Consider the following 144179-nt stretch of genomic DNA (forward strand, 5'->3'; position numbering starts at 1 on the left):
CTCTTAAGTATCTCAAATAATTAAAATGAAACTTTTGTCAGCATAACGGGTAGAAAACCTATTATGCTAACAAAATAAACCTAAATGGTCGCTTGATTCGTGAAATCTTTCTGGGATTTGACGACGTTCCTAAGGTTTTAAGAAATTTATCCACTGAGTTTCTGGTGGGCTGTTACAAACACGATACGAAATTAGCTGGCTTGAGTTCGATATTAATGGGTTTGGATCAAGACAGGTTGACCTGTTAAGACATGATTAATTAACGGAACAACTTGCTTGACATGTTATCAACACATTTTGACCCGTTTATATTTTCACTCAAAATTACACATATACCATTTTCTTAACCCTAAAGAACAAAAAAACCCCCAATCTAACCTATCTCTTACTCTCACTCTCACAGATCTCTCACCCACGCCCCCTCCCAGCCTCACACGGTTGCACCAACCCCCCCTCCAGTCTCGTATGGCTAGGCACCTCATGTAACGCCCATCATTGTGGTGGGATTTTAAGAAATAATTTTAGATAATGAGACAAGAATTACTGAACTTTTTAAAACTTTTCATTTCCTTCATATGATATAAAAGATTCTACAGTTAAACTTTAAAACTTGCACTTATAAATCTAACAGAGAGTTTTGCAGCAGTATTCATTTAAGTAAATTACAAAGTCCATTTTACAAAATGTGATTTCATACATTCCATAAAATGGTTAGGCTTCCATCACCTCTTCCTTGGGCCATGTCTGTTCTGATACTTCATCCTCATTTCATTCCTGGGTGGGGCACACATAAAAATAAAATGAGTCAAATACTTAATAAGCATTACTTCATACTGGAAAAATATACTAACATACGTTTTCATTCATGCATTTATCATTCCTCTACATACCTTACATAAAGCATTTTCTTTCTTTGAAAACATTATAAGGTGAGATTTTTCTTTAAAAATATTTTGATTCCTCAAAATATTTCCAACCTTGTACATTCCTTCATAAAACTAAAACATTTCATACATCCAATTACTCTTATCAGTTTTCCTCTGGCCAGTACACACTGCTATGTCTTCTGTGTTGGGGTTAGCGGTCTTTTGGACCCGATTCCACTCATGGCCATGGGTTGCGAATCCCTCAGTCAGGGGGTAGCACTGGGTGCACTACCAGTACTATTTACCAGACATTGCAGTTTGCATAGTCCATTGGGACCATCATTCATTCAGTCATGATCGTTACGTAGCTTCATACATTTAAACATGCGTTCCTTTCCTTTTCATTCTTTTCATTCATTAGTCCATTTCATTTCATAAAACATCATTTCATAACATAAAGCATAAACATTATCATTTCATTTCATGTAATATAAAGACAATAGATACTACATATAACATCCATTTACATGTATACAACTATTCTTGAGATGCATAAAAAGGGGTTGCCAAAAATGGCCATTACATACATATATACGTTAAAACATTAAAACCGTGGCATAAACAATATCATGCGACCCTTAAGCACCAATGACGAGTCAAAAGATTCGCGGTTCCCATGAAAAAGGGCGAGGAGATCAAGAGACAAATTCTCCAATAAACGTTGTGTTTATGTTCGCGCCACAACCACTGCCAGCAGACCTTTGGGAATGAGCCACTAAGCTCCACAACCGCATTGCGCATGTTTCCTTCGAGAACAAGTCGACGAGTTCAGCAACAGCCTAATGTGGACCCAGGGAGTCGATGAGCTTTTTGACCACTTAAGCGTGGGTTACTACCAACAAACAACAAAATAAGAACACTAACAACAATTTACACCAAGGGCCAGAAAATCCACTACTATCAACAAAAGCAAAAACGATCACAAAAATATACAAAAGAAAAATCAATATTGGAAATATGCACTCTTCGTCGACAATAAACAATCTCTCTTGGCAAACATCTACACAAATAAACAAATTGAAAATTGAGCTCCACGCTCACACCTAATGCGGTTGAGTACATCTCCCGCAAAGTAGAGCTTTATACTCACACCTAATGAGGTCGAGTACACCTCCCACCTATCACCCCAAACTGAGTTCTTCACTGCTTAGCACAAAACAAACAGAAAACTGGGGACCAAACAAGAAACCAGGGACCAATTTTTAAAATTTATTCTACAGATTATTTACTCAAAGATTTTCAAGGCCTTATTTTCCAGCAAATCGCCCTTAAGAATTGCAGATATATGTAGGGGTTAAATCAGTAGCCTATAATTATCCTCAAGATAAGATCGAAAATCAGGTTAAGAGGTAAAGCCAAGAAGACATAGGACAAATTTACTCAAACTCCTAAAAGGAAATAGACTCAAACTTCTAAATGGAAAAGGTTTCAACAAGGCAAGTTGGACTCAATCACTCCAAGGAAATAGACCTCTATATAAGGAGGAGATCTCCCACAAATCTGACAGACTCTCCACGAGCTCTCTACACAAAATATCTCCACAGAAGCTCCATACACCAAATTCCACCACACATAGCGACTCCAAATGATCTCCCATAAATTTCTCCATTGTATTGAGCGATATGTGAGGCCAAGAGAAATTTAAAATCACCCATTATAGTAGATTTTACCCGCAAAGAACTCGTAGACGTAGGCATTATGTCAAACCACATAAATCCTTGTGTCTCTCTTTCTATATATTTTTATTTGCTTATTTATTACGTATGTTTGGGATGAACGATAAGAACACCGTATCAAAGCCCGAATCATCATCGCAGGCGGGGATGATTCTTTCATCTCTTCCAATCTGTTGTGCAAATTAAGGCATAAACAGAAGGTATGTGCAGGTTGTTGTTTCCATGAGTGAAAGGAAGGAGCTCTTGATGTTTGTGGCAACCTTATTTCTTGGTTAAGGATGAAGGAGCATGTATGGTAGCATGGATTGGGCGAGTAGGGTTGGGTGAATGGGTGTAGGCCTTAGTGTAATTGGATAGGGTCCATTTCAAATATTTGGGTCCAAGTTATGGGCAATTTAACAAATGAGTTGGGCAAGTTTAGGAGATCCAAATAATCTCTTCGGCTTGTTCATATTTTCATGGGCCAAATATTCAATAAATTCAAATTGGCCTGAACTTGAGTCAAAACTAAGCCCAATTCGTCTACTAAGTACCTTTGTGCTTATAAAAAAAAAAACTCTTGGGCCTATGGGTCTAATTAAAGTTTTGTCTCCAACCCTAATAAACAATAGCTCATAGCTTATGTAATATAACTCATTAAACTTAGCTTATGTAATATAACTCATTAAACCTACTTTAGACCCAATAAATTATCCATACTATATCTCTAATAATATTGGATCGAGTCGTTACAATATTTAATCAAGAGAATAGGCGTTCGAACAAAACCCAGCAAAATTTAAAAACCTAATACTTCCAAATTATCCAAACAATCACACATATCAAAATGAAAACCTAAAGAAACAATAAAAATGATCAACACAAATATTTGGATCACAAATGGAAAGTCTTTGATAAACTCTTCAAAACAAAACCCACCCTGGGTGCTCAACTATTACCTATAAAGCTGCTATAGGAAAATGGTTTACAATCACTTTTAGGCACAATTATGAAATCTCTGTACGACTCTAATATGACCCATAATCTTTCATGAGTGACCCACTTGATTGACAAAGTGATCAAATGATTAAGAAGTTTGTAATATGTAAGGTTCTTTCTAGATTCTTACTGCCATACACTCAGAATCACACAGAGGAAATCAACAAAACATGCACAGAGAGAACTCACAAAGAATGATCAAGATTCCATGGCAAATCTTGCAGAGAATCTTCGAAGGATTATCAACCTCCAAAGATGATCACACTTAAATTCTTCGATGCCAATTACATGATCACTCCTGCTTTTATAGAAGTAGTCGTGAAGAAGAGAAACAGTGTAATGTTCTAATACTCAAAACGTGAACTACAAAGAACTAATTCAAAGCATGAAATACAATAATGGAAAAACGCGGCGTTTCACTTATTCCTTACAATAGACCAAAACGCGATGTTTCAGTAAAGGACTTCATTTCGTTATCTTTGTTATTCCCAATCTGTTAATTCCATTATTCACCTTTTACACAGATTGCACCTCCATTCTTCCATTCAACCTCTTCAAGCCTTGCCCACTGCACCCGTGACATAATATGTGTCTAGGAAAGAAGAAAGAAAACCCTCTTAGGCCAATCAAGCATGGAAGAAATTTTGGTTGGGTCTGCCATTACTCCATGTCCATAAATAATATGCCCAAGATAATCAACTTCAGTAACTACAAACTTCCATTTTGATCTTTTTGCAAACAATGATTGTTGCTGTAAGACAGATAAGATTGTTTTCAAGTGTGCAAGGTGTTCCACCATATTTTGGCTATAAATCCAGATAAAATACTAACACAAATTTTTGAAGATAAGGCTTGAAAACATGGTTCTCAAACCTTGAAAAGTGGCAGGTGCATTGGTAAGCCCAAATGGCATTACTAAAAACTCATAGTGGCCCTCATGAGTTCTAAATGCAGTTTTAGGTATGTCATCCTCCTTTACCCTTATTTGATGATAGCCTGATCTTTGATCAAGCTTGGAAAAAAATTTTGCACCATAAAGTTCATCAAGCAGCTCATCAATGACAGGAATTGGGAACTTGTCTTTGATAGTTGCTTGATTGAGTGCTCGATAATCTATACACATCCTCCAAGTTCCATCATCTTTTTTAACAAGTAGAACAAGAGATGAAAATGGACTTTGACTAGGTCTTACAACTCCATTCTTCAACAAGTCTTGCACAATCTTTTCTATCTCTGATTTCTGGTTGTGAGGATATCTTGATAAGGCCGCACTGAAATTGGTGCAGTGCCTTCCTTTAATACATCTGGTGATCAAAGACTCTAACTGGTGGCAACCTCACTAGTTCCTCAAATACTAATCCAAATTGCTGCAACACTTCTTGTACTTCAGCTTGCAACTCAACTTTTTCCAACCTTGGTTCAACTGCCACCAATTGCAATAACTACCCTTGCTTCCTAACAAAAGAGGACTTCAACAAATTAGCCCCAGCTTCCCATCCTGTCACATCAAAATTGATACCTTGTAAAGACAACTTCCTGCCCTTAACCCCAAACTGCATAGACATATTAGTAAAATCCCATTGGATGGAACCCAATGTTTTCAGCCACTGAACTCCCAACACAATGTCACCACCACCAAGAGTGAGGACATTAAATGGGACCCTGAATTTAGTACCTTGAATACTAATCAGCTCTTCACATTTGCCCTGACTGATTATTTTGGTTCCATTTGCTACCTTAACTTGCAAACCACCATCTTCTATCACCTTCAATTTTGCAGATTCCACTACCAATGGATCTAGAAAGTTATGAGTGGATCTTGAGTCCACAAGAATTTCAACAGATATGGAGCCAATTTTCCCTAGCAACTTCATAGCATTACTATTAATGCAACCTGAAATAGCATGTAATGAGACCTCAAGCTCTTCAATGCCCTTCTTCTCTCTTTCTTCAGATTCTGGCAACAATTCCTCTTCAATACTATCAACCACCACTTGCTCAACACTAGTTTCCCCTTGCAAAAAATACACTTTTGAGGTCTTGCAAATATGATTAGGATTCCAATTTCATCACAATGATAACAAATTCCTTTTTTTCCTTTTTTCATCCATTTGAGTAGAAGGAATATTTCTTATAGGGACCATGCTTTTCTGCCCTTTAGTAATTAAATCACCCCCATGGTCAACAGACCACTTATCACTATAATGCCCAATTTGTCTCCAACATTTTCTTGAGGATAATACATACTCTTCCTGCATCTTGGCTAAACCAAAAGCAGCTCCCAGATTCAGTGGGTTAAACATCTTTACAGGCAGCCTTATCTCATCTTTCAAACCACTGACAAAGCAGCTAAGCTTATGTTTTTCAGACAAGCCTTTCAACCTATTTGACAAGGCTTCAAACTGAGATTTATATAAACTAACAGAAGTAGTTTGTTTTCTAATGCGTCCATTGGATCATCATAAGTAGATGGCCTAAATCTGACTTGTATTGCCACGACTAAAGATTCCCAAGAATTGAACTGCCCGAGTCTAAAGCATCTTGGTACCAAACCAATGCTTCCCCCTCCATATGGTGTGAAGCCACCATTAATTTTTTATGGAAAGATACTTGATAAAAACCAAAGTACTGGTTGGCCTTAAAGACCCATCCTGCAGGATCAATACCAGCAAAACTTGAAAAATCTAATCGAAAATTCCTCTGAAACACAGGCCTATCCTCCTGACCTCTAGAGGCTCATTAGAAACCTCTCTATCTCAACAGAGTTTTCATTAGCAGTTTCAACTAAAACACGCAACATGGCGCCACATGTACCATTTGCCATCATAACCTCCCCAAGATCGACTACTACTTATATCACTTGTAAGGTTCTTTCTAGATCCTTACTACCATACACTCAAAATCACACACAGGAAATCAACTAAACATGCACATAGAGAACTCACAAAGAATGATCTAGATTCCATGGCGAATCTTGCTGAGAATCTCCAAAAGATTATCACACTTAAATTCTTCGATGCTAATTACATGATCACTCTTGCTTTTATAGAAGTAGCCGTGAAAAAGAGAAACAGTGTAATGTTCTAATACTCAAAACACGAACTACAAAGAACTAAACGCAAAGCATGAAATACAACAATGAAAAAATGCAGCGTTTCACTTATTCCTTACAATAGACCAAAACGCGTAGTTTCACTAAAGAACTTCATTTCGTTATTTCTGTTATTCCCAATCTGTTAATTCCGTTATTCACCTTCTACACAGATTGCACCTGCATTCTTCCATTCAACCTCTTCAAGCCTTGCCCACTGCACCCGTGACATAATATGTGTCTAGGAAAGAAAACTATTCAAGAAAAGATTTTTCTCACGAAAGATATAAGAATTGCGAACTTGTTTCCTTCTTAGCTCAATAGCTTTTGGAATTGATCGCTAATGTTGATTAGATATAAGTGGTTTCTCGTTTATTTCTTTGATCAGTGGAGCTCTTTTCATAGACGGATGTAAGCCTCTGCCATTTTTCCAATCAATTATGCTGCAGGTACCCGGCATTGGGTACCTGTTGCGGAATCGTCAACCGATATTATTTAAATAAATAAATAAAATTAAAAATTAAAAAAACAAAATATTAAAAAAAAATACAGAAACGATTTCAAAGCAAACCTTAACCCATCCCAACGCACAAAAATCGGTCTGCAAATCGAACTCATTCCAAAGATAAAAGTTGTTGGGGTTTACGAAAGGAAGAAATCAAAGGTCCTTGTTCTTTCATTTTTATAGATTCGGCTTCGCATAGGAGGTTGCCTTGTTCTTTCATTTTTACAACACTATTTGGGTAAAGTCTAAAAGTTGCGCATATAAGGAATCAAAGGTCCTCCACCTTTGTTTTTTTTCTGGGAATCTATCTAAGATGCAGAAGATTTATTCTAGAGTGACAAAAGCCCCAAATCATGATGATCAAATTGTTGCCCATGATAATCAATCGTCTTTTTTTCTGTTCTTGTTTGAATATTCTGGTTTTCAATTCATACCCATGGCAACATCATGAGTAGATCCTTGATTCCTACCAATTGTTGGTTGAAGAAACCCTACCAATGGTGCATGACTTGGTCAGAAAATAACGAAGATGAAGAAGATGAGAACCAGTAGATGAGAAGAACCTGTATGCATTCTGTGAGAAGAAAATGGAAAGAAGATGCAAAGAAGAAGATGAGAAGAAAACGAAACGCACCGTTTTATTTTTACACGTGTATAGACGTGTACGCGGGGATTCCCCCTCCCGAGTGAAAGTAGACTTTTTCTTTTCCAATAGCTTTAGGAGATGTTTGTAATTTCTTTTCCTTTCGTTGCTGTGCATTTTCTTTTGAAGCTAACAAACGTGCTTCGCATTCTTTTAAAGCTTATGTGCAGTAAATATTAGTATTTATTTATACATCTGCACCATGGATGAAGACTGCTAAGCAGATTATCCAAGACCACTTGCAGGAACAAGAAATTTCAATAAACTGTGGCAACTCTTTGCTCATACAATAAACATCCCCAGCATAAGCGTCTTGATCAAGCTGTCAACTTACTTTGCATTTCAAATCACGATACACGTGCCATTTTCTGTATCTTTGATGCCCAGGCAAAACGGGCCGAAGTCGAGGGGCAGTAATGCAACTTACACAGCAACATCCTCTTAGGTCCTTCATACAATCTGTACAGCATCTGGAAAGAGACATGTAGATTCATGCGGGTTATCACAAAGAATACTATGAAACTCTATGATAGAAGTTGAACTTTGCATCACAAGCTATTAAAATTTACATTCCACCCTCAAACTACTAAAAAGTTGTATCATAAATACTCTTGAGATATCTGACAGTGAAGATTGCGTCATGCCACCTATTTTCATATGTTTTCATCCATCTTAAAGGTAGAAATAGACGAGTAGCTATTTGTTTGTTTTTCAGATTTTGAAGGTTCTTTGTGTCAATTTTGGTAATTCAGGGCACAAATATTGAAGGGTGGAATATATGATGTTCAATATCCTAGTAAAAATTTTAGCATTGTATGGAAGGCAGAAACATTAGGTAAAACAATGGAAGAGATCAAGTAAGATGAGAATTTGAATGAAGTGTACACAACAGCCATCACCCGAACCGGTCAAATGGATGGTTTAAGACAAGATAGTTTTCAAGAATGCCAAAAATAAAAGTGGCAAAAAGTTGATAGAGATAGAATGATATTTTTTCATAAGTAAAATGAAGTGTTACTGAATCGAGTAGGCATAGCCTATATATACATAAAAAGTACATGAAATTCACGTGTTAGGAGTTAGAAATGAATATAAGAAAACCATGAAAATTAAACTCATTGAATACAACAGCAAAAGCCCATAGAAATACGGAATGGAAAAAGAAACATCTAAGCTCATCCAAAGAGCGTTACCGATCTTTAAAGCTTCGACTGTTCCTTCTGAGCCAAATGCACCACATGAGACAGAGATTCTCCAAACGGTCCAAACGGCAGTAATTTGTGTGTTACCCTTATGGGCTCTCCAACAAGCAAGAAGACTCACCACCCTCTAGACATCACCCATGTAATTCCAGTCCTGCTAAAATTCCTAACCCATAACACCTTTGCCAGTTCACAATGATCTAACAAATGATCCATGGAATTCACCACTTTTTTTACACATAGCACCAATCCATAAGAATAAACCCCCGCTTCTTCAAGTTGTGCATGGTTAAGATTTTTCCAAGGGAAGCAGTTTAACCGAAAAAAGCTACCTTGGGATGCACTTTACTCCATATACACTACCAAGGAAAATGATTACGGTTCTGACAAGACAACCATATACCCACAGATCGAATAGTGAACTTTATAGTGAACTTATTCTCAGAATAAGTCCAGAGCATCCTGTCCACCTCAGCACTACCAATTCTTGAAGCGTACAGCTGAAAAGATCAGAGATTGCACCAATTTCCCAATCCTGGGCAGCTCTAAGAAAATGAATGAATATTCCACTGTAAAGAGCCACCAGAGCTATCCAAAAACCACCATCAAAGCCTCCTGATTATAAGCAATCCGGAAAGGGTAGGAAATGGATACTTGAGGGCCATATCACCGCAGCAAGTGTCATTACAAAATCTGACCTTGGATCTCTCGCCAACCCCAAATCTAAAGTGACTAGCACAACCCCCCAACCATTCCTAATATTTTTCCACAACTAAAACCATATGCACCTCTCACTTCATTAGAACAGCAACCCCCCAAGTACTCTCACTTGGAATCAATAACAACCCTCAACAAAGCCCCCCGACCCCTTTTCTGATTGTCATTGCACCCAGACAAAAAGCATGAGATAAATCCACCACCAGTAGCAACCTTCAACAGTAGCAACCTTCAACATCTGACTAAGTGCCATCCATAATGATAACAAAAAGGAAAAGAGAAAACGGGTCCCCTTGCTCAATCCATGAGAACTATTAAAGAAACCAGCTGAGGTGCTATTCACCAAGACCAAGAAGCGGGCTGTGGATACACAATGATTAATTCAATTACACCACCTCACCCCAATATGACACCTCCCAAGCAAATAAAATAGAAATTCCCAATTCACATGGTCGTAAGCCTTCTCCATATCCAATTTGCATAAAATACCTACCACACCTGCTTTGATTTTACTCTTCAACATTCATTGGAGATTAGCACCAAGTCTTGAATTTGTTTCCCTTTGATGAAAGCATTTTGATGCTTCGACATTATCTTCTACATAACTGTGCTCATGCGATTGGCATGATTTTGTATGCATCATTAACAAGGCTAATTGTGTGAAGCCTCCCCCCCGGAATAAGTTAAATGGTGGTCGCGTTAAGGCTTCTATCTTTAGCCATCCCTCTTATCACTTGTACAGCCTAATCCTCAAATGGTCTTTCCAGCCAATTAGCAATCAAACAATCAATAGATTAAAAGGCTAAACCCTCAAGTTTATGCATCCAAGCAAACTGCTTCAAAAGAAAATTTTCATACTAGAGAACAACGCAGTCCTTGATCTTAGAGGGCTCCAAAAGAACTACACCATCAATATGAAGCACCTCAACGGCTATGTTCCACCAATTTGAATTGTCCACCCAATAGAAAAACTTGGTGCACTGATCCTCTTCCTTCAACCAAAGAGCCTGAGATTTTTGCCTCCACAAAATCTCCGCCATCAAGATCACCCTCTCAAGCTCATAAGGTATTTGACTTTTCCTCAAAGTCACCCCATCCAACAATGCACCACTCTCCCTACCCTCCAAGCCCTACAACTCCTCGAGGAGACTTTTCTCTGACTATAAACATTCTCAAAAACTTGCACATTATGTCTTCAGGTCATTCTTCAAAACATCCAGTTTGCCTGCCAAAATGAAACACAGTGCCTTGAAACTGTAGGATCATCTCACATTGTCCACAAAACCATCATGTTTTAACCACATATTCTCATACTTGAAATATCTACGGCCCTTGTGAATGCCACCACAATCCAACAAGACAGGAAAATGGTCCGAACAAACCTGCGGTAATCCTGGCACACCACTGAGAAATGAGCTTTCTAGGAAGTAGAAGCCAGGAATCTATCTAATCTAGACCAAATCCAAGTAATGAATCACGTGAATGCACCCCCCACAAGGGGAAAATCCAAGAGTTCCAACTCAGATAAACTCAGAAAAATTTTTAATGGCCGGACTAAGACCAGCCCCCCCAAATTTATCACTAGGAAACCAAGTGACATTGAAATCCCCACCAATACACCAAGGCATATCCACCAGCTGAACAAACCAACAATCTCATCCCACAAAATTCTCTTGCTGCTATCCACATTTGGTCCATAAATACAAGCAAAAGCCCACACAAATCCATCCTCCATAAACTTGAAAGAGCAGGACACCAAGTAATCACTAATACTCTTCACAACCCTCTTGTCCCACATCACAAGGACTCCACTCGAGGCCCCCTTTAGAAGCAAGGAAAGCCCATCCCACATATGGACAATCCCACTAACTTCTAGTGGCACTTCCATCAACCAATTTCAACCTTCTTTTCTGCAAACATACAATATCCACCTTCCAAAGGTGAAGTAAATACTTGATATGGAAGTGCTTATTGAAGTCATTCAGCCCCCATGAAATAAACTAAGAATTCATAAAATAAAGTCTGTTGCCCTACCTTTGGACCTTTCTAGACTTGCACTTCCCTCCTTGGCATCATAGTTTATCATACAAGTGAGTCTCTTTAACTCTCTCTCTCTTTTTGTGGCTGACTTAGAAGAGAGAGAATGCCCCGACCAATAGCAATGACTAAAGCCCGAAATTGTTCTTCAAAGCTTTCTCAAGAGATTCCCACACAACCTTGAATCTCATTCACTTTCTGAAGCATCCATTCCGAAGCTCCTGACATGTTGAAACACAATGGCAAGGAACAAAGAGGTACTGGATGAACACCAGCCTCCTCCCTCCCTTGGACTCCAATTCATGCACAATCCTTTTCCCTCATCACTAATTGCATATCCTTATACATCTCTGGCCATTGCCTTATGGCTTCTGTTCGTCCTCAACCCGAAGACATGAAAAAGGTTCCAAAGGACCCAACTCTAAAACACTGCCCATCAGGAGAGCTGGTGATGGTGCCAAAATTTCCTCAGACCCACTACCACAAACTAAAGGAGATTCTTTTTTATCAGTAACGCGAACAGGTGGAGATTGAAGGGGCTGAGAGAGAGTCAGTCTTCGGCTCAGCACTAGTATGGTGAGCTACATCATCAAGAACAACATTGGCAGTTGCATCCCAAGTCATTTCAACATAGATCTCTCATTCACCAGAGCACAAGACACTGTTCAGAGGCACCATGCGTACAGGTAACCAGCGGCCTTGGCAGACTGGCTTGCAGGTGCAATGACTAGCCCAAACCCACCACCAGCTTCCCTCACATTGTTCGCCCAAGTGACTCTATGGCCACTTGAAGGGTTCTAAGTAACAAGAAAACAAGATGGTCTCTCACACAGCCTTGTACACCACCACTCCCCCACATTATAATACCATTCAATAATGACCTTATGTGGTTCTTACCCCCATGTCTATACAAAACATTTCTACTTGGATCCTTCATTACTTTGTTTTCTACACCAAGAACAAAGTTCTTCAATTTGCACTTTCAAGCAATAAAGCAGCAAATGTATTTTTTAAGAGAATTGTTGCAGACACAAATATTACACAAAATAAACCCACAAACTGATGCGGTTTCATGGAATCCGTTAGATCTACTTTATAATAAAAATAACTTTACAATCTAACGTACTACATCAAACCACATCAGTTTGTAGGTTTATTTTTGTGTAATCACTTTGTGGCTAAAGTATTTTCCATTTTTTAAAGTAAAACATAAAACACGTTTAATAACTAAAGATGGAAGAAGATATCATACCTACCAACAAAAGTGCTTTTGCCATCAGACAGAATATAAAATTCCCCCAAGGTCTTGCATGCCAATAATGGTAGCAGATGAAATGCACAAAGGCTCTACATATGGCTTAGGATTTTCAAGATCTCGAAATTTATCTTTGAATCATCAAATAGACATCAGTCAAAAACTAAATCCATTAGGATTAAGTCTTTTAAGAATCATTCACTATGGTCACTCTAAAAGACTATTGCCATGTCACAAGTTAACTTACTTGAGATGCAAAACACATGCTTTGAAAATCAAAACAGCCAGGATCATTGGTAAAGGTGACAACGTTGAGTTCACATGCATAAAATATGAAAGGGTTCATTGGAGATTGTAAATTTGGGGTTAGAGAAGACGAAGAGAAGGATGCTTACAGAAAAAGCAGGTTGCAGTCAAGATTTGCACAGTTACGATGCCTTAGCTCAACAACCTGAGAACCACATATGTAGCATCTGGCAAATGTATTACTCCCAGAAACTTCTTCACTCCTGGCTGCTTTAACAATGGCTTCAGGCTTGTAGGCAGAAGGGGCAAGAGAAAGACGGGAATCAAACACAAACAAATTCCCAATCCATTTTGCAGGACCTTCATTCTTTAAATAATGAGAAACACCGCCCTTCAAGGAGTACACATTTTGGAAGCCCCTTTGTCTAGCATTCAAAATTTGAAAAACATAAAACTCTAAAATTTGGGGGGAAAAGAGGAAGAATCGAATAATCTTGCAACAGTAACAAGGTACCCCGTCCTGCCCCAACATTATTTTATTATCTCTCTTTCATTAAGTTTTCATACTAATCCCATATCTCAGCCACTCTGATGAAGAGAGGCCCACACTTCACACAGACATGCAATGCAGAGGAATTTGTGCTTCATAATGGGACAAAAGCACAAATAAAAAAAGGAAGCTGACAGACCACAACCATTCATAATGGTCCTCTAGGTTGTCAGAGTAGATCAATATATGAAGAAGAACTTCGAATCTAGCACAGGATAATACAAATAGGTTGAAGTAAATCACAACTAATATTACTTATCAGAAAAAGAAAATCACAACTAATATCAACATAAAAAACTTTTTCAATAGCAAGGAAAATGTGTCCATGCAATGCGCTTTATGGTTGGGTTATTTGCAGGTATGATTTAGTCTTAGTATAATTCGGCTATTACCGGCCAATACCCATATCCGATCTGACAATCTACATGGTGCTTTATGGTTCTAAATATGACTTCATCTGCCTCAGAACAATTGCATGACTCAAACTTCTTAAAAGGATTATAACTTTTACCCCAGGGTGAAATTGCTCAATGCATCAAGTCATTTGACTATTTCCAATTATGTGCACAAGAAAATAAGTGTTATGAGTGAGCGGTGTAACACGAAGCAGTACAATACATCAATATATCCGTCCTTTCAGAAAGGATGGAAATACGGAAGAGAGATTGATCCTAGAATTTCTAGGGCCAATTTTAGGACAGGAGAAGAGAGAGGAGCCAGTTACCTCAGAATTGTAGAATATACATCACAACGGATACCTCCAGTACAATACATCAATATGTCTGTATTTGCTTTGTCAGCAAATGCTAAAGGATCTGATGCAACATTCTGGAAGATCAGAAACAGGGACAAAATGAAGTGCATTCATAGCCATTAATAGAAGAAGATATTAATGATACGGTCATAACTATTTTACAACCCATTTTACTATTGTTCAATGTGACAATGCCAATTCATTAATATACTTTTTTTAATTTTGTGTTTTCCATCTTATTTGAATTTCAAATTTTGCATTACCGCCTTTGATTTTACAAATAGTTGTAAAAAGAGTGGTACAAAGGGTTGAGTTCCAATATGCCCCATTTACTGATGCTCAAAATTAAAAATAGTATGTTTGTGGACTCATCCAACAAAACAAAAAAAAACCACAGACATGGAAAACGTAGTTATGATATAACGACAAAAGCTCAAGAAAATCATTTTATAGCACTACTTCTATGGACTAAAAGCATCATATCATATGACTTTCTTGAAATTCTTTAAAGAACGTCAGCCTTAAAGGGGTACCAATGAGACCAGAAGCCCAGTTACTCAAGCAAAGTACAAGTGCACCACAAGCATCATATAATATGATGTTATTTTCCTTCCAATATTAAGCGATTATTATATTAATTTTCCATTATGGTAATCTTTTATGTTGGATCTTCTATCGTGGTGTAAAAGATAAGTTATAGCAGCATTCCTTACCCTACAACAAAGGGGTGTTACAAGTTTGGCAGCGGAGCCAGGTTAAGAGATTCTTTAGACTGACTTCTGAGTTAAAAGAAAAGACACTAGGACTAGGTTACCGAGAATGAGTCTTGGCCTGTTCAAGAGTCCAGTAGTTTATTTGTTTGTTTGCTTTAACCGCGATGTATGTTTAAACTAATTTCAAGATGGCACTGAATATGAGAACCAGTATGTTCCAGATAACTTGGATTCACTTGCTGCTGCCACTACACGTTTCATTGAAGCATTTGCCAAAAGCCAAGTCATGGGAGCAAGGGTTCCTCAAGTTGCGTGCATATTCGAGCAATTCACCCATCAACATCTCCTACATTTGACAGCAAGTAAAATGCCATGGATATCAAGAATTACCCATGGAGATCAGACAAGATCTTCATAGCTTTGAACTGCACAAACAAGCAGAATGTGGAATTCACCACCTTTAACTTGGCGGATGATGCAGATGAATGGCGGGCCCCGATGAGGGGATCTCCTACAGCAAGAGCTTCGAGAATGAGTACCAATTACGTGGGAATGCTTCAAGAAGATTTTTTGGGAAAGCTTCTTCCCTAGGGATTCGGGAGGTGAAGGCCGGACAATTTGCAAACATAGTCCAAGTGATGTTGACGAATGATATGCTACTAAATTTATCGAGCTGTCCCACTTTGTTACCTACCTAGTCACGGAAGTGGAAAAGAATATTCGAGAAGTTCGAGCATGGTCTGCATGAGATTATCCTAGATCCTATCATTGAGGAGAATCTTCATCTGAACAACAATGAAAAATTATTGAAGAATGATTGAGGGACTCAATGATTGTGTTTTGAGTCCCCTGTACATGTTACTAGCAATAAAGGAAGCATATTGTATTACGATGTTATGTTTCTCCAAGACTAGTTCATGTATTACAATGCTATGTAGCCTTCTTTGGTAGCCTTTTTATACATCTAATATTATGTGAAAAAGATTGTAATACTTATATTACATGATGAAAAGCAAAGAAAAAGAAAGAAATGAGAACCAAAAAAGGAAAAGGAAGGAAAGGAAACAAATGTGGATGAACAAATGTGTAAATGGTTTGAAGTGTTTTCTTGGCTTTTATGACTGATGAATGACTGGAGCAGAGCAAGAGAGGCAAGGTCAGCCATATTGTATGGTCTGACAGATAGAACCCAAGGTTCGACCTGTGGCCATAGGAGCGGAAACGAAAATTACCTTGAGGTTGCCACAATGTGTGTTGGTCACTTAAGTAATTAAAGGGAAAATGTTTGTGACAAGTGTGAATATCATTTTATAATGTGGGAATGCTTTGTGAAATAGAAACGCATTTTTACCTTCTTTACTGCGCGATGTATCCATTTAGTAAGTATTTAGGTCATCTTGTTTTAACGGTTTAAACGTCTCAGTTGAGGTCAATGATGGGGATGCCACAACTAACAATTGAGAGCGTGTCCTAGTCAATTAGTATTTCATCAAATAGTTTAGAACTTGGTTTGTGTAGGAACAAGGCGTTGGGGATCTTTCCCTAAGTTTCATTTTATGTGATTTTACAACTACTATCATTATGTTGTAATAAAATGTTAGTTTTGCTTTGATGTATTTATGGATCTCTTATGACCTGGCTCAATGAAAGGTTATTAATGTGACATCCACAAAAATGGGAAAGGGGTGTCACAAATACAGTGCATCGGGAAAAAAAAGGATAATGAAGCCAATAACTAGTCCAAGCCTGATGGGAACCAAGATGAGCTTAGTCTTAAAGATCATTTGCAACTTCCAGATGGGCCAAGAAGATCAAAGAGACAATGTAAGGATTGATGCAATCCACCTGAGATAAGTTTAGCAAGAGACCAACATTCAAGATGGGGCTTGAAGGATGAGGATCCTGTTTTAATTCATTTGATCAGCTACGGAAGAAGGCAACGACAAGACTTAAAGGCTTTGGGCTCTTGAAGGGTTTCAACTTATTTAATTCATTTAAAGAACTTATTTTATTAGTTTAGAATAATTGAGTTTATTATGAGAAGCACTTAAGGGGGCCTATGCAAGGGCATGTTGGGAAAATTATTATTTTATTGAACTAGGGTTAGGGTTACTGTAGCCGAGTACTGTAGCACGGCACTGTAGCCGCGGCACTGTTCATCCAGGGGCACTTTTGGAAGATGGGGGGTTTATTTTGGCTAGGGTTTCATTAGGTTTTCCTTTAAATATTCTATGTAGCCTCATTCTAATCAGATAATGAAGTTTATGAAATTTGATGAATTTATTCATTGTGAGTTGAGTTTTACTCCTCTTGTTCTTAATTGAACTTTTGAACTTATCAAAGGTAAATCACAACCTTTGTGGCGTTCCTCCTTTGTAATCTGGGTTCTTGAGACGGGTTCTTCAACGGGTCTAGATTTTAATATAATCTAGGTTCTTGAAACGAGTTCTCATCGGGTCTAGGTTCTCCATCCTTTGACTTGATTTTGGCTTTCTTGGGAAGTTTTCAAATTGACTGTGGGTTCAAGGGATTCCTTTCCCGCGGGTTCATATCAAAGCCCATGTTCCTCAACTGAACTGAAGAAGTAACCACAATAAAGGTGGTTTTTTTCTTTACGCAATTCTAGTAAGGGATTGTGGTACTGTAACTTGCCGGCGATGTTGGATAGAAATCTCACTTCGAGGGTGAGGAGCCTCCGGGATTAGGGATGAATAGTGAGAGAGAACTAGAGAAACTGTATTGTATTTTCATGCATACCCTGGAAATCATCTCTGACGAGAGATATACAAGATTCTCTGTAACTATCTATGGTAGAGCAAGTAAAGGTAACCTGCAGGTGCATCTAAGAAAATAACAAGCAAACACTAAGGGCCTGGCAGCCCATAAGCCTAATGGACCAAGTCCTTACAAACTGACTAACACATTAAGTAAACACTAAAATTAATAGTAAAGAAAGCCCATTTCACTATGCAGCCCATTACACGGCCCATCCCTACACAACTTCAGATTCAACCCTAATCTCCCTAACACTTCACTTCTTTCACTTCCCTTCAGATTCAACCCTTGGTTGTCGTCACCACCCAACCTGGGTTGTTACAATGCCTCCCCCAATTAAAACACCTTGTCCACAAGGTGCAGGAAGGCTGCCTTCAACTTATAGTTGTTCTCCCAGGTTGTGTCTTCTATCTTCTGGCCCTGCCATCGAACCAATAGATCTGTGACTGGTCTGTTGTTGACTGGACGGATCCCTCACTCAAGGACCTCCCCCAGTTCTGGCTGTAACACCCCTTGTGAGTTGACTGGTGGCAGTCGTGTCAGCACCGAGACTCCTCCCAAACGCTTCTTGAGCTGAGAAATGTGAAACACAAGGTGGATCTGAGTTGTTGCTGGGAGTTGAAGCCAGTACGCCACCTCACCAACCCTACCGTCGATCTGAAATTGCCCGAGAAATGTGGGGCCAGCTTTAGATTCCAGCATTGACCCACTGAGGTCTAGCGGTAAGGTTGCAACCGCAGGTATACCCACTCCCCCACTCCGAAAGTTTGCTCCTTTCTATTCAAGTCAGCATTTGTTTTCATTCTTTCTTTGGGCTCTATTGAGATTATGTCAAAGAAGTTGTAATATATAGTCCCTGGACCTTAGTGTAGCATCTACCTCCTCGACTGTAGTAGTACTTGGACTGTAGGACATGATTCTAGGTGGGAGGCATCCATATAAGGCGTCAAAGGGTGTCAACTTGCTAGAGGCATGTGGACTGGTGTTGTACCACCACTCTGCAAGTGGCACCCACTTAACCCAATCTTTGGGCCTGTCACCATGAAGCACCCAAGATAAGTCTCTAAGCTTTTGTTCACCAATTCAGATTACCCATCCGTCTAGGGGTGAAAGGCTGTGTTAAAGACCAGCTGAACCCCATGTGCCTTGAACAACTATCTCCAAAACATGCTTTAAAAGTACTGTCCCTGTCAAAAGTGGAGTGAGGTAGCCCATGTAGCTTAAAAATATGTTTGGTGAACAATTGGGCTACTGTTTTGGCTGAGTAAGGGTGGCCCAGAGGGGCAAAATAGTTGTACTTGGTCAGGTGATCCACCACCACCCAAATAGTACTGAACCCATCAGAAGTAGGCAGACCTTCAATAAAGTCCATGGTTATGTGTGACCATGGCTGGGAGGGGATAGGTAGAGGTTGGAGTAACCGACTAGGTATGGTATTTTCAATTTTCTGCACATGGCAGATTTCACATCTTTGCACAAGCTTTCTAACATCAGTTTTCAGTCCAGGCCAATAAAATTTCCTCCTTGCCCTCTGTATAGTTTTGTTAAATCCAGAGTGCCCACCCCAAGAACTTCCATGTACAAATTGGAGTAACTTAGCTTTTAGGTCTGGAATATTGGCTATGTACATCCTGCCCTTATTAAACAGTAACCCTTCTCTCATAGAATCATGTTGGTTCAACTGTCCTGCTTGATACCAAGTCACTAATTCCTGTAAATCAGGATCCTTGTCATACCCTTGTTTAATCTCCTCTAACCACTCAACTGAAGGTATTGATATTAATGCAAGAGAAATTTCATCCACCTTTCGAGATAGAGCATCTGCCACTCTATTCTTTGATCTCTTCTTATATTCAACAACAAAATTATAACCTAGCAACTTAACCATTTATGTTGCATAGACGTGCCAATTTTCTTATCCAGAAGGTATTTTAAACTGTGATGGCCTGTTTTAACCACAAATATCCTGCCCAATAGATAGGGCCTCCATTTTTGGATGGCAATTACTAAGGCATATAGTTCCTTCTCATACGTGGATAATAAAAGAGTCTTGCCTTTTAAGGCCTGGCTAAGAGATTTTTTTTTTTAAAAGAGAGGAAAGTCACATGTCCATAAGTGACTCCCTCCCAATTTTATTAAAAAAAAACCTTCACTTATAGCTAAGGAACACCGTGGTAACAACAAAAAACCAAACTCCAAACTTCTCTACTAATATCTAACATAAGGAATCCCCAACCTATCAGTACGTATAAGCCCCTTCAATCTACCTGGACCAAAGTCCTCCCCACAAAAATCCCAAGTCCCACCTGTCGCCCAGTATTTTGCTAAAAAATCCACTACCATATTGGCTTCTCTAAACACATGCTTAAACTGAACATTCATCGAGGAAATAATGGAGATCGCTTCTTCCCACAAATACCAATAGTTACAAACCCCTGAGACAAACCATCTCATCACCACACTCGAGTTGGACTCAACTAAAACATTTTGCAACCCCAACTGCCAACAAAGATAAAGCCCATCAAGTACTACTCTACACTCAGCGATATTATTAGTAGCTTGACCATAGGAATGAGCAAAACCCCCAAGAACCCACCCTTGCGCATCACGAACAACACCCCCTCCTCCGGCCATCCCAGGATTACCAATGGAACCCCCATCAACATTTAGCTTTGAATAGCCCCTTGTTGGTGGTGACCAAGAAATGAGCTTCAAAATCTTCTTCTTAATCAGCACAATGGGGCAATTAAGCTCCCTTAATATTCTCAAATCATATTCACTCACGACTTTAAACATTTTCATGGAACTCGAAATATCCAAAATCATACCTTTTACCATCTGAATAATATCCTTGGACTCATATCTCGAATCTTCCATGCGAGCCGAACAACGAGCTTTCCAAAGAGCCCAAGAAATCAATAAGGAATTATGCCACGAAGCTATCGAACCTAATATGAAAAAGAAGCCTGACACCACCATATATTCATCACATCAGTCCATACACGAACCTGTGGAAGTCGAATGCCAAAAAGTGCAGCAAAAAAATCCCAGACCTTCTGTGGTCCCTCCCCATCACAAAGCACATGATCCGGATCCTCAATCCTATTAGTGACACAACATTGACACTTAGAGACCACTAGAATCCCAAGCTGCTGAATGATAGTATCAACGGGCACCGCATTTTGACGTGCCCTCCAACAAAAAAAGGACATCTTCTTCGGGACATGATCTTGTCAAAGCCATTTCTTCCAAGGACAAATAATGCCATGTGAACGAATAATTTGCCAAGCCGACTTTGTAGTAAAAACCCCATCCACTGTCTGCTTCCACACCAACATATCCCTTCCCCCCCCTCTCCCCCAAATTCGAACATTTGATTGAATGATTTTTTGAAACATACTTTCATTTACTAATGGCCGAATCTCTTTCTTTTTTTTTTTTATACGTAAAAATATTATATATATCAAAAAGGAATAACCAGGTACACTGATGTATACAAGAAAACACCCTGCCCATTGACCCCAATGACCCAACAAACCCGTGAAAAACAACCCAAAATACACTAAGCCTGACCCCAAACACTTGTTTCCCGTAGAACTAAAACGTTACCCGAAAACCCAACCCCAACCTCTTATTTCCTCCTTTAGAACTAAAATTTCACAATGCCCTCCCTTTGGACTTCCCTCTAGTTGAGCTACCACTCTTAGTGTCGTAGTTGATTGCCCAATGAAGACGTTGTAACTCCCTGCTTTTCTTGAAACTTGATTTGGTTTCAAGCGCGTGGCTTGCATCAATTGCAGTGATTAGTTCTTTAAATTGGTCTTCACATCCTCTATGTGAAATTCCCACAAATTGCCGAATCTCACTAACTTTAGGCAGAATCCAATCTGCTATTGGAGGAAGAGAAACCAAGGGAGCTACATTATCCCCAGACATAGCATCCAACTACACTCCCGCCTCTAGACATTCCTCTATACAAGGCACCAACGGTTCTCTCCAATGGTTTCAGGCCCATTGGAGATTATGGAGTGACAGCAAGTTCCTTCACCTCTAGGGTGGTATCGGATTCTACATCTCTTTCAGACCTCAGCAGTACACCATTTTCGTTCAACTCCGGCGAGGGAGCCATAGTTTTTTCAGGGACCAAGGGTGTAACAAGAGGCGAATGGCATTCCATTACTGATGTCTCAATGCCGATACTGGATGTAGACCCCGCTTCGAATATTCCAGATTTCCTTTTGACCCGCCATACTCTCCTCGATCTGGTTATGGGGACAGGGCCGAATCTAATTTTCCGTTTTCCTTTAGAGTTTAAAGGGTTCGGGCCCGTCTTGTTTCTTACAACTCTATTGTCTCCAACTGAAATTAAGTCTATTTTCTTAGACAAGCAAGTTATTGCTGCCTTCAACTCGACTAATGGCCGAATCTCATCACATTTCCATCCCTCCTCATTCCATAATTCCTTAACAAGCAATTTATGATTTCCCACAACCGGAAAGCCGTCAACAATAGGCCCCTCACCAAACCAATTGTCATACCAAAAATTTAAGGCACCCTCCCTAACTGTGAATTTCGAATGAGCAAAGGCAACACTTGTACAAGCTCTTTCCAAAAACAAGATCCCTTTGGCACCGACCCAATCAAACCTAGCGGCTCATCACCCACATTTTTTTTGGAAAAAATTAGCCCAAAGAGAATCACCAATAAGGAGCTTCCAAGCAAACTCCATAAACAAAGATTTTCAGACCTTCGAAAGGTCACGAATTCCCAATCCACCTTCCTCTACCGGCAAACAAATACGTCTCCAAGATACCCATTTTCTTTTATTAACATCCCCACTTGATCCCCAAAGGAAGTTGGAAAACATTTTCGTTAGTTTAGCAACAATTCCTTTTGGCAAAGACAACACAGACAATAAATGAATGGGCATGCTATTAAGAACATGCTTAATAAGAATGAGTTTACCACCAAAGGAGAGTAACTTCTCTTTCCAACCTGCCAATTTCTTTTGCACTTTTTGTAATAAAGGTTCAAACATATGTAACCTCTTCCTTCCTACATGAACCAGCATCCCCAAACACACACATGGCCATGCGCCTTCAGCAAACCCCGATAACTGCTTCAATTGTAATCTTCGATTATAAGGAATATTTGAAGAGAAAAAAATAGAAGACTTACATGGGCTTACCAACTGTCCCGATAAACTTTCATACTGGCGAATCACTCTCATCAAATTTCTCATAGATCCCTTACCACCATTTGCAAAAATCAACAAATCATCCGCATATAACAAGTGTGACACCCCACCACCACCATTTGAATTAAAGTACTTAACACGCCCTGACTGAAATTCCTAATTAAGCATACGAGAAAGTAACTCTTCTGACAAAATGAACAAATATGGAGAGAGAGAATCACCTTGTCGAAGTCCACGAGAAGGCTTAAAAAAACCCTTGCAACTACCATTCATCATAACAGAAAAACTCAGAGATGAGATAGAATTAAAGATTAAAGACCGCCATTTTCCTGAGAAACCCAATCGACGTAAGCCTTCCAATAAAAAGGTCCAATTCACTTGGTCAATATGCTTTCGCCATATCAATTTTCAGCATGACGTTACCCCCTCTAGTCTTCCGATTCATTCCATTCACTAACTCTTGAGCAATAGCCATGTTGTCAAAAATACTACGACCCTGCACAAATGCAACCTGCTCTGCTGACAATATTTTTCCAATAATCGGTGCCAGTTTAAAAACTATGATTTTAGCCATAATTTTATAGACCACTGAACACAAACTGAAAGGCCGAAAATGCCCAAAATCTTCCGGTGTATCCACCTTCGAAATCAATACAAGATTTGTCGCCCCGAAAAGCCCTGAAAAAATTAGTGAGCGGGAATACCTTCAAAAACTTCATTGGCCATATCAAGCAGATCTTGTTTCACAATATCCCAAGCAATGACAAAAAACTGGCTGAAAACCCATCGAGCCCAAGACTACTATCCTGAGGAATAGACCACAACGCAGCCTTGACTTCCTCGAGAGATGGAGCTGCACACAGCGAGGAGCTCTTAGTCTCAATAACTATAGGAGCAAACAAATGAAAACTTTCCTCATGACTACCAACAAGTGTCGCCGAAAGCAGCTCTTGAAAGAAACCCACGGCTGCCTCATGAACTTCCTCGGCTGATAGTAACAAAGTACCATCCCGCATCTTCATACTCTCAATTATTTTGTTCTTGTTTTTAATACGCAAAGAAGCATGAAAGAAAGCTGAATTCGAATCCCCTTCCGTTAACCACTTGATTCGTGATATCTGGCATCCCAAAATCTCCTCTCGATGTAGCCACTAGATATGCCATTGTTTACACATCAAAAGCTCGCTCTCCCGATCCTGGGAAAAATCCACACTGAGAATTTCTTCAAGTTCCATTATTCGGGATTCAAGGCCTTTAATTTCCAGTTCCACTCTTCCAAACATATCCATATTCCATTTCCTCAACATCTTCTTTAAACATTTTAATTTAGAACTCAACCTCACCATAGCACATCCCCCAACCTTCTTATTCCAACACTCCCGGACTAATGGTAAAAAACCTTCATGAGTTCCCCACGTGCATTGAAAACGAAAATACTGAATCCCCCCCCCCTCCCCTCTCCCTATCTAAAGAAATCAACATAGGGCAATGATCCGAAGAAGTACGCGGAAGATACTCCATACGGGCATCTTGAAGAACATTGAGAAACGAAGAGCTCACCAGAATCCTGTCTAATTTAGCCCAAATCCTCCTCCCCCCTAGCCTGCCACTACACCAAGAAAATTTATTTCCTCCAAATGGCAACTCAACCAGCCCACAATCATGAATACATGTATTAAATTCCTCTTTTGCTCGAGAAGCACTCAACAATCCTCCCACCTTCTCCTCATCACACCGAATAATATTAAAGTCTCCCCCAACAAAATACGGCCTACCACCCGCATCAAGAGCACACAAATACTCCAACAACTCCGTACGCTTTCTTTGAAAACAACTAGCATAAAATATAGAAACCAACACACGCAGACGGCCTTTAACAAACCAACCAGACAAGCCGTTTTGGTTGTTCCTATTTTGGTCAAATTTGGCCGAATTATTGCTAAACCCAAACCCATACCGCAACTCTCTCTAAATCCAGCTCATTCAGACCGGCTAGAGGGGGGTGTGGGGGCTTCGGCTCCTTCCCCCTTCACTCTTTCCCTCTACTTCTCTGATTTTCCTTTGTATTTTGTTTTTTTCTTTTTCGTTTTTCAGGCCAAATATAGGGAGAATCGCCGTTCGTGGTCTTCGGGATCCCTATAGCCAACAGGCGCCCCACCAGGAGGTTGCCCAGCCGCCGATCTACACGTCCACCGAACACAGCCCCAACCGGAGTGGAGTGGAGCGTAGCCTGCACGCGCGGGACGAAAATTCCGAAGCTTGTCGGCCCGTGGCCCTCACGTGCCACCAAGGAGCTCTCTGCCGTTGCAACGCGCGGCAGCTCCCGAACCGGCGACTCTGGATCTCCCAAGACCGACCGTCAGTATTCCCTTCCGAGGCGTTTTTTGTGCACTGTTTTTCCCTTTTTACAGTGTTTTCTCTATGTAATTTATTTATGCATTGTCTTTATTTTCAAGAAAACAAAAAAATCCAAAAACATTTGTCCCTTCGGACTTAGGTCCAAAGGGTGTTGTCCCCCCTCCGCTTAGTCGGTGATGTTGGGGTTTGGTTTCTCCATACTCAATCTAGTTGGGTATGGAGTTTTATGTTTGGTTACTGTGAACTCTGTTGGGAACAGAGTTGTGCTATCTCTTAGACTTCAATCTTTAGAGATAAGCCGTCTGGACTAGACCATGTCAGTCACATTAGTGTACTGAGATTCTACTAACGTTTGTAATTGACTTGTCGTTTGAAGTCAAAGATGTATGTCCTCTTAAATGAATGGAATGAGATCCTTTTTATCAAAAAAAAAAACCAACCAGACAAGGCTTGATCTGACATAGAAATGATTTCAAACAGTAGACTATCATCCAAAAACAACCAAACTTTACCCCCTACTTCGGCATTATTCAAAACATTCGGCAGCTTTAGCCACCTAGCCCATTGCCGACATTTTATTAGAAGAAGAAAAAGGCTCTAACAAAGCCACCACCAGTGGCCGATTTTTATTCATAAGGCGCCGAAGTCTACTCTTCGACGAACGAATACCTCTAATATTCCATATGAGAATCTGCATAGTTAACTAAAAAATTTTTTTGGAACGAGGGACTGCCACTGACTCTTTCGTCTTCACACCCCGTAATTTTTTCAAAGGCACATTCAGCTCAGAATCAGAATCGAAACACTTACTCACCAAAACATCCGCATCGCCTTCGGGTTCCCCCCCCCAGACAAAGAGACCCACTTATTAATACCCCCATACATATCCCCACCGTTGCCAAACGAGCTAACTCAAATTCCAATGTCTCATCCACCAATTTCAGTGAACTACGAGGCGTCATATGCATGACCTCCAACCCCTCTCGAGGTTCTACAGTATCCGAAACCTCTTCAGATAATTCAAACCAGCTGGCCAAGACTCTTTGAATCGAATCCCCATTGCTCTCCGCATCATCTCCTCCCCCAGCCCGAGCCTCAACATTTCTGACCAATCCTCCACCATCTAGTTCCTCCTCAAATTGTCTTCTAGTAATTACCTCACCCTTTGAGTCCACATAAAACATCTCCATTGCAACCATCTCCACTTGACGCCTACACTTATTAATATCTTTCAAAATAACAGCCCGACGAGGCTTAGAGAAGCCCTCCTCTTCAATTCTCGCCTCTGTTACCACTACTGGATTTTTGTTTCCCACCACCTTCCACTGATTCGTAACCCTCTCCAGACCACCTACTCAACTCTCAGGGACACCATTCACAGCGCCACTCTCAGATTTTTCCAAACGATTACAACGCCCACACCGATTAGCCTCATGGCCCTGCTTTCGACACGAAACACAAAACAGAGGAAGAGATTCAAAAATAACCTCTTGATAATGACTACTCGCATGCCCTGGAACCCCCAACCAGAACACCCATTTGAAAGGTTTGGAAACATCAACCTCAACAAAAATTTGTGCCGCCTCTGGCCCTGTCACACACGCCGTTGCATTGTCCCGCTTCAAAAACCGACCAAATCCCCCACCAATAGACGCAGCATAGACTCATGAAAATAGTTCGATGACAGCCTCGGAAGTGAAAGCCAAACTGGTACCAGCGGAGAGTCCTCTTCGACAAACTTTGTTGTCCAGTGGAAGACCCGATAAGGTGCACCTGCAATCTCAAAATTCCCCCTAGCCATAACCGCGATGAAATCTTCTTTAATCGATAGTCGGACCAAAATATTCCATGGGTTCTTCAACTGACCAACAATCGGCATACCTCAGAGTCCCCAACGGGATTTGATAAATCCCCGAACGTGATCTAACGAAGGCCTCCTACGCAAGAATTTCAACACGACAGAGAACCAAAATGGTTATGCCGAATGATTGATCTCTGTTTTGGTGAAGAGGAAAAACAACTCCCCGTCTGCAAATCTCGGTTCCCTGAACGGAATCTCAACCTCAGGTAAAACTTGAGGCCGATCCATCACGACAACCACAAAACCATACCAAATCCAACCCCCACAGCGCCTCCCACTCGACGCTCTAAATTCGTCATCTTCTGATCCGAATCTGTCATAGAGCCACCTTGCCCGCCCCGCAAAGCCGCGAGGACAGCGGCAGTAGCCATCGCTACCCTAATCGCCTTACTAAGTCGAGAGAAAAAAGATGGGCCAGCACGTTAATACACATTAATTAATAATGTACAAACCAATGAGATAAAAGATGCTCGTTAACTTCATATTCCAAGGCAAACATGGGCAAACCTGAGCCTCTGTAAATCTAATTCCCGAACTAGCAGCAAGGCCAGCTAAATCATGCTCCATGGCCTAGCTACGAGATGTAAAGGGTCTGCCCTGCTGATTAGGATTGCTCTCACCCCTCTTCCTAGAGCATCACACTCAATAAAAAAATGGCTTAGAAAAATCTAGTAAGGCCAGCACAGGTGGCTGGGTTAGGGCCCCCTTTAGTTTCAAGAAGGTTGTTTCAGCTGCCTCACCCCAATGAAAGTTATTTTTTCTTAGCAAAGCTGTGAGGGCAGCAGCTATGCTCCCATAACCCTTGATAAAACACCTATAATAGCTAGTTAGGCCAAAGAACCCACTCAAAGCCTTTATTGTCTTAGGTTTGGGCCAGTCAACCATGGCTTTAAACTTCTTAAGGTCTGCCTCTCACCCTTTGTCCAGAAATTAAGTGCCCCAAATATCCAATTTCCTGACACCCGAATTTGCACTTGAACTCTTTTACAAATAGCTGGTGTTTTCTTAGAAGGCCCAAGGTTAACTCCAGATGCTTCAAATGTTCCTCTTCACTACTGCTGTATATCAGTATATCATCAAAGAAAACCAGCACAAAGTTTCTTAGATAAGGCCTGAAAACCTCATTCATCAGGTTCTGAAAAGTTGACAGTGCATTGGTCAGCCCAAAGGGCATGACCAGAAACTCATAATGGCCTTCGTGGGTACGGAAGGTTGTCTTATGCACAACTTAGAACCACTCAACTCATCAAGAGCTCCTCCACTATAGGAATAGGAAATTTATCCTTCACGGTGACCTGATTTAGAGCAATGTAGTCCACACACATTCTCCATGACCCATTTGCCTTCTTGACCAATAGTACCGGGGAAGTGTAAGGAGTTTGACTTGGCTGGATCACCCCTGAGTGCAGTAGTTCCTGTACAATTTTGTCAATTTCATCATTTTGAAAAAAAGGATATCTATAGGGTCGGACAGACACTGGTTTTGCCCCTGGCAGTAATTTAATTGCATGATCATGAGTTCTGCATGGAGGAAGGCCATGGGGCTCTTGAAACACATCCTCAAATTTATGCAAAATCTCCTTCAAGGGCCCAGACAGCGTCTGTTCCCAGGTCAATTCATCTTCACCAATCAACTACAGCACCACTTCATTCCTTTTTAACTTATCCATTTCTCTGCAGGTACTCTCTTCCAACCATTGTGTTGATGCCAGCCCTGTCTGACTAATATTCTTCCCTTCAAAGGTAAACGGCATGGTTAACTTCTTGAAATTCCATGAAATGGTCCCCAATGTTTGTAGTCACTGCACACCAAGCACCATATCACACCTAGCTAACTCAAGCACAAATAGGTCCATAGAAAATAAGAACCCTTGGATGTTAACTTTTAGTCCATGTCCTTTGCCATCATTTATTAATTGGTCACCATTGGCAACTCTCACCCTTCACATTTTCCTTCACACAAAACAGGAAATTTAGATCTTCTCACCACCTTAGGATCTACAAAATTGTGGGTACTGCCGGAGTCGATTAGAATTACAGCCCATTGGCCAGCTACCTTTCCCTTTACTCTCATGGCTCTTGGCCTTGAGGAACGCATGGAGAGGAATCTCTGGTCTGTCTAGTAACTCAGGAAACTCAATAATCTCCTTCCTCTTTTCTGTTTGATTCATTAGACTGATTTCATCCAACCCCTCACTATCTTCTTCTTCAATTTCTTCTATTAAAAACAGTTTAGGGTTTTACATTTGTGTCCTGGGTTCCATTTGGAATCACAGTAGTAACACAAGCCTTTGTCCCTCCTCTCCTTCATCTGGTGAGGGTTTATTTTTTGAACAGGCACCATGGCCTTTCCAACAGACTTATTAGGTTCATAGGTCTGGTTATTCCTCCCTGTTACACCTCCTGTCTCCATCAAACTCTGATTTACCCCCCCTGAATCCCTTCCTATTAACTTTTACATGTTCTTCCTGTATCTTTGCCAGACTAAGCGCTGTCAACAAGTCTGATGGGTTAAACATTTTGACTGGTAGTCTAATTTCATTCCTTAGATCACTTAAAAAAAAAAACTTAACTTGTGATGGTCTGATAGTCTCTTTAGTCTATTAGAAACTGCTTCAAATTCTACTACATATTCCTCAAGAGATCCAGTTTGTCTTAACCTTGTAAGGGTTTCCATTGGATCATCGTAAGAACTGGGCCCAAACCTAATCAGAATAGCTCTAACAAACGATTCCCAATCCACAATAACACCAGAGTCCTCTAAATCTTGGAACCATACCATAACTTTTCCCTTTATGTGGAAGGAAGCCAATCTGAGTTTGTGTCGAGGCAGAGTGTTGTAAAACATAAAAAATTAGTTGGCCTTATAAAGCCATCCCACGGGATCATCTCCCTGAAAAGAAGGGAAATCTAATCTGACTGGCCTGGGTAAGATTTCACCACCTTCTCCAAACCCTTCAAATCTGTGGAGATTGCCCGATGTTGAATCGTCATGCTGATGTTCCTTGTTCTTCTTTTTCAGTTCTAGTGTGAGGCTTGCAAGTTGCTGAACAACAAAATCTGATTGCCTCTCGATGGCAAGCATCTCTGCTTCCAAGGCTTTCAACTGACTCAGTAGCCTTCTTAAAGCCATTCAGGCCATCCTACAATTGATTAAGCCTTGTTCCTTCTACCATAAAACCCTGCTGAGCAGTTGCCGAGGAAAGGCTAGCTCTGGATAATTGTAACACGCCGGTGATGTTGGATGGAAATCTCACTTCGAGGGTTAGAGGCTTCCGGGGTTAGAGATGAATAGTGAGAGAATTTGAAAAACTATATTGTATTTTCATGCATACCCTGGAAATCATCTCTGACGAGAGATATACAAGATTCTCTGTAACTGTCTATGGTGGAGAAAGCAAAGGTTACCTACAGGTGCATCTAAGAAAATAACAAGCAGACACTAAGGGCCTGGCAGCCCATAAGCCTAATGGACCAAGTCCTTACAAACTGACTAACACATTAAGTAAACACTAAAATTAATAGTAACGAAAGCCCATTTCACTACACAGCCCATGACACGACTTCATATTCAACCCTAATCTCCCTAACACTTCACTTCTTTCACTTCCCTTAAGCATGCCTAAGCTTCCTCAAAGTGCCGTCGACCCCCTGGTTATCGTCGCCTGACCTGGGTTGTTACAGGTACTACATTTGAAAGCTGCAACAACTGATGTTGCACTACACTTGACTGTTGTAGTGTGTCATATTTCCTTTAGATCCTCAGAAAGGGAAGTAAGGACGCCTGCTTGACGCACAATAGATGACAGTGGACTATCTCTCCGGAAAGGAACATATCCCATCTAGATGCTATTAAGGGCAATAGGACGTGGGCAACGCACACCGGTCATGGGGCTGGTTTGGTCGCGTGGAATGAACTCGCGGTTGGAAAAACCACTGGCAATGTGTCATGGTTATAGAAAAGTGGATTGTAGCAAACCAGAGATCTTTCCTTCTGACCAAAAGGGAGGAAAGTGGAGAAAAAGGTGGCAAAAAAGAGAATATTTTTGGAAACAGAAAAATGGAAGAAACAGTCCCAGGCAAAGTTGGTTCTCCAAAACAGGTTAAAAAAGGTCAGAAAAGGCAATGCTGGTTATGCTGATACCCATGATATTCTCACCCGAAAGAGGGTGGGCTTGTTGGGTCTTTGGTTGATGGCTCTTTTGGTGGCGCAAGTTTGGGAAGAAAATGGGCGGAGAGCTTGGACTTGTAATGACCAGAACAAAAAGTGAAAAAAGCATGGAATGGAGAGGAAAACCAGGCAAAAGAATAGGAGAGAAGGATAGGAGGAAGGGAGAAACCGAAGCTCCCTCCCTCCCTCCGGTGAGGACAATGGGAGGGAGAATTTTGTTTCCAAAAATTGCGGAGCAGGAGAAACCCGGAGAGGGCTGTGTCTTTGGCAAGAAGCCAAACAGATTCAGTTCTTTTTTATACTTGAAGCTTTTAAGACCATAGGTTGTACCCCATGAGTCATCCTTGCAATGACTCAAGTTTCCCAAGTTTGAGGCATGCTTTGGGGTCAAGATGAGTGAAACTCCAAAAATACAAGGCTGGTTACGTGGCCTATCCACACACACACACACACACACCCCCATGGGCACAAATATTTAGCAGTTTCACACCTAAAAATTCACTTTTACGCCCCATAACAGACTAGAACAGGGGTCTTAGAGTGGCTAAAGGATGAAAAAAACAAGCTGCTGTTAGCCTTTGCACAATTAACATTTTAGGGATTTAAACATTGGCATATGCAGACTGAATTACTTTATATTTGATACCTAATGCTATTCATCCAAGAGGGTAAATATAAAGATATTTGCAACAAGCTTTTCAGCAATAAAAGAATAATTCAAGTGTCCAAAAGCATGTATGAAAACGACTCAAAACATTAGCATAAGCATGAGCAGATAGGAAGGGTTATGAATGTTTCCCTAGGTTGCGAAGGAAGTGTTGGCATTGTGCAAACTAGGAAAGAAGCTCACTAGATATGATCATATACTCTTACTTTCTTTCAAATGTCAATGCAATGTTTTTCGGAAATTGTTCCACTTATTCCGTTGCAATTTAGCCTTCCTTTGGTAGCCCTCTTTATGCACTCAATACTACATGAAAAAGGGTTTGAATCTAACTGACGTTATGTGCATGCTCCCGCCATGTGATATGAAATAAAAATGTTATAAATATCTCTGCCACTTCATGAAAAGCAAAGGAAAATTATGTGACTATGAATGCATGTAAAATAGTTTGAATGTGACTCTTGAGGGGTAGGGGGCAGCCATCTTGTATGGTCCGCAAAGATTGGCTTACCCAAGAGCACCTAGTTTATTGAGTGATGTCCATATATCATTGACACAGTTTCATCTGTGGCTACAGAAACAAAGCCGAGATCCTTGTGATTGCAAAGCAAGCACACAAGATTGGCTTACCCAAGCGCACCTAGTTACTGTATGATGTATCTGTTTACCTACCATTTACTTAGAATTTGATTTAGTTAGAAGAAAATGACACTGAGGATATTCTCTTATTTCCGTTCTATTTGATTTTGCTTCAATTATTATTAAGCTTTAATAAAGTCATCGATTATGTTCGAGGTAATTATGCTTTATGGATCTCTTTTACCCGTCCTATGTAATGTTTTGATATAGCATTCCTGACCCTACAGCAATCAGGTGTTACACATTTACACCAATAAATGCAAAAAATGATATCCAAAGCTCCAAAAAAGAGAAGTTAAGGCTAAGAGGATATAGAAAGATACACATTAGTGCATTATATTGCTACACTTGAAGGGTCTCTAAATTCAGCATATCATAAAAGGACAATCTCTACTTTTTCCACAATGAGATCCAACAAGGAGGTACGCTTGAATTCTAAAAATTCAAAGAAAAGATGCATAAAGAATTAAAATGAACTGGAGTCATGATAATTATGATGAAACAAAATCCCGTATAGCTTATGTCCTATACTGACCAGCCACTTGAGCTTTAAATGGTGAAAGTGTAGGGTAGGGTTGGGGTAAGTTCAAATCTTACCATTCCCCCCCCCCCCCCCCCCCCCCTTCCCTTCCCCGCCCCTCCCACCACCTGTTATAAGTACCTCTAATGCCCATCCTTAAGGAAAAAAGGGTTTATTCACCATACCTGTATAGGCGATAGCCCAAATGAAGTGCTCCTAAAGCAGTCTACCGAAGGTCGTTGAGCTCCAGAGAAATGACCAATATCCCATTCATAACCTGATTACAGACAATCACAAAATCTTCAAAATTCAATCGGAATTATGAACCTGAAAACTATTATAGGTTGAGTACTACAATAACAAGAACAGGATGATAACAACACAAAAAATGCATGATCTACCACCCGCTACGAAAATAGGTACACTTAGACATGCATGAAAGGAGGTGACCTTAGCACATTCAGTATGTCCATACCGACAATGTAATCATACTTTGTCCCAATATATCTGTAATGGATCTTTAGTTCAAATATATTTCTTAGTAGTTTTCTGAATGTATCATAGTGCCTTCTGAATGTATTCTCCTCCGTCTCTCTTTGGGTAAGTAGGTTATTGTAACCCAGTCGATAGATATGGTTGGAATACCCCAAGGGTGAGCACCGATTCAATCGGAGTTGGTATGCCTTAATTCCGACTTTGACCCCCGTAGACTCCACTCCATTGTCGAATATAGGTGCCACAAGATTATATAATCTTTGTGTAGTTTGGCTGAATTGACTAGGTTGTAGCATTATTCAATTGAAAAACATGAAAAGTTTTGAAGATTTTGTGATTGTCTGTAATCAGGATACCTATATTTAAGAAAAATAACAAATGTTGAAGAGGCAATCCTATGAAAGGAATAATATCAATTCTCTATAATTTATGGATAAAAAATAATTTCATTTGAGATTAATGTTTTCAATGATTCTTCTCCTTATTATTTTAATCCAGCCAATAGAGATCCAACTCCTCAATAATGCCATCCCATATGAATTTGTCATGGGTTGTGGATTGAGGACGATTGAAGGAGGAGCAGCAGCTGGAGGTTGTGGATGAAGTTGGGTGAAAGGGGCAACAGCAGCTGAAGGTGTAAAGAAGGAAACAAAGTGGCAGTTAGTCGTTAGAATTTAAGCATATGGTGTCGTTTTTCATTAAATGGGAACAGTGTCATTTTACATATACAGAATTTGTAATAAATAGTGTGCCGCCATTTTGAGGCAGTAGATTTGTAAACTAGTGAAACGCAGTCGTATAGCCAATCCAGAGTCATTATAAATGGAAGGAAAATGAAAGGGAAGATCATCTCTCATAATTGCATTCAACTTCTCTCTACTTCTCCTCCTCCTCTACTTCTCCTCCTCCTCCTCCTCCTCCTCCTCCTCCTCCTCTTCTTCTTCTTCTTCTTCTTCTTCTTCTCTCTCTCTACTTCTTGTTTCTTGGAGAGTGACTACCTCAAATTAGTCAACTGAAGGGCCCATTACAATTCGTATCAGTAGTCATGGCAGAGGGTACTCAATCTTATGCACAGATTGTGGATTCTATGAATCATCTTCGACAGCAACAAGAAAGGCAACAGAAGTAGCTAGAGGATACAATTGCGATTTTAGTTCAACAGCAAGAAACTGCTCGTGTGGATAGGGAAAATCAAGAAAAGAGATTTAATGAGATGCTACAAAAGATTTCAAGAATTTCCCTTAATGGTTCTGTGGGTAATGATCCAACAGCAAGAAATTTTTAGGAGGTGTTATGGGTAAACTACTGATCTTACCCAGAAAGTGAGAAGAATTACAGAAGAATTGCCGAACACTCAAGAGAATGAGAACACAGATTGAAGAAAACCCAAGAATCACTTTCTTGATTCTTGGAAGAGGCTTTCGAGGAACCTCCAACCTCCAAGACGAATTCTTATTGATCTTTCTGCACCAAAACTATTTACAATGCCCCAAGTATTTGTACTACACGAATGATAAAACTCCCCATATTACAGTGTTACAAAACTCACCGTATTGAACCCCTATTCAGTTAAAACCGTTATTCATCTTCATCTACCAAAATGCACAGTTTCATCTGGAGAAATATCATTGTAATCAGGTGAAATTTCTTTGAGGTATCATCAACCAAACTTACAACCTATGAAGTATCATCAAAGTGAGGCTGTTAACAGATGCCTAGAGCATTTTTTGAGGTATCATCAACCAAACTTATACCCTATGAAGTTGTATATGGATTGCCCCCTACCAGATTACAAGCATACAGTCCAGGGTTAACACCCAATCAAGCAGTGGATGAATTGCTGAAGACTAGGGATCAAATTATGTCAACCTTGAAGACTAATTTGTTGGCTGCCCAAGAGAGGATGAAGTTACATTATGACAAAATAGAACTGAGAGGCAATCTTCAGTGGGTGAATGGGTTTTTCTTAGCCTCCAGCCTTACAGGCAACACTCTTTGGTAGCTAAACCACAACTTCTACTAGAACTCAATCTTACAAATTACTATTACTTCAACAACTAGACACCAACTAGACTAGGACTCACAACCACTACTCAATACTAGGACTCAAAACTCAACTAGGATTACACATAAATATACTCTAGGATAATCGCTAACAGTAATTGAAATAAACAAACAATTGACCCTATACTCTAGGACGAAATGGACTCTAACTCCTACTAGACTAAATGGACTGTTGGAAAGTTTCCAAAATCTGCCTAGTCAACTCTGCTATATTCTAGGAGATATTGGGTGTAAATGTGTGAATATTCTAGGAGATTAGTTTCCTTAGAAGTTAGTATTTAATTTATTCTTTCCTACTTTATTCTTTCCTTTTTTCTCTTCAGCTGTAATCTATATATACTGCCTTGTACCTATATTTCGAATTTTAATGAGAATAATTCCTACAAATTACTCTCTCATTCTAGATGGTATCAAGAGCAGGGTTCCTTTTCTGATTCATCTAAAAACCCTATTCCCTCTGGCGGCTCAAATCAGCCCCTAATATCTTGTTTTTTCTTCCTTCTTCTTTGCCTTTCTTTTCTGTTGCTGTCAAGCCTTTTACCATGGCTGATACTTCAAACGAGGCCAAATCCAAAAGCAAACCAGAACCAAAACCTACCCATTCTGAACCCTACTCTGTCCAAATCACAAACATACGACTGAATCAGGAAAATTTCCTACGCTGGTCACAATCAGTCAGGATGCATATTCGAGGGAGAGGGAAGATAGGGTACTTGACTGGTGAAACTAAGGAGCCCGAGAAAACAGACCCATCCTATGTTATATGGGATGCAGAAAATTCAATGGTGATGGCATGGCTTGTGAATGCTATGGATGAAGAAATTAGTGCCAACTACATGTGCTATTCGACTACAAAGGAGCTCTGGGACAATGTCAGTCAGATGTATTCTAACCTTGGAAATTACTCTCAGATATATGAATTGCAGCAGAAAATCAGCAATACTCACCAAGGAGAAGGCAGTGTGACCAGGTATTTCAATGTTCTTAAGGGACTTTGGCAGGATTTAGACTTATTCAATGATTATGAATGGAAAAATTCTGATGATTGCAATCATAATAAGAAGATGGTAGAGAATGCCAGAATTTTTAAATTCTTGGCTGGACTTAATGATGAATTTGATGAAGTTAGGGGAAGGATTCTAGGGAGACAGCCATTACCTCCACTTGGAGAGGTATTTTCTGAGGTGCGAAGAGAAGATTGTCGTCGGAATGTCATGATGAAAAAAAAGGAGGATGAAACTGTGGAGAACTCTGCTTTAGTTGCTGCCAACCCTGCTCCTTATTGTGCTACTAGCACAGATCTGTCCACTGCCAATATTTCTGCACAGCGGTCCTATTCTAACCAAAGGAGGTTTGAAGATAAGCCTCGGGTATGGTGTGATTATTGCAATAAACCACGCCACACTAGAGAGACTTGCTGGAAACTCCATGGAAAACCTGCAAACTGGAAGAGCAGCAAATCTGGAACCTCTAGCAGCAACTATATAGCCCCTAGAGTAAATGAAACAAAGGCTAATTTCCTAAGTGCTGAGCAGGTGGATCATCTTCTTCAATTGCTGAAATCCACTCCTACATCCGGTCCTCCTACTGGTTCCTTGGCCCAAACAGGTGATACCCCTAGTACCTACTCTTGTGGCTTAACTCTTGCACCATGGATTATTGATTTTGGTGCATCCGACCATATGACTAGTACTTCACAATTTTTTCAATCTTATTACCCTTGTCCTGGTAATAAAAAAGTCAGAATTGCAGATGGAAGTTTCTCATCCATTGCAGGAACAGGTTCTGTCCAAATCTCTGACAAAATTGAACTAAAATCTGTCCTTCATGTTCCTAAACTTGCTTGTAATTTGCTGTCTGTTAGTAAACTCTCACGGGATTCTAACTGCAGTGTCATATTCTTTGATTCCCATTGTGAATTTCAGGACCAACTCTCGGGGAGGATGATTGGCAGTGCTAGGATGATTGATGGACTCTATTATCTTGATGAGACCCTATTCAACATTAAACAAGCTCAGGGTTTGAGTAGTAGTAGTACTAGTTCAATGCCTGTACGAGAACAAATTATGCTTTGGCACCTTAGACTTGGACATCCTAGTTTTCTCTATCTAAAACATTTGTTTCCCAGCTTATTTAAAATTGTTGATTGCAACTCTCTTCATTGTGATACTTGTCATTTTTCTAAGAGTCATCGGAACACTTATCAATCAAAAGGTTATTGTGCTTCAAAACCTTTTTATTTAATTCATAGTAATGTTTGGGGTCCCTCAAAAATCACTACTGCATCTGGAAAAAAATGGTTTGTGACATTTATTGACGATCATACACGGTTGTGTTGGGTGTATTTGATGAGTGATAAATCTGAAGTTGAAAAATTATTCAAGGATTTTTATCATATGGTTGAAAATCAGTTCCAAACACAAATCAGTATTCTTAGAAGTGATAATGGTACTGAATACTTTAACAAAAGCTTAGGAACTTTTTTGTCAGCAAAAGGTGATCAACATCAATCTACTTGTCGTGACACCCCACAACAAAATGGTATTGCAGAGAGGAAAAATCGTCATTTATTAGAGGTTGCACGTGCCCTCATGTTTTCTATGCATGTTCCTAAATATTTATGGGGTGATGCTATTTTGACTGCCTGTTATCTCATTAATAGGATGCCTACTCGTGTTTTAAAATACATCACTCCTTTAGCCTGCCTAAAGGACCTTTTCCCTACTTGTCGAGTAACATCAGATTTACAACTAAAAGTTTTTGGGTGCACTGTTTTTGTTCATATACCAACCCATCTTCGGTCTAAACTTGACCCTAGGGCAGAAAAATGTGTTTTCCTCGGATATGCTCCTAATAATAGAGGGTACAAATGTTTTAATCCTATTACAAAGAAAACTCACATCAGTATGGATGTTTTTTTCCTTGAAAAACAGCCTTACTTTAGCCATAACTATCTTCAGGGGGAGAAAGAGAAAAGTGAAGATGAGTTCTGGCAAACTTCTAATATTTTTCCTAATGTTTTCATTGACATTGACATGAACATCCATACTCCTTTAAAAGGTCAGGAAACAGAAAATTTATCTAGTGAAAATAATGGAATTCCTAGTCTACCTGTACAAGGTATAAGTGATTCACAACCAGGGGGAGAAATACTACCAGATATTACCTCATCTGAACTTCGTGTTTATACTAGAAGAAGAGATCGTCAAAATAATAGAAATCCTTCTTCCAATCCGGAGCAAAGCCAATCGTCATCACCTTTACAAGTTGGTCCTTCCAATACACCAGGTAACTCTTCCACTCCTGCTCCTTTTAAAGACAATTCTACTGCTGATCTAGACTTACCTATAGCCCTTAGGAAAGGAGTTAGAACCTGCACCACACATCCTATTGCCAAACATCTATCCTATCATAGACTTTCTGATACTCATAAAGCCTTTACATCCAATATTTCTCACTTGTTTATTCCAAGAACCATTCAGGAAGCCTTGGATCACCCGAAATGGAGATTGGCTGTTAAAGAAGAGATGAATGCACTAATTGCTAATGGCACTTGGGAAATTGGTGATCTACCAAAGGGGAAGAAGACTGTGGGCTGTAAATGGGTATTTACAGTCAAATTCAAGGCTGATGGTAGTATAGAGAGGTACAAAGTAAGACTTGTGGCAAAGGGGTTCACTCAAACATATGGAATTGACTACCAGGAAACTTTTGCTCCTGTAGCCAAGATGAACTCAATCCGTGTGTTACTATCCCTAGCAGTCCATTCAAACTGGCCCTTGTATCAATTAGATGTGAAGAATGCCTTCTTAAATGGAGACCTAGAGGAGGAAGTTTTTATGGATCTACCACTAGGATTTGAAGGCAAAGAAGGCAAGGGGAAGGTGTGCAGATTGAGGAAGACTTTATATGGACTTAAGCAATCTCCTAGAGCTTGGTTTGAACGCTTTGGGAAGGTAATAAAGAGTCACGGCTACTGCCAAGGTCAAGCTGACCACACTATGTTCTATAGACACACTGGTGGAGGCAAAGTAGCTATACTTATTGTCTATGTTGATGATATTATTCTGACAGGGGATGACAGTAATGAAATTTACAGAGTAAAGAATATTCTTGCTAAGGAGTTTGAAATCAAAGACTTAGGTAACTTGAAATATTTTCTTGGCATGGAGTTTGCAAGGTCAAAGAAAGGTATATTTGTTTCCCAACGAAAATATGTTCTTGATTTACTTGGAGAAACAGGTTTTTTAGGTTGTAAAGCTGCAGAAACACCTATAGAGCCTAATCTAAGACTCCAACCAGCTAAACCTGAAGAAATAATCAATAGAGAACAATACCAAAGATTGGTAGGGAAACTCTTGTACCTCTCTCACACACGGCCTGACATAGCTTTTGCAACAAGTGTGGTAAGCCAGTTTATGCACTCACCAGGACCTGAACATTTTGATGTTGTATACAAAATCCTAAGGTACCTAAAGGGGACTCCAGGTAAAGGCTTATTGTTTGGAGGTCATGGGAGTTTACAAGTTAAAATATACACTGATGCAGATTGGGCTGGAAGTGTCACTGATAGAAGATCAACTTCTGGCTATTGCACATTTGTTGGAGGAAATTTAGTAACATGGCGCAGCAAGAAACAAAATGTGGTGGCAAGGAGTAGTGCAGAGGCTGAGTTTAGGGCTGTTGCTCATGGAATTTGTGAAGCACTATGGATTAAAAGATTGCTAGAAGAGTTGAAAGTTACTAGTTCATTACCAATGAAACTGTATTGTGATAATAAAGCTGCAATAGCTATTGCTCACAATCCAGTTTTTCATGACAGAACAAAACATGTGGAGGTGGACAAGCATTTCATCAAGGAAAAAATAGATAGTGGAGTAATCTGTTTGCCCTATATTTCTACAGCTGAGCAAGTAGCAGATATACTTACAAAAGGACTGCATAAGAAACAATTTGAAAACTTAATTGGCAAGCTGGCTATGGAAGACATCTTCAAACCAGCTTGAGGGGGAGTGTTGGAAAGTTTCCAAAATCTGCCTAGTCAACTCTGCTGTATTCTAGGAGATATTGGGTGTAAATGTGTGAATATTCTAGGAGATTAGTTTCCTTAGAAGTTAGTATTTAATTTATTCTTTCCTACTTTATTCTTTCCTTTTTTCTCTTCAGCTATAATCTATATATACTGCCTTGTACCTATATTTCGAATTTTAATGAGAATAATTCCTACAAATTACTCTCTCATTCTAGATGGACTTTTACTAGGATTCTCATGGAGGTTTACGATCAACCTCTAACAATATAACACCTGAAAATATACAAAATCGAGAAGACATTATGTTAAGAAATTGCAAGCAAGTAGCATCTGAGAAAAAAAAGAGGAGCTACCATTTCTCACATCCAACAGAATATAGTTTGAACTGCAATTCTCATGTGAAGCATCATCAATTCCATCCACTGCTTCCAATCTTTTTCTCCATTTTGAAGGTGGTAGAGGTGTTGCTCGCATAGAAGGGTCGAGCAAAGGAAGATGTAAAATGCCTCCTTCCATCTGGAGAAATATCATTGTAATCATGTGAAATTTCTTTTGAAAAGGAAAGCATGCACCTTGCTGTTCTCGGAACTAGTAGAATGCATAACTTGCCCAATATCTTAAAAGAATGGGGTTTGAGATGCATAGGTTATTAGGATAAATAAGAGAAATATAAAGACGTGAACTATGTACAAAATGAAAGAGAGAGAAAATCATCATCTATATACCATATACATCAATTTTTTTTATAACATATACATCAATTTTTTATAAGGTCAATTTTATTAATAAGTCAAAAGGCACCAAGTACACACAGGTTATATATGAGATGTGCATGGTTAGAGAAAGTAAAGAGTGCGAGAAAGTCCTAATAGCTAAAACTAGAGCACAAAGATGGGCAAAGACAATTACAGCCTAGAAAGACCAAAAACAGCCTAGCCACAAAGTGTTAACTACCACAGAGCAGAGTAAAAGATGGTCCACAAATTCCCTATTCTATTTGTACAAACAACGCCAACCAATCATTAAAGCAAGTATCTTCCCTTGTGAAGTCACCCAAACAAAGAAAGACACTTCTAAGGGGCTCCACGATATTGTACCTTTATAGGAGGTAACTTGGTTACATGGAAGAGTAAGAAGCAAACAATAGTAGCTCGATCTAGTGCAGAAGCCAAATACAGAGCAATGGCTCACACTGCTAGTGAGCTGACATGGTTGCAACACTTTCTTCAAGAGATTGGGTTTCCAGCTCCTGTCCCTCTTCAGTTACTTTGTGATAACCAAGCTACAATGCATATTGCGTCTAATCCTGTATTCTATGAGAGGACTAAACACATTGAGATTGATTGTCACTTCATTTGGGATAAGATACTAAGTGGTGACATTTCTACACCATTTGTGAAGTCTGCTGATCAACTTGCAGATATGTTTACCAAACCACTGTGTTGTAGTCGATTAAAGCTTATTTGTTCCAAGTTAGGTTTATATGATATATATGCCCCAGCTTGAGGGAGAGTGTAAAGGACATGGTTGTAATTAGTATAGTTTAGGTGTACAATGGTCATTTGTATGTAGCATGTATAGGAGGTTGAATGTTAATGAAGATAATGTATTCTCTCTCTCTCTCTCTCTCTCTCTCTCTCTCTCTATGTACGACTACAATTAGCAATGTTGAAAAGAGTCTACAATTTGTCTACCCACTAATGGAAGCATTTTGAGACTTCGATATTGTCTTTTCTAACAATATGTTCAATATGTTAGATAAAACTTTAGCAATGATTTTGTAGACTCTACTCACAAGGCTCATAGGTCACAAGTCTAATATTAATGGCCCCAACTTTCTTAAGGATAAGGAGTATGAATGTGGCATTAGGGCTTTTTATAAATCTACCTTTACCATGAAAATCATGGAAAACACTCATCATACCTTCTATCACACATCCCAATAAAATTTGAGAAACTCATTGCCGAGAGCCTGTGCACCCCCCGGATTAGTCAAAACTTTGTTCTTGGACAACCAGTGCTAATAAAAAATAAAACATAAAATTTGAGAAACCACCATAGGTTAATCTTAACACGCTACACTCAACCTTTCACTCGGAACTAATTATTTACCATTTTTTTGTGTTGGAAAAGACGGGGACTCCACACCCTCCAATAAACTTTCTCCAACCCCCAATGTTCTGCCCAAAAGTGGAATTTCTGAACCAAATTGTTTTCTAATCTTGAATTGCAGAGAGGCTGTCGAACTTGGCTGAGTTGAGTCATTTCAACTCAGCCAGGATGAGTGTTTTTTTTTAACTAGCAAATGGGATTGGTTAGGCCCACTTCCTGTATACTGATAGATATATAACCATTTTTTACAACCTTTTTAAAACTCTATTTTAAATGGAATGCATTTTTGTGAAACAACAATCCTTTCACAACTTTGTTTTACAAGAATGCCCTCTATTTAAAGCAGAGTTGTAAAAAGGATGTACAAAACGGTTGTCTTTATCATTTTCCTTATGAAAGCCACTACATCTCCCAAACATTCCAACTGCTCCTTCATTGTACAGAGGATGCTGCAGGTACTTCCACTTCCCACACCACCCCTTGCAACAATTGTGGATGTCCCAATAATAGAATTTGCAACTGGAATTTGTCCCCACTACAGCGCTTTTTTTCAGATTTTCAAATTTTCTGCCACCACTTGTACTCGGAATGCCCCTGTTTTTATGTTGATTGCAGGAAACTTTCTAACTGCTGAAACCACCACATACTATTTAAAAATGTCACAGCCAAACATGGTATCAACATTTTCACCAATGGAGGACCACCCATTCTAAACACTACAAGCCTGCTTGATTTGCAATTCGTAATACATTGCCAAATATTGTGTTGAGAAGTACAAAGACATATTGCACTACTCAATGGCAAAGGTTTTCCAATGCGCTAGATACAAGCCTTGAGTGCGCAAGCCCTTTAAGAAAAAAGTAGGACCCACCGTTAAAAAAGGCTCACACACCCTAGGCCTACACAAATCATTTTCCTTTTCCAACCCTTCCCCTCCATTCTGGTTTAAGATGAAAAATCTTTGTCCATCTCCACCTTGTTTCCAACAGAGGAGAAATAATGTTCATGAGCGTCTGAAGATTGTTGAGCCTATCTGGCTTTGTTTCCAACAGATGAGAAATTTACAAACACTGACCTCCCCCTCCATATGCAGAGAGGCTTCCACCGTAGCCAGCAGAGATACCATTCAAACAACCTTCCAACTTCACTAGGCATTGTATAGAACATTTACTAACATAGACTACCATATATGCATAAATAAAAAACAAAAAATTGAAGGTTATGGAGGAAAACAGTATGCGAGAGGGTCATTATAATTAAACCAGAAATAATATGAAGTTGGAAAACCCCAGTTATGAGCTGAATATGGAAACCAATTTGTAAAGATAAAAAGTTATTTAATTGAAAATAAAAGGATATGCAAACATAGAGCTTGCCTGCAGTAATGAAGACTTATACCGCAACTTCAGTTTTGGAAATGCATGACCATTAAATGCTGGAGAAATCTGAACCAAAACATCTGAAAATCTACAATCTTCTCTCAACCATTTGACATACAGAAGAGCATCTTTTGAAGGCCCACTGTACTGCATCAAGATGAATTAAATCAGCAAGAGTTGAGAATAAATGGATGCTAAAAAAATGGTGAATAATTAGTTCAATGAAGCTAAAAACGATCAAAACTAACCAATAATTTACATTATAATATGGAGATTTAATATATCCTAGAATGCATTAAAGAACCAAATCTCCCCCTTGCATCTATAAACAACAAGGTTGACCATCTATGTGTCAACACAAAAGGAGAAGGGGTTTACCCTTATAAACAGAAAAAGACAGTAGAGAGAGCATCTGTATGACTCATACTACATCATCACACGCTTGTGGTGGACTCCCACTGCCAAACTTCAATTCAGAAACACAAATGCAAGGAAAAGAAATTGATCTACGGGGAAGATATCTACCTGTGCATTTATCCCTTGTTCATTGAGATACACCCGGCCATGTATGTCGAGACCCTAACAATAGATATCCAGAAAAAAAAAAAAAAGGAAAAAAAAGTTTTAATGTCAGTGACGTGAATAGTATGGCAGCTGGGATCTTCTCCCTGCTTCTCTTTTGCTTTCTGGGAAGTATACAACTCGAATCTCAACGACATTGGAATGCAATGAATTTTTTTAAACAACAAAAACTAATGTACATTAGAATGGAATATAGCCTTTCACCTTTTTGTACGAGTAACCAATCAGCAAGTCATATATTCTATTTTATATGGCAGCCAAGAGAGCAATCAACATACAAGCTCTGTTTAATGTTGGAATATGAATTGCTTTTAAGGATTGTGAAACAGAGTTCCGAAGACATTTTGAAGTTCGCTCTAAAGACTGCGGTGAGACTCTTCGTTCTCTTAAAACCAAACCAAAACGAGGTTTTAAAATCATAGATTGGTTCATCATGTTAAGAAAAGAGAATAAAAGAACAATGGGACCCAGTATGCTATGCTTCTAAATTTTTCCAGTGAAAGTGCACAATCGAAATTGATTGATGTAGAGAAACCGGTAGAAATTTTAGATATTTAGGAGGAATTAGACTCGCAAAGTGAGTTTTGTCCTAATAAGTAAAGGGCTGGAGCAAACCTCTAAGAAGGAGAGGTGCCTGGCGACCTCCGTCTCTGGGTTTTTGATGAACACAAAATGATAAAAATTCACTACGACAAAATCATCCTCTGAAGGCTCCTCTGCCTCGCTGAGACTGCATTGTGCAGAAATGTCACACTTGCCGTTGTTGACTATTCGCTTTAGGTGGCTAAGAGTAGCTGAGCAGAACTTGGAATGCCTTTGAAACCGTATGAGAGGCTTATCTTTAAGTTTACCAATGCTTCTGCTTCTACTAGGAAGCGTAGGGATTGATAATGCCGGGGTGAGAGCACCGGTGATAACCGCAGAACCACCACCCATTGTCCCTGCCTCGCCTCTTCTAATTCATCCGCTCAGATTATCTGTTGTCTTGACAGAGCTCCATACAAAACAACTTTCGAGGGTCCGGTTTACGGTGATTAATAAAAAGGATAATGGTTATTATTCTCTTACCACCCGTTTATTATTCTATATTATATTTAAAAAATTTATTTTTTTAATTATTTTTTTAATATTATTAATAATTAAAAAAATACAATTTTATTAATGATTATTTTTTAATTATTAAATAAAAATAAATAATAATAATAAATAGATGATAAGAAATTATCATTATATTTAATAAGCCAACCGAGTCGGCCCGATCAAAACTATAAATTCTTGAAATAAATTTCTTTTTCTTCAAATCACACCCAAATTAGAGAACAACTTCGATAGGCACGTCAAAAATCTAATTTTATATCTTGCATGTCATTTCATTAAAAATAAATTTTAATTTTATAAAATTTTCTTTCATTTAATATAAATTTCTAAGAAAGTTTTAAAAAAGTTGTGATTTAATTACTTTCTAATCTATAAACTATAATAAAAGGCACCAACTGCTTATGAATAGTGCTTTTTGTTTTGTTTGTTAAATTACTTTTTTGACCTTTGTTTGCCAATGTTGAGCATTGCATTGGCTGTAAATTTGTTGGTTTTTTGGGTTGATATCTTGAATTGTGCATCTTGTAAAGTTGTGTTCTACGAGATATTCGATCGGTTTCTTAAAAGCTTTCGCCCACTTCAACTAAAAGGCAGTGTTTATGTTGTAAAAATCGCACAACAGGCATGAAGGAGAAAAATAGTCATTCTCAGCCCATTGAGTTGACTTGGTCTTGATCGGTGTTGTTTGGATCCTCCAACAATGTTTTGGTGAAATTGTACGGTGGCGATGCGTACGTCTATGATGATTAATGGATAACGAGTACAAAGAAAGTAAGAGTAAGGGACACACAGATTTACGTAGTTCGACATGTTGCTACGTCTACGGCCGTTTGAGAGGAAAAGTCTATTATAATATACTTGTTTACAGTCTCTTATGGGAGCTCATTTCTCACTATATAAAGAAAGTTTGAACTCTTGCTCCCCCAGATTCCGCTTGGGATCGGACGGACATCTAAAACATCGGGACATACAACACAAGGTTACTTGCCCCTGTTCATGACATATAAGATGTAATGTTTCTAACATACATCTAGTATTATGCAATATTCACAGCAGATAATTTTTTTTTTTAGCAATACCATGCACCAAATTTATAACTTCTCAAATAGTTAGAACATAATCTATGAATACTTAATAAAATAAATTTGGTGCATGGTATTGCTAAAAAAAAAAATTATCTGCTGTGAATATTGCATAATACTAGATGTATGTTAGAAACATTACATCTTATATGTCATGAACAGGGGCAAGTAACCTTGTGTTGTAATCTCAGACCAATAGAGACTTGGCTCCATACTATCCAAAGACCTAACTATGGAGGCTGCAAGCTTCATGTTGCGTCTACGATATCTAGTCAACCTCCTTCAGTCTGTCAGTGTAACACCATGTATTTTAGTGTATTTTTAATTGAAAGATTATTTGTTATTAATTTAAAATTTTATTCTCTTATTTTAAAATTGGTTGGATTTTTAGTGGGTTTATTTTTTATAATTTTAATTTTGTGAAAATTATTTTGAAGTGCTTTCTTATAATTGATTATTGTAATACATTTAAATTGTTTTTCATATTTAATTAATTTATTGTTGGGTTTAATTATTTATTTTCATTTTAATCACTACGTTTGAATTATTTTATTTTACTTGTTGTTTTGAAATCGTTTCCGTTTGATCATTTTTGTGACCCAAGATGTGGGGATTGGACTTCATTTATTTCCCTCCATTTTCTCTTTCATCTCTTTTTCTTTTCTTCTTTTCTTTTCTTTTTCTTTCTTTTTTTCTTTCCTTCTCCCTGGTTCTCCCGCGTGCACGTCTCTCCCTCTCTCTTCTCTCCGTCAGTGCGTTGTCCCCCAGCCAGCCGCCGTGCGCCGACGGTGACCGACACCGCCCCTCCCTCTCACCTCCCCTTCGATCGGCGATCACCCCCTGTGATTTCAGCCCCTAACTCACCGCTGATAGCCCCCACGCACTACACTAAGCAGCGGCACTCCTTGCTCCGCTGCCCCGCCGTCGCGCCACCTCCGGCCACCATCTTCTGACCACATCATCCTCGACCTTCTAGCAACCCAATGGACTCAACCCCACCTCCGATCTGTCACCGGTAAAGCCCCACCATCAATATTTCCGTTTTGGATATTTTAGCCTTCGATTGCCCTCTATGCCGCCACTCACGGCCAACCACCACCACCACTAGCTTCACCGACATCCCTAAACCTTACCCTATCAATCTCGGGTCTTCGTTTACACCTGTTCAAAAGTGAGTTTTTGAGACCCATGGCCACAGTGCATTTGGTACTGTTTTGTTGCTGTGTTGCCGCTTCTAGCACCTCCGTGATCTTTCAAAAATTATATTATAACATTGTAAGTATTTTTCAAAAGAACTCTTGAGATTTAAATGTATTTCTTGCGCTAATTCATATTTACTGTGAATTTGTTGGTTGTGCCGGACTGAGACCGAGGAGTAAGGGGGTCGATTGGATTGGATGATGGAGTTGTTTGTGTGAGATTGGTTTATGCTATGAAATTTGTTGGCTGTTTCGGGTTTAAATATTGGTGTTTTGAGTTTGACATTGGTCATAGTAAATATTGGTGATTTTTGGGAAGTGATGATATATTTTGGGATTATGAGGGTTTTAAGTTTTGAGATATTAAAATAGGTTATTTTAGAAGTTTAGGCTTAAATATCGAAATCCGTGTTTGATTGAAAACTTACGGAAATTATGTTATTATTTTTATAGGTGAAGATTTATATTCGACTCGACATTTTTTAGGAAAATTCTGAAAAGCTAAGTTGTCCAGGTAAGCGAAGTTCCTATACTAGATTTTATACAAGTTAATAAGACTGAGGTTGACCTTATGAAAACTTGCATATTTTGTGATGTAATGGGAACCTGGGAAAAACAAATATCAACCTCGGTCGCTTATCTGCATTATTCATCAAATCTTTATGAAAAAGGAAAAATATGTTCTGACATGCATTGTGTAGACATGAGCTAAATTCTATCATGTGGTTTCTGAAATCTGAAAAAGTGAGCGATATTGAGAATATGAAAAAATTGTGCATTTATTTAGAAAGATGTTCTGGCTTTTGTTGTCAGTGTGTGTAAACTGTCTGATTCTATTTTGGTACTCTGTATTATTTTGATATAACATTTGAAAACCTTTGGCATGGTGTACTGGTATTTATATCTGACTCTGTCTCTACTTTACTCTGTTATGCTCTACTAGGTTTGGGTTGGTACGAACTTCTCTATCGTTAGCATATGTCATCTACTTACTGAGTTGTTGATAACTCGCCCCCTATCTTCATAATATTTTTCAGATGATGTGGAGAGTCCAACTGAGGACCTGGATTAGATTGGTGAGCATGATTAAGCTGAGAAGAGGATGTTAGAAGAAGGAATTTTGATGTCCTTTAGTTTTAATGTCTTTTAGATTTAATTATATCTTGGGCTTGGGTTTAGTAAGACTTATGAAAGTATTAGTTTGGTTTGTTATGACTACTAGAAGATTTTGGACTCCTTAGTTTATTTTGCTGCAGTAATGATTTTGTAGAGTTTTCAATGTGGTTATTTAGAGTACATGAGATTGAGTTTTGCTAATAAAGTTTTGGAGTTTTATTTTAGTTGTGTTGGGAAACATGTTCTTAAGTGACAGGTAGTAATTCTCCAGGCCAACCGAGTTTGGGGTGTTACAGCCAGTGTTTACTTCTTACTCTGATCCTGACACATCGCCTACCATTCGGGGGAATGGTAGTTGAGACTACCACGGTGAGATTTGATTACAAATCTTAGCAAGTTAACAGGAAACTTCCATATAGGTTAATGATGCATACATGGCCGTAAAAACATGAATGCATAATCAAAGTCATAAGTAAGCATGCATAACTTGACATATAGCATGGGATAAATGACATAACTTGAACTGAAACTGAAACTTAGTTTGACGTGACATGGCATGTACGTGAACTTAAAATATAACATGGACTAACAACATAGTATGAACGTGAACTTGAAACATAACATGGACTTGAAACATAGCATGAACGTGAACATACATAATTTGAACATGAACTTGAACATAACATGAACGTGAGCATAACATAATATAAACGTAAACTTGAAACATAACATGAACGTGAACATCACATAACATGAACGTGAACATAACCTGACATGAATGTGAACTTGAAACATGATATGGACTTGAAACATAGCATGAACGTGAGCATAAATAACATGAACGTGAACTTGAACATAACATAATGTAAAACATGACTTGAACGTGAAATATATGAATTCTGAATCTTATTCAATAAACTAAATTAATAAAAGTGACCATACGGGTGGTGCTACACGGGTCCCCTTGAGCAGTATGTCTTTACCGATTACCGCATCACAACACATGTGTCTATACCAGCTGTGAGTGCATTAATACGTACTCCACAATTGTTGTAGTCCCACGTATTCTATGTGTCACAATCACTGTGTTTCACGTAGTGTATGTTCCACAATTGTTGTGGCCCTATACTTCATGCTCCATAGTTGTTGTGGCCCCATGAATTGTTTGTGCCACACTTACTGTGGATACACGTAACATAAAGTGTAGCTCCATCGGTGTTAGTGTCTAGCGCGCTCCGGTGACCAGCTAGTTAGGCCTCATTTGCAACTTGTTGACTGTACTTCATCAACTCAGGAAATTTCACACCTATTTAGACACTCCAGCTTGAACAAAGGAGTTCCACTAGAATATTACCCTATCCTGACGCTTAGGGTCGTGATTGACATGAATAACTTAACTGGCATACATTACATTTCGTAACGTGACGTAACATGAAAGTGACATAAAAGACAGAAGTCCTGACGTAGCGTGATGTGACATGAATGTAAGACGACAAACATGACATACTTTGAGACATAAATGTAATAGACAACATTCCATAACATGTCATATATGTAACATAAAATATTTCGTAACATGACATACCATGTAACAGACAATATTTCCTAATATCTGACAGTGAATATTACGTGACATGACATACATGTAAAAGATAGCATACGTAACGTGATATATTTACAACATATAGTAACATGAGACAAAATATATTCTGTAACAGATAAGATTTTTGTAACAGAATAATTCATGTAATAAATAAACATGTGAGACATGACATGGCATGGCATATATAACAACATACGAATATAAATTGTAGTTCTCTTACCCATCACACATACACAGTAAACTGATAGTAAGTTAAGAACTAACTTACCTCGATCGTCGCGATCTACGAGAATAAAACACGAAACATGAGAAACTGTAATAGAGTATTTTAAAAGTTAGAAATTTAATTGCTAACAATTAGAAATGTGAAAAGAGACAATTTGGAATAAAATTATCATTTTACCCTCTATATGTGGGAAAATTATTATTTTACCTCTAACTTAAGGATTTCACATCTTAACTCAAATATCAACTTAGAAAAATTTAAAATCATTCACAACTATGGAAAACTCACTATGGTCGAAACATTTATAGGTCATTTCTCTTGATTTTGGTTGCAACTTCTTTCATCTTCAAAACCCATGATTAAATCAAAATTTTGTAACAAATATCTTCCTATCCTAAGTTTAAAAACACATTTAAAATATCTATTAAGAAAAAACTAATCATCAACACCAAACTTTTTGTAAGGAGGCCCAAACTTTTTAATAAAAAGTAAACCCTTAAATTACAAGTTTTGACCTTAATAAAATAATCTCAAAGAATTCCAAACAAAATCAAATCTTACTTCTAACATATTCATAACGTCATCCTAAGATCAATAATGCCTTAAATCATCAAACAAAAGTCACCAAAAATCACAAAACAACATTTGGACTTTTTGGTTTTACACTTAGTCCAAAAACAAAAATTTTTCTCTCAACTAACTTTTGATCAATCTCTTGATTCATGACTTAAAGACATGTGATCTTCAAACTACCACATCAAATGGTTTAAAAAAGTATCCTAAAGAAGATCCAACCATCAATCTTAAAATCACATGGCTAAAGCTCAATAAAACATGGATCTAACCCAACAACATCAAATTTTAGGCCTAACAGAACTCCTATTGCATAGAAAATTCATATCTTTAAAACTAATACTAAATATCTTCAAAATAACATCTTAACATATATATATATATATAAGAGGCTTAGGATCATCACATAAAAATATCAAAGCCTTTGGAATAAAATTAAACCACAAAATATTCAAACTTTCTCAAAACAAAAATTATTTTTCCACTTCCAGTTGTTAAATTTCTAGATCTAAGGAAATCTATCATCAAAAGCTTTATTTATGCAACAAAACCTCAATAAAAATTTATAAACTCATTCTAACAACACTCTATTAAATATTCAGACCAAGATATGTCCATTAGCTTGGTCAAAAATTTCAAAGCATAACATACTCTCTAGTTTCACACCTAGAATGACCTTTCTATGGTTAAAAATACTTTTGAGTGATCAAATGTGCATGAAATGAGACTAATAAGCTATCCATGAAATATAAAATCAAATACGAACAACATGTATGAAGGATTCATCATGCTAAAATACTTACAATGGGTCAAAACTCTCCATGCAAGAAGACCCAGGAATCTGCCCGATAGAGCTCTTTTGAATTCTTCTCTAAGAATGTGGTGAAGAAGTGATGAAAGTGAGTGAAATGTATCTTGCACGACTTTAGACTTCTGGAGGGGAAGTTATGGGCATGAATGACCCTTGATTGTAGGTGGCTATGTGACATAAAGTGGAGAATAGAGAGGAGCAAGGACTGCCTGTAGCAATTGTGAGATATGGAGGTTGATGGGGTGGATTTCTCCTTCACATCAAGGCACTATTGTGTATAGCCAATGGCAGTAAATGGTCTGCCATGTGAGGGAGGAAACTTCTTCAAGAAGCTTTGTCAAGATGGTCAAATTCGTGGGCCTTGGTGTGCCTCAACCAAGTGGGCTTCAATTTGGGGTTTAAAGAGAGTTTGGTTAGGGTTTGAGATGCTATCAAGCTCAAATCTAATTTTTCTTCGCCCAATCAAATTTTCAAGGTTTAAAAGGTTGGATAATGAAGTTATAACAAGAGTTTGATTAATTAATAGCATGTGCAAATGATTTAATCAAGTGATTAAACACAATGCTAAAAATCGGATTAAAAAGGATTTGGAGACCAACTTTAGGCTTTGGGAAACCGTTTAGGGTTTCAGTTTCAACCAAGGTTTTGGGGTTTCAAATGGATTCCAACCATTTAGGGTTTCGCTAGGATTGAAACCCTCTTTGGTCTGGCACAATCTGGTTGATCAGATGAAACAAAGTTTTGCTTAGGTGACATGATCTCACACCTTGATTTCCTTAACAAATCTATCTAATGGTTCCTCATGATGCCAAGTGTCTAATACTATTCACTATGTGTGGCTAAGATCTTGTCAAGTGTCCAAATAAAACTTCTCTAACATAATTTGGACATTCCACACTGTGATTTTGAAACACTGTTCATTCCGAATAAATGCAAAATAAACTTAGTACTGAAAAATTCTAAATATTCATATTAACTTATAATGAGAATTGTTTACTGAAATTCAACCCCGAAGTGCCCCTAAAAATAATTTCACAATTTCGAACAGGCATTTCTTCCGGAATTATGAAAATGGGCTATTGCGCCATAAAATCCTAAATAATCAACTAAGTCTATAATATAGATCAAAACACATTTTGACACTTTTAACTATATCAAATAATTAAACTCATATTTCTAGCACCATAGTGAGTGATAACATTAACTATGTTGACAGACTAAAACCTGTGCGATTGGTCGATTTATAAAAACTTATGGGGTTTTCATGAGATTCCTAAAGTCAATAGAAATTCCACCAGTGAATTTCTAGCGGGCTGTTACACTCTTCCTGTTGGAGATGCTGTCTTCCTTAAGAGGTTGCTGAAGAAGAAGAAGAAGATCTGATCCAACGAGAGTTGAAGTTGTATAGGCATCCCTTTTTATATGACCCTCTTCCTACAACTGTTGGTAGTTGCGTGTCTGACCCCTGACTCCTGACCCCCCGACTCCTGATCCCCTCATGCCTCCTGACACTCCCATTTCTCCTGCCTCCCCCCGCTTCCTAACCCCTGACACCTCCTAACTCTTGACATCTGCATGCTCCATGTCCCTTCTTGTCTCCTACACCTTTCTTTTTTTGTCCCTAGTGATGGCCTGATGGGTTGGGCCCAACCTTGGGCTTGTTATTTTATCCCTCCACAGATGCCCACGATTTTTAAGGGTAACTTTTTCCAACAAAGACCTAGAGAATTTTTAAGATAAAATATGCAACATATGTCGTTAGTACGAAAACAAATCTAAAAAATGGGTTCTTCGTTCTCCACTCCGCTTGTGTTAAGCGATAATGCCTCCAGGGGTGAGTTTTAGGCAGGAGGTGTACTCGATCGCGTATGACGCGAGCGTGGAGCTCAGATGTGGCGGAAGGCGTACTCGACCGCATATGACGCGAGTGCAGAGCTCGGATGTGGAGGGAGGTGTATGCAACCACACATGATGCGAACGCGAAGCTCGGATGTAGTGGAAGGTGTACTCAACCGCGTATGATACATAGTTTTGGTTGTGCATTGTTCGTATGTTTATCGTCATTTGAAAGGTGTATGTTCGTTCGATGTTTTTGTTTCTGATTTGCTGTTAGTGTTGGAGTTTGTGTGAAGTGTCCCACGCAAAGTGGTCAGAGGGCCCGTCGACCCCCTGGGTCCACTTTAGGTGGTTACCGAGCCCATCGGCTTGTTTACGAAGGTAACCAGGGCTAGGCGATTGTGAAGCTCGAAGGCCTGTTAACTCCAAAGGCTTGTTTCCGAAGGTAACCCGCTAGCAGCAGTTATGCATCATGGTGAGTCTAGAGATTTGGCTTGTAGCTCGAAGGTCGGCAAGTCAATAGACTTATGTCCGACTGGCTATGAAAGGGCAGAGCTCGGGAAGCCCTGGTGATTAAGTGGAAATAATATGAAAATTGAGCACGAAAATTAGGGGTTTTGGTTTGAAAATGAATTACATATGCTTATTTACACAATAGGTTTTCAACAAAGGACCCACAAGGTCAAAATGGGAAATACATGTGAAATACTACTATCTGCCACTTACCTCACACACTCATTGGACACTTAGAGGAAAAAAGAGAAAAAAGAGAATCCTTTCACAAACCCTTAACCCTTGCTATTTTGCACCTTAGAGAACCGCATGGAATTGGAGAGAGCAACGACCTGGAGAGAGAGATTAGCAGGAGCACTGGAGAGGATGAGGAATGAGAGCTTAAAATGGAGGAAATGGTGTGCAAGAAGGGGATGTTGGGATTTTTGGCAGAGTTTGAAAATCACTTCAAAAATTCTACTTCCAATTTTAGGGTTTTTGTTTTTCCTTTCTTTGGATTATGGACCAGTCCTTTTACCTGATTAATAGTTTGTTTTCATACTTGATGAGGGAGTAATTTTGTAACCTAGGTCAAGGGAAACCTTTGAGCAATAGGGTTTCACTTGGGGGTTTTGATTTCCTTTCGGTTTTAATTTGTATTCTCCATAAGTTTCTACCATTCTTATAGAAACTGAGATTAGGGTTTTTATGTTTCCTTTTTGGTTCATCGTTGATTGAAGGCACGGTGAAAGCTTAAGGATTGCAGACCCTAATTCCGAGTTGCATGTTGATTGTTGGTCTAATGTGAAATTTATTGAGGTTATTCAGAAAATGTTTTGTTAGTGCTTAAATCATATACATCATCCAAATGCTTTAATCTTGACTGAAACTGCATTTGATAGTAATTGTGGAATGCAAAACCCTCATGAAATCCCTCTGTGCGAAGGAGACCCGAAGCCTAGGTGTTTGTCTAAAAGCTGTTTAGAACTTCGATTTTAAGTATCGCATTTGTTTTTTTATCAACGCAGAGAGTTCAGTTTCTTTAGTTGTTTTATATATTTCAGTGTGCACCCAAATCCATCTTATTCTCATTTAGGATTTTCAAAAAAGAAACAAAATTATTTTCAAACCTTTGAGTTTTCTGGTGTGAACAATCTGGTTTACACGCTTGCTCAGTGACCATAAGGAATTTACCCAACAAATATTTCACTTCCTTAATTCCTTTATTCCATAAATAACTGCATAGCACTAAATATGTTTTAATCCTTGTGAAATCAACCTTGGGATTATCATTATACACAAGCTAGACACCTTCTACACTTGAGAGGCAATTTAAAAGGAGAGATAAGTTTTTGGCGTTGTTGTCGGGGATCAAAGGCAAATTGCTGAGCTGTCAAAACACTGCAGAGACAATGGGTGACTGAGTGTGAACCTCTTCACACTCTGGTGATCTCTAACCATAGCTTTCTCTGTTTTTCCTTTGTTTATTGTGAATAACATTCTCTGTCAAAGCTTACTGTCATTGTTTTTTATTTATTTTATACTACTGCTATTACTATCCACCAAGTTAAACTTGGTGTTGGTCGTGTATTGTGGTTGAGCATTTGCATGTCTTTTTGGAGTAGAGACCACTCCTCTCGATTGGTCAGATAAGATTCTGTGGCACACTCTGATTGTGAGTCACTTTCATTTGAGTCATTTTCTGAGAGTCTTAGTACCATGGTTGAAGAAGAACAAGATGAGAGGAGAGTTGGGAATCATAATAAGACTCTCAAAGATTATTTGCAATCTACTAGGACTAGCTCACCCTCATGCATTATACAACCCCTTAATGCAAACAATTTCAATTTTAAACCTGACATGATCCCTCTTATACCTCATTTCTAAAGGATGGAGTCTGAGAACCCATATTTGCATGTTAAAGAATTTGAGGAGGTTTGCTCTATATTCATGGACAAAACTTGTACAGAAAAGGTGATAAAACTTAAACTGTTCCCATTTTCCCTAAAAGAAAAGCCTAAAACTTGATTGAATTCATTAAGACCTAGGTTAATAGGGACATGGCAGGAAATGCAAATTGAGTTCCTAAAAAAATTCTTCCCTATGCATAGAACTAATGCATTAAAATGACAAATCATGAATTTTGCCCAAAAAGAAACTGAGACTTTTTATCAATGTTGGGAAAGATTTAAGGACTTTCTTAATGCATGCCCTCATCATAGGTATGAAAACTAGAGAATAATTAGTTTTTTTTTTATGAGGGTTTGCAACCCAAGATGAGGCAGTTTGTGGAAACAATGTGTAATGGGGAGTTCTTTAATAAAGAACCCAATGAGGCATTTGAGTACTTTGACTACTTATCTGAAAATGCTCAGTCATGGGACACTTCAGATATGTATGATAGGACTGAGCCTATAAAAACTATCACTGGAGGAGGTAAATACAACTTAAAAGAGGTGGATGATTTGCATGCTAGGTTATCTTTGATTTCCAAAAAGTTAGAAACCATAGATGTTAATAAATCCAAAGAAGTTCAAGTTGTTTAGAAAATTCCAAAAAAATGCAATATCTGTGAAGAAATATGGCATGTCACTGGTGACTGCCCTACAATCCCAACTTTTAAGGAAGTTCTTCTAGATCAATCTAATTCTGTTAACTTGATTTCAAAATCTTTTGTAGGTCCCTTCTCAAATGCATACAATCCCACTTGGAGGAGCCATCCTAATTTCAGCTGGAGGAATGAACAGGCAGCCCAATCCTCATCTCATCCACCTAAGCCTAACCAGTATGCAACAAACATGCACCCAGCTGTACAAGGATCACTCCAATACCCAGCACCTATAGCTGTGAACCAGAGGAGAAACCTGGATGAGACTGTTCACCAGCTAGCATCCAATCTATAGCAGTTCATGCAAGGGCAAGTAGTAATCAATAACGAAAATTCCCAAGCACTCGATGATCTCAGAGGATCCTTGTCAAGCATCACTTCTACTTTGAGTATTCAAGAGAAAGGGAAGTTCCCTGCACAACCACAACCCAATCTTCAAAACCAAATTCATCAAGTGTTAGAAATGGGAGAGGACTCCACCCTGAAGCAATTAAAGGCTGTCACAGTCTTGAGAAGTGGAAAAACTTTAGAAAATCCAACCCTTAAAGCAGAGATTTGTCTTGAGACTCTCTTCATGTATGAATTTGGAGAAAACAAAGAGAATCTCTGGGTATAGTGGAAACAATAAGTGGATGTTCGTTGTAGTTCCACTTTGGGTGCAAGAAAACTAAGGTTTTGGTAGACTCTTGGTGTTCTCATGGAGTTTTGGAATTAGCTATACACATAAGATAAAAGAGATGTGTAAAGGAAAAGAAGTGGAGCAGTTGTTGCTCCTTTGTCTTAGCTATTGCACTACCAATTGTTTATTTTTGGCTTCCCCTGTTATGAGGGTCATGAATGGCTAACAAAGATTTAGAATTTGTTGGTTCATTGACATGGACTAAGGCAATAAAAGTCTTCAAAATAGAGGCTGAATAAGGGAAGGAATATAGAAGACTGAATTGAAAATTGAGAGTTACAAGGACTGAAATTCTATTGTTACAATGCCTTGTAGTATTTCTAGTTCAATCCTAATAGCATTTGTGACTTGGAGCTTGAGATGGCTATATCTTGATGCCATGAAGAGAAAATGAGGAAGGGAGTGGCTAGAACTCGTGAAAAGAAAAGGGACAGCTAAGAAAGTCACACCCGAGAGGCATGTACCAACTAGTTTTGTATTTTTAAAGAAAACCGAGAGGATGGCTCACGAGTACACATTGACTTATAATGGTTTGATGTACAAAAATGGAGGTTTAAACCTAATATAGAACAAACCAACATAAACCCATGGCTTCACCAATTCCCAAACTAATACAATCATCATACCTCACATTTTCCCAACCTCCACAATCCCAACACTTCACATGACATCCTGCCACATAACAAACTACACAATCATCCCATCAATTCACACATCACAAACTTCACATTTAATCCCATCACTTCACAACATACAACCACGTCACAAACTACATCACAACTACACAATAACCCTATCACTTCACACAACATATAATCATATCACAATTATACCATTCACAGTTCACCACAATGGAACACATTTCAAAATTTATACAACAGTACAAAGTCCACAATTCCATCAACAATCATATTCAAGGTCAATCCATAGAGCCACTTACAGTGCAAAAGGGATTTCTGGATGATTGAGGCGTCCTGAGCTTCGCTGCAGGTCGTTGGCGTTCATGTAAATAGGTGACGTGATGGTCGCACAGTTGGTGGTGTTGGTGAGTCAAGTAGAGGATGAGAAACCGTGTGTGTGATGTTCCCTGTGGCTATCCAAGGTAGTGGAAAAAAGCAAAGGGGTGGAGGCTGGCCATGGACGGTGGTGCTAGGCTGAGGAGCAGAGGACCATGGTGGTTTCGGTTGGTGACTGGGAAACTCACTATGGGTGGCGTGGTGGCTGCTCATGGCTAGGTAGTGGTTGGCAATGAGGCTTTTTGAAGGACAACAAAGATGATGTGAGGGGTGGAAGACGATGGTTAAGGGTGCGATGAGGTTGAGGGTTTGTGGTTGTTGGGGAGGCTTCGGTTCCAGTCTCATAATGGTGGTTGATGGCTGGTGACTAGCAGTGTCGCAGGTGGCTGTGGGCGGCGGTTGAGGAATGAGAGAAATAGAGAGGAATACAGGTGGTGAGAGAGTGAGGGGCCGAGGGAGGGAAAAGGGAGAATGAGAAAGTGACGGTAGTGGTCTCATTTTCTTCATGGTGGCTTGCGGTGACGGTAGCTAGTGCTAACGACAGAGCCCTAATTGAGAGAGGGGCGGAGAAGAGAATGAAAGAGAGGGAGAGAGAGATTCATGGGGTGAGGGTTAAGCCGAGAGGCAGGAGGGGTTGTTGCAGGCTAGGCACGACAGTGGAGGTGGTGTTGTCGGTGGCAACAAAAGTACTTGCTGGCTTGCAAGTAGGCCAACTTTGTTTTCTTGATCCAAAATAATATTTTTCATCATAATATAAAATGATGAATATTAAATAAATATTCCTAAAGATATAAAATCATTTAAATAATTTTTTTTAAAACTATATTATTTCCAAGGCTTCAAAATTAAAGAGACTTACCTAAAAACTAAATTTGGTCCAATAACATTAAAATATCCCATTAAAATAATTTTGTACTTATGAAAATATTTAGAAGATTTTAAAACACTCGGCTGAATTTAAGAAATTATCCGTTAAATTTTTAAAATAAAATCCAACATTTAAAATATATATGCAAGACTCGTAAAAACAAAATGAGCAGTTGGTCGCAGTCAACGAGCAAGTGCACGTGTAGACAAGGCCATAGACGCCACCCTTATCTTCGCTGAATTCGGTATCTAATTAATCATTGCAATTACTAATGCTTCCAACTTTTGACTTCACTTTTTTATTCTCGGTATGATACTCGAGACGTCACTCATTATTACAACAAGACTGCTATATTGATCGACATTTGAGTCTCTAGTTAGTTGTCATGATCATTCTATTCCCTGCGAAAAACTGAACAAATCACATGCACGAACCCTAACTCCAGTGATCTTATTTTATCTTTGAATCCAAACCAACCCCAGCTAATGTGTTCAAATATTTTGTTGAACCGGATAACAACAGCCATTGACCTGTATTATAATTTTGTTTTCTATATTCATCATGTGCCACATTAATTGCTTGGTGGTCCAAGAACAATCAGTGAAGTCACCATGCGGGCTCAGTCATTCGTACAAATGTTTATATACTATTCTCATCCTTCAATCATCACAGCACGCATCTCTTAAGAAATTATTTCTACCCTCAAACCTCACGCTCTTCAATTAATGGTTTACTTACGGTTCGTATTCTTCCGGAACAAAGGTAGCTAGATATAATAAATTAAAGGACGTAATTCTCATGACGATCTACTACTACAAAGGTACATCTTGCAAGCACAAAGCAAAATCACTTTCTGGCTCTCCGAAAAGAGTAGGAGTTGCCAGCCTTACTTTCGCATACAAGAGAAGGAGTAATGACAAGCACCCAGCTTTGCACCAAGAGAGATGGTAATAGAGGAGCATGGACAGCTGAAGAGGACCAAAAGCTGGCTCGAGTCATTGAAATCCAAGGTCCAAAGAGGTGGAAGATAGTTGCAGCTAAAGCAGGTACGTAAACATATAAATTCTAACAGTTACTACCAAAAAGAACGATTCTCGAGTTAATGGTTCCAGCTCCCAGCTAGTCTCTTCTCTCTCTCTCTCTCTCGCCTTGTAGCCGATCTTAATGGAGGAGTTCCGGTTTGTTTCAGGTCTAAATCGAAGTGGGAAGAGTTGCAGGCTGAGATGGATGAATTATCTTAGACCCAATATTAAAAGGGGCAATATATCTGACCAAGAAGAGGATTTAATACTTAGGCTTCATAAACTCCTAGGAAACAGGCAAGTCTCTTGTTCATCTGCAAGCCAAGGTTTAAGAATTTTGTTTTTTTAATAAGAAGCCAAGGTATAAGTTATACGAGAAATATTATATATTAGTCACTATTCATTTCTACACCTATATTTTTTCATAAGGGTGTGGTGTGTAGAGTGGTGAATAATGACTGATGAGAAGAATTTTTATAAGTACTTATACTATCCTTATATGCAATTTAATTGATTATATATAATTTGCTTGCGACGTTTTAAAGTTAACTACTTTGGTAATCATTTAGGTGGTCTTTGATTGCTGGAAGACTACCGGGTCGAACTGATAATGAGATTAAGAATTACTGGAATTCTCGTTTGAGTAAGAAAATAAAGCAAAAGGAGAAACAAAACAAAATTCTCAGAGTGCAAATTGATCATCAAAACAATGGAAAGAGGATGGGCAATATACTCAATAGATGGGAAGAGGGTACCTCCAAGGGAAATCATGAGAACTCAAAAGCTAGTTTCAATGGAGATGACTTCTTTAATAGCTCTAGGGAGGAGGATCAGGGGCCTTCAGATCTAGAGTGGATGAGCAAATTACTTGAAATGGACGCAAGTTGGTTTAAGTTTTTACATGATATATGAATTGATCTATTCATGTATATTTAAATTGCTTCTTTAGCGGTTTATGAATCTGCTTCATGTGGATTCTGTTGTCAACTGGAAGTTTGATAATCCAAGGACAATTCCACTGCATGCATGATCTATTCTTTCTTTTGGGATGACAGCGAGTTGGCTCAGGTGGGTGAAAAGGGATATTGCGTGCACCTACCTAGAAATGGATTTTTATTTTTCTTAATCTTGGCGTGAGTCTATGAATGGATAACATTGCGCATATATAGGATTTTCCATTGATTTGCAAATTAACTCTTTTTTTTTTTTTTTAATAAGAATAATTTTATTAATACAAATGAAATAGACATAATCTATGTACACATAATTTTTACAAAAATATTCGGCAGTGGAATGTTTTTTCTATATATTTCAAGAACAAGATTTTATGAGAAATGACATGCTGGAAAAGTATCCAAGTTTGTGCAGTAAGCAATTGCCCACGTCACCCATTTTTTGTGCCATCAAATATGTGCATTCAATCCCTACACAGTTACACTTGATAAACGGCCCCTCTACCTCTCCTCTTTCTCTCTCTAACAGCCCAATAACAGCCGCTTCTTCCTTTCGCCAACCTCAGCGGGGAGGTGCTGCTGATCCATCTCTCTCCTCTTCCTTCCTTTTTTCCCTTCCAATGCTTTATAGTAATGTCTATTAAGTTTTTTTTTTTTTTTGTTTCTTTCCTTGAAAAATGAAAAAAAATTGCTATCAAGCCGTTAAGTTTCAAAACCAGATAATTCGTGCATCATTCTTACTTATCCGTATATTAGGGATGGGTTCTGATTCTGACAAAATCGAAAAGTCCACCTCCAAGCTTCGACTCCTACTCTGACTTGATAGGAGTCGGAGTTTCGATCGGAATTTAGAACTTGAACTGGATTGAGCTGCAGGGCCATAGCCTCCAAGGCCCAATTGGCCCCAATCTGAGTTTGGGGTCCAATTTTCGAAATACCTGTTTCAAGAAATGAAAAAAAAATAAAATAAAATTACCAACACAAACACAATCACAATGCAGTGAGTAAATTACATGATAATTACAAAACTTCCAAAACATGTAGTGATGAACAATCATAAACACAATGCTAAAAAAAAAAGAAGAAAGAACAAGAACCACCAAACAACCAGCAAAATAACAACCGCCACAATCACAAGTTCACAACCTGTCAACCACCACTACTACAATCACAATTACCACCAAACAACCACTCGTCCACCACAATCACAACCAATCATATCCAACTTCACCAAAGTTCTCAACCAATTTAAAATGTAATATTGTATCGGAATAAAACAAAAAATATTAAATTAGTGATTATAAATTGTCAATAGCCTCTTCCAATTTTGTGAAAAAACAAAAAATCTATTAGCACCATTAGCCTCTTCCAAGCATCCTCCATTGTTTTAGAAATTAAAAAAAGTTAGACAATACACCACTTGTACAACCGTAATAAGAATAAACATTATGACAAAAAAAAAAAAAAAAACAAATAAGCAAGTAAGCTAATGGTATTTCATTTCTCACCAATAAAGGGGGATCTCCATCTTACGGTGCGACTATTTTAGTCATCCAATTTTATTGTAAAGTTCACAACTAGGTCTACAAAATCATAAAAATTATAAGTTAAACATTAAAAATATGTAAATAATCATTTAAAAGCATAAAGTTACCCAATGCAAACCTACAGCTCTTGGCATCAACAGTATCTAGTCCAATTGTAGTTTCACTTATCCAGTTTTGTGTGCAAACGAGGGCCTCCATGGTGGTCGGAGCCAATGAACTCCAATAAACGTCCAACACGCGACCTCCGATGCTAAACGCCGACTCGAAGGCAACCGTATTGATAGGAATGGCTAGCACATCCCAAGCTATTCAAGAAAGGACTAGAAACTTGGTGGAATTAACCTTCCACCACGTTAAAATCAAATGCATTAGTTGGTGTCTCGACATCTCCTATAAAATAATACTCAACCTCAGACCTACACTGCGAAGTATTCCTCGATGCACGAATTGGATGATACCGTCACATCAAAACAGATGAACTCTATGTATGTGTATTATCTAAAGAAGATGTTGAGCCAGTCAGGCATAAAGAGCTACCACCTTCAGTTGAAGACTGACCACTATTGTTGTAATGGCTATATAAGTTGTCAATATCACTTTTCAGCTCTCTAATAAACTCATCAGCCTTCTCATCCCCGAGGACGTCCCTAATCCAAAATTCTATAATAACCAACTTATATTAGGGGTTAAAGATCGCAACCACAAATAATAATCTATTTATCTTTTCAACATTCCCCCAATATTTATTATATTTGTATTTCATCCTCATGACCATATCATTCAACAATCCGCAGTGTTAACACATCACTGTTGCAAGTGATCATAAAATCCCGAGAGCTCGTCGAAGTACATGTTCGCAATAGTATTTGGTACAAGATATCCGTAGATTTATTTCATAAAATAATTTTAAAAATTGAACAAAATATCTCATATTGGTCAATCAAATGTGTCTGGCGCACTGAGCCCCCTTCTCCCCCTACTAACTTCAGCAAAGCATACCTCAAGCCTCCATCTTCGACCTCCATCCACTCAAATGCTTATTGGTAATGGAACATCCAAACTCAATATACTAGATGTTCGGATCTCAAGTTGTTCGGCTATTGCCTTAAATTTGGCAAGACTTTGGGGGAAGCCCTCACATATCTCACAAGGTTGCAGACTTTGGTAATGGAATCATCAACCTCCTTCAACCTCTCAGTGACTATGAGGTTGATGATATGAGCAGAACATCAAACAAGGATAAACTTGTGCTCGCGAATGATATCCTCTTTTACCGTCGTATTCTGTTTGAACCAATCACTTGCAGTATCATTTGTACGAGCATTGTCAACTGTGATACAAAGTACTTTTTTGATCCCCCAATCTTTTATACAATCATCCATTTTCGCTCTAATGGATGAACCATTGTGTTCAACAATTTCTTTGAAACCAATAATCCGTTGTTTAATGTCCAATCACTGTCAATAAATTGGGATATGATACATATTTAGCTGACATTCTGTATGGACGTTCATTTATTAGTCATAAATGACACTCTTTGGTTAGTGGTAATAAACATCTCCTTCATCTCCTCCTTCTCCTTGGTATGCCTCTTCAAACAATCTCGCATCACCGTATACCGTGAAGGCATGGAAAAACGTAACTCAAGAGTGTGCACAAATTTATGGAAACCTTTTTTGTCAACTATGGTAAAAGGAATTTCATCACATGTGATCAGCTCTGCAAGCAGATCCCTCAACATCTTCTCACTGTATTGAGGGATTGGCAGTTTCTTAAACTGTGTACCATAAGTGGTAGAAGTTTCGTAACTGAGCTTGGTCTGATCAATACCCACCAACCCCTTGTGTATCTTATACCACTAGCAACTATTAAGATGTGCTATTAAAACAGAGGTGCCTTGTTTCTTCGAATAACAATCATAAAGTTTCTCATAGTGGTGACATCTTGCGTGTGGGTTACGACCGTCGAAAATTTTAGTGAAATGTTCCCATGTCCATGATATCAATATGCATCATCTCCTCCTCATTAAGCATATCCTCTTCTTCTACATCTATTGGGACTCGACTACTTGCACAAGAAGTAGCTGCTCTAAATGTGGGTGCAGGGGTGGAAGTAGCTCCACCAGGACTAGATGTGGGTCTAGATGTAGGAACTATGGCATCCCCTTGTAGACGATCGTCCACTGTGATAACCTTATCATTAACCATTTCACTTCTTTGTTTTCCTTTGCAAGTACTCGAAATGTACCTCATGTGCTTGATAACATTGACAGCAAAATCACAGTGGAGATGAATACATACCTTATTAAACCATATTCTATGGATGAAGTTAATAGAGCTTTGAAAGAAATGCACCTCTCGAAGGCCCCAGGATCTGATGGAATGCCTCCTTTATTCTTTCAATAGTATTGGCCTCAAATTGGTAATTCTATATCTACTATTGTCCTTCATGCTCTAAACTCTGGTAAATTCCCACAAGCTGTTAACCATTCTTATATTACCATGGTTCCCAAGAGTAAGAATCCTATTAAAGTCAATGACTTTAGCCCTATTAACATCTATAATGTACTATACAAGCTGATATCTAAAGTCATTGCTAATAGGATCAAATATGTCTTACCTGCTTTTATCTCAGAAAATCAATCTACCTTCTTACTTGGTAGATTGATCTCGGATAATGTCCTTGTAGCCTATTAGGTTCATCATTTTTGAAAAAGGAAAAAGAAGGGTAAGAAGGGTTATATGTGTAACACCCGCTCCTTTCTCTCTTGATTGTAAGGGTGCTACCTGCATGGTGCGGGGCGGGGGGCGCCTCCCATGCGGGTGGAGGGGTTTCATACCCTGTCCCCCGCCTCCGGGAGGCAGGGGTGGGGCCCCCAACCTCGCTACTGGGGGTGGGGTAGAAACCGCACCCCACCCCGCTCCCGACTCAACCCATTGTTTAAAAATTTTTTTAATCTAAGAATATTTTTAAACTCAAATTATAATATAATTTAAAGTATAAATTGAAATTTATATATTAAAAAAAATACAAACTCATTAAAGTTATATTTTGGATTGTCTTAGCCTCCTAGGCCAACCATTATATAGGAGGTCAATGCAATACAATAGTGATAGTTAAGTAATGTGAGACTTACTGTCCATTAACTTGAAGTTGAATTTAAGTTTTTAACAAATTGTATATATTTATATACAATATATTTATATAATTACTTATATAAATATTATAAATTATAAATTTTTACATTAAAAATGGGAGGAGTGCGGAACGGGGGCAGGGGCGAAGCCCCGCTGGGGTCAATCCGCCCCTCGCCCCAGCCCCCCCGCATGGGGTTTTCCATGAGGGGGCGGGGCGAATGGGGCAGGGTAGCGGGGGGCGGGGGGTGGGGCCCCACTGCCCACCCCTACTCGATTGGTCACGAGTCTCATCTACGCATTTTAAATATTGAAGACGGTTTTTAAATATATCGGTTGATTTTTAAAGTACGCCAGTGTTTTATAGCACTCAAATATTTTAAATGCCTTGAAAATATTTGTATGGGGTATTTCCAGTGTTATTGAACTAAACCTGATTTTAAATAAGACAATTATAATATTTTTGAAGAGCTCTAAAAATATTATAATTGCGGAAAATCATTTTATCTAAATAATTTTAATTATTTAAAATATTATGAGATTTAAATTATGTTGAAAATTCTAATTAATTAGATGGTTTTATTCTCTTAAAGATATTAAACAAGACTTTATCATTTTATTGATGATGAAAGAATATTATTTTATAAACTAAAGTTTAGTTTAAATAATATTTTAGGGTTAATTACACTTTGCCCCCTCCAACTATCACCAAATTCACAATGTGCCCCCGAAACTATTGATTGTATCAAAGTGGACCCTCTTACTTTTATAACGTCCCAATCCCCCCCTTCTGTCTGCGATGAGAGTTAAATCAAACGGAAAACTCACCCACGTGCTTCTCACATGCTAATCCTTCATTGCAAAGACAAAATCACCCCTCACTCCATCGGTTTTCATTTCTCCAAACTGAACTTCATATTCAAAAATCTCCAAATCCATGGCCAAAACAACTCGTTTTATTAATGCCGAAAAATAGTTTTGTTTCAAAGTGAAGAACGTCTGTCTTGAAGCCATTAGGAGCGATGGAGAAATAATCTGGGGTCGACTGCAAAGAAGGTGGGCAACGACGAACCCTAACAAAGCTGCCGACCACGGTGTGAGCTGCCGACCACGACGTCGGCGTCCCCTTCAAGCTGTCAGTGACTCCATTGCAGAGGAGTTTTTTTGTAGAGCTCTCATTCAAATTGCATTCTCCATCGCAGGTACCTCAGTGATTGTTAATATTGATAACAAATCTCCCGCCTTGATGTAGTTCAAGAATGCTATAAATGACTGTACGTTATAAGGTGAAAAAATGATTCGAGTTTATTGTAGCTCAAGAATGCTATAAATGATTGTACATTGTAACTCAACAATGTTCCAATTTAATTGCCATGATATTGATTCGATACCATGCTTAGATAATGTTCTAGTTTAGTTTGTTAAGATTCTTTTCTCCTTTTGTATAAAGCTACAGTAGTCTGTAAAGAATAATATTGATTCAAGTCTATAGAGTAGAAATTTTTTGGCTCCTCAACCTCTCTTTTAACTGTTTCATTTCTACACTCATAATCCTGACATATTTCAGCAGGTTGTGAAAGATGTCTACTGGTTCATCTAGCACAAGCTGGGGTGGTAAAGCACCACTAGATGGCCCATTTTGCCGTTGCAATCTACGAGCACGTCTAAGAGTGTCAACTACGGATGATAATTACAAAAGAAAGTTCTGGAGATGCCCATATTGGACTCCTGGTTGTCAACATGGGAGTGGAGACAGGTTTTGTACATTTTTTTATTGGGTAGATGATGACCATTGCTCCACTTGCGGAGATGTGGTTGGCCAGCTACGAGATAGACTCCGGATACGGAGTCGTGAGTTCAAGATTGAGAAATCCGAATTGGAAGCTAACTTAGTGATGGAGAGGGAGCGTATGGAGCATATCCAAGAGTTATGCAATAAGTTGAAGGAAAAATCTACGGAATTGGAGGCTAAGTTAGTGATGGAGAGGGAGCACATGAAACATATCCAACAGTTTTTGTATGAGGAGAAGGAAAAATCTAAATATTTGCACAAGAAATACAATAATTGCACATGGTGTAGTGTCATTGTAATTGTTCTAGTTGTTGCTGTTATCTACATGAAAATGTCTCATTATGCTGATGAAGGTCGTCATTACTTGATGATAGCGTAGGATTGGTTAATGTAATTTTTTGGATGTGTATTGACTGTGGTTGTTGTTTTGAATTTAATTGTTGTATTGAACATCACTTGTTGTATGTAATTTGGTTATGAAGTGAATTTTGTGACAACAACTTATTGTGTTGATAATGATTAATAATAATATCACCCTACATATCAAAATCCCTCAATTGGAATAGCAAGTCAATATTGCCAACAAATAATGTCACTCTAATAATGTCACCCTAGACCATTACAACAAAAGTTTTCCAATAACAGTAATGTCATTAAGCCCTAACTACACCATTACAACAGCAAGTAAATATTGCCAATTTGGTCGCTTCTGTTTCCCCTTTTTATCTTCGTTCATCCTCTCCACACGTGAAGATGACTCTACATTCTTCCCTTTTTGCACTGATACATTAGCCTTGGCAGGAGGCACTTGGGTGTTGGGTGGCAGTTGACCAACTCTGAATTGCATGCCTCCCCTTCCAGGATTGCCCCAAGAACACAGTCTTCCTTGTGCTGGATTGCTTGTATCAACGTCTAAGTCCACAAACACAGGTCTACGTGTACTAGTCTGTGAGTGGTGGCCTCCAAGTCTTGCAGACCGCCTCCTGGGTGGTCGTTTGGCCAACATCTTTACACGACCCATATTGACTTGCAGTTGATTACTTTGGCCTGCCTGCGAAGTCTCTGACAAGGGAGTTTGCACTGTTGGACTTGTTTGCCATGTTGCCTGTGAAAGCGACGAAGGTGGAGCGTTCCCAGTTTGCATAGATTGGGTTGTTGGCTGTGAAGGCTCTGACATTGGAGGTTGTGAAATGACCTAGTACCACATTTAAATGTAAATTAACATTCTCAATATTTTCAAGCAATATGTAAATGAATACCGTATAGTAAATAAGGAAGAAGTAGCCACTAACTTGTTCATCTGGAAATGAAGGAGCTTGAAATTCTGCTGCAGAAGTGAATGAGGGTGTGCCTGCGTTCCCACGCGGACATTTTCTTTTGTTGTGACCAACTTGATTACATCTCGAACAGGTCATATGCACACCAGTTTTCCTCAACTTGTTTGCTCCTTGTCGATCGTCCTCATTTCTTCTTCGATGTTTCTTTGGCCTCCCGGGTTGTTTCCTAATCTCAGGAGCAGTGGGCTTCTCGTATGTGGTAGTGAGCCACTGATCCTCACTTGGCATAGGGTAAATTAAAGGCTCGTATGCTGCCCTCCATATCTCCACACTATAGTAATGATGCACATATCCCTTGGGATCTTGGTCAGAATACACAATACATGTGTATGCATGCGGGCATGGAATACCTGTGATGTCCCATCTCAAACATGAACAGGTCCTCTTTTTCAAATCAACCACATATTGCCTACCAGCATTGTTAACTTCAAACTGACCACATCCTGCATACGTTGGAGTACAATAGATGGACAAATCATGCATAAGTTCAAGCTTTGCAACTATCCGAGGCGTGATTGTATTCTCCCATTTACTAATTGCTTCCCTTTTCAACTGATATCGTCCCATCAGTTTCTTCCGTATGGTCTCCACCATAGTCACAATTGGCTTATCACGTGCTTGCAGAATATACGCGTTGAAACATTCACTAAGATTATTCACTACCAAGTCAGACTTTGAAAATGTGTTAAACCATGCTCTAGACCATTGTGATGGGTCTATAACCTTTAGGTAGTCATATGCAGGCTGACTGAGGGCTTTCAGTTCCTCCATAGCTCTCTCAAAGTCCCTCTTTGTGTATGCTGTAGCTGCCTGCCACAATTTCTCCTTTAAAGCCACACCCCTGTGGCCAGCATCTCGAAAATTGGCATATAAATGCCTGACACAAATACGGCTGTCATTGTAAGGCACCAACTCCTCCATTGCTGGTTTTAAACCCTACAAAAAATATTCAATGAGTGGCTCATTTAATAAGTTTTAGTTAATAGAATATATTGAAATATTTATAAAATTACCTTTTGTCTGTCACTGATAAATGTCCACCCGCCTTCAGGTTGCTGTCCAAGATCGGATATAAGTGTCTCAATAAACCATCCCCAACTATCCTTTAACTCTGCCTCCACAATGGCCATTGCAATTGGGTACATGTTATCATTTGCATCCCTACCAACAGCACATAGGAGCTGCCCCTTAAATGGTCCTTTTAAGAAACAACCGTCCAAACCAATCAATGGTCTACAACCAGCCTTAAAACTCTTTCTACAGGCTGCCAATCCTACGTACATCTTTTGAAAAATAGGAGGTAACTCAGGAGCTATTCGTTCCACCCTAACTAACAAACAACTACCTTGGTTCCTTTGTTTCAGGGTCTCACAATAGTCCCATACCTTGGCATACTGTTCTATATGGCTGCCAAATATGGTAAATTGAGCCTTCGCTCGAGCACGATACAACTTCATTTTAGGAACTTCCACTCCCCACTTTCTCTTAATCTCATCAACAAGTGCTTTGATAGGCACATTAGGTTGGCTTATAAACAGTGGCATCATCTTATCTGCAATCCAAGATGATGTGACAATGAGGTTCTTATAACTCCTACTACAATCATGTCTTGGGTTCATAGACTTTATCTGGAAAGTTTGTTGCCCTCTAATCCAAGACCCATAAACCCGGTAAGGACATTTAGGGGTATTGCAGACAACAGTAACCCTATCCCCATCATTCTTTGCAAATTTTATCGATTTACCTATATTTAGGTTCAACCTCCTTATTGTCTCTCTAAACTGTGCTGTAGATCCAAACTTCATTCCAACAGATATTTTTGGCTTCTCCAAGTCAACAGCTTGAAACTTGGGAAACTTAAAATCATGATGTCATTCGTCACCACTATGGATAGGAGATTGAAGGACGTCACTTGGTGTCATATCAGAACAATTACCTGCTAATTGTTAAAGCAAGCACTGTTTAGCAAGTTCTGAAAAATGAACACTAAAATAATAAACAAGAAAATAGAAGAGTATTTTATACCTATGTCATCCTCCTCTGGCCACCTTGGACCACTTCTGTCTTGATTCCTCCTTTCATCCTCCTCATCCTCAGCATCTGAGGAAGATTGTGGCTCTTTATCATCAACTGTCACTTGAGACTCAACACCTTTACTCCTTGGTTGTGCAGGCTTTGACCTCGATGTTCCCACTGTATCGACATCAATGTCATACAACTCATCCTCACTACTCAACACTTCTTTCCAAAATGGATCATTAAGTCCAAGGCGACGTGCTTCTGCTTCCTCCTCATCCTCACTCACATCCTCCTCGACATGATGATCATGCAAAGAAGACTGGTGCACTGAAGTTTGAGAATGAGATACAAGATACAAATGAGCCACTTGTTGATCCTGAAGCGCAGCCACCATAGACAGCACATCATGGTCAGATGTAAGCAATTTAAGACCATTGTGCATCCCTAAGCTAGGGTGTCTATAGTAGACTAGGTCACCTGGATGGTAACCATACTTGGCCATAATCGTCTGTATCTCAATCCATGATAGCTGATCCTCATCATATGGTTCATGGTACACATCAGTCTTACCCCCAACATATTCCCCATTTTGCCGCCTATCAATTATCCCACCATGATGGACTTGAAATAACAAATTCCTCGTAGCCATCCTACAAAATATTGTCTATTAAATTAGTCATGGACCGTAGTCAATTATTAGACCAACCATAAAGTAAACAAAAGTAAACTATTGGACCAAACGGATAAATTTGGTCATTTTCCTATGCAAGAGACCACCTCTATGGTCCCTTTGTCACAACCCGACAATAAAGATAACAACAACACACTTATGTTATTGTGTTCTCAAACTGGGACAACTAACGCCACTCAGCAATGCACTAGCGTCATATTAGGAAGCATACAACATTGGACCCACCTATGTGCAATATTGGAGGGGGACATAATAAAAAATAGTACACTTTGACATTCCAAATTACTCAGTTTTACACGAAAAATATACAAATTCGATGAAGACAAAGATGGAGTCATTTTGAGATGGACTCACCTTTGCGACACCCACTGCGCGAAGAAGACAGATACCAACTCGATGAAGATGAACGGAAATATTTTATCAAGTCACTAAGATTGGTGCGAAGACGAACGAACACCAATGCGAACAACAATCGATCGATGGTCACTGGTTTCCGAGTTAGGGTTTTCGAATTTTGGATTTGGGGATTTTTGAATATGAAGTTCAGTTTGGGGAAATGGAAACCGATGGAGTGAGGGGTGATTTTGTCTTTGCATTGAAGGATTAGCATGTGAGAAGCACGTGGGTGAGTTTTCTGTTTGATTTAACTCTCATCGTAGACGGAAGGGGGGGATTGGGACGTTATAAAAGTAAGAGGGTCCACTTTGATGCAATCAATAGTTTCGGGGGCACATTGTGAATTTGGTGATAGTTGGAGGGGGCAAAGTGTAATTAACCCAATATTTTATCTTAATTCATCTCAATGCTTTTAGGGTTAATGTTTACGCATTTTCAAATCAGTATTTAAAGCCCACCGTTAGATCGTTTTGAAGATCCCAAAATGAAGGGTTGGGATTAAAACCCTAGCTCCCTCTCTTTCTCCCTCACTTTCCCTCTTCCCTCCCTTTCACGCCGCACGTCCCCCTCCCTTACCCGATTTTCTCCTTCAACAGTCCAGCCACCGCGCACAACCACCTACAACAACATCACAGGCATCAGCTCCACCTCACCGGCCTCCTCCTCCTCTGCCAGACCCAGCCACCATGAGCCTCTGAGCCTCTCTCTCTCTCTCTCTCTCTCTCTCTCTCTCTCTCTCTCTCTCCCCGCAACAACCATGCCCCAAAACAGTCCCCTCTCCTTGCAGTTTCTCCCTCTCGTTGCTGCTAGCGCCACCGTCGGCCACCACTGAAGCACCACACCTCTACCACCTCACACAGGCGACCACCTCTCACGGACCTAGCCCATGGCATCTCCCTCTCATCCCCATTTCTCCTCTCTCTCTCCATGCTTGGCCATAGTCCCCAGCCACCCCTAGCCTTCACACGCATCCTCACCCTCTCGGATGCACTGTACATGGCTAGATCTGCCGTGTTCCGCCCCTCATCACCCCCACAAGGCCACCATGAGCCCTTCCAAGACCACACCTAGCTATCCAAACGCCCAAACATCCACCATACACGGTGGACAGCCACTGTACGTGGCTAACCGCTATTGTACACGACCTTAACTGCCACCCACGGACTCCCCACCATGTTTGCCACCCTCGCACAAGCTAGATCTAGTAGCCAAAATCCTAGATCTGGTCCCCAAGATAGTCCCGTTGTAAGGTCACGGTAGTGACTACTATCGCCCAAGCTAGTGGCTTTCAATGCCACTGGCCATGCCGGACAACGAGCAACGCACGGGTTCACACGCACGGGTGATGTAACTTGGTGGATTGGAAGAGAGTACACGTAAAGTGTGCTCTTGTGGTGTAGTGTGGGATAATGAGAGTATATGTGAAATATACCCTCCTGGCGTAGTGTGGAATGAGAAGAGTACACATGGAGTGTACTCTGTATGATGTAGCGTAATGTGAAGGGAGTACACGTGGAGTGTACTCTATGTGGTGGAATGATGTACCATGTGGCATGCGTCGTAGTAGTGCTGACGTAGTGTGATGTGAAAAGAGTACACGTGGAGTGTACTTTATGTAATGTAGTTTGGATTGGGAGGCGTGTACTCCATCGGGTAAAGTTGTGATGTGCCATATGGCATGTCACGAAATGTTAAATGGTTGCATAGTTGAGAAGTGTGAAGTGTGAAGTGTGATATGGAGTGTCGGGAATTGTAGAATAGTGTCTCGATGTAGCTATGATGTGACTGGAAGTCCTAGTGATGGGTGTCACCGTGCAACAGTGTTATGGCTGTTGTAGGTGTGAAGTGACAGAATAGTATAACAGTGGCGTAGTGAAAGCATGATGGGGGAATGTTACGAAGTGACATAGTTAAACAAGAAGTCGTGCTTGTGATGAGTGAGGAATTAGTGTAAGAGTGACGTAGCGGGAACGTGACGAGATGTCATGATGTGATAGGAGTACGTGAGGGACCGTACTCATGATGAGTTAGGAGTTGGCGTAGAAATGACGTAACGAAATGTCAGGTGACGTGACAAGGTCGCAGTGTAGCTTGAGAGTAGTCTTGAGCTTAGTCTTGAGCTATATGACATGATGTAAGGTGTAGTTATGAATGAAGTCTTGTCGTGTTAAGTGTTGGGATGAACTGTCAAAAGGAACGGATAGTATGAAGAGTCATGTTAGCCAGGTTAAGAGAATGTTGGTATTGGAATATGGGCTTGTTTACACAAGCAGGTGACCAACGTGTTATATATTGATCTTAAGTCATAAGGAGATAGGGTACATGTGTAATCTAGTGAGACATATGTGCCGGACGAATTTACCATATGTAATGTGTAATCTGTCTTGAGCATGGGTACACGATGTTTGAATCTTAGAGTTGGCTTAGAGTCGTGTGATATGCATGGATGAGAATGATGATGATGACCAGAAAGCGTAAGCTCGAATGTAGAAAATGATGTGTGTATTGTCTAAGATGGGGATGCGTGACTTAGTCAGTCTGAGTCATGCATCGGGATGAGGTTAATAAGAAGAATAAGATGAAGGTCTTACTGTCTTAACCCTAAGGTGAATCATGAGGTTCACTCTAGTGGGAAAGCTCTCTAAGCAGAATGTCGAGTTTGGAAAGAGGTAGTGACCGTAAGTGGATCCCTGGAGGTTTTAACATAGTAAATGGCACATAAGAGCCCAGGGATAGAAGGAGAGTGTTTCAAGTGAAGTGTAGTTCTATTTTAAGTTTATCTGCTTATGCACTAGATAGAGAATGACGCTAAGGTTATGTGTATGCATGTAGGTTGTCATCTAACACCCGCATAAATGGATTGCATGATATAAAATTAGCATGGAGTTAAGGTAAATATCATGTTCATACTCTTCTAGAGTTTTCTAAAATGATATGAAATGAAAATGAAATGATTTTCCTTTACGATGTTTTACGAAATGAAATGAAAGGATGTTTAATGAAAGCATGCTAAGTATAAGTGTTCAAATGTATATGTATGTAATGGCCCTTCTTGGTAGCCCTTTTTTATGCAACCCAATTATTAAGTGTATGCATGTGAATGGATGACTATACGTAGTATGTATTGTATGTATTTTCATGAAATAAGATGTGAGGCTTATTCCTTATACTTTAAGTGATGCTTTAAATGATGTGAAAAAAAATATTTTTAAAGTCCCTATGAACTGATGCTTTATGGATGCCATGAAAGATGATATTTAAGCTCATGCTTTTAAATTACATTTTTCCATGAAAGCATTGATAAATGAAAAGAACTGAAAAGGAAAGGACTGAAATGAATGAAAGAAAGAAATGACTGAAAGGAAATGAATGCTTTAATGCATGAAAATATGTAACGGCCATGACTGAATGAATGATGGTACCAAAGGATTTGGTAGATTGCAATGCCGGGTAGGTAGTACTGATAGTACACCCAGTGCTGCCCCTTGATTGAAAGGGATTCCCAACTTGTTGGGCGGAATCCAAGTCCAAAGGAAGACCGCTAACCCTAACACACGAGACGTAACAGTGTGTATTGACCAAAGGAAAGTGATAAGAAAGAATGTATGAATGCATTTAATTCTTTAAGAAATGAAAGCACTGGTGAGAGAAATGTTTTAAGAAAAGAAAACCCATTTTCAAGAAAAATCCCACCTAGTGATGTTTTCAAAATGAATGTATGTCTTATGTATCTATAGTATGTATGGAATTATGAATGCATGAATGAAAATCTATGTTAGTATATTGTAACTATATGAAATAATGCTTACTGAGTATTTGACTCATTTTAGTTTTTATGAATGCTCCTCCCCCAATAGGAACTAAATGAGCAGATCGCGTCAGGACAAACACGGCCCAAGGGGAAGAGCACAAAAGTCTAGGCATGAGAGTTTTAATTGTATGAGAGACCTTTTTATTTTAAGATTGATGTTTTTTGCTGTAAATCTCTTTTATTTTCAAAGCACATTTTATTTTATAACTTAGAGTTTTGCACCCTGGGTATGGAAGCAAAAGTTTTAAATGAGTCAGTAACTACTGTCTCTTTTTTCTAAAATAATTTTCTAAAAAGTCCTAGCACGAGGACAGGGCGTTACAATATATCTCTAAAGATGGACATGAGTAAAGCTTATGATTGGGTGAAATGACCCTTTCTTGAAGCAATAATGTTTAAGCTTGGTTTCCATGAAAAGTTAATCAAACTTGTTATGAAATGTGTTTAAAGTGCCTCATTTTCAGTTCTTACTAATGGAGCACCTTCTGGACATATTATTCCTTCTATAGGCTTGACACCAGTAGATCCCATTTCTCCTTATCTGTTTCTGATGTGCACCGAAAGTTTAATTGGTTTGCTTACGAGAGCAGTTGTTTCAAACTCAATCCCTGGAATAAAAGTCTGTCGAGGGGCCCCAAGGCTTAACCATCTGCCATTTGCAGATGATAGCCTCATTTTCTGTATTGCTAATGTTGAGATTAATCACAAATTACTTGAGCTCTTGAAAACATATATTCTTCAGGTCAGCTGATTAACCAAGACAAAATTGCCTCGGTGTTTTGTTAGAATACTGAGGTTGCTAACAAGAGAGCTATTATGGAACTGTGGGGTAATTCACAAGTACAACACTATGACAAGTACCTAGGCTTACCACCATTGATTGGTAAATCAAAGATGTGCATTTGCTGAGATTAGGCACAAAGTATGGTTGAAACTACAAGGTTGGAAAGGCAATATATTTTCTCAAGGGGGAAGGGAGGTGTTGCTAAAAGCAGTGGCTTTAGCTATTCCATCTTATGTCATGAGTTGTTTCAAACTCCCTCATGAGTTATGTGTTGACCTTAAGGGAATGATGGCAAGTTACTGGTGGGGACAGAAGGAGGAAAGAAAGGTCCATTGGGTTAGCTGGCATACCATGTGCAAATCTAAAGCTATTGGAGGTTTAGGGTTCAAAGACTTGGAAACCTTCTATAACAACCCAACCCAGATTTTTTAGAGATTAAATGTGAATATTTTAATATTTTGATTTCTCATATTATTGTATAATCCTCTTATTGTTATTACTAGTATTATCATTTTCATCGGGTCTTATGACATTAATAAGTTGTTTATTATAGCTATTATTTTTATTATAATTATTAATATTTATTTTAATAATAACCTTTCTTATTTAGCTTAAATATTTTGAGACCTTCCATCATCTTTCATGCCTTTTTTCTCGAACGTTCTTATTTCATATATAAACTTTTATACGTCTCTTTCTGTCATAGTATTTCTTTTCTTATTCATTTCATATTTTGCAACTGTTTTAAGCCGCATATCTCGGTTTGAATCTAAACATTTTTCTTCTTGCAACCGACGTACTCATGCTAAGGAAAAACCCTACATGACTCCTATTTTTACCCACGTTCAGCCCGTAATGCATGACCTCCCTGTGAACTACCTCGCTTCAGCCACCACTGTTTATATATATATATATATATATATATATTTAGACCCAGTCTATGTTAATCTTCTTCAAGCTATTCAGTTGTCGCTCAACCTCCCATCAAATCGAGTGGAGAAGAAGAGCCCCAACTCTTTCCAATGATCAGGTGGCATGCACTCAAGCCGTGGAGGACTCTTGCCATCTTCGCTACACACTGTCATGACTCCAATGTGAGTTACCTTACTCCTTCACAGTAGCCAACTACCAGGACCACCAAATCAGCCCAAGGGATATCGACGTAGCCTCTGTTTCATACCACAAAAATAGAGCATCTCCATGTAATGGGAGCTGCAACGAACGCGGCCACTCCGAAAGACCACTGAAACAGAGCCCACATGCTTGAACCCATGTCTCCTCCATCTCGCCTTGCCACCGTCAATCACTGTCTGACCACCTATAACGGTCGTCGCCTGGCGTCACTTTCTCCCTCTCGTGCTCCCCCGCTCAATCGCCACCTTCCACCTCACCCAGCTCTGCCATGTCTCCTTCTCTCGGTGAGTTTTGGAGTTCCTTTGTCCCACGGTGCTTTCCCCTCCCGTAAGCCACTGTCTCTAATCTTCATTGTTTTGGTTTTCAAATGTAACCACCCGATCCAATATTATTAGGGATAAATTATGGATGTTTTTTATTAGGCTCAATAAATCAGTTAAAGCCCATAAAAGAATTTATTGGATAGGTTTTATTTATTTGAACCTAGAGTTAAGACTCCATTATTATTATTATTATTTTAAAAAACTCCAAGCTCGTGAGTGTTAGACTCATTTTGCTCTCCTTTTCATAATAAAATTCCTAGCTACTGGATTTCCTTCTATGAATTTCAACCACGCACGAAATTTAGTTCCACTTCCATGCATGTACATCTTTTTTTCTTCATCACTAGGGCGTTTCGTTGGTCTATATATATAGGCAACCCGAGCCAATATTTCCAGCGTGAACAACCACCCACCACCCCTTCCTCTCTCAAAGCCCATGTCCAAGTCACCCGCAACACACGTCCAGGAAAAACAACCTCCACCACCTCCCCTCAGTCTGTCCAGTAAACCACCCACACAGCAACCACCACACACTTCCTGCAGCCTCGCCACCCCGAAGCCAAGCAAAAACCGAAACTAAGCTGTGCCTCACCGACCGTAGCCTTCATGCAATCACTTTGCCCTACAACGTTGTGGCACCAGACCCACGGAGTGAGGACCTTAGCCAGCAACCAGGAACCACCCCCATGCTGCCTTAGCACCGCCCAACACCAACACTGCAAACCTCCTTGCACCACCACCAAAAGCCTTTATTTTTCCTCACCAAAAACAAAGTGTACGATCCCCACCTTGAGCCACCCAACTGCACCCAAGCCCACTGTAAGCCACGGTAAATGCTCACAACCAAGCTGAAAGCCACTCCGCACGTCCTCTTCCTCTCCTCAGTGACTCTCTCTCTATACCTCTCAGCCAAACTCCAGGTGTTCCTCACGTTAGACTCCCTCTCTCAAGCTTCGATTTCTCTCTATCTCTCCAGACTTGAGCCGCCGTGAAGCACCACCACGCCCCCTCCCATTTCCAATCGTTGCTCATCCCCACCAGAAGATCACGACCAAAGTTCCATTGCCACTACCTCTCGAGTAAGGTTATTCCCGTATAGATTTTATATACCATGTACCATTATTATGTAATGCGTTAACATAAATGACAAGAATACCCATGTTCAATTAGTGTTAGCAAAAGGGTCTATTTATTAGTATGATGAGTCCTATAGTAAAAGCCGATAGAAAACAGATGTTGGGTGACGAGAAATTCTTTAGAGGGGTATTATTTTCTAGTGACATGTTGATGATGAAAATGGGGATAAATAAGATGTTATGGCTTGATGGTATTTTTTAAAGTTAATCATCTGATAAATTGAAAAATTATGCGAAAGGTAGAATAATTGGAGAGTGGCAATATTTTAGACTTCAGGTTTCAGGAAAATATAGATTTTTCTTAATATCTCAAGCTTTTATTACGAAGTACTCGCTAAATTGGAGATTTACATAAGTTTCGTGTATTTTATAGGTAATTAGTCGCATCTCGAAAATATTGGATTCTCACTACAAGGTAAGTAGCATGATCATACCCTTACACGTATGTATGATAAACGACATGTATTTTATAAAAATATTATACATGTACACCCTCAATTGGAAGCCCCTTTTTACGTACCCAAGACATGATAAACTTATGAAAATTCATGATTTTATGTGAAGAATTATGTATTAAGTTATTTACGATTTTATGAAAGGAGTTATGTATCAAAACATTTATGAAAAGTCATGATTTTATGTCAGAGTTATGCGTTAAAATAATTTATGAAAAGCTATGCATGATTTTATGTGAAAATTTATGCATTAAATTATTTATGAAAATTCATGATTTTATGTAAGGAGTCATGTATCATGGCATGTTATGAAAGAATGCGATTTCATTTGAAATCTTTGATATGATATGAAAAGTATGCATGCGATTTCCTTTGAAATCTATGATATGACAAGTATGCAAGTATGATTATGATGAAGTATGAATAATAAGATATGTAACGACCTATGTTATGATATGAAGATAGTACCTATGTTATGAGAATATTGCATTGTCAGGTCGTACATGCTGGTAGTGCACCCAATACGTTTTCCTTATGTATGGATTTCACAACCCGCAGCTATGGGCGGAATCGGAATCTACTTAGATTCGCTAACCCTAACTCACAGGGGTCAACACTGGGTATCGGCCTATGATAAGTGAAAGATAAGTTCATGTTCATATTATTTACGTATGTATTTATAACTATGCACGTTTTTCAAGAAACCTTATATTTATTATGTTTACTGTATGATATGTTGCTTATTGAGTATTCGACTCATTTTTGTATATTTTTATGTTTTAAACTACCCCATGTGATGATATTTATGAGGATGAAACTACAGGATAGGACTTAACCCGAGAAGGCGAGGCAGAGGCTTAGACAAATTATGTTATGATTAGTTTTATAGTTTAAGGTTTAAATAAATTATTTTGATAAGCACATGAGACTTTCATATTTTTTTTAAATAAGTGCTTCTGTAGACACCATTTTGGATTTTAAGTAATTATTAAAGTTTATTTTATTTATGGAATCTTTTGCATCTGGCACGTTGTTAAAAAAAAAAGTTTTCAAGTTCAAGTTTAGTAGCACATTGGCTCCCCAAAAACTCTAAAAATGTTGGGGAGAGGGGTGTTACATCAAACTTTTCCAAAGAGTGCATGCAAGTTTTCTATTATTACAAGATTGCCCTTTAATCTATTCCTATATAGCTCCTTACGTAAAGCATATTGAAGACCCTTTGTTTTAATGCTTTTACGTTGTTGCCCTTGGGAAGCAAGCCATGGCAGTATGCTTTCGGCCTGTTTTCGCGTTGATTTTGTATTGGAGTTGATTTTTAATTGGAGTTGGATTATGTTAAACGATTTTTTTTTTTTTTAAATTTGGATAGGTGTGTTACTGAGCGAAGTTGTATTTATTTATAGAAAACCCTTTTAATATGTTTTACATAGGTTTGGTTTTTATTAAATAAATGTGTCAGCCCATAATTTTTTTTTGTTTATAGAAAATACTTGAGGGTGAATTATATTATCAAGTATTAAATTATTATTAAACTATAGTAATAGTTTACAAGAATATTTTTTATATTATACTATTAAGTCTATCTTTATAAATTAGGATCATTACATGTCAACTTAGATAAATTATTATTATAGCCAAGTCTTGATAGCCAATGTTTATGTATCTCGCATGTCATGATTATGCAAACATGTCATCCATCATAGCATACGATCATGTCATTCCGCATCATGTTCAAATTCAGAAATTATAATTACATATGTATTATGTCATGCATCTCATGTGCATAAGATACGTAAGCTATCTTAAGTTCAAGTGCAAGATAAGATTAGATTAGTTAATCAGATGGTCATTCAAATGCAGTGACCAATGCAGTTTTAGGATGGATGTGCAAGCCACAGACTTAAGTGTGGTCCACCATAGTATGCCAGAATACTATCAGTGACTCCCCATGCTGCAGCAGGACGTGGGGCCTGTGCACAACCTCGCACACAGGGTTAAGTGTGTTGGCCAATCAGATCAGTCAGTTAATTTAGATAAATCAATCATGCATAGTAGAAGCATCAGAATAAACAATCATGAATTTTGAAGCTCTCAGCATGAAAAAATTTAATGAAAAATCATATATTTCTTGTGTTTACGTTGTGATGGATTTCTTACTGAGTCTTCGATTCATTTTAGTTTATTTCATATTTTTAACCATCTAGGTGAGGATGATAAATACGAGCAGGATGGCTAGCATTAGAAGGAGCAGTCGTTTTAATTTCAAACTTTCTAAAATAAAATTTGCTTTCATGATAAAGATTTTATTTAGTTTATCCATTTAATATTTTTGGAAGACATTTTTATTAGACAAATCTTTTTATGAAATAAATGCTAAATTCATGTTATTAAATATGAGATCTCTTGCTGGGTTTATTTTATGAAAAACACGTGACACTCCTAACCTACGGGAATGGGGTGTTACACCTTCAATATGGCTATGCTAGCTAAACAAAGTTGGAGGCTACTGCAGTACAAGGATGTCTTGTTCTAAAAGGTTTACAATGACATGTACTTCTCTAATTCTACTCTATTTGAGGACCTTCTTGGTAGTTCACCCACTTTTGCTTGGAGAGGGATATGAGAGGCTAAGAATCTGTTAATCAAAAGAGGGAGATGGAGTGTGGGTAATGGTAGAAGTATCCATATCCTGAAGGACCATTGGATTCCTAACTTTTGAGAACTAAGTAAGGAAGCATCTGTTAATAGCAACTAGTACAATAATGCTCTAGCTAAATTGGATGATCAAGTTTCTTCTTTAATTGACTACAATACACATTGGTGGAATTAGAATATGTTTAAGATCAGGACTCTCTTCAATCCAAAAATTGCTGAGGCAGTGTTGAGGATTCAACCCACTTTTTCTAATGAGCCAGACAAGTGGATTTGGGAGCATGAAAGGAGTGTTGTTTTCAGTGTTTGAAGTGCATATAGGTTTTTCAAGGGGTTAATATAATGCTCGTCCTTGTGGTGAGACTTTTTATAAAATGTTTTTAGAAAGGAAGACGAGAATTACCATTTGATTTAAAACTTTTCACTTGCATACCCAGGGTGCAAGACTCTACGTTTATAATATAAAATGTGCTTTTAGAATAAAAGAGGTTTACAGTGGAAGACATCAATATTACAATAAAAAGGTCCCTCGTACAATTAAAACTCATGCTTAGACTTCTGTGCTCTTCCCTACGGGTCGTGTCCGTCCTGATCATTCAGTTCTTATGGGGGAGGGACATGCATAAAAACTAAAATGAGTCGATAACTTGTAAGCATGACTTCATATAGTTAAAATATAACAACATAGTTTTTCATTCATGCATTCTCATACATACTATACGTACATGCATACATGCATACGTGCGTTCGTTTGAAAATATCACTGGACGTGATTTTTCTTTTTAAAAAGGGGCTTTCTTTTTGTAAACGTGTCCCTCGTCAGTGCCTTCATTTCTTCAAGAGTGTGTGCATTCACGCATTCGTTCGTTCATGCATTCATGCATTCGTTCTTATCACTTTCATAAGCCAGTACACACTATTACGCCCCGTATGTTGGGGTTAGCGGTCTTCCTTTGGACCTGGACTCCGCCCGTGGCTACAGGTTGGGAATCCCTTTTCAGTCAGGGGCAGCACTGGATGCACTTCGAGTACTACTTACCCGACATTGCAATCTGTCCATTCATTGGTACCCTTTGCATTTATTCATGTGGCCATTACGTATCTTCATACATTAAAGCATTCATTCGTTCAGTCCTTTCTTACAGTAATTTTCATTTAACAGTTTAGTTCATGGAAAAACATCATTTAAGGCATGGGCTTAAACTTTCAGTTCATTTCAGCTCTATCCTTCATTTAACAGTTCATTCATGCATCACCTTAAACGTCGTCTTTCATGGCATCCATAAGCATCACCTCATGGTGTACATGAAAGCATCGGTTCGTAGGATCCATAAAAGCATCCGTTTTCATGTCTTTTATGCATTTTCTTCAGTTCATGGATTTTCTTAGAAAATACCTACAATAGATACAACATATAGTCATCCATTCACATGCATACAATTAATACTTTGGGTGCGTAAAAAGGGGCCGCCAAGGAGGGGCCATACATACGTATACCTTTGAACAATTAGCATTTTCTTTCATAAAATGTTTTTCGCATCATTTTGTAAAGCATCGTAAAGGAAAAGCGTTTCATTTTCGTTTCTTTATGTTTTAGAAAACTCTAGAAGAGTATGAACATAACACTTACCTAGACTCCATGCTACTTGCATATCATGCAGTCCATTCATGTACGAGTCAGATGGCAACCTACATGCATACACATAACCTTAACGTCATTCTCTATCTAATGCATAAGCAACTTAAACTAAGAAATAGAACTACACTTCACTTGGAACACTCTCATTCTATCCTATGCTCTTACGTACCCTTTACTATGCTAACATCTTCGAGGACCGCTTACAGTCACTACCTCTTCTCAATTTGACGCTCTTGCCTCAAGTGCTTATCTCTAAAGTGAACCAGTGATTCACCTTAGGATTAAGACACTAAGACCTTTGTCTTACTCTTCTTACTAACCACATTCCGACGTATGACTCAAACCGATTAAGTCACGCATCCCATCCTTAAACAATACACCCGTCACTAGCTTCATGCACCTTAGCCCATACTAATCCTCATTTCCATCCATACAAGCCACACTGTTCTAAGCCAACTCTGAGGCTTAAGCACCGTGCAACTATGATCAGGACGGATTACCCATTACATATGGTGAATCTGTCCGACACGTGTCTCACCATGTTATACATGTACCTTACCCTTTATCACCTAAGATCAACATATAATACGTTGATCACCTGCTTGTGTAAACAAGCACCATACTTCGATACCAACCTTCTCTTAACCTGGCTAGCATGACTCTTCATGCTACCCGTCCCTTTTGACAGTTCATCCCAACACTTAACGCGACAAGACTCCATTCACAACTACGCCTTATGTCACGTCATATAGCTCGAGACTACTCCCAAGCTACACCGTGACCTTGTCTTGTTACCCAACATCCTGCTACGTCAACTCCTAACTCATCGTGAGTACACTTCCTCACGTACTCCCATCACATCGTGACATCTTGTTACGTTCCAGTTATGCCATTCTTACACTGATTGTTCACCCATCATAAGTATGATTGCTGGTAACCATGTCATTTCAAGACATTCCCCAGTCATGCTTCCGCTACGTACTCTTATACTTATTCTGCTACTTCACCCATACTCTTAGCCATAAGTCCATCACTGTGACACTTGTCACCTCAGACTACAGGTTATGCCATAACTACTTCGGGACATTGTTCCACAGTTCCCGACACTACTCATCACGTTCCACGCCCATCAATCACACAACCATCCTTATCTCTACGACACGCCACATGGAGTGTCGCTGCCTCATGGAGCACACTCCACATATACTACCTTTTCACACACTACGACCCATCACCATTATGGCATATGCACCACATAGTACTCCCTTCACACATGTTACGCCACATCACCACTTTGGCATACCCGCCATATGGTGCATCATTCCACCACATGGAGTACACTCCACTTGTACTCCCTTCATACACGTTACGCCACATCACCATTATGACATACCCGCCAAATGGTGCATCATTCCACCACATGGAGTACACTCCACGTGTACTCCCTTCACACACGTTATGCCACACAGAGTACAGTCCACATGTACTCTTCCCATTCCACAATACGCTAGAAGGTTATATTTTACATATACTCTCCTTATCCCACACTACGCCACATACACAGAGTACACTCAGTATGTACTGCTCTCATTCCACATGCCACGTCACCAATACAGTACATACTCCACAACCACACTACACAGCATAGTCCACAACACTTCACAGCACACTTCTCAACTATGCCCAACGCTTCATAGCGCACTACACAGATATGCCCAACACTTCACATACACAGCACATCACATCTCCATACAACACAACGAACTCCACAATACTAATAGCACAATTCACAACCTAATAAACTAATCAACATCTAACATAAATAACGAAGGATAGAGGGTTATACCATCGACGGGATAACCCATGCGTTGCTCGCTGATCGTCACATCCGATGATGCCGAAGGGTCGTACATGGCGGCTAACCCACGTACAGTGGATGTTTGGGCATTTCGATAGCTAAGTGTGGTCTTGAAAGGTGATATGAACCCGTGGGAATGAAATCCCTTGAACCCACAATCAATTTGAAAACTCCCCAAGAAAGCCAAAATCAAGTTAATGGATGGAGAACCTAAACCCGATTAGAACTCATTCCAAGAACCTAGATTATATTAAAATCCAGACCCGTTGAAGAACCCGTTTCAAGAACCCAGATTACAAAGGAGGAATGCCACAAAGGTTGTGATTTAACTTTGATAAGTTCAAAAGTTCAATTAAGAACAAGATGAGTAAAACTCAACTTACAATGAATAAATTCATCAAATTTCATAAACTTATTAAAATGACGCTACAAAGAGTATTTAAATCTAAACCTAATTAAAACCCTAGCCAAAATAAAGCCCTTTATTACAAAACTACCCCTGGATGAATAGTGCCACAACTACAGTACCACGGCTACAGTAACTCGCTACAGTACCTCATTAAACCCTAGTTCCTAAAAAGTAACTTTCCAAAAAGCCATTGGCCAAAATACAAAGCCTTCCCAAAAACCCTAGTTCATAAGAAATAAGACATAATTTATGTTGCAATCTTCCATAACTTGTATCACGTGGATGATCATAGGATCTCCTTCTTTCAAACCCATCTTGAATATTTGGCTCTTGCTAGACTCGTCCAAATTGGATTGCACTAATCACTGCATTGCTTCCTTGATCTTCTTAGCTCGTAATCTTATAATTAGCCCATCTGGAACATGCAAATGATCTTTAAGTTTAGACCCACTTTGGTTCCCATCAGAAGGGCTCGTGGTGGCCTTGTGATGGTGGCAAGGAGCATAACATGATGAATCTAGCCTTGTACAGTGGCGGTCAGCCACGCGTAGTGGCTGTCCATCACGTGCAATGGCTACCCACCACATAAAGTGGGGGTTCGGGCTTAGGGTTAGACCAAGGGAAGTCAAGGGAGGCTGCTGGTGGTCTTCATGGCGGCTGGGGTGGCGGAGTATGGTGGAGCCATGGAATTATAAGGGGAAGGCTTGGCCAGTTGTGGCTAGACATGGAGGGACTTAGGGGTTGCTGGTGGAGCTCGTGGTGGCGCTGGAGTGCCGCCACAGTGGCGGATCGAGCTTGGGAAGGAGGGAGAGTCCGTGTGAGAGTGAGGGAGAGTGTGCATGCATGGGTGGCAGATCGGGGCCATGGGTGGTCGGGATATGTCGGTGGTGGCTGGAGGAGGCTGGAGATGGCAGTCACACGCCGTGGGTGGCGGCGTACGGTGGTGGAAGGAGGAGAACCCGTGCGTTGGAGAGGGGAGAAGCCCGTGCGATGGAGGGAGGCTATGGGCCTCAGGTCACGTGGAGGAGGAAGGAGAGACCAGGAGGAGCTCGTGGTGGTGTTTGGTGGAAGGTGGTCACGCACAGAGGCGCTAGGGACATGCATAGTGAACCCGTGCATGGAGGAGGCCACGTACGTGCATGGGAGGAAGGTGGCTGTGAGGTGGAGGTTGAGCTTGATAGAGGATGATGGCCGGTGGGAGGGGAAGCTGCCGTGTAGGTGGTGGCGCCGGAGGACGGCGCTCGGCAATGTAGCAACGTGAAGCCCATTCAGGCAGTGCACTGCTGAGGGAGAGGAAGAGAGAGCATGAGAGAGTGAGACTGGTGTGGGGAGGCTCGCCTGAGTGAGGTGGTGCCGATGGTGGCAGAGGTGAGACCTACTAGCGCATGGCTGCACCGGGCTGTGGGGTGGAACAGTTTGGGCATGGGGGTGTCACGCAGTGCAAGCCGAGAGAGAGAGAGGAAGGAGAGAGAGGGAGTTGGGGGAAAAGTGAGGGAGAAGGAAGAGGGGCTGGGTATTTAATCCAGTCCCTTCTTCTTGGGATCTACGCAACGATCTAACGATGGACCTCAAATACTGATTTAAAATGCATAAAAGTTAGCTTAATTCAAAGCATTTAGAGGAATTAAGGTAGAATATTATTTAAACTAACTTTAGTTTATAAAATAATATTCCTTCATCATTAATAAAATGATGAAGTCTTATTTAATATATTTAAAGGATAAAACCATTTAATTAATTCAAGTTTTCAACATAATTTAAATCTCATAATATTTTAAATAACTGAAATAATTTTAATATTTAATATTAAAATGATTTCCGACAATTATAATATTTTTGGAGCTCTTCAAAATAATATAATTGTCGTATTTAGAATCAAGTTTAGTTCAATAACCCTGGAAATACTCCTTATAAATATTTCCATTACATTTAAAACACTGGGCGTGCCTTAGAAGTCACCTAATATCTTTTGAAACACGCCATCGGGGTTCGCCACGCATGACGAAGCTTGCAGTCGCTAGATAGAAGGGCAGACTGTTGCCTAATTTCCGCCCTCGAAGTTTTCTTACGTTAGAAAGAAGAAGCGTACGTAATAAGGCAGGAGCGGGGTGTTACAGTTAGTTACCACAAATACATGATAGACATCATCTGGGGCCTCTAATAAGAAGTTTTGGAAGGATTTGTGGAAACTAAAATTTCCCCACAAAGTTGAATTTTTGCCTGGAGGGCATGCAAAGAGATTCTTCCCACAAAGTCTAACCTTCAGAGAAAAAGGGTAATAGTGGATGGCTCTTGCTATTTCTATCATCAAAGGATGGAAGATTTAGCCCATGCTCTATGCTTTTGTCCAACTATAAATCAAATTTGGGTGAACAAATTTGTTGCTTTACAGAAAGTGGAATCCTTCAGATCTTTTATGCTTATTATTGTGGAGATTAATTCTACAGAGTCTGCTGAAAGTTTAATAGACTTCATCCTCATGGCATGGGGGGTTCTAGAATAGAAGGAATAAGATGATTTATGAAAGTATTATTCAGCCTCCTCAACAAGTTTTAAGCTATGCTCTTTCCTTGAAGGGTATTCTGCCTACAGGTCTTCAACAACAAGCTACTGTCAAGAATTTGAATTATCGGTGGAGTCCACTAGGGCTGTGTAGAAAAGGTTCAGACCCGGTCAGTCCGTAAGACCCGACTCGACCCGACCCGAGAAAACGGGTTGAAGTAACTTGCGGGTCGAACCCACTGAAACCGTCTACACCGTTCTCACTCCGCTGAAATGAAGAGCTTCTCTCTGCTTTCTTCTTCTTTGAATATGGATGGGGTTTGTGGGTGGTTCTGAATGCGTATGAGAGACCAAAATCTTTCGCCGTCGAATCATCAAGTGCAGAAACAGAACGAGCACAAAGAGTACCCAAAGAAATGGTGGTTATAGGCGTAAAGCAAACACTAAATCGGAATTGGATCCGGGGGTCAAGGTCGAGCCGTTGGTCCACCTGGATGTTCCCATTTCCACGTTCACACTCGACGGGTCACTAGTTGATCCAACCGGGAGAGAAGTTAGAACATAGAACGATTCACATTGAGGTTGCCGGTGGAGATGACGAAACAGATAATGAACCTGAAACTAAACCGGGCCACGAGTATGGTATTCTTGCCAAGGGGAGGGACTTTGAGGTGGGATACAGAACAGGCAGGGAAGGGAGTAGCAGAGGGAAGAGTCATAGGAGGATGGAGAAACCGGATCAGATGAGTAAATCGGAACGGTGGGCTTTTTTTAGGAGAGCATGGTAGATGAAGTCACCGAAGGTGGCGGCTAATAATGATGGAGGGGGCACCTCATCTCAACCGGCGGGGGGAGGGATCAGTAAGTGACTCGTCGTCATCGAGGGCAAGGCCCTTTTGTTCTGTAGCTGATTTGTAATTTATCCTTTGCGTGCTTCCAATCTCGGGTCGAGTCGGTCCAGACCGATTTGGTTTGTCTTCGGGTCGGGTCCAAACACAAACCGAGTTGGTCGGGTTGCAGCCCTAGAGTCCACCTCCACCAAACTTGTTTAAGCTAAATGTAGATGGGGCATTTTTCTTTGATTGCAATAAAACTGGAATCGGAGCTATACTTCGTAATGTTTTCAGAAAATGTGGAGGCTATGGCAGTTTTGAGAGGTTTGCAATTATGTTTTCAGACTGGTATTCATAATTTACTTAATGAAAGTGATTGCTTTCATTTAGTGCAGGAGATAAACAGTGTTGTCGAGCCTTGTTCAACTATGAGAACAGTGATTGCTGAAATCAGAAGACTTATGCTCATATGCACGCAATGTAAGATCCAACATGGTTTCCGTATGGCTAATGCAGTAGCTCACCACCTAGCAAGGCATGCTTGGTCCATTTTTGATATGCAATTGTGGTGGCATGGAGTTCCTTATTTTATTGATAATGTTGTTTACATTGATGTTCTTTCTTGTAAGCACTCTTAAGGCCTTTTATGCCTATTTGCAAGGAAGTTATTTTCCTATAAAAGAAAAAAAAAAGAGTTAGTCTATGTACAGTCCCCGAATAGGGACTGCTCATACAAAATTGAACAGTTTTGTCTTTAAAAACTTTTAAAAATTACAATAGTATCCCTCCCAAAATGGTGCTTTTTCTCATTTAATGAAAAGATAAATGGGTCTACACACGCAATCCCCACTTGGGGACTGCAAATAGAATTTCTCATTTCTCAAACTCCCACACAAAATACAATAAGTAATTCAACTTTTTCAAATCTCAAAACAAAAATATAATTAAAAAAAATTATATTCTAATAATATTTTATATAACTTTCAACTTTTATCTCATCTTATCTCATTGGTGTAAACAAAGGAGGATTATGCGCCGAGACAGTCTTCCATGATTCTTAGGCCTCGTTTGTTTTCTCAGATGAGATGAGTTGAGATAAAAGTTGAAAGTTGAATAAAATATTATTAGAATATAATTTTTTAATATAATTTTTGTTTTGAAATTTGAAAAAATTGAATTATTTATTTTATTTTGTGTGAAAATTAAAAAAAATTATAATAATTAAATGAGATGAGATGAGATAAGATTAAAAATTTTATGAAAGTGAACGAGGCCATATTCGCTGAAAACTTTAGATTGGCCAGACCATTCACATTTATCTACATGACTACTTTCCCAAATGACCAAAGTTAACACTCCTTTATTAGAGACAAAGAAAGTGAATTTCATGATGATAGTTATTGGTGTAAATTTAAACCAGCAAATCAGAAAATCGGTCCGGACCAGTTGGTTCAGAACCAGTTCCTATATCATGAAAACCGGCCGGATCTGGTCCGGTTTCGATTCCGTAGTTTTCGGGACCAGACCAGAAAGAACTGGACCGGTTGAAAAAATATATATATAAATTAATTTTATATATTATAAAAATATTTATATATAAATTTTATATATAATATATAATTATATATTAAATTTGTATATATAATATATATAATTATATATCATATATGAAATAATTTCATATTATAATTTATAAATTATAACATAAAATATTAATCTTAAATATGAACATTTGTAATTTATTTGATCATATGTTATTAATATATTTTTATATAAGATAATGTTATTATAATTTATAAAATAAAATTTTAATCTTAAAAATGAAAATTTAATTGATCATATGCTTTAAACATAATATATATATATATTAAATTATTAATAACATTTTATCATAAAAAGTAACACTTTGTTATATATTTTTTACATTTTAAAAAAATCAGAAAATGGGACCAGACCAGACCAAAAACTGGAGGTACCGGTTTAGGAGAGTAACCAGAACGTAATCGGTTTTGAGAAATGTAAAACCGATACATACTAGTTCGGTCTTAAATTTAGTCCAAAACTAGACCGAACTAGTTACACCCCTAATGATAGTCCAAAACTTGTTGCCTACAAAACAAAATCTGTACAAAAAACAGATCATCGAGTTTGATAATTGTCCAATATGTGAGAGGGAACCTGAATCAATAATGCATGCCGTGTGGAGCTACCCAGCTGCCTCAGATGTGTGGTCTGAAGGTAATAGTCCAGTGCATAAATTGGGTGTTTTAGATTTTGGCTTTGAAGAACTGTGGGGAAAGCTTAATGCTACTCTTAAAATAGATGAAGTGGAAATGGTAGCTCGTATCATGAGGAAGATTTGGATGAGAAGAAACTCACTGCTGTTTGAAAAAAAATTTGATCACTCAAAAGTTATTATTTGTGCTGCAATGCAGGGACTAGCTGAATACAAGATGGCCCAGGACCAACTACAGACAAACCAGGTGAGAAGCAATGCTGATAGGAGTGTGACTAAATGGGAAAAACCAGGTGGATCAGTGATAAAAGCAAACTGGGATGCTGCCGTGGATGCAAAGAACAAATGCGTGGGAATTGGAGTGGTTGTCAGGGACTCAAATGGGGAGATTCTTGCTTGCCTCTGCTCAAGATTTGCTCATAACAGCAACCCGTATGTAGCTGAAGCTCTGAGCTTAAGGAAGGCAGTAACATTTTGTAGTGAAATGGGATTTTCAGATGTAGTGTTGGGAGGGGACTCTTTAATAATAGTGAATGCTACTAAGAGTGGGGAAGAAATAGGGGCTGAATATGGTTGTATCATTGATGATGTGAGGAGAATTATGAATGGGAGATTGAGTTGGGATGTTCGGTTTGTGTATAGAGAGGCTAACAACACTGCACACAAACTAGCAAGATTAGCTCTTACTGTTGGAGATGAAAATGTTTGGATTGAGGATAATCCTGTGGAAATAGCTAGTGATATTCTTGTAGAAAAACTTTGTAACGACTGACTCTTGTTGTTAATGAAGGTAGTAATGTTTATATCAAAAAAAAAAAAAAATGATAGTTTCTAACCTAAAATCCCAACCTCGATTGGCACGGAACCCCTCCGCTACAATCAAATCAAAGAATCTCACTGCTACAGTCAAATAAAAGAATTCCATAGCATTCTTATTGCTTGCCGCGTAATTCTGCCTAGTATAAATATTACTTTTTATTTTTTTATTTTTATATTTTTTTAATATATTTAAATATTTTTAAAAAAATATAAAAAATTCATCAATACATTAAAAATTACTTTATTAATCTTTAAGTAAAAAAACTTTTTAAAAAAATAAACTAAAATACATGAGCGGTCAAAATAAAGGAATAAATTCAAGCGGCATACTAGCATTTTCCTTCTTATTAATCAACCTTCCAATGATATTTCCTAGGCACTTGATTGGTAAAAGAAACCAGATTGAACCATTAATTTATGGAAAATGCAAGTTTGTCTCCACACTTTGACCACTTGTGTATTTAATTTAATTTTTTTATGTAATGATTAAGAAAATAATTTTTAGTATATCGGTGTATTTTTTTTAAAATATTTAAATATTTTAAAAAAATATGAAAAGAAAAATGAGAAAAAAATAAAAACAAACATTTGAACTAGCAATCACATTGAGCAGGCTACTTTGGGTGCGACTCTTAATTTATCTCAATTTTCCGCCTTTTTCCATTTTTATTGGTGTTTTCTATACTAATTGAGTAATTGTGCCGGAGTTTTCATCGGGGCCTAGCTCTTTGCCAATATTATAGAGAAGTTCTACTCATGATCATCCTCATACCACACTTAATTTTTTAATTTTTTCTCTTACCAAATGTGTAGTGTATAGATGATAAGTAGAAAAATTCATTTTTTTAAGAAGAAAAAATAAAAAAAAAATATAAAAAATTAAAAATAAGAGTGATGTGTGAGAATAATGAATAGCAGCTCTAATATATATTATGGCCGTGTAAAAATCCCATTATGATTATGCACTATCGGAGTCAAATCTTCGAGTCAAAGTCTTTTTTGTATTTAATGTTTGAGTCAAATTTGCTGTTTGATCGACTCTATTCCGATTCTGATATTATACATTCGACTCTGAGTTCGACTTTGATCTCCTACTTTGACTTTAATAAAAATAGGTATTATATATATATATATTCATATAAAAAGTCTAAAACTTATATAGTTCAATTCAAGAATATTAATAGGCTGATAATCAATATGATTATTATTAAAGAATAATATTAATATACTATTAATCAATTATATGTACACTCTACACATTATGGTATCACTATCATATATTACATATATTAGGGTAGATAAAACTTGACTAGCTAATAGTGAGTTATGTATCATATATAATGTATATATTGTAAGACTATTAATTCATTATCTAGATTCTAATATAGTAGTATGCAACAAGATTCTAATACAACATTTGGCTTGTATTTGAGTGGTTGGCTGTGTTTTCTATTTGTGGTTTTTTTAACAGTGAATGATTGGATTTTATGGACATTGCCATTGGATCCCACGGTAGCTCATGATTAGTCTTACTTGTAATTAGTTGTTATTTGGAGCGTTGGATGTTAGCTTAGGCCTTGGCTAGATTGTTGAACAATCATTTTATTGCTTTTAGTTGACTTGGGAGTTTAAGGCCAGGTCTGGTTTAACAAACATTTGAAACCATCACATCTCATCTCAACATCTAAATATCATTCAAATACATATATTTTTTAATTTCAAAATTTCAAACTTTCAACTTTTTCATTTAATCATTACAACTTTTCCAAACTTCTAAATAAAACAAATTCAAAAAACATTATATTAAAAAAATTATATTTTAATCCTCTTTTAATTTTATAATTTTTTTTATTCAACTTTTCCTCTTGAGAAATACTTTAGACACAAAGTAAATATATAAAAGTAAATCCATAAAGTGACATGGTTTGATGTAGTACGTTAGATTGTAAAGTTACTTTTATTATAAAGTAGATCTAACGAATCACATAAAACCATATCACTTTGTAGATTTACTTTTGTGTAATCCATTTGTGTCTATAACACTTCTCTTTTCTCTTTCCTCTCCCAAGACCCCATAAAAATCCTAACTCAAACAGTTTCACTATTATTCGCAAATTATCTAACTACTATTTATATATTTCTTATCTCATATCATCTATGTTCCCAAACAATGCCTAAAACTCTAATATGAAATTATGAATGATCGTATATAAAAAATAGTCTAAAGGGCCTATTGTATATTTTTAATTTATTTAAGTTTTTGTTTTTATTTTTCATGTTTGCATAGCATATGAAATATTTTGAGTTATATGTTTGGCTTTTCCATATTGAAAATTTGTTTCTTTTCTTTTTTGTAATGTTTTTAATAAACTAGTAATTTGAAAGTCTACAAAAAATATCTATTATATGTAAGATCTTCTTTAAAACTGGCTAAATATGAAGGAAAAAAAATTCAAAATCCGACTCCGATCCAATAAGTTGAAGTTGGAGTCGGATTGAAGCTTATATAAGTCAAAGTCAGGATTTAGATTCGAACTTTGATAAAATCAAAGTCACAATCGGATTTTGCTTGTTATCGACTCGACTCAGTCATTGCTCAACCCAAACATATATGAATTACTTAAAAAAAAACTGCTACACTTTGACAACATTTGGGTTGCTTTCTTTGGGGCACTTTAAAGTTTAATTACTTATCTAAATTTTATTTAAAATACTTTATTATAAGCTATTTTATCCATTTCAACTTATGCTTTTTCATATGTGCAGATTCACAATGCATGAATTTTATCTTTTCTTTCACATCATTTAAATATTCTTTTTTGTTTTTTATTCATTTTTAAATTTATATTTACCTCCTCTAATTTTTCAATCTTTACAATGTCCCCAGGTACCATTATTCAATCAAATAAAGAATGCTTATGTGTTTGACAAAAGAAGACGATATATGTACATATATATATATATATATATATATATATATATCACTAAAAGGTTCTCAAATCGTGTGTAAATAGCCAAGTCACAATGAAGTATATAAAAGAAAAAAAAACACACACACACAAATCTGAAATTTGTACACAATGTCTAAACTGTAATACCTGAGTACTATGACTATAACACCCATCCTTGTAGTAAGAATTTTTATAAAATAACTTTAGAAAATGACGACGGGAATTACCGTTCGATTTAAAACTTTTTACTTCCATACCCAGGGTGCAAGATTATACGTTATAAAATAAAATGTGCTTTGAGAATAAAAGAGGTTTACAGCAGAAAACATTAGTCTTAAGATAAAAAGGCCTCTCATACACTTAAACTCTCATACCTAGACTTTCGTGCTCTTCCTCATGGGCCGTGTTCGTCCTGACACGTACTGCTCATTCAGTGCCTCTGGGGGGAGGGGCATACATAAAAACTAAAATGAGTCAATGACTTGTAAGCATTACTTCATACAGTTAAAATATAATAACATAGGTTTTCATTCATGCATTCATGACACCATACATACTATACGTACATGCATGCGTGCATTCGTTTGAAAACATCAATGGACAGGGTTTTTCTTTAAAAATGGGCTTTCTCTTCGTAAAACGTTTCTCCCGTCAGTGCCTTCATTTATTAAAGGATGCAATGCATTCATCTATTTATACATTCTTTCTTATCACTTTCATTGGCCGGTACACACTGTTACACCTCGTGTGTTGGGGTTAGCGGTCTTCCTTTGGACCTAGACTCCGCCTGTGGCCACGTGTTGGGAATCCATTTTCAGTCAGGGGCAGCACTGGGTGCACTACCAGTACTACTTACCCGGCATTGCAATCTGCCCATTCATTCGGTACCTTTTCATTCATTCATATAGCCGTTACGTATTTTCATCCATTACATGTTAAGTCCTTTCATTCAGTTCAGCCCTTTCAGGCATTTCCTTTTCAGTCATTTTCATTTAACAATTCATTCATTGAGAAACCTCATTTAAGAGCATGGACTTAAATATCATCTTTCATGGCATCATTTAAAGCATCAGTTCGTGACATCCTTAAAACATTAGTTCATAGGGACATTTTAAAATACTTTCTTCTCGTCAGTCAAAGCTCGAGGCACAATGTTCAACATTTCTTTTTGTGGAAAATACATACAATAGGTACTGTGTATAGTCATCCATTCACATGCGTACAATTAATACTTTGGGTGCGTAAAAAGGGGTTGCCAAGGAGGGCCGTACATACGTATACCTTTGAACACTTATACTTAGCATGCTTTCGTAAAACATCTTTAGTGTCGTTTCGTAAGGCATCGTAAAGAAAAAGAATTTTATTTTCATTTCGTGTCTTTTAGAAAACTCTAGAAGAGTATTAATGTAATACTTACCTGGACTCCATGCTATACTCATATCATGCAGTCTGTTCATGTGCATGTCAGATGGCAACCTACATGCATACACATAACCTTAACGTCATTTTCTATCTAATGCATAAACAACTAAACTAGAAGTAGAACTACACTTCACTTGGAATACTCTTATTTTATCCCGTGCTCTTACGTGCCCTTTACTATGCTAAAACCTTCGAGATCTACTTACAGTCACTATCTCTTCCAAACTCAAGGTCATACCTCGAGTGTTCATCCATTAAAGTGAATCCATGATTTACCTTAGGATTAAGACACTAAGACTTTCGTCTTATTCTTCTTATTAACCACATTTCGACGCATGATTTTGACTGACAGAATCACACATCCCAATCCTAGACAATGCATCCATTACTGCCTCTATGGATCTTAGCTCACACTAAATCCTCATTCCCATCCATACATGCCACACGGCTCTAAGCCAACTTCGAGGCTTAAGCATCGTGTAACTATGCTTAGGACAGATTACCCATTACATATGGTGAATCCATCCGGCGCATGTGTCTCACTAGATTATACATGTACCTTACCCCTTTATCACCTAAGACCAACATATAACACGTTGATCACATGCTCGTAGGGACAAGTGTCGTACTTCGAGACCAACCTTTTCTTAACCCGCATGACTCTTCATGTTACCAGTCTCTTTTGACAGTTCATCCCAATACTTAACACGACAAGACTCCGTTCACAACTACGCCTTACGTCACATCATATAGCTCAAGACTACTCCTAAGCTACACCTTGACCATGTCACGTCACCCGACATCCCGCTACGTTATTTCTACGCCAACTCCTAACTCATCAAGAGTACGGTCACGTACTCCTGTCACATCTTGACATCTCGTCACATTCCTGCTACTCCATTCCTACACTAACTCCTCACCCATCACAAGAACTACTGCTAGTAACCATGTCACCTTATGACATTCCCCAGTCATGCTTCCGCTGCGCATTCTTACACTTGTTCTATCATGTCACATATACTCCCAGCCATAAGTCAACTACACGGTGACACCCGTCACCTCAGACTACAGGCCACATCGTAACTACTTCGAGACACTGTTCCACAGTTCCCGACACTACTCACCACGCTCTACGCCCATCAACCATACAACTATCCTTATCTCTGCGACACGCCACACGGTGTGTTGCTTCACCTCATGGAGTACGCTCCATGTGTACTCCCTCCATACATGCTATGATCCATTACCACTACTGCATGCCCGCCATCACATGGAGTACATTCCATGTGTACTACCTTCACACATGCTACGCCTCACAGAGTACACTCCACGTGTACTCTTCCCATTCCACATTATGCCAGGAGGGTATATTTTATATATACTCTCTTTATCCCACACTACGCCACAAGAGTACACTTTACGTGTACTCTCTTCCCAATCCACATGACACCACACCACCATTACAACACATTCCACAACACTACACAACACACCTCCCAACTATGCCCAACACTTCGCATACACAACACATCACATCACCACACTATACAGTGAACTCCACAATTACTAACAACACAGTCCACAACCTAACCAACCAACTAACATTGAACATAAATAACGAGGGATAGAGGGTTATACCATTGTCGGGGTAACCCGTGCGTTGCTCGCTGACCGTCACAGTTGATGACGTCGGAAGGGTCGTACGTGATGGCTAACCCATGTATAATGGCTGTCCACCATGTATGGTGGCTGTCCACTACATAAAGTGGCGGTTTGGGCTTAGGGCTAGGCTAGGGAAGGCCAAGGGAGGCTGAGGGTGGTTTCATGGTGGCTAGGGTGGCGGAGCACGGCGGAGCTGTGGGCTTCCAAGGGGAACTCGTGTGTCTCAAAGCATGGAAATGGAGAGGGAGCTTGGTTGGTCATTGCTGGCCATGGAGGGGCTTAGGGGGTTGCTGGTGGAGCTGTGGTGGTGTTGGGGTGGCACCACAGTGGCTGGAGGCGGCGGATCTAGCCGTGAGGTGGAGGGAGAGTCTGTGAGAGAGAGGGCATGTGTGAGGGGTAGATCAGGGCTATGGGTGGTTGGGGTAGGCTGATGGTGGCCAGAGGAGGCTTGAGACTGCGACTGGAAAGGGAGAAACTTGTGGGTTTCGTGCATGGCCTAGGGAGGAGCTACGGCGGCTGGGTTGAGGGGAGGAGGAAAGGGGAGGCTTAGCGTAGCCGTGTACGGCGACGCTAGGGGCTGTGCACAGTGAAGCCGTGAGTGAGGAGCTACGGGCGTGCGTGGGAGAGGGTGGCTGTGAGGTGGAGACTGGGTTCGATGGTGGGAGCTCGCCGCATGAGAGGACGCCAGTGGTGCCAGTGAGACCGGGCAGCGTGCGGCGGCGTTGGGCTGCAGGAGAAGAGAATCGGGTGAGAGGGAGAGAGGCGTGCGGCGTAAGCTAGGGGAGTGGGAGGAGAGAGAGAGGGAAGGGAAAAGTGAGGAAGAAAGAGAGCGGGCTTGGGCATTTAATCTAGACCCTTCATCTTGGGATCTACAAGATGATCTAACGGTGGACTTTAAATACTGATTTAAAATGCATAAACATTAACTCAATTAAAAGCACTGAGAGGAATTAAGGTAGAATATTATTTAAACTAAAATTTAGTTTAAAAAATAATATTCATTCATCATTAATAAAATGATGAAGTCTTATTTAATATTTTTAAAAGAATAAAACCATTTAATTAATTAGAGTTTTCAACATAATTCAAATCCCATAATATTTTAAATAATTGAAATCATTTTAATAAAATGATATTAAAATGATTTCCAACAATTATAATATTTTTGGAGCTCTTCAAAATATTATAATTGTCTTCTTTAAAATCAAGCTTAGTTCAATAATACTGGAAATACTCCATATAAATATTTTCAGTGCATTTAAAACACTGGGCATACTTTAAAAATCACATAATATCTTTAGAAACACGCCATTGAGGTTCAGCATGCATAACGAGGCTCACAGTCGCTAGAAAGAAGGGGCATACTATTACATAATTTTCGTCCTCGAAATTTACTTACATCAGAAAGAAGGAGCGGGGTGTTACAACTACATAGGTCTTTATGTCTTTTTATTAATTATTTAAGTTAAATATTTTGAGATAAATATTTTTATTATTTTTAATTATTTTATTTTAAGATTAATATGCTTTATTTTAAAAGATGATTTATTAAAATTAATCAAGGGTATGAGTTTTAAGACTTTGGAATATTTTCCCTTAAACCCTTTAATTTTATTCATTTAAGAAATGACCCAATCATTCCGTACCATTGGATTGATAGGTGAAAAATAACCTTGAGGTTGATGGATCTCCATCATCCAAATTGTTTCCTTGTGTTGGAAGGAGGGAACAAAGACTAAAATGCCCTTTTCCCTCCACCAAGTTTACGATCAAAGCAACACAAAAGGGAAAAAAAAAATTAAAATCAATTTCCCTTTAATCCCCCTTAACCCATCGGCTACACTTAGGAAAAGAAAGAAAAAGTTTTCATCTTCTTCTTCAAGCTGCCCAGCCAACGCCAACACCTATATTCTTCTCCTCTCTTTTCATCTTCAAGAAAACAAGCTACTTTATCTCCCTCAAGCTTGTGACTCCATACCTACTTCGGTTTTTGATTCAAAGCTTGGAACCAAAACTTGTTTTCATCTTCAAAAGGGGGAAAATCTTGGAAGTAATAAGTTCTTGGTTCACTTCATAGTATGATTTTCATATGGGTTCCGATTTTCATTACTTACCCTACCTATGGTGTTTTGGTTTTTAGGCTTAGCACAGTGCAATCATCCTTGAACTTCATCTACACGACTACACCACTAATTAGTCCTCCACTTCGTGTTTTGGAAGGGACTGCATTTAAGGTAAAAACCCAAATTTGACTCATTTGATTTTAGTGTGATTTTGGAAGCTCACTAAGTTGTTTCAACTTGTATTTTGGTGTTGTTAATTTACCATCTTATTAATAAATATGGGTGCTCTGTTTTTTAGCCCAAACCAAATATGTTAAAGTAGTTTTCACTATGTGTTTTCCTATATTTCGAAATTTTCTATGTTGTCATTAAACTTGGTTTAATCATAGGTGATGATTAGTGTGATTTTAATGTATATATGTCGGTACCATGTGTTTTGTGTTGAGGTTGTTTGGTGATCTGTTTTTAGAATGCTAAGAGGTTCGGTTAAAGGTTTTGCTTGGTTCTATAATTTTATATTTTGCTTTTAAAGGGTATTAAGTGAATAAAGCATGAACTTGAGTGTTTAAAAGTTTAAAAGCTTGCTTAATGAGTAACTTTGCATACCTTATGCTACTTTAATTTTAATGGTAGGTGTTATCTAAACTAATTAAAATATTACTTATGTGAATAGGTTATATCTTAGTTAGTTTAGATATAAGAGATTAATTGTGCATGATGTGTTATGATATGTAAAGCTGTCCAAGTATTCCTAAGTCCATGTCATGCCATGCCTTGATGTAAAAATAGCCCATTTATGTTGTCCCTCGTTTGGTTAAATTCTACCTAACCCAAGAGTCCAAAATATTGATAAACTAACATTTTTATAATGAGGGACCACAAGTTGATTTAAAGGGCATGGTACCTAAGCTTGTTTAACCTACTTAAGATGTCTAAATCTATTTTAAAGCCCACTGTTGAGAATTACCAGATTTTATCTCCTAATGTCCAGAACCCAAAGTGAGCTTGAATCAAAGAGATAATGCTTGAAGCCTATGAATTCTTAACTACTTTTCATGTAAGCTTTTAAAATAGCCTTTCCATGGACAACTAGCATGTCTTAATATTTAAGTTATTTCTCTTGTAAGTTGAGGTGAGGAGTAGTCATTTGGGTTAATGCTAAGCATAGAAGGGACGTTAGATTGTAATATCTTGGCTTTCTTTTTTAAAGGGAGGGCGAAAAAATATTATATGAGTATTAACACGTTTATGCTATTTATTGGAATAGGACCTATATTGAAGTTGGAAGTATCGAGGAGTAAAGAGGTAAGTAGCTGTGACCATACTTCTTAAACCAAGTTCTCTTTATGAAAGAATGCTTCTCTCTCTTATGGCGAATGTTCTTCTAAAGAAAAGAGTAAATGAATGTAGTATGTACAAGCCCTTTCTTATTAGCCCCTGTTAAGCACCTTATCGATTATAATTGTGTGTATGTGTATAAGGTCATGCATGCACGTAGGTTTCAAATCATGAGATTTCATATATGTTCTCTTAAGAAACTTATTGATTATTCATCTATGTAGTATAACATGAAAATGTATCTTGTTCATTAAAATGCATATGCATTGGAGTAAGAAAGATGATGAAAATGTTTTGATACGAAATGAGACGTGAGGCTCACACCTTACACTTTAAGCGATGCTTTAAATGATACGAAGAAAGTGTTTTAAAATGTCCTTATGAACTGATGCTTTAAATGATGTGAAGAAAATGTTTTAAAATGTCCCTATGAACTGATGCTTTATGAATGCCATGAAAGATGATGTTTAGGCTCATGCTTTTAAATGACGTTTTCTTTCCATGAATGAATTGTTAAATGAGAGAACTGAAAAGGAAATGACTGAATGAAAGAAAGAAAATGACTGAAAGGAAATGAATGTTTTAATGTATGAAAATACGTAAAGACCGTATGAAAGAAAATGGTACCAAAAGAATGGGCAGATTGCAATATCTGGTAAGTAGTACTGGTGGTGCACCCAATGCTGCCCCCTGATTGAAAGAGATTCCCAACCTATGGCCACGGGCGGAATCCAGGTCTAAAGGAAGACCGCTAACCGAAACACACAGAGCATAATAGTATGTACCGGCCAAAGGAAAGTGAAACATGAAAGTATTGCTCATTTCTTAAAATGTTTATGCATGAAAGTATGACTTATTCCTTAAACTATTTATGCATGAAAGTATTGTAAAAAATTAGCAAGTGTTTATGTATGCATGTTTTCAAAAGAAAAGATTATGTGATAAGTAAGTTAACGGCATGGTGTACTGCTTACTGAGTATTAGACTCACTTTGTGTTTATGTTTTAAACATCCAAGTAATGACGAAATGGCTGGGGAGCAAGGTATTATTGCAGAGGGAGAGGCAGGCGCTTAGTGTCTTTCCTGTTGGTTCGACCTTGCATTGATGATGGGTTATATTTATGTATAGACGTTTTATGTTGGGATGGACTTTGAGAGTATCTTATGGGTGAATGTTTGAATAGAATGTCTATCAGGTACTCCTTTTATTAAATTAGAAATTTAGAGTACACGTGTGTCATGTTCATGTTGATTGCATATTCCTAGAAAAAGAAAAGAAAAACAAAACAAAACAAAAGGGACATGTATGTACATAGCGATCCCACCCTTCCCAGGGCGGGGTTGTTACAAAGCTTGGTATCAGAGCAAAAAGTTATAAGGTCCTGTAGACTTTAGGGATGAACTAAGCTGAAATCCTCTCTCTAATGTATGCCAAGCTCCGCAACAAGTGTAACAGCCCGCTAGAAACTCACTCATAGAATTCCTATTGACTTTAGGAACCTTGTGAAAACTCCATAATTTTTTACGAATCGACCAATTGCACAGGTTTTAGTATGTCAACATATTCAGTGTTATCACTCACTATGGTGCTAGAAATATGAGTTTAATTATTTGAGGTAGTTAGAAGTGTCAGAACTTGTTTTGGTCTACGCCATTAGACTCAGTTGATTATTTAGGATTTTATGGCGCAATAGCCCATTTTCATAATTCTAGACCAAATGTCTGTTCGAAATTGTGAAATTATTTTTAGGGGCATTTCAGGGTTGAATTTCGGTAAACAATTTTCATTATAGGTTAATATGAATATTTAGAATTTTTCAGTACTAAGTTTCTAATACATTTTTTGGAGTGAATAGTAACCTTGATAAGCGCACCTAGTATAGTATTTTTAAAATCACAGTGTGAAATGTCCAAATTGAATTAGAGAAGTTTTATTTGGAAATTTGGCAAGATCTTAGCCACATAGTGAATAGCACTTGGCACCATGAGGAACGTTTGATGGACTTGAAGGAATCAAGGTGTGAGATCATGCCACTAAAGCAAAACTTTGCTTCATCTGATCAACCAAATTGTGCCAGACCAAAGAGGGTTTCAATCCTAACGAAACCCTAAATGGTGGAAATCCAATTAAAAGCCCAAAAACTTGGTTGCAACCGAAACCCTAAACGGTTTCCCAAACCTTAAAGTTGGCATCCAAACCCTTTCTAATCCGATTTCTAGCATTGTGTTTAATCACTTGATTAAATTACTTCCACATGCTATTAATCCTTCAAATTTGTGTTAGAACATCATTATCCAACCTTGTTAACCTTGAAAAATTGATTGGGTCAAGTGATATTGAATTTGTGCTTAATAGCAACCCAAACCCTCTTAAAACCCCAAAATCTAGGCTCATTCGGTTTAGGCCCATTAAGGCCCACAAATTTGACCACATTAGGATTGCTATTTGGATAAGTTTTGCACCCCCACTTGGCTGTTCAGATCTTTACAAAGAAGGGCCTAGAAGGTTCTTGAAGTACAAAGCTAAAGGGTCACCTCACTCTTTCACTTTTACACTCCACCTTGAGAAAATATCTTGGACTAATTTTTGTTTATTGTAATGAGAAGAAAAGGCCAACACTCAATATTTCTTTCGATCCTATCACTTTACATAACTTGTGTAAGAGGCTCTCCAGTCCACTTCCCACGAACAACAGCCCTCATTTACACTTTTCCTTGATAGAACACAAAAGACACTCTTGGGTAGTTGTTCTTATCTCTTTTGCATGCCTGATTCGAAGCTTTTTTAAGTGTTTTCTCGTAAAGTTTCCTTCATTAAAGTTGTTCATTTTTTATTCTAGTTTACGTGGATACCTTATTCATTCCATTAGGAGATCATTTGATCTGTAATTTTGGGCGATAAACTATAGAGTATGTTATATGTTGGAGTTTTTGACCAAGCTAATGAATAGATCTTGGTCCAAAATTTTTAGGGAGTACTCTTAACATGTGTATAAGATTATTGGTTGAGTATTTGTTGCATGATTAAAAGTTTCGGTGAAATATTTGCTTAGATCTAGAAACATAGAAACTCGAAGAGGAAAAACCATTTTTGGTTTTAGAACGTTTAAATCTTTTATGGTTTAATCTTATACCAATGGCGTTGATATTTTTATTGAAGGATCCTAAACCTCTTATATACATGTTAGAATGTTATTTTTAAGATATTTGATGATAGTTTCGAAGATATGAAATTTTATGCAAGGAGATATTTGGTTAGGCCAAAGTGATGATGATTTTGGCTAAATTTATCTTTTGGTTGATGTTTAACCAATTGATCTTGAGTTTGAAGCTTGGACCTATTTTAGGACACATTTTTAAACCATGTGATGTTTTGTTTTGAAGATCACATCTTTATAAGTCATGGATCAAGAGGTTGATCAAAACAAATTAGAAACAAAAATCTGTTTGAATTTAGAAGAAAAACCAAAACGTTCAATTATGATTTTTGTGATTTTGATGACTTTTGATCATGATTCAAAATATGATTATTCTTAGGAGTATGTTATGAGTATATTAGAAGAAATATTTTAGTTTAATCATGAGTTTTGAAATTTGAAAGAATTGCAACCAAAATCAAGAGAAATGACCTATGTATGTTTCGGCCATAGTGAGTTTTTTTATATTTGTGAATGATTTAAAAATTTTCTGAGTTGATATTTGAGTCTATGAAAAAATTTATATGAGGATTGTAAATTTTGGTAATTTTTGGAGTTAGGTTGTGAAATCTTTAAGTTAGGGGTAAAATGGTCATTTTCCCACAAGTAGAGGGTAAAATGGTAATTTTACTCTAAGTTGTCTCTTTTCACATTTCTAATTGTTAGTAAATTAATTTCTAATTTTTAGAATACCCTCTTATAGTTCCTCGTATTTTGCACTTTATTCTCGTAAAACGCGACTATTGAGGTAAGTTAGCTCTTAACTTACTATCTATTTACTGTGTATGTGTGATGAGTAAGGGATCTACAATTTATGTTCGTATATTGTTATATATGCGATGCGATGTCACGTCATCACATATTTATCTATTACATGAATTATTTTATCATGAAATACTTATCTGTTACACAACATTTTTTGTCTCATATTTCTATCTGTTTCAAGTATGTCACATATGTTTGCCCTCAATGACATGTATGTCATGTCACGTAATATTCATTGCCACATGTTATGCCACGTTATGAAATGTTGTCTATTATATGTTATGTCATGTTACGAATTATTGCATGTTACATGTTATGCCATGTTACGAAATGTTGTCTTTTCCATTTATGTCCCAAAGTATGTCATGACTGTTAAGGCTGTGCAGATGATCCGTTTAAGGTGACCCGACCCAAATTTTATCGGGTTGTTAGGTAACCGGGTTGGAGACCCAACTATTAACGGGTTTTATATGTTCCTCTCAACCCGTCCGAATAAAAATATCAACTTATCTTCAGACTTCAATTCTAATTTCTCAAGACTCAAGCCCTAGCTGCTACTGCTTCTTTCTCTCTTAAGTTGCAGGTTGTGTCTTTCGAACAAGCACTGGTCGAGATCGAAGATGGAGTGTGATCGGAGAGTTGGGGTCGCGGTGGACTTTTCTCCTTGCAGCAAGAAAGCGCTGAAATGGGTTATCATATTTTTCCTCTCTCTCTCTCTCTCTCTTTGTTTCCCAATAAATTTATTTTTGTTTTTGCTTTTATTTTTCTCCTGTCGATAAAGTAAGAAGAATATGCTCGATGTTTCAGTTGCTTGTGCTACACCCCCATTTTCGACTGGAAAGACTTTTGCTACTTTCTTAGACAAATTTACGAGGTGTCAATTTCATGTGATTTTCATATTATAAACTCTTGCTGCCTTGCATTTGAGTTTTTTTTTTTTGTTTTCAAAGATCTGGATGAAATGTAACCAATAAAGGACTATCCTTCGGAAAAATTCCAAGGGAACTCTAAGATGGATTCCACTTTCATCAGGTGAGAGGGTTTGTTAATTTTAGCTCTTTGAACTAAAATATTTCATCCCGAATACCTTGTATTGACTTTTTACCCTTACTTTTTTCTTTCTTTAGTGAAGCCATCGCCGCCTGCATCGTGTTCATGAAGAAGATTGCCGACGAGGAGAACTACAACTCTTTTACAAAGCTACACTTTTCATTTTTTGTTTTTTGGGATGTTTTCTTGCGATTGAGGATCTGAGCTTGATAATTTGATATTGTGATCAGATTTGAGATATAGATGATAGAAAAATTTTGTAAATCGATGTGGATGTGCAGAACGTAGTTTTTTTTTTTTGCCCGCTTTGGTGAAGGTCGGGTCGCACGGGCTCGATCCGATTTTGGTTTGTTCGGGTCGGATCGGTTCGGGTTGGCGCCTTGGATGGTCATGTTTGGGTCGGATCGGGTGCAAACCCGATTGTCTCAGGTCGGGTTGCAGTCCTAATGACTGTCATCTTACGTTCACGTCACATTACGCTATGTGAGGACTTCTATCTTTTCATATTCATGTAATCTCGTCTTGATTACTGTTTGTGTATCTCGAGAACATTCTTGTTAAGTTATTCATGTCAATTACGACCCTAAGCGCTAGGATAAGGTAATATCTTAGTGAAACTCATTTGTTCACGCTAGAGTATCTAAGGAGTGGTTTGGATTCAGAGATGAGTTGAGATGGGTTGAGATGGTTTGTGAATAGTAGAATAAAACTTGAATTATTTATTATATTTTGTGTGGAAATTTGGGAAAGTTGTTTTGAAATTTGAAAAAGTTGAATTGTTTATTATATTTTGTGTGAGAATTTGAGAAAGTTGTAATGATGAGATGATGTGGGTTGAGATGGTTTACGAATACAAACGAGGCCTAAATAGGTGTGAAATTTCATGGGTTGACAAAATACAGTCAACAAGTTGCGAATGAGGCCTAACTAGCTGGTCACCAAAGCGCGTCAGGCACTAACGCTGATGGAGCCACACTTTATTTTACGTGTGTCCACAACAAGTACGGCACAAACAATTCATGGGGCCACAACAACTATGGAGCATAGACTACGTGAGACATAGCGATTGTGACGCGTAGAATACGTGAGACCATAGCAACTGTGGAGTATGTATTAACGCACTCACAGCTGGTTTAGACACCTGTGTTGTGATGCGGTAATCGGCAAGGACACACGGCTCAGGAGAACCCGTGTAGCACCTGTATGGTCACTTTATTAATTAAGTCTATTGAATAAGATTCCAAGTTCATGTATTTCACGTTCAAGTCATGTTTCACGTTATGTTATATTCAAGTTTATGTCACGTCAATCTAAGTTTCAGTTTCAGTTCAAGTTATTTCAGCTCTTGCTAGGTTATGTCAAGTCACGTTATGCTTATTATTTCATGCCATGTTATGTCAAGTCACGTTATGTTTACTATTGACTTGATTTGTGCATTCATGCCTTTATTGCCATACATGCATCATTAACCTGTGTGAGAGTTTTTTGTTAACTTGCTGAGATTTGTAATCATCTTGGTAATCCCAACTACCATTCCCCCCAAATGGTAGACGATGTGTCAAGATCAGAGCAGGGAGTGGACACTAGTAGACTGAAGGAGGTTGACTAGATGCTACAGACGCGACGCAGAAGTTACAGCTGCCATATTTAGTTTTTTGACAGTGTTCTGGCCTTGTCGTCAAGTTACACGAGTTACTCGATGAACTAGCCCAATAGTGTATTTTGGTAATGTAAATATGGAGTCTGGTCTCCCATGTTTTGAGATTACAGCCTTCTGAGACTCGTACTGTAATTGTGGATGTTTATTTTGTTAAGTATGAATGGATTACGCTTTATGCCCCCAGATTCCGCTTGAGATCGAACGGACATCCGAAGTATCGGGACATGCAACACAAGGTTACCTGCCCCCGTTCATGGCATATAAGATGCAATGTTCCTAACACGTGAATATGATATAACATGAACGTGAACTTGAACATAACATGAACTTAAACATAACATGACATAAACATGAACTTGAAATATATTATTGTCTCATAGGGTCACCATGATTGAGTAATCTTATATCAGGAGGTTACCATGATTGCGTATTCTTATCTCATGGGGTTACCATGATTGACATGAACTTGAAACTTGACATGAACGTAAACTTGAACATAACATAATGTGAAACATGACTTGAACGTGAAATACATGAACTTGAAATCTTATTCAATGGACTTAAATAATAAAATGACCATACGAGTGCTACACGGATCCCCTTGAGCCGTGTGTCCCTGTCGATTACCGCATCATATCACATGTGTCTATACCAGCTGTGAGTGCATTAATACGTACTCCACAGTTGTTGTGGCCCCACGTATTCTACGTGTCACAATTGCTGTGTCTCACATAGTGTATGCTCCACAGTTGTTGTGGCCCCATGAATTGTTTGTGCCACACTTGCTGTTGACACAGGTAACATAATGTATGGATCCATCGGCGTTAGTGCCTGGTGCACTCCGGTGACTAGCTAGTTAGGCCCCATTCATAACTTGTTGACTGTACTTCGTCAACCTAGTGAATTTCATACATATTTAGACACTTCAATATGAACAAAGGAGTTCCACTAGGATATTACCCCATCCCAGTGCTTAGAGTCGTGATTGACATGAATAACTTAACTGGCATACATGACAGTTCGTAACGTGACGTGACATGAACGTAATACGACAGACATGACATACTTTGAGACATAAATGTAACAGACAATATTTCATAGCATGACATAATATGTAACAGACAATATTTCATAACATGGCATAATATATAACAGACAATATTTCATAACACGGCATAACATATGACAGTGAATATTACATGACATGACATACATGTAACATATAGCATACATAATGTGACATATTTGCAACAGATAGTAACATGAGACAGAATATATTGTGTAACATATAAATATTTCGTGACAGAATAATTCGTGTAATACATAAATATGTGATGACATGGCATATATAACAACATACGAACATAAACTGTAGTTCCCTTACCCATCACAAATACACAGTAAAATGATAGTAAGTTAAGAGCTAACTTAACTCGATCGTCGCGTTTTACGAGAATAAAGCATGAAACACGAGGAACTATAAGAAGGTATTCTAAAAGTTAGAAATTTAATTACTAACAATTAGAAATGTGAAAATAGGCAACTTAGAGTAAAATGACCATTTTACCTTCTACATGTGGAAAAATGACTATTTTACCCCTAACTTAAGGATTTCACATCCTAACTCCAAAAATTGCCAAACTTTGCATTCCTTATGTAAATCTTGTTCTAGCTTCAAATAGCAACTCAAAAAAACTTAAAACCATTCACAACTATGGAAAACTCACAATGGCCGAAACATTCATAGGTCATTTTTCTTGATTTTGGTTGCAATTTCTTCCATCTTCAAAACCCAAGATTAAACCAAAATTTTGTAACAAAGATCTTCCTATGTCAAGTTTAAAAATACACTTAAAATATCCATTAAGAAAAACATAATCATCAACACCAAACATTTTGTAAAAAGATCCAAACTTTTTAACAAAAAGTAAACCCTTTAATCACAAGTTTTGACCTTAATAAAAATATCTCCAAGAATTCCAAAAAAAATCAAATCTTACTTCTAGCATATTCATAACATCATCATAAGATCAACCATGCTTTAAATCATCAAACAAAAGTCACCAAAAATCATAAAACAACACTTGGAGTTTTTGGTTTTACACTTAGTCCAAAAACATAAACTCTTCTCTCAACTAACTTTGATCAATCTCTTGATCCATGGTTTAAAGACATGTGATCTTAAAATTAAAACATATCATTGTTTAAAAATGTGTCCTAAAGAAGATACAACCATCAAACTTAAAATCACATGACTAAAACTCAATAAAATATGGATCTAACCCAAAAACATCAAATCTTAGGCCTAACTGAAATCCTCTTGCATAGAAAAATCATATCTTTAAAACTAATACTAAATATCTTCAAAATAACATCCTTACATGTATATAAGAGGCTTAGGATCATCATATAAAAATATCAAAGCCTTTGGAATAAGATTAACACATGAAATATTCAAACTTTCTCAAAACAAAAACTGTGTTTCCACTTCCAGTTTTCAAGTTTCTAAATCTAAGGAAATCTATCATCAAAAGCTGTATTCATGCAACAAAACCCCAATGGACATTCATAAACACATGCTAAAAACACTCCATAAAATTTTTGGACCAAGATATGTCCATTAGCTTGGTATTTCTAGTTTACAGCCATGGTAACGCCCCTCTCCTACCCTCCTCCCCAAATCAAAAAATGGATAAATAATTTTCTTCTATCTTACCCTCCGTGGATCTGTTTAATCTCCATAAAATCTCTCTACGGCTATTGTCTCTGGCATCAACTTATGATGCTCATGGAGATGCAGATGCATGTACGCGACGAAGAACACAACGAAGGCTAGGTTTCGCAATGGGAGAAGACTGTCCAAAATCGGTTTCGACGGATTCGACGAATCCGACTTTATGAACCCGTTTTTAAGCTTTAATCCGATGAACCCGACTTTTGTCGGGCGGGCCCAGTCGGGTCGGGCGGGTTGAGCGGCCCATCGGGCTTCTTGCACAGGCCTACTCTTCGTCATTACCTGGACGTTTAAACATAAACACAAAGTGAGTAGAATACTTACACTGTAGTGAACATACTAGGCATCTTTTTTTTTTTTTTGTGAAAACATGCATACATAAACATTTTGAGAATCTGACAATGCTTTCATGCATAAACATTTTAAGGAATAAACAATACTTTCATGCATAAACATCTTTTAAGAAATAACTATGCTTTCATGTTTCACTTTCATTTGGCCGGTATATACTATTACGCCTCGTGTGTTGGGGTTATCGGTCTTCTTTTGGACTTGGATTTCGCTTGTGGCCACAGGTTGGGAATCCTTTTCTGTTGGGGGCAGTACTGGGTGCACTACTAGTACTACTTACCCGACATTGCAATCTGCCCATTCCTTTGGTACCCTTTCATTCAGCCATGGCCGTTATGTATTTTCATACATTAAAACATTCATTCATTCAATCATTTTTTTCTTTGATTTATTTCAGTCAATTTCATTTAACAGTTCATCCATGGAAAAACGTTATTTAAAAGCATGAGCTTAAAATCATCTTTCATGGTATCCATAAAGCATCAGTTCATAGGGACATTTTAAGATACTTTCTTCACGTCATTTAAAACATAAGTTCATAGGGACATTTTAAAATACTTTCTTTCCTTCATTTGAAGCATGAGTTCATAAGGACATTTTAAAACTCATTTAAAGCATCATTGAAAGCATAAGGCATGAGATGTTCATTTCTTTTCCTTTGCAATCAAAACATTTTCATCATCTTTCTTAATCCGATGCATGTGCATTTTTATGAACAAAATACATTTTCATGCTATGCTACATATAGGAATAATCAATAAGTTTCTTGAGAGATCATGTATGAAAATCTCATGATTTAAATCCTACGTGCATGCATTACCTTGTACACACACAATTATAATCGATAGGATGCTTAATAGGGGCTATCAAGAAAGGGCTTGTACATACTATATTCATTTACTATTTTCTTTAGAATAACATTTGCAATAAGAGAGACATACATTCTTTCATAAAGAGAACTTGGTGTAACAAGCATGGTCATAGCTACTACCTTTACGCTCCTCGATACTTCCAACGTCAATATAGGTCCTATTCCAATAAATAACATAAGCGTGTTAATACTCATACAATATTCTTTATCCCTCCATTTAAAACAGAAAGCCACGATACTACAATCTAATGCCCCTTTTATGCTTAGCATTAACCCCAATGACTACTCCTCACCTTAACTTACAAGAGAAATAACTTAAATATTAAGACATGCTAGCTGTCCATGAAATGCTATTTAAAAGGCTTACATGAAAAGTAATTAATAATTCATAGGCTTCAAGTAAGGTCTATTTGGTTCAATTATGGACATTAGGAGATAAAATCTGAAATTTCTCAACAATGGGCTTTAAAATATATTTATGCATATCAAGTAGGCTAAACAAGCTTAGCAAACATGCCATTTAAATCAACTTGTGGTTACTCATTATAAAAGGTTAGCTTATCAATATTTTGGACTCTTAGGTTAGGTAGAATTTAACCAAACGAGGGACAACATACATGGACTATTTTTACATCAAGGCGTGGCATGGCATGGGCTTAGGGGTACTTGAACAGCTTTACATATCGTAATATATCATGCACAATTAATCTGCTATACCTAAACCAACTATGCTATAATCTAATCACACAAGCAATATTAAATAGTTTAACTAGTATATCCCATTAAAATTAAACATAGAATAAAATATAACAAGGTTACCCATTTTAATAAACTTTAAAACCTTTAAACACTTAACCTTATGCTTTACTCAGTTAATATCTTTCAAAAGCAAGATATAAAATTACAAGACCCAAGCAAAACCTCTAAACCGAATCTCTAGCATCCTAAAAATAGATTACCAACCAACCTCAACATATGACACATGGTACCAACATATGTAAACTAAAATCACTTTAATCATCACCTATGATTAAACCAATTTTAATATCAACATAGCATTTTCAAAATATACGAAAATACATAGCAAAACAACTATAATACCATTCCGTTTGGGCAAAAAATAGGGCATACATATTTATTTGCAACATAAGAAATTAACTACATCAAAACACAAGCTAAAACAACTTAGTTCGCTTCCAAAATCACATTAAAAACAAATGAGTCAAATTAGAGTTTCTACCTTATGCTCTTAGCTTCTTTCAAGAGGCAAGATAGATGACCAAATAGTAGTAAACCCATGTAGATGAAGAACAAAATGATGGCACTATGTTACTCCCAAAACCGAAACATCATAGGTAAGAAAATGGTGAAACTCGAAACCCACATGTAAATCATACTAGGGAATGAACCAATAGTCTATTACCTTCAAGATTCACCCTTTGGAAGATGAAATCAAGCTTTAGTTTCAAGATTTGAATCAAAACCGAATTTGAGTATGGAGGAAGTTCTCGCATAGCTTGATGAGGACGAAGAAAAATATTTTTCTTTTTCCCTTGCTATGGAGTCACAAAGCTTGAAAGAGATGAGAGTTGCTTGGTTTCTTGAAGATGAGAAGAGAGGAGAAGAAGAGAGGGTGGTGGCGTTGGCTTGGTTGCTTGGAGAGGAAGATGAAGTTTTCTCTTTCTTGGGTGAAGGGCCGATTATTGCCTTAACCATAGACTTGGAGAAGGGGAAAGGGCAATTTGGTCTTTGTCCCCTTCTTCCAACACAAGGAAGCAATTAGATGGTGGAGATCCATCCACCTCAAGGTTACTTTCACCTACCAATCTAATGGTAGAGAATAATTTGGCCATTTCCTAAATAAGTAAAATTAGAGAGTTTAAGAAAAATATTGTAAAGTCTTAAAATCATACCCTTGATTGATTTTAATAAATCACATTTTAAAATAAAGCGTACTCATCTTAAAATAAAATAATTAAAAATAGTTATTTTAAAATACATAAAAGAATATTTCACTTAAAAGAATTAATAAAAATAACATAAATGTCTACGCAGTAAGATTCAGGTATTACAGAATTCCTATTCTTCTCTATTGTGTTGAGAGCTATGAGAGGGAGACATGAGATACTGTAAAATCACCCAATATAGTAGATTTTAACCCCAAATAACTTGTGGACATAGACTTTTATGTCGAACAATGTAAATCTATATTTCTCATTATTTACAGTTTATATGCTTTGGTTATTGTATATTTCATGGATGAGTAACCAAGCAATGCATGAACGCCTAAGCCATTTTCGTGGGCCATTCAACCATATTGTTGGGCTTCAACCCTGTCTAAATAATGCATCAACAATTTGGCGCCATCGGTGTGAACCAACAAATCACTCTTACAACATCATGACGCTTGACCTAACAAAAGCTAGTTCAATGCAAAAGAGGTGTTGCATTCAATGAAGCGTTATAGTAGGAGAGGAGAAATAGAATCACATGAGGTTTCTAGCTTGTCCACTGGAGACTACTTCAGACATGGACAAGAGCTAGGGCCACCGTCAACAAACTCCATTCACTGCCTAGGAGCAACCCCATGACCACCAACGAAAGCTTCAATAGTCCCAATTTAAACACCTGAAAGCAAAGCAAGTTGAAACCATTGGAACAATAGTCTCGAATGTTGTCCATCGTGGACACGGCACCAAGCACCTCCGGCCAGGAAGCTCCCTGCACCATAACACCTCAAAACTACATGATTGAAATAGATAGTTTCAATACTGTTTCTCTTTATCATTCATTCATTAGGAATATGTGGAATCTTGGTCCATTGCTTAGAACACGCATGAGATCGCTATGAAAATCTTGGCTGAGTAAGGAGCTCACATGGGATAAAATCCTGGCGAGCACTGACCGTATCATTGCTCGAAAAACCCTAAACAAGCAACAAGCTCGCATGGGATAAAAGTCTGGCTGGCATCGACCAAGTTAGCCCTAGAAATATCCCAGGCAAGCAATGTAGCTTGCATGGGACATAAGCCTGGAAGGCACCAAATACGTCAACACATCCTGGTCAAGCACATGAAACATCCTTGGTGAGCTTTATTGCTCTCCTAGAAAACAAGCCAGAAGGGTGCTTAACTTGCCAACACTCATAAAGTCTCAGGCGAGCAATATAGTTGTGGCACCCTCTTCCTCAGAAAAGGACCTAGCAAGGATCCATGATGCTAAGGGTTCCAGCAGTCAGTAACACCCAAGGTTCTAATCGGGTTAGGCGTGCAATGTTCACTAGAAGGTGCATGTGTTTGTGAAAGGCCGATATAAAATCACTATGGAATCCTAAAGATTAAGGCTAGTTGTACCAGGGTTTACATCGTAAATAAATTCTTTTGATAAATACTCCAAATATCCATATGTCACTTCATCTCCAAATATAAAATACAGACCTGATTGTTTGTTCCCCAATTCCAAATATGGCAAACCAAACGTAGTTGGTCGCCAAACTAAGTAACATAAATCCAAAGGAACAACAAAATTTCTATTAATAGTGTAACAGCCTGCCAGAAGTTTAGTGGATGAATTTCTTTAGACTTTAGGAATATCGTGGAAACCCTAGAAAGGTCTCATAAATCGAGCAATTGCATAGATTTTAATCTATTAGCATAATCAGTTTCTTACCCACTTTGGTGTCAAAAATGTTATTTTATTTGTTTGAGGTAATTGAAAGCATGAGAATGAAAAAAATGGTTTGCACCTTTAGCCTCAAATGAATTTTTAGGATTTTACTGCACACAAACGATTTTGGTTTTCCAGATAATAGTTGTTCAAAAATGCATTTCGATTTGTTAGAGGCACTTAGAAGTCGAAATCCACAAAACGAGGTGCACTCCTAGTTTCATAGGAGTACTTAAGATTTTATGGTGCAAAGTTATTTTCACCATTTTCAGAGTGAATAGTAACTTCTGTCTTAGTAGTTCAGTTGTTTTCAAATCACAATATGGATTGTTCAAGTAACTCTAGAGAAGTTTTATTTGTACTTATGGAAAAATCTTAGCCACACTTTGTGAATAGTTTAGAACACTTGGGACCAAGAGGAATCATGAAATGGAAATGTGAAGAAAATGAAGGAAAAATAAAGCCTTGTGATCATGCCACCTAAGCCAAACACAATTCCATCAAATCATTCATTTTTGTGCCAAACAAAAGAGTGTTTCAACCCTAGTGAAATTTCAAATATGGGGTCCAATTGAAACCCCAATTACCTTGTGGAAAACAAAACCCTAAATGGTTTTCCAAACCCTAACTAAAGCCAATTTTAACTTAATGTTTAATAATTGACTAAATCACTTTCACATGTTATTAACCATTCAAATTAATATCTTTATACCCTTATCCATGTTTTTACACCATATTAGTTTCATTGGGCCAAGAAAAAATAGATTTGAGCTTGATAGAAACTGAAACCCCAGACAAAACCCTATTGAAATCCCAAATGAAGCCCAATCAGTTTAGGTCCACTAAGGCCCACTGAAAAGCTCCACCTATGAATGATTTTTGAGGAAGTTTCTCCACTGCCATGAGTGTACTTCCACTGCACATGTCAGCCCCAACTAGTGGTTGATGGGAGGGCAATCAGCCAACTCACCACCAACCTATCACATGGTTGCTTCAAGGCAAAAACTTGTGTTGTAGCTCATGGTTTTGTCTGAACACATATCACCAAATAGTCACCCTCACATCCCTTCTAAACCCTTCCAGCAGTATATGAGTTGTCCACCTTAGGCTTTTGTCACGTTCGAAAGACTTTCTTGGAAAGAACTCAAAGAGAGACTTCAGACAGTATTTTTTAGTCTAGTTTCCTAAGTAGATTTTCACTAAGTAGATTTTCACTAAAACTTCTTCAAGTTTCTTTGAGTCTAGTTCCCATTGGTATATTTCGTGTGATTTTTCATGAAGTTTTGATTAGTGAAAAGTCTATTTAAGCATGCAATCATACTGGGAGATAATCTGGACAGTGTGTGATTCTTTGATTTTTCTGATGAAGCTCTTGCAAAGATCTTGACCGATATTTTTATGGTTTATATTTAACATATTAACATGTAAGCTGGACTTAAGTTTGTTTCGTATTGAGAGTTCTTACTATGTGTTTAACATATTAGTTTCTGTTTTGAGTGAGTTTGGATATTTTGTTATGGAAGCATGTTCTATGGTCTTGATATTCATATATGTTGTTCTTAGAATTTTGATATGTGTTAGAAAGTTATTTTCAAGAATTTTGATCATGCTTTTAATAATTAAACCAAAACCACAAAAAGTCACAAAATCATACTCAACATAATCAATTTGCACCCATTCTCCAAAACCAAGTGCTATGTGATTTGGTTTTTGATCAAACCATTAGATCCAAAACTTCCGTGAAGAAAATAATCAAGAAATAATCTCTCATATGCTTAATATTCAAGTCCTAAAATAGATCTAAGCATCAAACCTAAGATCACAAGATAAAAATTGCACAAAACATAGATCCATCTGTGAGCCTCACATACAAGACCTAACCGGACCTTTGCATCCATAAAATTTCATATATTCATGATCAACACCATAAATATTCAAAAACACATTTTAACACATAGATCAAAGTCATAAGAGAAACATATGTGAATATAAAAGTCATGGGGCATGCTTTCATAAGAAACGACCTAAGCTTTCCCAAAACAGAAATTGTTTTCATACTTCTAGTTTTCAACTTTTTAGATCTATGCAAAACTCTTATAAAAAACTAATAAAATGCAACGCATCTTCATCAAAATTGTATATTAGTATGTTAAATATAACCATAAAATATTAGACCAATTTCTTGTCAAGGAAATCATCAAAAAAATCAAAGAATCACGCACTGTCCAGTTTATCACCTAGAATGACCTTTTGCATTCTTAAGTAAACTTCTGACCCACCACAATTCCATGAAAATCTACACAAATAGACCAATAGAAACTATACTGAAATATGAACAACTTATGTGAAGAGAGCTTCATGAGAATCCACCTAAAAAAGCTTTGAAAAAGTCGAGCATGGAAGACTAGAAAAGCTGTTTGAGAGTTCCTCTGGATTTCTCTCCAAGAATGTGTTTATAAAGTGATAAAGGACTAATGAAATGGACATGGAAAAGACTTATACTGCAGGGGGGTTGAGAGGAGATGTGGAAGTGACTTTTGGGTGATGTGGAGTCATTTATATACCCATGGTTTCCAGTTGTTGCTGCCGTGTGAGAGGAGGGTGGTGAGGTGGCTCTTGGCCTTCCAATCAACCACTATTTGGGCCTGACTTGGGTATAGAAATGACACTCTGCAAGTAGAGGGGAAACTTCATCTATAAGCCTTGTCTTGGTAGTGCAATTTCGTCGGCCCTAATGGGCCTTAACCGAATGGGCCACATTTGGGGTTTCAGTGGGGTTTGGGTTTCTAATAAGTCAAAATCTAATTTTTCTTCGCCCAATTAAAATAAAATGGTATAAGAGAATGAATTAGGGTGTAATGAAATGAATTTGAGTTGTTAATAGCATGTTGAACACTAAACTACAATCAACCAACACTTTAGGGTTTGAGGTAATCATTTGGGGTTTGGGAAACCATTTAGGGTTTTGGCTTCCACAAGGCATTTGGGGTTTCAATTGGATCCCAAGTATTTGGGGGTTTTACTAGGGTTGAAACCCTCTTTGGTTTAGTACAAATTGGATGGTTGGATAGAATAGTGTTTGACTTAGGTGGCATGATCACAATGCTTGATTTTCCTTCACATTTCCATCTCATGGTTCATCTTGGTACCAAGTGTCCTATACTATTCACCAAGTGTGGCTTTGTAACACCCCACTTAAAAATTACCTTAGGACTTAACCCTAATAGCTTTGACCCTTATTAAGTAGGGGTTGTGATAATTGAGAATAAGGAAATTTGGAACTTGAGTTGGCAAAAAGGGCCGTTTATTTTGAGTTTAGTAGAATTATTAGGAGATTTTTAGTGCTTTATTAATTTTTAGGAAATGATCCAAGAGGTGAATGGGAGAATGACACATGGCATATTGGAGGTTTTTCACATTAATGGGCTAAGTGATTTGGTTAATTACTAAATGGATTTAGGAAGGTCCATGAGATTGGTTTATTAAGGGTCCAAGCTTTTTAAATATAAAGGCTTAGGATAGACACTAAGGCTCAAGCCTAACTTGTTGGACACAATATTATGGGCCTAACTTATTAGGTATTTGATATTAGGCTCCAGCTAATAAGTATAAGGTTATTGGGCCCAGCTTTGTAAGATTCAAGGATTTGGCCCAATTGAAGAAAGAACCAAAGTTGAGACCCAACCTAGTGGACTTTTGAGTCGAAGGAAAGGCCCAATAAATCTTGACATGAGGCCCATAAAAGAATTCACTTCTAAGCCCACACATAAAGGATTAAATAGTTGGCCCATTTAGGCCCAACCCTTGAAGCCCAAGCCTTATATTTCATTTCATTCTTCCAAATGGGGCTCACATATACCATACCATTGGTTTTCTTTCTCCCCACGCTTACCCCACATGCCCCTAGGGTTATCTTTCAACCATGGTTAGACTTATAACTTGAGTTAAGGATCACTATTCATCTCACCCATGAATAGTAACTCAAGCATCATGATTTACATAGTTTTCTTGAAACCCTTATCTTCATGATTTTAAATCTGAAATCTTTGTCTTTTACACTTGTTTTGACTCACACTTAGATAACCCTTGAAGGTTAGAGTTAACCTAGCCCATGCCACTTGAGTCAAAGACATGTCAATGCCACCACAACCCACCAATTGGCTACTTGGTGCAAAACCATGCAACCCCTTCAACAAGCTACCAAAGCTATGCCCCTTCCACAAGTTTTTAAAGAATTTTTCTGCACCACTCAACTCTTATGATGTCCCCTAAAATCAGACCTAGGATTTTTCCCAAAAAAGTTCACAAGCCAAGCCTAAATCACCACTATTTCACCTAGGAAATGGAGTCTTGTCCAAACCGCATGCCCTTGTTCTTTCAAAACATTTATGCACCTATTTTAGTCACCTTCACATGCCACCACCTCTGCCAAATTCACCCTTATAAGTGCTTCAAAATATGTGATTTATGTTTGGCCAATCCCCCTTCCATGAGCTTCAAACCGATTGGCAAATGGGATGGTGATGAAAATCACTTTGATCGAAACTTGTGCAGCCAAACCCATTCATTTTCATTTTCTACTCAAACCCAATCCATTGGCAACCAACCCCACCTCTTTACCCACTTGAGAAATCCACTAAATGGTGGTAATTATTCACTCAAATCAGACCAAGAGAAAGGGACAAGAAGGGAATCAAAATTTGGACAGCTTTGTAGAACTTAAACTGTTGACCATGGCTTGCTTCTCTGGGAATTTTTCTTTTTAATTTTTGAATGAATGCAGCCCCCTACACCTATGAAAACCTTCTAGCACTTGACCAAGGTTCAATCATGAAGATTTAGGCCACTGTTCAATTGACCAAGCCATGACAAATTTGAAAAATGTACTCAACACTCCACCTCCCACCTTCACCACTCACAACACTTCCCTTCATCGAAGACCAACACCTCTCCTAGCTCCAAGACTAAATCATTTGCAATATGAAGATGCATATGGTCAACTTATCAACAAGGATAAAACTGCTAAGGTTTTTAGCAGAAATGTGAGGGGGGAGAAACAGAAAGAAATCATGGAGCTAGTCATGTCCAACAATATGAAAAGTATCTGGGTTTGCCTCCAATGGTAGGAAAGTCAAAAAATCATGCTTTTGCTAGCATTAAGCATAAAGTTTGGTTAAAGTTACAAAGCTGGAAAGGGAACATGTTTTCTCAAGGAGGTAGGGAAGTACTTATTAAAGCTGTTGCTTTGACTATCCCTTCTTATGCAATGAGTTGTTTTAAGCTACCTCTTAATCTTTGCAATGAACTTGAGGGTATGATGGCTTGGTTTCGATGGGTTCAAAAGAAGGAGGAGAGGAAAGTACATTGGGTGAGTTGGCCCAAAATGTGAGTCAAAGTTTTTTGGTGGTTTGGGATTCAAGAAGTTGAGTACTTTTAACATGGCCCTTTTAACAAAGCAAGGGTGGAGGCTATTACAAGAGAAGGAAATTATGTTTTTTAAAGTCTATAGTGCTAAGTACTTTCCTGATGGAAATTTTTGAGGGCTAAACTTGGTGCTAATCCCTCATTTGCATGGAGGGGTATTTGGGAAGCAACAAAGTTACTTATTCAAGGAGGAAGATGGGTGGTTGGTGATGGTAACTCAATTCATATTCTTAAAGATGCTTGGATTCCTGGTGTTAGAAATCTGCAAGTGGAGCTGGATAGGGGTAATTTGCTGAATAATGTCGACTTGGAAGCTTTGGACAATCATGTTGCCCATCTTATTGACAGCAATACCAAGTGGTGGGATTTAACTTAAGTTAGATCTCTCTTCAATCCAAAATTGGTAGAAGATATTTTAAAGCTGCATCCTAGTCCTTCGTAGTGTTCTGATAAATGGATTTGGGAGCATGAAAGGAGTGGAAATTTTGGTGTTAAAAGTGCATACCGATTCTTTAAAGCTTGTGAGACAAAAATTATGGGAGAAACCTCTAACGCACCAGCTGAGAAATCTTTATGGTCTACTATATGGAAGTTGAATGTTCCTCAAAATGTTAAAATTTTTGCTTAGAGAGCTTGTAAGGAAGGCTTACCAACAAATGCAAATCTAATTAGGAGAAACATTAGAGTGGAGGGAAAATGCTATTTTTGTGCAGCTCAGCTCAAGGACCTACCACATGCTTTACTTAATTGTCCATCAATCCATGAATTATGGGTTTATAAATATCCTTATTTCCAGAAGATTGATCTCAACAGGCCTTTTATGCTTGTGGCAAAGGACATAAAGACCAAAGGTAGTTCAGGGGACTTAGAGGAACAAGATTATACATGATATGATCAATTTACATCCTCAACATGTGCAGAGTTTTGTGTTTTCCTAGAAGCGGAAAGTTGCTAAAGAGCAGAGGCAGAGTACTTCACAGTTTCTACAACACAAATGGACACCTCCACCTACTGGCTCCTTCAAGCTTAATACTAATGGGGCTATATTTCTTAACCACCAAAGAGCAGGTCTTGGGGCTATATTAAGAGACTCAAAGGGTAATGTTCTTATGGTTGTCAGCAGAGTGGAGGCACAAGTCTCAAAACTAGCAAGCATTGAGATTTTGGCAATTTCTCGTGCTTTGCAGTTGTGTTTGAACATGGGCATTGAGAAGTTAATAACTGAAAGTGACTGCCTACAGATGGTGGAGGAAGTCAATAGTGACATTGATTGTTTAGCAGCTGATAGAATTTTGGTGATGGAGGTTTGAAGATTGATGAAGTTGTTCAAGGAATGCAGATTGCAATTTACTTCCAGATTAACAAATGTGGCGGCACACAAGATGGCAAGACATGCTTGGAGTGTAAATGATATGCAAGTATGGTGGCATAGTGTTCCATCTTTTATTGATAATGTAGTCTGGTTTGACAAACAATATTTGTAATTCTCTTTGATGGAATGAAGTATTTTCCTATAAATAAATAAATAAATAAAAAAAGACCAAAGCCCCTCCTTGCTTCTCACCCTCCATTGAGTCCTACAAATATCCACTTCACTCCTCACTTCCTCATAACTCCCTCAAGCATTCTCTTGGTGTTCTTGAGAGCTATACACTCTTAGTGTGAGAAAGGTGAGAAACCGAGTGGGTTGAGAGTTTGTTCTTAAAGTGAGTGGGTTTAGAATGTCATGTTAGGCTTTGAATCATGGCATGAGAATGAAGTTTTGATTGAGTTACATGAGATTTAACTTGAAGAGATGCATTTCGGTTCAAATTTGGAGTTTTGATTGAATAAATTGTTTTGGGATGAAATTTTAGCCATGATATGTCTTGATATGATCTTATATGTTTTACTAATGTCTTGGGAGATTTATTGAAGAAACTTGAGGAAAATAGCATGTCATGATAGGTTTATAAATCCATATCTTGTGTTGATCATCTAAGTATTTGGTTTGCACTTGTAAGAGAATGATATTGGCATATCATGCTTTATTTTCCGAAGGATGGCCTTATAAACCTTTAGAAACCCATTATCATCAAGTTAGGCATTGAAATGCATGATTTTTTAGGTTTTAAAACTTGCACTGAAAAAGTGAAGCTAGAAACATTATGCATACACACGGTGTTATGCTAAAAATACCTGCAAGTGCACATAATCGTAACAAGTAGTAAAATGTCTTAAAGAAAACGGATATCGAACTCACAATGATTAATTATGCTATTGAGTACTAAAATTTACTAAATTAATTACTATTTGAAAAATCAAAATTTGAAGAATGGATTATCTAAATTAAATTAAAGAAAAGAACATTAAAACTAAGATTTTAAAGTGCAAGATTTCAATGGAGGATAATTTTAAACCAATCATCCAACCTCAGGGGAGACTGAATCCATCAATGCAAGAAATAATGTATAAAGAAGAATTGAAGTTTTTAGATGCCAGGTTCATTTATCTAATCTCAGATAGTGCATGGGTAAGTCCAATGCAAGTTGTCCCAAAGAAAGAAGGGATAACCGTGATCAAGAATGACAATAATGAACTCATACCGACGAGGACGGTCATGGGATCGCGAGCATGCATAGACTATTAAAGACTAAATGATGCAACTCGGAAAGACCATTTTCTCTTAACTTTTATTGATCAAATGCTAGAAAGACTTGTCGGCTATGCCTACTACTGTTTTCTAGATAGATATTTCGATTACAATCAAATAGTCATTGCACTCGAGGATCAAGAGAAGACCACTTTCACCTATCCTTATGGCACTTTTGCATATAGGCACATGCCTTTTGGTCATTACAATGTGCTAGCCACTTTTCAAAGATGCATGATGTCCATCTTCTCAGACATGGTGGAAAAATTTTTAGAAGTCTTCATGGATGACTTCTCGAATCTTTGTCACTCTTTTGATAACTGCTTATCTAATTTATATCTGGTTTTACAGAGATGCAAGGAGACAAATCTTATTTTAAATTGAAAAAAATGTCACTTCATGGTCAATGAGAGAATAGTGCTCGGCCACCGCATTTCCTTCAAGGGAATTGAGGTCGACCGAGCAATGATAGAAGTTATTGACAAACTCCCACCACCAACCAATGTGAAGGGCGTGAGGAGCATTTTGGGTCAAGCCAGGTTCTATCGTTGGTTTATAAAGGATTTGTCCCAAATTACTAAACCTCTCTGCACTCTGTTGATTAAAGATACTCAATTTGAATTTGTTGATGAATACTTGCATGCTTTTGAAACATTGAAAAAGAAATTAATTTTAGCACCTGTCATTGTATCACTGGATTGGGATTTACCTTTTGAATTAATGTGTGATGCTAACAATTATGCTATACGGTTTGTTTTGGGGCAGAGAAAAGATAAAAAATTTTATGTTATTTATTATGCAAGTCAGACCTTAACAGGAGCTCAACTTAATTATGCTACTACTGAAAAGAATTGTTAGCAGTTGTGTTTGCCTTTGACAAATTTCATTCTTATTCGATAGATTCAAAGGTGGTCGTCTACACCGATCACTCAGCTCTTAAATACTTGCTGTCAAAGAGGTATGCCAAACCAAGACTGTTAAGATGGATTCTGCTACCACAAGAGTTCTATTTGGAAATAACAGATAAGAAAGGTACCGAGAATGTAGTGGTCGACCACTTATCTCGCCTTGAGCTTAAAGAGGCAGCTGGCAAGGAGAATTTTCCAATTAATGAGACCTTCCCTGACGAGCAATTAATAACTATACAAGTTGTTCCATGGTATGCCAACATGGTAAATTATTTGGTGTCCAAAATTCTATCGGCCGAGATGACATATCAACAAAAGAATAAGTTATTGTCTGACTTGAAATATTATTTTGAGAGGAACCTTTTCTATACCGTCACTGCACGGATCAGATAATCAGGAGATGTGTGCCCATGGAAGAGATGGAGAGCATACTCATACATTGCCACTCATTGGAAGCGGGCGGCTACTTTGGTGGAGCAAAAGCAGCAACGAAAGTTTTACAATGCGGCTTTTATTGGCCGACTATTTTCAAAGACTCTTTTAATTTTATTAATTTATGTGATTATTGTCAAAGGGGTGGCAACATTTCTAGGAAACATGAGATGCCTTTAAACCATATTTTAGTGATTGAATTATTTGATGTTTGGGGTATAGATTTCATGGGTCTTTTTCCATCCTCATATTCTAACAAATTTATTTTGGTTGCTGTATATTATGTCTCCAAATGGGTGGAAGCAATTGCCTTGCCAACCAATGATGAGAGGGTCGTAGTGAATTTCCTACGGAAGAACATTTTTTCCCGATTTGGCATGCCGAGGGCCATAATCAGTGTTGATAAGAAGCATTTTTGCAATTGCCAATTTGAAGCGCTACTGACTAAATATGGCATTACCCATCACGTGGCAACACCGTACCATCCTTAAATGAGCTGCCAAGTCGAGGTGTCTAATCGGGAAGCTGAAGCGCATACTAGAGAAGATCGTGAGTGTCTCCCGAACAGATTGGGCGAGAAGGTTAGATGATGTGCTATAGGCATATCGGACAGCATTCAAAACACTGATCGGGATGTCATCTTATTGGTTCGTTTTTGGAAAAGCCTGTCATCTACCCGTGGAGCTAGAACACAGAGCTTATTGGGCAACAAGAACACTGAACTTTGATTTACAAGTGGTTGGCGAGAAGAGAATACTGCAGATCAACGAGATAGATGAATTCTGCAATGATGCTTGTTAGAATGCTCAGATTTATAAGATAAAACTAAAAGATGGCACGATAAGCATATTCTGAGAATGGACTTCGAAGTCAAGTAGAAAGTTCTATTATTTAACTCAAAACTTTGACTCTTTCTGGGAAAGTTGCTCTCTCAATGGTCAGGACTGTTTGTGGTGACCCATGTCTTTCGCTATCGGGCGGTTGAAGTCCATCACGAGACAAAATGCACATTTAAAGTAAATGGATAGAGATTAAAACCCTATATGGATGGAGACTTTAACTCGGAAAAATGTTCCATCAATCTCACCAGTAATAAATGATGAGAGGACAATGTCTAGCTATAAACTTTAAATAAAGTGCTTTTGGGAGGCAACCCAAGTTTTTTTTATTTTATTTTATTAAGTTTTATTTTTACTTAATATTATTCATTTTCTTTCATCTTGGATGAATGAAGAGGCGAGGAGATCTCCAACGAGTACACAGTTGCACCTTCAAGGAAAATATTCAATTGGCAGAACTGGAAACAATCAGGGGAGCATCTCTTACCTTCTATCATTCTTTGCTTTAGTTTTTCTTCATTTTTCTCATTGAGGACAATGTAATATTTAAGTTTTGGGGGAAAATATATTATTTTATTAAAAAAATGTAATAATGATGATGATGATGATGATAAAAACAATATGGTTTGATGACTAAAAAGCCTATAATAAGAATATGTTTGAAATTGATTATAATTTTTAGGAAAAATTCTCATTGCTTAAGTCTAGTTGTTAATTCCCTACTTGATCTTACTTAATTTGATATTTTCTATGTTCAATGAATGCTTCTTATGATCATTAATTGTTTTGAGTACCTTTCAAATTTTATGTGAATTTTGTGAATTTTTATGGTCTCAACTTACTCTAAAACTTGTTTGATTACACTTGAGGCGGAAATTCTAGACAGAATATTACTGGGGAAATGATTAAGGCATTCTTTGGACTGATTGAGCCTTTCAAACTTACCTGTTTATTATATTTATCTCTAGTTGCCCCTTTGAGCTTTAATGAAGTATATTTTGGTCTTATATTTTTCTTTCTTGTAAATCTCATATTCCCTACCCTATTTGAGATTAAACATTGATTTTCTTACCTTTCAAGAGAACTAAGTTTAGACAAAATCACAGACTCACAAAAGTATGAAAGACAAGAGAGGTAGAAGGTCTACAAGTTAAATATAGCAATATTATCAAAATCATAAGTTTGGGGGTGTGAAGAGTCAACTCGTCTACTATGTGGCCAACAAGAAAAGGCCGACGAGAGTCATCCACAAAGGCAGTCGAAAAAGTATATAATATTTCCAAAAAAAACAAAGAAATGTAAAGAAAATGTCCGACCTGCTGAATAGAGGGGTAAAGAGAGAGATACTTGAAAGTGCAATAAAGAGAGGTATGTTGAGAGATTTACAATGATTGAGAAGAGATGTTTGTGTTAGAAGTGAAAATGCTCTATTTGTTCTGTTAGTGTTCAAACTTAAGTTCTCTTGCATTGTTTGAATCCTACATTTTCTTTGTAACCCTCACCCTAGCCTTACATTATATGCTTAATAAAGACCTATTGATCCCTGGTGATAGTTTCTGTCCTACATTAGTGGAGTGTAACAGCCCGCTAGAAAATCACTGGTAAAATTTCTATTGACTTTAAAAATCTTGTGAAAACCCCATAAGTTTTTAGGAATCGACCAATCACATAGGTCTTAGTCTGTCAACATATTCAGTGTTATCACTCACTATGATGCTAGAAATATGAGTTTAATTATTTGAGTTAATTAGAAGTGTCAGAATGTGTTTTGGTCTATACTATTAAACTCAATTGGTTATTTAGGATTTAATGGTGCAATAAGTCATTTTCATAATTTCAGATGACACGTCTGTTCGAAATTGTGAAATTATTTTTAGGAGCACTTCAGGGTTGAATTTTGGTAAACAATTTTCACTATAGGTTAATATGAATATTTAGAATTTTTCAGTACTAAGTTTATTATGCATTTTTTTCGAAGTGAATAGTAACATCGATAAGCGCACCAAGTGTATAGTTTTCAAAATCATAGTATGGAATGTCCAAATTAGATTACAGAAGTTTTAGTTGGACACTTGGAAAGATCTTAGCCATACATAGTAAATAGTATTAGACAATTGGCACAAAGAGGAACCATTAGATAGATTTGTGAAGAAAATCAAGGTGTGAGATCATGCCACCTAAGCAAAGCTTTGTTTCATCTGATCAACCATATTGTGCTAGACCAAAGAGGGCTTCAATCCTAGCGAAACCCTAAATGGTTGGGATCCAATTGAAACCCCAAAAGCTTGATTGAAACCGAAACCCTAAACGGTTTTCCAAACCCTAAAGTTGGCCTCCAAACCATTTTTAATCTAATTTCTAGCATTATGTTTAATCACTTGATTAAATTACTTCCACATGCTATTAATTAATCAAATCCTTGTTATAACATCATTATCCAACCTTTTAAATCTTGAAAATTTGATTGGTCCAAGAAAAATTGGATTTGGGCTTAATAGCACCTCAAACCCTAACCAAACCCCCTTTAAACCCCAAATTGAAGCCCACTTGGTTGAGGCCCACTAAGGTCCATGAATTTGGCCACCTTGGCAAAACTTCTTGAAGAAGTTTCCTCCCCCACATGGCAGACCATCCATTGCCATTGGCTGCACCCAATAGTGCCTTGATGTGAATGAGAGATCCACCCCATCAACCTCCATATCTCACAATTGCTATAGGCAGTTCTTGCTCCTCTCTATTCTCCACTTTATGTCACAAAGTCACATCCAATTAAGGGTCATTCAAGCCTATAACTTCCCCCTCCAGGAGTCTAAAACCGTGCAAGACACATTTCACTCCCTTTTATCACTTCTTCACCCCGTTCTTAGAGAGAAACTCAAAAGAGCTCTCTCAGATAGATTTTTGGGTCTTTTTGCATGGAGATCTTTTACCCTTTGTAAGTATTTTCACACAATGACTCCTTCAAGTTATTCATCTTTGAGTTTAGTTTCCTTGGATATCTTATTAGTCTCATTACATGCTCATTTGGTCGGTCAAAAGTATTTTTTAACCATGAAAAACTCATTTTGGGCATAAAACTAGAAAGTATGTTATGTTTTGGAATGTTTGACCAATCTAATGGACATATCATGGTCCCAAGATTTTATGGAGTGTTGTTAGAATGTGTTTATGAATTCTCATTGAGGTTTTGTTGCATGAATAAATCTTTTGATGATAGATTTCCTTAGATTTAATAACTTGAAAATTGGAAGTGGAAAAACAGTTCTTGTTTTGTAAAAGCTTGAATATTTCGTGGTTTAATCTTACTCCAAAGGTTTTGATATTTTTATGTGATAATCCTAAACCTCTTATATACATGTTATAATATTATTTTGAAGATATTTAGTGTTAGTTTTAAAGATATGATTTTTCTATACAATAGGATTTTGGTTAGGCCTAAGATTTGATTTTTTGGGTTAGATCCATGTTTTATTGAGTTTTATCCATGTGATCTTAAGTTTGATGGTTGGATATTCTTTAGAACACATTGTTAAACCATGTGATATTTTAGTTTGAAGATCACATGTCTTTAAGCCATGGATCAAGAGATTGATCAAAGTTAGTTGAGAGAAACGTTTCTGTTTTGGACTATGTGTAAAACCAAAAACTCCAAGTATTGTTTTGTGATTTTTGGTAACTTTTGTTTGATGATTTAAAGCATGGTTGATCTTAGGATGATGTTATGAATATGTTAGAAGTAAGATTTGATTTTTTTAGAATTCTTGGAGATGTTTTTATTAAGGTTAAAACTTGTGATTTAAGGCTTTACTTTTTGTTAAAAAGTTTGGTGTTGATGATTAGCTTTTTCTTAATGGATATTTAAGTGTGTTTTTAAACGTAGGATAGAAATATATTTGTTACAAAAATTTTGTTTAATCATGGGTTTTGAAGATGGAAAAAATTGCAAATAAAAAAATCAAGGGAAAAATCCTATGAATCTTTCGGCCATTGTGAGTTTTCCATCATTGTGAATGGTTTTAAATTTTTCTGAGTTGATATTTTAGTCTAAGACCAAATTTACATGAGGAAAGTAAATTTTTGCAATTTTTGGAATTAGGATGTGAAATCCTTAAGTTAGGGATAAAATGGTCATTTTTTCACATGTAGATGGTAATTTTACTCTAAATTATCCCTTTTCACATTTCTAATTTTTAGTATTAAATTTATAACTTTTAGAATACCTTCTTACAGTTCCTCATATTTCGCACTTTATTCTTGTAGAACGCGACGATCGAGGTAAGTTAGCTATTAACTTAGTATCAGTTTACTGTGTATGTGTGATGAGTAAGGGAACTACAATTTATGTTCGTATGTTGTTATATATGTCATGTCATGCCATGTCATCACATGTCATCACATGTTTATCTATTACACGAATTATTCTGTCACGAAATACTTATCTATTACACAATATATTTTGTCTCATGTTACTACCTGTTTCAAATATGTCACATTACGTATGTCATATGTTACATGTATGTCATGTCATGTAATATTCACTGTCACATGTTATGCCATGTTACCAAATATTGCATGTTACATGTAGCCATGTTACGAAATATTGTCTGTTACATGTTATGTCATGTTACAAAATATTGCCTATTACATGTATGCCATGTTATAAAATGTTGTTTGTTCCATTTATGTCCCAAAATATGTCGTGATTGTCGTCTTACATTCACATCACGTTACGCTACGTTAGAACTTTTGTCTTTTCGTATTCATGTTATCTCGTCTCGAATACAGTTTGTGTATCTCAAGAACAATCTTTTTAAGTTATTCATGTCAATCACGACCGTAAGTGCTAGGATATGGTAATATCCTAGTGGAACTCCTTTGTTCAGATTGGAGTGTCTAAATAAGTGTGAAATTCTCTAGGTTGATGAAGTACAATCAACATATTGCGAATGGGGCCTAACTAACTGGTCACCGGAGCGCGCCAGGCACTAACGCCGATGGAGCCACCCTTTATTTTACGTGTATCCACAGTAAGTGTGGCACAAATAATTGATGGGGCCACAACAATTGTGGAGCATGAAGTATGGAGCCACAACAACTATGGAGCATACACTACGTGAGACACAGCGATTGTAACACGTAGAATACTTAGGGCCGCAGAAGTTATAGAGTACGTATTAACGCACTCACAGCTGATATAGACATCTGTGTTGTGATGCGGTAATCGGCAATGACACACGGCTCAAGGGGACCCGTGTAGCACCCGTATTGTAATGCCCCAATCCCGAAGGTCCAGAGAGTTAGCTCTTAATACTTAAAATTAACTTAAATAACACAACTATAAAATCCAGAAAATCCCATAAAATATTAATCCATTTAATCAATCCAAAAATCTAAGTTCCTCCATGGCGACAATAAAGAAATTCCCAATAACATAAATTAGAAATTCTCCAAAAATTCGAAAACATCCTCAACTCATCAAATCAAATACCCGAAAATAAGTCAGTTTACTAACTACGACTCTCACATAAGCATTTGTACCTTCAAGCACTTATTCCACTACAATCATCACACCTTCCTACGACTCTCACTTCTCTAGCTAAATCATCAAAATTATCTGAAAAATAATTGGAGATAAGGGGTGAGTTATCAACAACTCAGTAAGCAGATGACATATACTAGTGTGTAAACATAAGCATTTACAGAATTTAGAATGCAGAAACAAAATATTTTCTTTCAGAATGCAGAATCAGAATAACATTTTCATAATGCAGTGTCAAAACATATTATCAAAATATCAGAGCGAAAGTTTAAAAATATTCATAATCAAAATCCATTTGGCATAGCATAAACTGAAACATCACATCATATCAGAACATATACCATGTTTAACCCCCGTGGTAGGGTTGTGCAAACCCCGGTAGCTAACCGAGCAGAAACAGAATGTGAATCTTCCCCTTATTCATTCTTAGAGCCCCGAGTTTGCACATAGGAAAGACCACGCAGAAAACCACTTTGTTTCCTAAGTGGGTGCACCAGAAACAGAAAAGTTGGTACCAACCCGTACAGAGACCACAGTTTTACACGCGTGGTGAGGTCTGAACAAAACAGAAACAGAAATAGAATGTTATGCCAGAGGTTTTCAAAATTCACATCAGATCATATAAGAGTACATAAAATCTTCATAACAGAACAAAATCATAACAAAACATAATTTATGCACAAAATTTCATATTCGCTCTCTTTTTCAAAGCTCAGAAACAAAATGTTAAAAATAAGTTCATGTCTACACCAGTCATGACAAAAAAAAAATTCTTCTTAAACAGAATCTCAAGAGTAATGCAGAACAAATAACTGAGGTAGTTCAAATTCCTTTTCAAAATCAAATATGTATATTATCCAAAAATAACCTCAGCTCATTTTATTTTAATGCAAAGTCTAGCATAGGAACCCCGCTTACCTGGACTTCTTAGCTTTTCAGAATTTTCCTCAAAATGTCGAACAATTAACAATCGTCACCTATAAAATAATCAAGTATTTCTCGTAAATTTCCAATCAACCACTTATTTCGATATTTAATCAAAAACTTCTAAAATAACCTATTTAATTCATCAAAACCTAAAATTCTCATAATTCTCAAAATACCCTCATTTTCCAAAAACCATCAATATCCACTTAAACGAATTTGTACCGAATAAGAATTTAATCAAGCAAGTATTAAAATAAATATAAAACTCAATAAAAATTAATATTCAAAATATTTAAAATATCAACAACATTTTATAAATAAAAATAATACATTGGTTACAAAAAATTTCCATAAAATAAGTCATGAAAAACTCCTCTCTTAAAAAAAATAGGTTTACTTACTTTAATTAAAAATATTATTAAAATAAAAATATAATATTTATTGAAACTTAAAGCAAAACTCATTTAAACATAAACCCCAAAAATAAAACTTCTCACCCGAAAACATTAGGTTAAACCTACCTTCCATATCTATATCTATATATATATATATATATATATATATATATATATTAGGTCAAAACTAGTAAGTACCCAACCTAGGTTAAAACTTTCCATATATATAATCTATATATAAAGTACGTATATATAACTTATAAGCATAGACCAAACAAACAAACACACGGGATTAACACATGCGGCGGCAGGAAGTTACCCAAGGGAAACCAAGGCACGCGTCGAGGGTGAGGCGCGACAGGGCTGGCTGGATGGACTACGGTGGTGCGGCAGAAGAGCAGGAGCGCGGCAGAGCTTCCATCGAGCAGCGCTGGGCACGAGACAAAGAGAGGGAGAGGTGAGCGAGAGAGGGCGGAGAGAAAGGAGGGAGTAACCGAGGGAGGTACTCACCGTGAGGGGTGCTACGGCTGGGGTGGCCTGAGGGTGTTCAGCGTCCTTATCCACGCGGGTGGCGATGGCTTGGAATGGTTAGAGCGGTGTGGTGCAGTGCAGTGGTCCAGTGGGTGGACCTCTGTTTCGGGTGGCTAAAAATAGGGGAATAAACGGCTGGGTTTTCCGTGAGAGGGGTGGCTCGCGGTAGAGTTAACCGTGGTGGTTTTCGTGAGGTGGGGACACAACGTGGTGGGGCTCTTGGTGGAGGGAATTGCAGTGGTTTATGGTGGCTGAACGTTGCTCTGTTTTTTGGATACAAAAATAGAGGAAACTGAAGCTTACAGTAGAGGCAACGGGACGTTAGGCGATAGCTTTGTGTGGCTGGGCAGTGGGCACGATAATGAGGTCTGGACAGTTGGTTACGTGCGGCGGACAACCCAGGTTGCGTCTGCTGATGGTGAAGTCGCACGGGAGTTGGATTTTAAGGAAACAATGCACTGAACAACTACCAAATGTTTCTCGGGCTGGGCTTGACTATGACGCCTAGTGGTTGGGAATGGTTCTGAGGAGGAGTTTGGGAGATGGCAGTATTCACCAAGGAGGGCAGATGCTCTGGGAAGTTTGGCTGGCCGAGGTCATGAAAGGAGGGTAGCGGCAGCTTGGCTTCAACATGCACGAGGGATGAGTGTATCAGTGTGTATATATACATGTGATGAGAAAACCCTAAAGGGATGAGAGACGTGTGTGCGGATGGAAGGCTAAGTCGTGTGTGTACATGCATGCTGTGGACAGACGGACGCGAACGTGCAGAAACGTGGAGTCCGAAATTATTTTCATGGGGTACGACACTTTAACTCGAAAACAATTGTCCCACGACTTGGATCTTGAATGGGGTTAATGCATGGCCTTTTATCTCTAAGTTTCAGACCTCAACTCAACCTAAAAAAAATTACAGTAGCCCCATAAATTTTTCGAGTGAAAATCTACTTGGTCCATTAAAAGATTTTAAACCTATAAAAAAAATATAATCCGCCAAAAAATAGTTTAGGCCCATACTCTCTTCTAAAAATTTTTACTCGAAATTTCAAATGGACTTTTCATACCTATAAACTAAAAAATTTTGTAAAGCGGGCTTGGCTGGGACCGGGTGTTACACGTATGGTTACTTTATTAATTAAGTCTATTGAATAAGATTCCAATGACATGTATTTCACGTTCAAGTCATACTTCACGTTAGGTTATGTTCAAGTTTACGTTCATGTCAAGTTTCAAGTTTATGTCAATTATGGTAACCCCATGAGATAAGACTACTTTATCATGGTGACCCCATGAGACAAGAATATATTTCAAGTTCATATTTATGTCATATTATTTTCAAGTCTACGTTCATGTTATGGCATGTTTATGTTTACGTTATGTTTCAAGTTCACGTTTATGTTATGTTATGCTCAGGTTCATGTTATGTTCATGTTCATGTTCATGTTCATGTTCATGTTCAAATTATGTATATTCACGTTCATGCTATGTTTCAAGTCCATGTTATGTTTCAAGTTCACGTTCATGCTATGTTACTAGTCCAAGTTATGTTTTAAGTTCACGTACATGTCATGTCACATCAAGCTAAGTTTTAGTTTCAGTTCAAGTTATGTCATTTGTAATACCCAGTCCCTAGAACCGAAGCCCAAACCGTTTGGAAGACCAACTTTTCATGAGGGAAAGACACCGTTTTTAGTATGATCTTCCCCCTCATATTTCAATTGCTTTTCCCGATTTCTTCTCTTCATTTTCAGTTTTCTTTTCTCCCGAAATTTGCTCCACCCCGGTATCCAAAACCTCCACGTCTCTACGGTTTCTCTTCTACTCCTTCTCCTTATCCTCATATCACAACTCCCTTCTAACATGCACTCTCCATCTAATAGTCACCGTGAAATGTCATCTTTCTTCTCACCGCTACCATCTTGCACTAACCCTGCACAGACACCCAAACCACCATGCTCAAACACTGCCCAGCCCTAGCCCAACTCGAGTCAGCCACCGCTGCTTTGCCCTGCTCCACAAACCCACACGGCGACACCATGACCATCTTAAGGCAAAACCTCTATTTTTAAGCAAGAAAACTGAGCAAATAAGTGCTCTCAGCCCCGATACTTCCCCCACGATTGTCCACCACCCTCATGCACCTTCATCAGCAAATAGAAGATGCCAAAAGGCAAGACTCGACGTTCGGATTGCAACCCCCACTACTCGGTCGTCGTGCTCCTCTCCTCCACAGGCGTGCAACACAAAGTGGATAGCACCTACTTCTCTAGTCACCATGCCAGCCGCCCATGGAAACCACCATTTGAGGCTAATGCCACACTGTAGCCCTCACTTTTGCATGCATGGAGCGTACGTAAACTACCTTCTCCCCACTTCTCGGGCTCTCTCTCTCTCTCTCTCACCACTTTTCTCTTCCGTCCACAGTGCACTACCACTGCCTCAGCCACCTCGTCGTCGCTTTGTAGCTGCTCTCACGATGAGTCTTCGTTGCACAACTCTGGGTCTCTTCTAAAATATGGCCTTTGCATTTTACGTAATATTCTTATAATGCAGATAGTGGAGAAGATGTTTTCAATATTACAACATCACCCTTCTAAGTTATAAACCAAAGCATGGGCTGTTGGAATTGTTTTTGAGTTGGGTTTGAGTTTATATTTTGATCTATTAAAACATTTTAAATGGGCTTTATTTTATTGGTATTACTCAAGAAGTTTATGATTTCTGCTGCATTATATGTTGGTAATATTAAATTATTGTTTTAATAATAGTTTATGGAGATATGAGTTTTAAATATGATTAAGTTAATTTCTGAAATGAATTTAATTTTTTTTGCCATTTTTTTTGAAAAAAGAAACTATACTATAATGAGTTAAGAATACTTTTAATGATAATATATTTATTAAATATCTAATAACTAGATAGTTACCAAAACTATTTCCATTATTTGAATTTTAAGTAAACGGAGAGTTTTAGCAAGTCCTTTTAGAAGTTTAGTAACGCTTAGTGTTTTGTATAGGTGACGATTGACATTCATTCAGCATGATTATGGAAAGATTTAGAATAGTACTTAAGAAGTTCAGGTAAGCGGGGTTCATATACTAGTTTTGCATAAAAGAAATAAAATGAGGTTGACTTTGAAAATAAGCATGTTTGTTTTTTAAAAGAACTCTGAAAGTGACATCAGATGTTTATTCTGCATATGTATTAATTCAATATAAGAGAAAGTATTTTCTGTCATGACTGGTGTAGACATGAGCTAATTTTGTGCATTCTGTTTCTAAACTATGCAAAAAGAGCGAATATGAAAGTCTAAAAGTTTTTGCTATGAATAAATGAAGATGTTTTGGATTCTGTTTATCTCAAACATGTGAAATGATCTGAAATGATTCAGTATTTTGTTTTGATATGCTGTGTCATCTGAAAATCTTGGCATGAAGTTCTGATTTTGTATCTGAATGTGATCTGTTTCCGATGATGTTCCGTTCTATTTCTGTTAAGGCCCAGCCACGGGTATAATGGTGGTTTATAACCCTACTACGGGGGTTAAACATGGTATTCATCCCGATGTGATGCTATGAGATGATATGAATATAATGTTTCAGTTTGGATATGCCAATGGATTTTTCTTTTTGGGAATAAGTTGTCTTTCTGGAAATTTCGCTCTGATATTTTGTACCAAGTTTTGTTTATGCATTCTGAAAGTAAATATGTTGTTTCTGCATTCTGAAAGTAAATATTTTGTTTTGTATACTAAACTTTATAAATGCTTGTGTTTACATGCTAGTATATGTTCTCTGCTTACTGAGTTGTTGATAATTCACCCCTTATCTCCACAATATTTTTGAGATATTTTGATGGTTCAGCTGAGGATCAAGATTATGAGGCATTGGGTGAGATGATTTAAGTATAGTGGTTTAAGCATAGGAAGTTTTTATGAGTATTGTCGATTTTTATTAAGAAATTTTATTGTGTTATGATGTCTTGGCATTTTGGAAAATTGGTTATATTGAAGAAATTAGATTGAATCGAATTTTCTATATGATATTGTAAATTTGGAGTCTATTTTTATATTGTTGAAAGGTGAGTTTAACTGTTAGGAAGTAACTCTTCTACCCGTACGAGACTGGGGCGTTACAATTTATGCCACGCTATATGTCAAGCTATGCTATGCTTACTTACAATTTTGATTATGCATTCATGCTTTTACTACCATGCATGCATTATTAACCCCGTGTGGTAGTCTCACCTACCATTCCCTCCGAATGGTAGGCGATGTGTTAGGATCAGAGTAGGAAGCAGACACTGGCAGACTGTAGGAGGTTGACTAGATGCCATAGACACAACATGGAGCTTGCAGCCTCCATAGTTAGGTCTTTGGATAGTATCCTGACATCGTTAGTCGAGTTACGCGAGTTACTCAACGAACTGGCCCAATAGTGTATTTTGGCAACGTAATTATAGAGCCAAGTCTCCGTTGTTTTGAGATTACAATATTCTGAGACCCGTGCTGTAATTGTGGATGTTTATTTTGTTAAGTATGCATGAATTATGTTTTAACTATTTGAGATATTATAAGTTTGGTGCATAGTATTGCTAAAAAAAATAAAATTATCCGCTGTGAATATTGCATAATGATAGATGCATATTAGGAACATTGCATCTTATATGTCATGAATGGGGGCAGGTAACCTTGTGTTGTATGTCCCGACGCTTTGGATGTCCTTCCGATCCCAAACAGAATCTGGGGACATCACATGGAGAGTGATTTGAAAAGCAAGCCTATGGAGTGTTTAGAAATCCATTATTTCTTTACTTGTTTTCCTAAAACTATCTGGGGAGCTAATGATGAAGTGAGAATGATGGGTATGCATGAATGTGGGGATGGATAATGCGGTGGAATTGAGTTTTGAATTAACTTTTGGACTTGATTGATCATGAATGATTCTTTTGAATTATAAACTTTAGGCAATCATTGAGGCAATAAATTTTATGAATCAAACCAATGCTTGTTTTAATTGTTTTTCTTTCTTCTTTGCTCGAGGGCGAGCAAAGCTTAAGTTTGGGAGTATTTGATAAGTGTTATTTTTATATGATTTTTATCACTCTTTTATTTATAAAAAGTGTCATTTTCCCTTCAATACTAGTGATTTTACACACGCACACGCACCACTTGCCAAGTGGCACGCATGCACACATTCATCCTCCCAAGGCACATGAGGAAATGTACTTTTGAAATCTAGGGTTTTGGATGGAGGGCTTCACGCCACTTGTCTATGAGGCTTTTGCTTTTTCCCAACACAACTCAATGATAGGGAAGATGAAGGGATTTTCGGCCATGGTGCCACATGGCACTCATGCATGAGTCTCTTGCTTTTCCAAGGAATGAGGGGATGTCTATAAAATGGGAGGGGCCGATGGGTGAAGAGTCTTTTTGGACAAATTTTGGATTCCCACTCTTGTGTCACTTCTCCACCCACATGGCTACACCATTCTCTCACCATTCTCTCATCTCTTCTCACCATTTCTCTCCAACCAAACACCATACACGCACCTTCCACTTTTATCCAACTGATCTTACAAGAAACGAAGGAAGTGGTGACACCATCTGTGACATACCAGTTTTGGTTTTAGGGTATATTAGTAATTTTTCCTAGTAAACTTTTTATTTTAGAATTTATATTTATTTGAATATAGTTTTATCAGAATTTATATTTAATTTATCTCTATATTTTCTATTATAGTTGCTATTTATGATTTGTTAGAGTTTTATTTTAATAAGGATTTCTAAAGTGTATCAGATTACGTTCACTACGATTTTTGTTTTGAAATTTAAAGTTTAAATTTTTTATTCTAGTCTCCGAACCTCATCTCTTTGTTAGCCGCTGTTTGAAAACTTCAAATCACCAATCCGTAGGTTTCATCCCATTCTTCTGTCAATTTGAAATTCTAAACTTACTTTTAGCCTTATCACTAGCTTAGTCAATTTAAATTCTAGTGGAAACCGACTCTATAGTGAGTAACGATTTCCACTCCGCACGTCTACACTCTCAGTCTCATGCACGTCTCTACCCTTCCAGAATTTTCCTATTTTTTTCCCTCTATCAGCTACTATTATAAATCTGGCTTACCTCGTGTACGAGAAGAGAACCGTGAGCCACCCACTCCTTCTCGCAATAACTCCACGCCGCTCAGAGACGCGGGACTCCCTTCCGGCGTCGCAGACGGTGCCGACCAGCCCAGCCCTAGCTCAGCCACCCATTTTCGGTAAGCCGACCACCAACCTCACCTCCTTCTCTCTCTTTTGTTTCGGACCCACTATTTCTCTCTCTTAACTCACGCTCTCTCTCTTCCTTCAGTGTCGCACCACCATAGAGACCCCCCTTGTCGCGTCGCCGGTCACTCCCTGCAACCCAGCGCCGCCGTCGCCCTCAGCCCTCTCGGTAAGCTCCATCGTAGAACCCTCTCTCTCGAACTCTCTGTTTCCTTGTGATGTTAGCCGTGGGTTTCTTTTGATGGGCCTTGGGCCTTAGGCCCGTATGAGGATGGGTTTGGGCTTATTTTTCCTGTTTGGGCTCAAGTAGTATAGTATTATATTTATGGGCCAGAGTTTTTAACCTTTTTACAGATTATAATGATGTTTAATTGAACTTATATTTTAAGTTAGACTTGATCTCATTTTATTTCAATAATTGTTTTAGTGATTTATATTGAGTTTAATATTACTAGTTGAGTTTATTAAATAAATATATTTAGTTAAAGGTTCTTTTTAATAAATGTTTAAAGAATTGGAAATATGTTTTAAAGTATAATTTTAAGTCTAATATTTGAGTTAATATTTCTTTTGTCAATTTAGTAAGATTTTAATAAAATTTCTATGTTAAGAATTTAATGGAATTTATTAAGTTTCTTATAAGATTTAATAATTACGTTAAGAAATGAAACTTAGTTTAAGAATTTAAGTTTTTGTGAATTATTTAAAAATAGCTCGAGTATTTCTACTAAATTATAAATTAGTATTTTAAGTAATTTAAATACTATGAATTATTGATTTTAGTGTTAAACAAATATTGGTTTGACTATGTTTTAGAATTCCGAATTTAGTTAAGTAAGATATTAGCATTTATTTTAGTTCCAAACAATTTAGTGATAGTTATTTATTGAATATAGGTCTCAAGTTACGAAGTATTATTTAAGGAGAAACGCATCGAGGTAAGTAAATTTGATCATAAATTAGGATCATCACAGTTAGCTTATATGTATGTATTATTCAAGCCAGTTCTTCGATAGCCATTATTTATGAACCGCTCATGTCATATGCAAGCATGTCATCCAGCATAGCATACAATTATGTCATTCCACATCATGTTTAAATTTAGAAATTATGATTTATGTATGTAATATGTCATGCATCTCATGTGTATAAGACACGTAAGCCATCTTAATTTCAAGTGTAAGATAAGTTCAGATCAGTTAATAAGATGGCCATTCAGATGCATGGTACCAATGCAGTTCAGTTTCAGGGTGGTGTGCAAGCCACGAACTCAGTCGTGGTCCACCAAAGTATGCTAGAATACTATCAGCAGTTTCCCTTGCTGCAGCGGGATGTGGGGCTGGTGCACAACCTTACACACAGGGTTAAGTGTGTTGGCCAGTCAGATAAGTAAGATAAATCAGTCAGTTAGTTCAGATAATTCAGTCATACATAGCATAAGCATTAGCATGAACAGTCATGTCAGCATGAAAGTTCTTATGAAAATTTTATGTTTATTACGTTTTCGTTATGATAGATTTCTTACTGAGTCATCGACTCATTTTAGTTTATTTTCATGTTTTTAATTACCCAGGTGAAGATGATGATTACGAGCAGGCAGGCCAGGAGTAGAGAGAGCATTTTAGTTTTGTTTAGACTTTTTAAAATAAAATGTGTCTCTTATGACGAATTTATTCAGTTATTTCTTTAATGTTTTTGGGAAGACATTTTTTATTAGACCTTTTATTTCATAATAAATTACTTCAGTTTATTTTTCAATTATGAAATTAGAGAATCGCTTGCCGGGTTTATTTTTCATGAAAAATACGTGACACACCTAGCCTACGGGAATGGGGTGTTACACTATCCAAGAGGAAGGAACATGCACGATAAGAGCCATATGCCCATCCTCATCCAACACACACACACGACCACTTTGAGTGAGGAGGTGATCCATGCTTTCTTTTGCACATGGACACTTGGAATAGAGCTAGGGTTCTTCTCAAAGGAACAACATAGCCACCCATAGCATTATACACATGAGCATGTGTTTTTGGAAGAAGAGAAGGCCATGACCACCCTCTTGAGTTAGGATTCTTTTCTCTATAGGGTTAGGCCACATAAGTGAAGTCCGAATGCATTAGGAATATATCTAGCTGTGAAAAAGAGTTCATGAGCTAAGAGGGAGTAAACCCTAGACATGACCCAATCACACATGCATCCACTCGAATTAGGGTTTTTTCGTGTGTCCTCGTCTAATGTTTCTTAATGTATTTCCAGCTTGCCATTTGTTAACTCTTCGGATTTTCTGTAAGTAGACTCTCAACCTACTTTGAATAATATTTGTATATGTTGTGTGAACATTGCATTTCTTGTTGCTATTGTATATACTTGTTGATTGATGATAATCACTTGATTGTAATTGGATTCACATGATAATCTTGTCATGCTTAATTGTTTATGATATTCTCAGATTCTCTTGGTTCAAGTTGTTGGTTGTAACATATTCTTGCAAGTCTCAATAATTCGGTCATGTCTACATATATGTACTCGAGTTTAAACATTGTTCTTCCTTTTTGGCATGTGTTGAGTGCTTTGCCTAAGTTGTGAACTGAGTACTCAAATGTTCTAATATTTTCAAGCCATAACTTGAGATGTTCAAAATTTGATTACATGACTTCATGACTAACAACATTCACATGTTCATATGGTCCATGAAAAGAAAAATGTTACAAGTCTCA

The 144179-nt window shown here is 38.0% G+C and overlaps 4 protein-coding genes and 1 non-coding gene across 5 annotated transcripts; 2 read left to right on the forward strand and 3 right to left on the reverse strand.

Annotated features, from left to right (window-relative positions):
* Positions 1 to 7967: 7967 nt before the first annotated feature.
* Positions 7968 to 46158, reverse strand: LOC109020040 (rhodanese-like domain-containing protein 8, chloroplastic). Its single transcript, XM_035690507.1, has 8 exons — positions 45758 to 46158; positions 45086 to 45139; positions 44558 to 44707; positions 41423 to 41585; positions 33664 to 33755; positions 14551 to 14654; positions 13426 to 13701; positions 7968 to 8289 (listed from the first exon to the last, which is right to left on the reverse strand). Exons 1-8 carry the CDS (start codon positions 46076 to 46078, stop codon positions 8145 to 8147), a joined length of 1305 nt encoding a protein of 434 aa, XP_035546400.1. The 5' UTR covers positions 46079 to 46158; the 3' UTR covers positions 7968 to 8144.
* An 11137-nt stretch (positions 46159 to 57295) lies between these two features.
* LOC118348830 lies at positions 57296 to 57403 on the reverse strand. Its single transcript, XR_004801837.1, has one exon. It is a non-coding gene; the product is annotated as a small nucleolar RNA R71 (small nucleolar RNA).
* A 3859-nt stretch (positions 57404 to 61262) lies between these two features.
* Positions 61263 to 62307, forward strand: LOC109020041 (transcription factor MYB4-like). Its single transcript, XM_019002431.2, has 3 exons — positions 61263 to 61395; positions 61539 to 61668; positions 61941 to 62307. Exons 1-3 carry the CDS (start codon positions 61263 to 61265, stop codon positions 62281 to 62283), a joined length of 606 nt encoding a protein of 201 aa, XP_018857976.1. The 3' UTR covers positions 62284 to 62307.
* A 7922-nt stretch (positions 62308 to 70229) lies between these two features.
* LOC118348629 lies at positions 70230 to 72802 on the reverse strand. The gene is made up of 4 exons (XM_035690687.1): positions 72160 to 72802; positions 71148 to 71974; positions 70485 to 71070; positions 70230 to 70300 (listed from the first exon to the last, which is right to left on the reverse strand). Exons 1-4 carry the CDS (start codon positions 72800 to 72802, stop codon positions 70230 to 70232), a joined length of 2127 nt encoding a protein of 708 aa, XP_035546580.1.
* Positions 72803 to 92965: 20163 nt separating this feature from the next.
* LOC109020208 lies at positions 92966 to 93784 on the forward strand. Its single transcript, XM_019002630.1, has 2 exons — positions 92966 to 93112; positions 93212 to 93784. The coding sequence occupies exons 1-2, from the start codon at positions 92966 to 92968 to the stop codon at positions 93782 to 93784; spliced, it is 720 nt and encodes a 239-aa protein (XP_018858175.1).
* The last annotated feature ends 50395 nt before the right edge of the window (positions 93785 to 144179 follow it).

The sequence above is a fragment of the Juglans regia genome, chromosome 6 (genome assembly GCF_001411555.2).
Source record: "Juglans regia cultivar Chandler chromosome 6, Walnut 2.0, whole genome shotgun sequence".
NCBI classification, from domain to species: domain Eukaryota; kingdom Viridiplantae; phylum Streptophyta; class Magnoliopsida; order Fagales; family Juglandaceae; genus Juglans; species Juglans regia.

Excerpts from the sequence above, each read along its gene's own strand:
- LOC109020208 (XM_019002630.1), top strand. The coding sequence starts at position 92,966 with ATGCATGCCGTGTGGAGCTACCCAGCTGCCTCAGATGTGTGGTCTGAA. Across the intron at positions 93,113-93,211 it reads AAATAGATGAAGTGGAAATG|GGACTAGCTGAATACAAGAT; the intron begins GTAGCTCGTATC and ends GCTGCAATGCAG.
- LOC109020041 (XM_019002431.2), top strand. The coding sequence starts at position 61,263 with ATGACAAGCACCCAGCTTTGCACCAAGAGAGATGGTAATAGAGGAGCA. Across the intron at positions 61,396-61,538 it reads GATAGTTGCAGCTAAAGCAG|GTCTAAATCGAAGTGGGAAG; the intron begins GTACGTAAACAT and ends GGTTTGTTTCAG. Across the intron at positions 61,669-61,940 it reads CATAAACTCCTAGGAAACAG|GTGGTCTTTGATTGCTGGAA; the intron begins GCAAGTCTCTTG and ends GTAATCATTTAG.
- LOC109020040 (XM_035690507.1), bottom strand. The coding sequence starts at position 46,078 with ATGGGTGGTGGTTCTGCGGTTATCACCGGTGCTCTCACCCCGGCATTA. Across the intron at positions 41,586-44,557 it reads ATAAGTCTTCATTACTGCAG|ATGGAAGGAGGCATTTTACA; the intron begins GCAAGCTCTATG and ends ATATTTCTCCAG. Across the intron at positions 33,756-41,422 it reads TCTGTTGGATGTGAGAAATG|GTTATGAATGGGATATTGGT; the intron begins GTAGCTCCTCTT and ends GTCTGTAATCAG.
- LOC118348629 (XM_035690687.1), bottom strand. The coding sequence starts at position 72,802 with ATGGCTACGAGGAATTTGTTATTTCAAGTCCATCATGGTGGGATAATT. Across the intron at positions 71,975-72,159 it reads GCCAGAGGAGGATGACATAG|CTGTTGACTTGGAGAAGCCA; the intron begins GTATAAAATACT and ends CCAAGTTTCAAG. Across the intron at positions 71,071-71,147 it reads TTATCAGTGACAGACAAAAG|GGTTTAAAACCAGCAATGGA; the intron begins GTAATTTTATAA and ends TATTTTTTGTAG.